This window comes from Populus trichocarpa, chromosome 6, assembly GCF_000002775.5.
Source record: "Populus trichocarpa isolate Nisqually-1 chromosome 6, P.trichocarpa_v4.1, whole genome shotgun sequence".
NCBI classification, from domain to species: domain Eukaryota; kingdom Viridiplantae; phylum Streptophyta; class Magnoliopsida; order Malpighiales; family Salicaceae; genus Populus; species Populus trichocarpa.
In genome coordinates this window covers 4,496,341-4,615,934 of record NC_037290.2, presented here as the reverse complement: position 1 = coordinate 4,615,934, position 119,594 = coordinate 4,496,341, and the positions used below count along the sequence as shown (strand labels likewise).

Below are 119,594 nucleotides of genomic sequence, written 5' to 3'. Positions count from 1 at the left end.
TAATAATTAATTAATTATAAGAGCCCCCCATGACCCTGAACAAGGTCTCAAATCCGGAGTCGTCTTGGATCACATAAAACTTCTCCATCATCATTTCCCTTTAATTGAAATGCAAGCGAGTGTTCTTCCCAAGCTTTAACATTTCTTTAGGTTTAATATATATATATAAAGCTAGGCAGGGCGACCAGCTTTGAAAATCCGAAGCCGCATGGCCATAAGCTTTGCTTGCTTGGTGTTTTCATGCATGAAATTGTGAAGCCAGCTAACATACTATATTTAAGGTATTGGGATTCACTATGCCGAGAAGGATACTGCTTTTCTTTTTCAAATCATTGCAACCTGGTTTTTGTAAATCCACCAAAATAATGTATCAAATAATTTAATTGATGAAGTCGTTTAGTCTAATACCGAAGAACATGTGCCCAAATTTTGTATTTAGGAATCATATTCATATGAAAAATCCGACTTCAAGCCTCTAGCTTATTCCCGTCTAAAATTTGATTTTGACACCACGATGCATATTTTTAATGTATATAATGTATTTGTTTATCCCACGTTGATTAAAAAAAAAACTTCCTTTTAGTCTAGGTTTATAATAAAGATATTTTTTTATAATCAATATACAACATTTAATATAATTTTTTTGTCTTTGTATCATCTCATTTTCTCTTTCTTACTTTTAACATGGTATCAGAACCATTATTTTAGTATTCATCATCTTATCAAGAATTAAGTATGCTATGTGATTGTAACTAATAATGAACCCTTCACATCATAAAAACATTTTATAATTTTGTTATATTAAAAGTCAAGTACGCTAAATGATTGTTATTATTAACGGGTCCTTCACATCAAAAAGACCTTTTTGCATGATCTTTCCATACATGTTAATTTCATCTTGTTTAAACACCAATTTTCTTTCTAGTTTCATATAGTTCCTACCATCTTTTACCTTTGTTTTCTTTAAGTGTTTCCAAACAAACTATGAAGCATCTTGAAACTTCATAAAATTGTTATGGAAGGGTCTAACTATACATTATATGAGCTCAAGCTATGTCTAGTTATCTCAAGGGTATAAAACTTTGATGATATGTCACTAGAGATATCACTGAATCAAAGAAAATAGATGAAGAAGACAACACCAAACAAATAGAGTATTTTTAAGACTAAGATAGCAAAAGCCTAAAGATTGTCATTTGGATTCACATCACATGTGTACATTCCACCAACCTCTAATTTGGTAGATTCAAGATCGCCTTGTCACTTTGGAACTTTCTAGAAAAATGTTACATCATTGTGGATCTATCGTATCAACACCAACTTCTAAGCACTCTACATCTCATGCAACAACAATCTAGACAATCCATCAATAATTTCCTATCTAAGATGCATTTTGTTTGAGACCGACTTTCTTTCTCAAAACTATAATTTACAGATGTCATCAACGTTGAAAATTTTTATAACTATTGGGACCATCAACACTTGGTTCTTTTTCTCACAGCCCTTACTAATGACTTCGAGCATGTTTGTGCATCTCATTTTTATCGTAGTCTCTTACCTATTTTGGATCAAGCTATTATTAAACCTCTCTAAAAAAAACCTCATCTTGACCCTCGCCAAAATGACTTCTATTGTGTTGTATTTGCTACTATCAAAGGATCTTAATCCAACAACAAAGGTTAGCCATATGATTTTCAAAAGGATTTTGCAATTACTGTAAGAAACCAGGATACATTCTCTAGAAATTGCCCAATCCGAGTTTATTAATTTTGTCAGAAGCAATCCCCTGGTCCTTTTTAGCATGGTTGTTTCCAAAATACCAACATATATTCTCAATAATACATATCTTATGGTACTTTTTCTAGATTTGTCGTCATTACCATTGAAGGTTCATCATCCATTGCTCTTATTGAAAAATTCTTTGCTTTTAAGATAAAATAAATTTTCAAACAAGTCCTCGTTTATTCTGGTAATCTAGCCTTTATGGCAGTCACACCTGGTAATTCATCTTGGTTTTTTTACTTTGCCTATTACAATCATATGATACTTGATTTCATTCTTTTTTCCATCAAACATATACAATGATAGTAATACTTCATCAATTCAAATTTATGATGGTTCTCCTATAATTGTAACCCATATTGGAACAATTTTAACATTAAACACTTATTTTCCTGATACTTAATGTATTTTCAAACTCACTTTTAGTATCATATATGTTAGTCAAATATATGAGTTCGGTCTAACTATTTTTTTCTTTTCTTTTTGTTGTTATGTGCAGGATCCAATGACAAGACAAACTCTAAGGATAGGTCGTAAGGTTGGATGACTATTTAAGCTAATAAGTCTCCACATTCCCTGCCATTTCTCTTCACTAGTTCAAACAATAGCCTTAGTCTCAATCACCCCCATCCATTAGTCTCTAGAACTCTTATCTCGGTTATGCTTCTATTAGTCATCTTCAACTTTTAGTGTGTAGTGGTCATTGACTTGTTAATAAAGAACAAATTGATAGCCTTATTTATAAACTAACAAAACAATCAACATTATCATTTAACAAAAGTTATTCCTTTTCTTTTGCATCATTTGATTTAATTCACTCTGATATTTGGGGTTTATCCCTCACTGTTATTATAGACGGTTCTAGATATTTTGTTATTTTCTATTGATAATTCTTCTCAATACACTTAAATATTTCTTAAGCGTGATAGATCTGAATTACCTCAATTATAATTTGATTTTGCTACCATGGTTAAAACTCAGTTTTCATGCAATATTAAAGTGTATTATACTGACAATGTTGTAGAATACACAAATTCAAGAGTCATTAACTTTCTTAGCTAATATGACATTTTTTTTCATCGTTCATGTCCAGGCATCTCTTAACAAAATAGGCATGTTGAGCACAAACACCAAGTCATTCCTAATATTTTCCATGGTGTTAATCCTAACTCCATGTCTAGAATCACGAATTTTGAAGATTGACATGGGTTGAGTTTATTTTTTTAGATCCTTATATAAAATTTATTTATTTTCAATTTCATATTTCAATATTTGTTTTAGGAATTGCTCTTCATTTTGTTTTTACTTTTCGTTTGTGAGGCTAGCTAACCCAATCCTATACCCATGGTCATAGGTTTAGTGGTTTATCTAGGTTGACTTAAATTTTTTTTTCTTTGTTTTTTCATTTATTTTTTTCAGTTTCAATCCTTGATATTTTTTTTATTGAGATTTTTGCTTTGTTGTTTTTTTTTTTGCCTTATATGCAATCCATCCTCATCTCATGACTATGGTCACGAGTTTCAAATGTTCACACGAGTTGAATTTGATCTTTTTTAGATATTTTTTAATTTCATCATTTATCATTTGATTTTTTGGAAATTGATCTTCGTGATTTTTTCACTTTTCTTTCGCATTTAATTTTTTGTGAGATCAAATATCGATTTGTTTAATTATATACATATATGAGCATTTTAATTTATGATTAGGAATTTTTGTATATGCAAAAATACAATAAAAAAAGCCTATATATTTATTTTTTTGCTGGAAAAAAATATTCTACCCAATGCAAAGCATAAGTCACATAGCTATTATCCACTGAGGCACATTCTTGGACCCATTATTTTTGTGTAATTTTGACCCTATGGAAGGCGCTCATGGACTTGAACTTCCTTATCTAATTGGTCCTTCAAGTGCTTGAATACGACTTCCCCGATATACCCACGAGCCCTGCCTTCAAAGAAGGCTAGAGTAGGTCGGCTGTTAGGAGCCTGCCCTAGATGGACTGGACCAAGGCCTTTGAAGGGTATATGAGTCTTTCGCAAAGGCATATCTCTTGAAGAGCTTAGAAGTGGCTATTGAGACGTCCGGTGCCTGAAATGAGAGCATGACATTGTTAAAGCTCGAAGGAATGTGCCATAGAAATTAACATACCGACAGGCAGGAGCTGGTCAGTTGTCCCTGCTTTTTTTTCCCTTTTAATATTCTTTTTTTTTTATTTTATATTTAAGAGACTCGGTTTTGCCATATTTAGTCCGGTTATATTATGATAAAAAGATGTATAGGAAGATTATTTTCTATGAAATTTAACTTTAATTTATGAAAAAGGAGGAGAGAGCTAATGAATTGGTACTAAATTAATCTTTAATAAACAACACAACTCGAAGTCCTCAACTTTAAGACATGAAATTTCTACTTGGAGGTTTCATGTTTAAACCTTAAAAGAGATGGTATTGAAATTTAAGGATGGTAAGGGACTGCCCCTTTCTCTGTAAGACTGTAAACCGAGATCCATAAGCAACTCCCATAAGACCAAAAGATGAAAAATATGACTCTGGTACACTCTGCTTTGTGTTGGCATTGCAAGCATTCACTATGATTGTGGCGCCATTACTATGTCAAGAAATATTTTAAGAGCTCAATGCCAAACATTTGAAATAAAATTTGAAGTTTCCTTGGAGACTTAACTGATGAAAAGCATAGGGGCTCCGATATGTGATCCTTTGGTGATGAAGGTCTCTTTCTTCTGTGAAGTGTAGTTCTTTGAACGAATAGCTTCTTGAACAGCTGTGCGGAGCCTTAGCTAAACCCCCCCTCCACTCTCTCCAAGCCACTCCTTTTCTATTCATAGAAAACGTGAGGAAATCTTTCAAGAAAAAATTATCATTGCCCAAAGAAACCAGCAAGTTTGAAAACTAACACGCACGAGAAGCTATAAGAACTTTCAACAGTATGGCTCACCTTCTGACTCTTCGCCTCATTTTCATTACTTGTATTAATGGATGTTGAAGCAAATCCATGCAGCACTGGAGATGCTGGTGGTGATGTGGAGCCGTTGGCTTTTATGGGATTGAAAGAAGAGAAGAGTAGGGTGATATGGTGCTGACCACTTAAGGGAAAGAGAAAGAGGAGAAAAAGAAAAACTGCAAGCAATAAGCATAATTTCTCAAAGTTAAAGGCTGCCATGGCTTACTGATTAACTTAAATTCTGTCTTTCACTTTTCTTTATCACAAAGATAGAAAAACATAAGCTATATATGCTATCTAGTTTATATATATATATATATATATATAGAAACTTTGTACTTGTAGTGGAAAAGATCATGGCTGGCGAATGGAAGGAAGGCAATGCAGTAGAAAAATCTGTAGAAGTCTTATAGATCCTTCTATTAAATTATGGCATTTAAGTATAGTAAAAATTAAGACCATGACCCATTAGTTACTGGGAATGTACCCAGTTAACCTTGACTGAATAATTTAATTGTTCTATCTACATTAATCTCTTCTGAAACATTATCATTTTGGTGCAAATGTATTGGAGGTACCTAACTTTAATGCAAGTATGTGCAGTAATGGAAGGAATTTGACTACACTTTAATCCAGAAGGCCAGTTAGATTGTAATAAACAAAGAGCCGCTTGAAGGAAGGATCCCTTTGAATTTCTGGAATTTGGAACCAAAACGAGCCTTGGATAATACATGCACTATATATGTCAAATGTCCAAATTAAGGGCAGAAATTTTGGATTTCACACAGCTAAACTTTGTCTGCAAGGAAATGACAGGTAGAGTTGCTTAATAGATTGGATTGATCAGAGAAAATTACAATTACAAGTTAATCTTGATTCATTTTCCCATGCATTATGAACTCCAGATTGTTTTCTTTTGAATCATATAGGCAATAGCCCATCTGCTAAAATGATTGTCACACTAGCACAAGTATACAACATTATAGACACTACTATTCCAGTTTAAGTGAGAATTCTAACAAATGAATATATTTCCCACCTAAATGAATCAAACACAAACAAACTTCATAATAAAACATATTGATGAATTTCTATAGTACATGTTGTAGATTTGCTCCACATCCAACATGACTGCGATACTCCAAGAATGAAAGTGTGGCACCATAATGAGCCAAGGCTCCTAATACCACAAAAACATGAAAAACTTGATGGCTGTGTCCTGTTAGGTCGAACCATCCAGGCTTCAATCTCTCTGGAAACCTGCTGACGTAAAACCCAGTTCCAGTCAAGTAAAATATAGCCATGGCAGACTCGTAAGCCAAAATCGTGTCGCGCTTGGGGTTGCTCCAGTTGACAAATATTGCGTGGGCTGCTGGGATAAGGCCAAAGAGTGCCATGGAAGAGAAGAGGAAGGCTCGAAAAGAACGAAACTTTCCGGTCGATAGTGATGGAGAAAGTAGTGTTACTATAGTGAACATTCCCAGTGCAGTGACACCACCAAGGTAGATAAATTGCCAGTGAGGTTCACATTGGAAGATATAATAGATTGGAGGGAAAAATGAGGTGATGATCATTGTGGCGATGCCAACATAGTCCATTCGCAACAAGAGAATGCTCAAATGGTGTGAATGGCAACAAAAGAGGTGACAAATGGTACTTGAGAGGAGGCAGAACATAGAACCACCTAGGAATACATAGAATGGCCACCGGGTTGCCGACAAAACATCCATTTCCACGGGTGATATGTGCTCCAAATCTAGTAGTTGTGTTGTCCCCTGAAACATTTTTGGTGTTAGATAATATGAGAAATCAATTCACAACTGGAGAATGAGGAATGCGTTTCCTATCTAATATGAGGCGACTTACCAAATAGAAATCCTTTGAATTATAAGAAACATTTCTTTGTGCACTAATAAGAATTGACCTGTAAAAATATTGCAAGGCTTAGCAATTTCAATTATCACCATAATTTGTTAAAGAACATTGAGATGACTTGCTGGAACACAAGGTTTCCTGCATTTTACTTGGGCAGTAATATTTCTTAATTTCTTGACATGAAAATATGGCAATACTTAACGTAAGTGATTTTCTTCAAAAAAGAACCCACACAAACTTATTCACTAATATTAATCTTAAAGCATAATTTCCTCCCTCTCCTAAATAATCTTCTACCTGATCATCCCCCAAGAAAACAAAATCCCCTTTTTTTTCAATTTTCCATCCCCCCCTCTATTTATTTTTCCTCTTTGGTTAATTTTCCAATTAGCTGCTTAATTTAAGGGTTAGTGAATCTGATAAGAACAGGCAGCCAATTGTGAAGGTCTCAAAGAAATTTGTAGTTGCTGTAAGAAAAAGGAGAGCAAAATCATAGAAAAGGAAATCAAACTGAAGCTACAAAATTTCTTCAAATCCCATCTTAAGCTTCTGAATTACAAGAAGAATGGAGAGTCCATGTAATATTATAGGATTTTTCTCTGTAATTAGTAGTAATCGGTATACTTTTTTCATACTGGAAAAAAAAAAAGGAAAAAAAAAGTAAGATTTACACAACAAATTACCTGGTTAACAAGCCAAGTAGATCCGCAACCTGAGGCACTTGCATTAAATTCGCCATAGTCAACCCCACAAACAACAAGAAACCAAGAAGATGCCTGCAAAATGTAATTGAAACCCAAAAAACCATTAAAAAGAAGAGTAATTATTAATTGACTAACTCAAAAATCAAGCACTAAATTTCCATCTCAAAACTAAAAGAGAGATTAATTACTTACGTCCAAACATTGAGGGTTTCATTATGCCAACGAAAAATGCTAAAGAGAGCTTCTTTGAGAGGCCAATCTGCTCTGTAGTAACTCAAGATGAACTCATTATCCTTCAAGTACTCTGGCAGCTCCCAAAACGAGACTAAATCACACCGTTTAGTAGCTTTTCCTTGGCTGATCTCATCTTTCGTGATCTTCCCTTGTTTCTTCTGGGCTTGATCCGTATTTTTCTTCCCTTTCCTCTTCACAGCCGTTAGAGCGGCCATAGAGTGAATCTTGAACGTAATTACAAATACAATCGTTAATTTCTCGTCAGGATATTTGAGCTTGTTTGGTAAGAATATAGAAAGGCTTGTCTTTGGCCTTCTTTCTGTCTCTGTGTTTGTTCTCAGCTATTTGGAGGACACAGCACACCTATGCACCAGCCAACTGCACCATTAAATTATAGGGACATGCTCTCTCTCCCTCCCTCTCTCTCTCTCTCTCTCTCTCTTGTTAGTTTGGTGCGAGAGAGAGTTGCATGCAGTATAGCAATGCAGTTGAATAATAAATAGTGAACGTTGTTAGGTCACCAATAAATTTGTGTGTAAAAGTTTCCGTGTGAGAAACAGTCACCGTCCTCATGTTTTCCATTTTTATTTTTATTTTTATTTTCGTATCAGTTTTTTAAATATCAAGATTATTTCTTTTTTTTGATTTTTTTTGTAATTGATGAGGTATATATTTCATTATAAAAAAAAGAAGAAAAAAAGGGTAGTTGCTAGAATCACTTTATATTTATTTTAATGATGGATCTCTAGCTAGTACTCTGCTTTCTTTCACATTGTTTATAGCAAGAATTCTGTTGTTTTTAAATTTGTAGGTCCTTCAATTAATTTCCAGTCTAATCTTTACTTTTGGTTGGGAAAGGGTTTTGTCGTGTTAGTTTGATTTTGGGAGGAGGGAAAGCACTCTCTGTTGTTTGAAGCTACAATTCAACTTCTTTTTTATAAAAATTTAATTTATTTATAATTTCATATCATTTTAATGTGTTTTAATGTATTGATATTAAAAATAAATTTAAAAAATAAAAAATATATATTATTTTAATACATTTCCAAGCAAAGTACAACCTATATCTACAGTAATTCCAAAACTCTTCGTAATCTTTCTTTTTCAATATTAAATTAGAAATAGCTAGACAGCATTAATTAGGCAAACCATCTCAGCGGCGCAGATAGTTAGCCCACCACTCGAACCAATTCCTGTGTATTTATTCATTTATTACTAGTAATAGTAATTCATTGCCCTGAAGGCACTCCAAAACTTGACCACAAACAATAATTTTCTTGCGTTAATGTTGGGTTGTCGAGCTAGACAAATCCTTGTTTGTCGAGGCACCCCAAGTTTCATCATTTTTACGAACCATGCATCTTTAGCCCCACTCAAAGTTAAATAAATACTTGCGAATCTGCCTGCCTTACTCCTCAAGGCTGTTTGAGATGAACACAAACAGTGTGGTAATCTACAAGTAGAAACATAGTTTTGCTCCCTCGTTGAAGTTAAGGAACACATTAGGAAGAAAACATCATCATGGCCATGTATGTTTGTTTGTCTGTCTGGTTTTTGTTGGTTAAACATGGTCTAGCTTGATTCTTAGATAAACTGATTAGATTCGAACAAGGTATCTTAAGCTTTCTTGTTTAAACTTGGATGGGAGATGATCATTTTCCTTTAATTGTCCCACGTTAAATCATATGCTTGGTTGGGGCGCCAGCTAACTCTGATAGGAAATGGAATTTAGACTTTAAAGACGTGTTGGTTATTAGTTAGATTGATTATAATCCACCTCTTTCGTGAGTTTATTGAGTGACTCATGCCCATCGAATGCTTCGTCCTTCCGTCTAATCACCTATTTGATATTGTGTTTAAAAAAAGGTTAGGAAAATTTTGGAATTTTTTTATAATTTTAAATAAAAAATACTTTTAAAAACAATTATTACGACTCTCAGAACCCTTTTAGATTCTAGGGTGTGTTTGTTTTCCGGAAAGTGGTTTCCGGAAAACCACTTTCTAAACTTTCCTGTGTTTGTTTGTTGTTAGAAAAATTGATCAACGAAAAACACTTTCCAGTCAAAGGAAAATTTGGCTTGATTTTCAGGAAAGTGTTTTCCTTTTATTTTGAGTGGAAAACACTTTCCGGAAGTTGTAAAAAATTTAGAAATGTCATATTATTTGCTGATTATATCAAATTTGATCCTCAAACTTTTGATTGCTATATATATTTTGTTTTGAATATTTTTTTTTCAATTTCATCCCTTAAATTTAATTTTTATATTAATTTTGGTCTTTATTTTTATAATTGTTATTTGCTTTTTCCTTATCATTTTTTAATTGAAATTTTTTATCTATTAAATTTGGTCTTTATTCTTTTGATTGTTACTTATTTTATTTGAAATAATTTATTAAATGGTAATTATTATTATTTTAATTTCTTCATCTTTTAATTTTTTTATTTGTTAGATTTGATCTCTATTATTTTAATTATTATTTATTTTATTTGAGATAATTTATGAAATTATTTTTTTTTTTAATTTCATTCTCATTCAAATTTTTAATTTGTTAGATTTGTTTCTTATTATTTTAATAAACTTGAAAAAATAAAACATTAATAAGTTATTTTCCAGCTTATTTTCCATGACATAACTAAACACTGGAAAGTGTTTTCAAACTTTTTTTTTATTACACTATCAAATATCGAAAAATAATTCACTTTCCTGGAATTTATTTTTCCAGAATTCACTTTAAAAAAAATTTACTTTCTAGCAAATAAACAGGACATAATCTTACTGTTGTTTTCAAAAAAGAAAAAAAAGTCAGAACTCTACGTCAAAAAATGTGAATGAACTCCACATTCGGAATTGAAAACTTTTGGCACGTCGTGCACTTCTGCCCTTTCTTAAAAGCAAGGAATCTATCAAGGTGAGCTTGCCTGTCCAACCATGTTAGAGAAACAATCAAATTCCAAAGACCCTGTGCAGGCTCGAACACCCTTTTTGTCAGTATCTTGCAGCATATAATAGACTTATGGTGAGATATTCCAGCCTCCCTTCAGATTTGACCATGCATGTGCATACTCCTGGCAAAATCTACAGTTTAATACTGGCAAATGTACCGACTAATACACAAAACAGAGGACCCCTGCCCCATCTTTATGTATACTTAAATAAACCTATTAATTAATACACCAGTGACAGTTATCTCTCTCTTTCTATATTCATTATGAGTTGTCTTGCTTTCCACTTCTTAGCTAATGTTCCAATGCCAGAAGTGTCATCCAACCTTTCCTCCTTCAACAAAAGGTCCTTCCACCATCAACTGGAAAAACTGGAAGAAGAAAAAACAGGAAACAGTTTTCGGCAATTGTACCGTTTAAGACTGCATTTCTTGTAAAGGGCAAAGAAGCAAATAGGAACTCACTACTTTCATTTAACAGAACAGAATGTGTGTGTTAACAGCTTTAAGATAACATTCGCATTCACTGGCTCTTGTGGAGACCAAGCCAAAGATACATGCAACTCTGTGTCCTTTTATTGAGACTCAGGATGCAGTAGGATCGGATTTACAATAGAATAAACAAAATGGGAAAAGAAAGGACCAAACTGGTTTTGAGGCTTCGCGATAAGACCCACAAACAAGCTTCTAAAGCATTCAAGATCATGAGAATGCTTCTGAGGCGCTTGCCATGAGACAAGCAGGCAGAGACTGTTATGATAGGCGCATCATGGTCAACAGAAGCTGTTGAACAATAGTGAACGAAGGAGAATGACACTTTAGCCCTTGAGACATCCTAATTGTTCCAAGGAACTCCTGATATCAGAGCTTTCTTCAGGTGCTTGAACAATATTAGGGCTCTCTGATGGCATGACATCTGTGAGAGGGTAGCTTCGATTGGCATGGAGTTGGTTACTTGCACTGCTACAGACTCCTTTCAAGACTACACTTTTGTGCAGCCCACACAGCAATCCTTCATAATCTGTGTCTCCACATTCTCCAGCAAAAACGACCATATTTGCCAATTCCACACCCCATCGAACATAGAGATACCTGAAATGTAGTTTTGAGTCAAAATTTCATAAACTAGCATAAGGGGGAAAAGAACAGAATTTTTGTGTTCCAAGTTCAATCAGCCATGCCAACAAAGAATGAAAGAAAACCTCAAACGCATTATAGTGTGTATGGGAATAAGAATAAAATTGGTTATATAAATTCTCAATGCCAGGTCCCAAATTTTGGCCACACTGCTTTGTCCGTGCCTAAGGTTCCTTTACTATCCAATTTGCTATATGCAGTTTCATTTATAACTTCAATTGCAATATCATGGAAAACATATATTAATGAAAAACCCTACCTGAGGGCTTGGGAGCGGGAAGCCAATACTGGAATTACATTTAACCTGGTCCCGTTTTGGCAATAAATAGCATGGCAACGGAGAGCCTGAATTCTCAGCGCCTTCTGAAGCTCCTTAACAGGTGGAACCTGCAAAAGACATGGATGTAACTCACAATGCATTCGCATCCCATTGCACTGCAAATCTTAATTTAAAAATAATTCAGGCACCTATAAACCACGTCTAAACTGATAAATTAACCCTTAATTTCAAAAGAAAAATCAAGAAGTCACTTGAGAGAAGAGAAGTACCAATCCTGGCTTTTTCACTGTAAAAGCATAACAATAGTCAGTTGAAAGTTGTTCCGCTGCAGTTACAATCCGTTCCTCATTCTCAGCCTTCTTATCAGAAACTGAAGATGCCCAGCGAACCAGAGTCTTCCTCAGCCCTTCTCCACCCCAACGATATTCAATGTGTGAGTGATAATAAAAGTCAACGACAAAGGGACCATCCTCCGGGTTGGGAGTTGAATAGTAGAGGTCGCTACCACTATTGCAAATGAAAGCATCAAAATCACTGGGGCTAAATCCCCCTGAAGCCAGAAAGGAGCGTATCTCAGATATGGTCAAGGACGTTGACAATATAAACCCTATTGAACCTTCGGTCCTTTCCTTTTCAACAGCCTCAAAAATCTTTCTAGTGGCTTCAGCAAGACTGGAGATTGTATCAAAGTCGACTGCAATGACAAAGATTTGTTTCCTCCTCCTCAATGATGGAAACTTACCAGAACTGCTGTTTTGGTCAACAGCCTTTCGTGTGTCCTTTACTACACCCTTGGACCATGACAATACAGCATTCTCTATTTTACTCTTCTTATCAGTAGCATTTCCTTCAGAATCTAGAGGATTTTCATTTCCACTACCTCCAGTCTTTTCCCCATCTAATGAGAACTTTAAGTTCAAAGATAAATCCTGTATATCTCTCAAGGAATCACCAGGAGAATCTGTATCGGAAGTATCAGCTCCATCATCACTTTTTTGCCACTGTGGATGCCTTGATTTGCAACTGGCTATTCTGGATAGGTAAGTCTTGCAATGCTCTGGCCACGAAAACAAGTGAATGTTCTTCAACCCATTCTGACGGCATTTTGCCCAAAGGTGCTTCTCGGCAACAAGCTTTAGAAGAGCACCAGCAATGGATTGCTGATCATGAGGATCAACAAGAAGACCGTTGTCAAGTACCTGAGGAAATATCAACAATCAAAACTGGAACATTTATACACAACATGCTCATTCACATGCATAAACAAGTTATATCTCTTCGGCAATATTTTTATTGATGAGCACGCATACCCGGTGTATGTCTACTGGACCTCCATTTTTTGTGGCAACAATGGGCAATCCATGAGCTGCTGCCTACTCAGTGGAAAAAAGTAACAGTTTATATTGGTCTCAAATAATAAATTATCATCAAGAAAAACTATTCATCTAATAAAGAAGAGCACCTCAATTAAAGTAAGTCCGAATGGCTCAATGAAAGCTGGATTGATGAAAACTCCCTGCACAAAGTTCCAGCTAGAATTAGGTATCTAACAATACTGAGTTATGATTGTGTGTTTGGAAACAGAGACTGAAGGCCAAAGGGAACCATCTATGTCATACAGATGGAGTATGACATATAACAGCAATTACATCAGATGATAATTAACCAAAATACAGCAACCAAACACCAAGCAAACAGAATAATAATACCCAACCTCACGTGTATCCCCGAGAAAACACATGAAACTAATATGCTTGAAATGCTTTACAGAGAATTAGACAAGCATTATAGAAGTTTTGTTAGTCATAATTGGATGGCTAATCAATTATACATTGCACTAAACTAGCTAACAATTAGAGAGACCTCGGCCAATTATTTGTAATGTCAAGCACCATAAAATAATTGTATTTTTTAAATTAAATCTCGGCAGTTGAACAACAAATGAGAAACTGCAGAACATAGGACACTCGTGAGATGCCTGATATGCTTTACAGTTTACACAGAATTAGACTAGCATCATAAAAGCTTTGTTAACCAAAATTTAATGTAAAATACCATAGAATTATTCTATTCTTGTAAATGATGTCTCGGTTAAGAAATTAATGTAAAATGCAGAATACAGGTCACTCAAGAAGCGGTCTAAACAGAACCAAAAAGAAAAAGGAAAACACAAGAAAAGGTCAGAGTAAGCTGAATGCACCACTGTACTAAATAACGGAGCAAAAAACATCACCTATTTTATGACTTTTCTTATCTTGAGCTCAGATGATCAAGTCATTTTTTAGTTTAATCCAGTAAACTACAGGGCATACCTTTGTCTTTGCTGCTAGACGATATATGTCAGGAACATCAGACTGCTTGTGATGTTTAGGGTAAGCAACTTGCCCATACAGATCATACTTGTCAATAAGCTTGAGCACTGAAAGAAGGACAGATGCATTTGTGCTGGACATTTCATCAATGCCATCTCGATTACCCATAATTAGAGTCTGTAAAGTGAAGTGCAGGGCGAATAAAAAGATAGCATGACCTCAACAGAAAGCAAGCTCAATTGTGCAGCAATCAAGAACAGGTTTACATTTAGGTAACTTAACATACAAGGTTAGCAAGCTCTCTCAATTGTCGGCATTCTCCAAATGCTTCAACCAAAGTTGTGATGTTCTTTTTGGGATCTGGTCTTGCAAGGGCAAGTATCATAGGTTTGCGAGGATTGGTAAAGAAGCGCATGATCTGCAGCATAGCAAGTAATGAACTGAAATCAGTTGTCCAATTAAGAGTGGGGAAAGGGTAAGATTAAACATATTGGCTATAAGAAAAAATTAAAACCTCTGCCCATATTGGTGGATCAGGAGAAGTAGGATGGTCTTCATTTCCTTCTATTTCACCATCCATATCACCATCCTGTGGAATAATGTGATGAAACTCCATTCCAGGAGGAATTATCTGCAGAGCACCACAAGTTATTAACATATGTTTCCTTCACTAGAAAGCAATTTGCCTTGGGGAATAAGACAAAAACAGGCAATATGAATATTAAAACTAGATAGGGTGCATGCTAGAAATCTACGTCTATGAAATATAGCCATCCTGCAGTCATTCCCAACCACATGTTCCTTGGAGAAATTTAGAAACTAAGCACTATTCACCATCTTGTACTTAGTTCCATGCACATTCCGTTTAATGGGCAAAACATCAAACTCCAAGTATCCCAGGTTGACATATACAGCCACCGGCATCATTGTTTAGGATGTAATTTAATACAACCATGCATTTAATGAACTGGAGTAAGGATCCCATTAAACCCACCCTAACCTAGCTGAGATTCACTAACCAAGATCTGAGGCAGAGCAAGCTTACTTGGATTCTGATAGTGTATTTGCTATTTGGAAGCAAGGAGCTTTTATGAGGTTACCAAACCCCAATCAGGGAAAAAAGGGTACTTACAGCCATGCGGGGCATGAACTTCCCATAACAACTCACGTTACGTTTGATTCTTGCTCGCAGTTTACGCTCCAGTATTGGATCAAAACCATCATACAAGCGCCATTGCTGCTCTATTTCTTGCCTAGTGCTGGTTATGACTATCTCTGAGGAATCGAGTGATAACTCCTCTGCCTCTATCCGACGCATTATTTTGTATGTGGAGTTGATCTCATCCCTTGAGAGTCGGCCTTGTTTAAGTAGCTGCTCCAATTTATCCCGGCCAAGTGAGTGACCAGTAAAAAGCATGGGGACATTTAAAGCACCAGATAGAAGAGCAGCTGAATCGCCAGCATCAGCATAATGGCCATGGATGGCAACAGGCCAGACCGGCTTTCCCCCACCAATTTGTTCTCCTAGGCTTTTAGACATCTGAATTATGTGGCAAAGTGCGCCATCTACAAATTCAGGGATGTGAGGCCACAATAGTTCCTTTGGAACATATTTATCCTTCGGACCGAAAGGTATGCGGACAATATAAGCACCACTGCTCTCCCCCATCTCATCCAAGAAATCTTCTGAGTTTCTTAGAGTCAACATCTCTGTGGGTTCACCATAACTCCAATCTACATCCGGGGCTGATACTTGTCTAGTAAACAAATCAACTCGATACACTCCTGGCATGGAGCCCAAAGCCCTTGCAAGTTCCACTACATATTTAACCTGATAGAAAAAATATCCAAGATCATTGGTTATCTATTCCTGCAGCTATGCAGTTATACTATGACCAGAAAATGGGAGTGAGAACCACATATGACCACTCCAGACAAAAACTTCATATTACCTGACCGCCAGTATCAGAATCGCGCCCAAGCTCCATATTTTCTCCTCGTATTAGACCATGAAGGCTGCATGCATATTACTTGTTAAAAATATTAAATCAGCAACATGCACACTAGCAAAATCATGTGGTAAATGCTAGTGCCGTAATCAGGACATATATAATATCCTATTAATTTCTCTTCAGCAGTAAGAGAGAAGTGAAAATCCATTCGTTATGTTATAATAAACAATACCGCACCAACTAAATGCCTTATAGTCCTCTTCACAAGCACATTCAATTATTAGAGAACTAAAGTTCAGTCCATGCCTTATTAATACAATGTATAGTTTTTTCCCTTTCTGCTGATTAGCCCAAGCCTCCATTGCATCAACAGAATTGATTCTAGACAGTCTGTTCCTGATGCTATCACCATGGGCCAATAAATCTCCAACTGCATCTCCTTTCTCTCCCTCTGATAAGTCTTCAGACATGTCAGCCACTGCTTCTCTGCGGCCTCTTTCACGTTCAAGACGACGTTTAGCATTTCTATGGGCTAGCTCTCCCTCAAGCTACAAAAGAAAATACAATAGTCAATCATTCAGCCCAAGATAAAAAGAACCATGAGCCAGAGAATGTGGCATCTCCTTTGTACACTGAGATTTAGAAAATCCAAAGAAAAAACGAAAGGTGACACGTTATTCATTGCAAAACTAGACAGCTACAAGGTAAACACTTTCCATTTAGACACATTACCCGCTCACCCCCAAAAAAGGATGGAAAAAGATTAAAAGAAAAATTGAACTATATCAGCACATGCAAAGCATCAACAAGAGAATTTATTACCTACAAGCTCACACATTTCAACGAAATCTCAACAGATCTTGAAAGCTAATCGCATCGCAAGTAATAATATTTTGGAATGAGAACAGACAAATTACCATATGATCATCTTCTCCAAAACGGTCATGTGCCAAGTGTGTTGCGATTGCAAATGGACAATATCAAACCCCATTAACTAACACTGATTTGTGATCAAACAACCTATTGAAAGGTTAAATCCCATGTAAGAAAAGTAACCAAACTCCACCCCCCCCCTCCCATTCCCTCCAAAAATATCCATCCAATCAAGTTCACAATTTTCCAACATCAAAAAATTCCTCTCAACTCTCAAATAAATACAAACACATCACCAAATACCAAATATCAAATCAAGAGCACAGCTAAAAGCGCCACAAAATTGATCTGAAAAAAAATCAACCTGTTTCTTTTGCCGAGCCAAGTTCCAGATCCTCCAACACATATTCTCCAACCTCGTATTCCTCTCTCGCGGACTCCTCGTCGCCTGAGCCTATACCAAACAGTAGACAGAAAAACACAGCCAAAATCACACTCATGCACGCAAAAAAATCAACAAAAACACAAAGGGATACACTTAATACAAACATACTCGAACCCAGGCGCGATGAAGATCGGTCTCATCAAATCCAGAAACAACTTCTTCAACAAAATAACGAGTTGGGCTAAACCTGCCTCTCTCTCTAAGCAAAAGAGACGGGTTTTTTTCATCTAAGCCAGGACCTACATCAAGAATTGCTTCAAGATAGCTGTTTATCCAATCATTCCCCGCCATTTTTTAGTTACGAGACCACCAACGCTGCCACCTGCACCACTACCACCAGCAGCAGCAGCAGAGCTGTTTGTTTGTGGTTTTACTTGTAGGATTAGTACAGTATTAACGGGAAGATAGCGTCTTAAAGAGAAAATGAGGGTGGCAAGGGAGAGGGCTTTCCTCTTTGTTTTGGACTATACGAGATTTTGCTGCCTTCAAAACCGTAAATTGTCGTCTCTTTGGAATAATTTGGTATTTATTTATTTATTTCAGGTTTTTCGAAAAAGGAAAGAATTCTCATAAAAAAAGAAGAAGAAGAAATACAATAATTTCATTTTTTTTTTCTTACATGACGGTTTGCATCAGTAATTTGTTGTTAGTGTTAATTGAATTGAATACTCAAAAATTATAAAAAGATTACCTGTGCACATCTTGTTTGGAATATATTTTTTTATAAAAATTTAATTTATATCTATAATTTCTTGTTATACACCAAAAAATTAATACCTGTAAACCAACAATAACACTAAATTTAGACACACACAAATATACAAGTATTTTCATAAAATAATTTATATTTAAACCATATTTTATATATCAAAAATGAGTTTTGAGTGAATTGTTTGTAATTAAGATGATATAATGGTGAGATTTGTTTCCTCCATTTCTCTTGTGTTTTAAAACTATATGGTAACATGAAAAATAAAATGTGTTACCATTTTAGCTAAATATTTAAGAAGGTATTTGACAGTGTAGTAGTGGTTATTTTTTAAAGTGTTTTTTACTCAGAAATATATTAAAAAAATATTTTTTTATATTTTTAAGATTTATTTTAAACATCAGCAAATCAAACCAATTCAAAAATAAAAATAATAATTTTAAACAAAAAATTAGATTTTGACTAACCACTATTTAAATCACAATTTTAAACAGGAACTTAATTAAAAAATTTTGAAAAACATTTCCGTGTTCCAATAAGATATTGATTAATTTATTAATTTGTTGAAGATTTTTCACTAGAATGTATCGAGGAGGAAACTTTCCATTTTGGACTGATATGTGAAAGAAAGATGGAGGATAAATTTTAATCAAACTTAAATTTCATGAATTTATGTGAATTTTAGTGTTGAAATTACGCACCATTACTTTTCACTTAATTATTATGTTTGAAATTAAATTTGCTGGGTCGAATGCATAAGGACTTTGCTCTTTTAACAAATTAAAAATAAAATAAAATTGATCATGCATGAAATAAAGAAATTGGTTTAATATAATTAACTCCACTATCTCTTGTTATTTGCATATTTTCATAGCATTTGAAGGTATACAATAATTTATTTTATTACTTAATAAATAAGTCATTCTATATTTAGTGTATTTTGTGGTTTTTAAAAGTGATTTTCATTTAAAAAAATATTAAAATAATTATTTTAGATTCTTTTTATTTTAAACATCAACATATTAAAATTATTGTAAAATATTTAAAAAAAATATTAATTTTTTTTAAGTCAAACACAATTAAACACGAAAACAAATGAAAAGTACTTGAGAGTATTTCATTTGCGTTACCTTATTTTCTTATATGAAAAAATACACATTATATATATACACACACTATCAATTATCAATCATATATTATGAGACATGGGATTCAAGCTTTCACTCTCGTGTAAATTTTTTATAGATTTAAAAAAAAAAAAAACTCGCTCGCTAGTACTTATTAGAAATTAATAGGCATGGATAATTTAATAATTTAACCAATAATAGTGTTAATCAGAATAGTTTAATAAAGGTGTCCATGTGGTGTTAAACAAATTCCGTATGGGTGCAAGAAATTCAAAGGAAGAAGAGACTACCACCTCTTGTTCTTGGGTACCAGGCTAGCATCTTACGTGCCCCATGCTAATTGGGCCCAGGGATGAGTAGGACAGATGTCCACATCGTTCTTCAATGGAAAAAGCGAATATCATTTTACTTTAATCTTGAAGATCCCGAGATGATTAGTTTAATTGGTCGTCTAATAAATAATTGTTCTTGAGCGAATGAACAATTCACTGATCATGCCAGCACACCACTCATGGCGAACACACGTGTGGGGGGTCAGTTTTGCACTTGTAATATGAGGATGATAACACTTTTGTGAGAGATTCACATGGACCGTACTGTATTCTTAATTAAGTGCTCTTGGATGCTTAATAAATACTATTCTGATAACTAAATCAATACGATTATAGTTGTTAGAATGCCTCTGCGAATAAAAACAGTTAACCGGTTCAAATGATCATATTATTTAATCGATTGATTCCAGCAAAATTCTCAAGTGTTTATCACAAATAAACAATGGTTGATTGGTTCACTTAGTATGACCAAGCAGCCGACTAGTTCACATTAAAAATCAATTTTGACAGTTTCAAACTTTATGAAACTTGAACCGATTAAATGTATATCAATCATATTTATGCATGCAATGTGAAGTGTGTGAGTTCAGTTTAGTTTTCTAATGAGTAAGATAAAAAGATTTAACAATAGACCTTAAAATTAATCCTTAACAACTAAGTCTTCGCTTGTTTTGCATCTTAGATTTGTTAATAGATTTCTTCATTCAATTTCTTATACTTGTTGATGTGATCTTCATATAGATATGTTCAAACTTAATCTCATCCAAGTATATCATTAGTTCATTTTTATTTAATTGTTATCATTAAAATACATAAATATTAATATGTGACCCAAAGATTAACAATTATAAAATTGATTGGGGTTGTAATGGCCTCTCCACTTTTTTAGCACATTAAAATTATGTATTTACCTTCAAAAGCAAAAAAAAAAAAAAAAAAAAGAGCTAGCTACAAGGTGCTTTGACATCATCTCTTTTTTTTTACACAACAAAATAATTTTAATTCCCTTAAAAAAGAAATGCAACTCTTTTCTAGATTATTTTTGTGGAGGCAGTATTAGGTGGCCAAGTGCGCAAGGATCAACCAAATAGTTTTTTAATGATTAAGTTGGGAGATTGCCTCTTTTATTTTCAATGAGAATCTAGTCAATTTTTTTATAAATAAAATAAACCTACCTTTAGCCAAACTAATTAGATCTAGTAGCTCTATAATATCTTAATCTAATACTTTGGATTATTCTATTAGAGAATAATATAAAATTATATAATGAGATCTTTATCTAATAATTCAAGTTTCTAGTTATGATGATTTCTTAATAAAGTATCAGAGTCTTGGTCTTGAAGAGATATATTAGAGAATAATATAAAATTTTATTTTGAATCCTCATTTAATAGCTTATTTTTAACATCCTTCAAAAGTAATGAATATATGGATTCTAGTCAATTTTTTTATAAATAAAATAAACCTACCTTTAGCCAAACTAATTAGATCTATTAGCTCTATAATATCTTAATATAATACTTTGGATTATTCTATTAGAGAATAATATAAAATTATATAATGAGATCTTCATCTAATAATTCAAGTTTCTAGACTATGATGATTTCTTAATAAAGTATCAGAGTCTTGGTGATTAAACGATCACGAGTTCAAATCTCATCATTTTTATTCTCTTTTCTAATTAAAATTTAATTAATAACATAAATTAGTGTGAGTATATACAAGTTTCATGCTCAAAAGACTTTTACTTAAAGAGATATGTTAGAGAATAATATAAAATTTTATTTTGAATCCTTATTTAATAGCTTATTTTTGACATCCTTTGAAATTAATGAATATATGGATTCTAAAAAAAAAAAGAATTTATGAAGGGAGTCCTCTCATTATTTTTCCTTTTTTTTTCTTTGGTGGTAATCATTATTGAAATTGAGTATAGTTCCAATGCTTGGAAATCCACTCAAACATTTAAATGTTTTTTTTAATAAATTCAAGCAAATTTTTTTGTTAATTTAACCAATTATGTAAAAATTAAGGAGGAATAAAACTAAGCAACAGAAAATCTTATGGTGGAAATTCTATTTTGTGAAGTCAATAAAATTTGTTTAGAATCCACCTAAGGCGCTTCGGTTTGATAAAATATGACTTAGATGCATGCGCAGACTTGCATGAAAGAGAAAAGTGGGCAATTGCTCCTTAAGATCTTTAAAATGCTCATAACAGTCCTTAATAATCTTATCATTTTAAATTTAGTCCTATTGTTTTTTAGACATTTTCCCCCCATAGTTATTGAAGCTTTTCCTTAAGTCCTCCGCGCATCTAATAATTTTATTTATATAAGATATTAGTTATTTGTAGTAATATAATTTTGTATACTTGCGCCTAAAGGAATAAGATATAATTTTCTTAAACATGGAATAGTAATTGGTGGCATATTCAAAACCACGTGGAATCGTTATTAGGCTAGAGCCTGTTTGAAAATATGGTTGTGGTTGTTTTTTAAAATATTTTTCATTTGAAATACATTAAAATAATATTTTTTATTTTTTAAAAATTATTTTTGATATCAACGGGTCAAAATGATCTGAAAACACTAAAAAAATATTAATTTGAAGCAAGAAAAAAATAAAAATATTTTAAATTTTTTTAAAAATACTTTTAAAATGTAAAAATATACAGTGCCAATCTATCGGGTTCCTTGTTGTTTTTCCTAAAGGTACATCACGTTATGAGTTAATTGTTATTAATTTAAGTTGACTTCTCAATTAGGCTCCTCAATCACTATTCTATTTATGAATCTTAAAATGACTCTCGAAACCCAGAATTTGGCAAATTTCTTTTCTTCGTGAATGCGTCATTACGTGACCTATAAGACTAAATTTTATAATTATGAAGGTTCGCTCACTTTTCTTATTTTTTAAATTTGAACATTGATATTAGTAAATGTATCATTTAATTTCAATTAATATACAAGTTGATTTAAAAATATTTTAATAGCCGGAGAATGTATATATATAGAGACACACACACTAACGATTCCGTGCGTTCTTGAACTTGACGCATGCAAAAATATAGCAAATTCTATTGTGCTATGTTTGACTTGCTTTCGGTCAAGAAAAGGATTATAATGGGTTAAAACTCATTTGTTAGGCTCCTCCCACTTCATGAGACAATGTTGTTTTAGTTCTTTGGTTTTTTTTTTATCTTCTTCTTTATTTTATTTTTATTTACGTGGGGTGTCCGGGCCAGCTTACGCGCACCACGACTATTCCCCACGGCCCACTGGACATCCTGCAAGCCCAGGAGCAGGTAAGGCACCGCGGGGGTGACAGACGTGCACATAAAGGGTCGAACCCGGGACGGGGGCGGAACAAGTCACACGATTGACCACAGCAGCTAGACCCTCAAGTGCTATCTTCATCTTTATTAATTTGATTTGCCATGGGATTGGTGAGATAGAGCTTGGTGGATGAGGTTGACGATAGAGGGCTTTGAGAGTCCTAAGTTGATTTTTGTTTAACTAATGATTTATGATACATTGATGATGATTTAAAAAAGAAAAAATATTTTTTTTCAAGAATGATATGGTTAACATTATAACCAAAAAAGAGTTAGATTTTAAATAATTATATGATAATCATATGAGTTGAAAAAATATTTAGTTGTGGATGAATAACTCAGTAGAATTATAATAGATATTACGATTATTAAGGAGTGTTTTTTTATACAATAATAATTGGTTGAAAACCTGTCAATATAGGGGATACCGTTGGTGTAGGTATTCAGTACCCTGTTGTACACTTTCCTTTATAAACTTTTTGTTATCTGTAATGGTGAATTGCTAGTTTATGAAATATATAATTGTGATATTTAATAGTTTAATTGGAGAGAAAAGGAATTTTATGTTGTCAGGATTGATTGGTATTCAAGTGAGAATATAGATTGATTGACTTCTAATTAGGAATGTCAGATTGGTTGAAAATCATAATGTTTTGTCAGATTGATTGGTATTCATGAAGGAATACTGGAGGATTGGCTTCTAATTGGGAATACTGAATTTATTAGCAACCATAACAGGTTTGCATGATTGATTAATAACCATAATGAGTTTGCCAAATTGTTTGGTGTTTATAAAGGAATACCAGATGGTTGGCTTCTATATGGGAATATCGAGACATTAATTGATTCATGAGTATTATGAGATTAGTCTTGGATTAAATGGATCAACGTAATAATAAATTGTTAAATGATATCAAAGAATGGTTTTAACAATGTCTAATAAAAAATTGAGATATTACTTAAAGCCTAAATAAATTATTAATCCGCACGACTTAATAAATAAAATTGATCTTATTTACAGGTACCTCTCAGGTTCGCCAAGAGTAGTCACTAGTTGTTACCTTTTGTGTTAGACTTAGGTGATTATGGATTAAGAAGTTGCATAATCAATCTTTTAGGGTTGTAATTTATAGACATTTTATTTTGATGTGTAACAAGATTTAATTATCTGATATTAATGACTGTTTATGGCAATGCAATGACGTATGATGTTTTTTTGATACTATATAAATCTAAAGTCTTAAATTTATATTAAGTATGTTGTAGTATCTTGTGTAGAAATAATATAATTAATTAATTTATATAGTAAATGATAGTTTATTACAGAACTCGATTTCATATGTTTGGATATCCTAATGAATGCTGGTGGCGTTATGAATATTAAGAATGAATAAGAAAATGTTGGATAGGATATGATCTAAGAAGATTGGATCGGAGGTAGATGAATGATTATTTTGTGGTTTTATAAATAAAAATGTATTTGTGAACGCTGTGATTTTCCAATTTTTTTTTCTTTTTTTTTTCTTTGTTAATTAACTGAGGTGTCTCAATGCTTTTAGTTACCTTGGTTTGACTTTTATCACATTGTCTGGTTTGGTTGGACTTTTGTTGAGGATTTGCTTGAGACTTACCTTTTCTAAGAATTTTCTAGGCCTCGTTTTTTAATTGGGTATTTTTATTGACCCTTGATCTGTATTTATATGGTAATGACAATTACATCCACATCACCATAACTTACAAGAAAAGAAAACATATAGTTTAGACCACAGAGGTGTTTTCAGTAATTTTATGCACTCACCAATACAAATTTCATCTGAGGGTGAGCGATCGATCACAGGTTCTCAAGACTTGCTAGGAATATTAAAGAATTCTATGCTTGATTTTTTTTTTTTTTTTAGAAGATAATTCAGCAATACACACGTCACACGGTAGAGCTTAAGCACGCCAGCTGTGCACCACTTTGGTAGAGTTTGATACTGTGCACGCGATCAAAATTTATTAATTTTTTATTAATTTTTTTTTTCAAAATAATATTATTTTAATTATTTTTAGACTCATCTTGGTTTTGGAATGCCGAATCTCTAAAAAAAAAAAAAACCATGGCGTTCAGATTTTGCTGGGTTTTGTTGCGCTGTGCTTCTTCTCACCACATCTGCCAAGAGTCAAAAGAAATTGTAAAAAAAAAAAAAAAAAAAAAAAGTAATTGCCATCTATGTCAAGTCATATATCGGTGTAGTGACGCTTTCACACCCAAAGTTTTAAGAGCTTTCAATTAACTACAAAAATATCAATGGTTGGCAACATATTCAAACCCACGTGAAATCATCTCTACGCTTCCATGGACAACCCCGTAAATCAAGTTACCTTCTAGATCAATCTATTACAATCGAGATTTTTTTTTTAAATAATAATATTATTTTAACTTTTTTAATTTATGAAGTTATAAAATAGATCAATCAAGCATAAGTTTGCATGATTAAATCCAAATGACTTGATGAGTTAATTTATGATCAAGTTAAAACTTGATTTATTGTTTTACAAAATAATATCATTTTAATTTTTTTTAAAATTATGTTATTTTAATTGGCCTAAAATAACCCACCCAACCCCATGATCTAGGTCTTGGATCGGGTCATGGCCAAGCCGGTCATCTAGATTGCTTTAAAGCTTATCAAGTTGTTTGGATTATATTAAAATAATTTTTATATTATTTAATTTTAAATTCGGATTAGATAAAGTGTTAGGTTATAAAATTTCAAAGTTAACTCAATGAATTGAGTTTAATAACAATATTAAATAATTTTATTTTGTTATGGACATTTTTTTTACATTCAGTTTCTTGTGGTCTAGCATGTAAACTAATATTTATTAAATTATGGATAAACATAAGTGATTGTGAATGGCAAGAGTGATTCTCTCTTCTTCTTTTATTGTATTCATAATCTCATTTTCTGTATTTTTTTTGGCTTGTAATTGTAATAATAATAAATTAATATACATAATTAATTATAATGAATAGCTTTTCAGAAGCTGATAACATTTAGTTATTATTTCAAAAGGAAAAAACAAAAACAATAGTAGAAAAAAAAGAGGACATATCTCTTGTAACTTATTTTAAAACTATAAAAATTAATCTTAAAACTTAAAACTGTAGTAGAATTATATTTATTTTATATTATTTTTTTTTGTTTTTGTATCAAAATATATTTTCTAACCTAATATAGATAGATGTTTGAGAATGTGGTAGCAATTGCTTTTTAAAATAATTTTTATTTGAAAATATATTAAAATAATATTTTTTTATTTTTAAAAAATTATTTTTAATATTAACACATTCAAACGATATAAAAAATATAAAAAAATAAATTTTAAACAATTTATTTTTTCAAAATCCAGCAAAATAATGGCTACACCACCCAGCAAAACACCCCCCCGTAATCTAAGGGCCAATAGAAAGTTATATCAACTTCTAGAAACTTGAGTAATTCTACAAAAATAAGACAATTCTAGAAAACTACAGCAATTTTGAAGAGAAAAAAACCTGAAATTTCTAGAATATACGTGATTGCTGAACATATTCTTAAAGACATTAGGGTCCAGAGACATAGAACTTGAGTTTTACGGTAATTTTGATTTTCGCAACAACTCATTTTCTTGACTTTAGTCGTGTTTGTACTGTAGTGTAAAGTTTTTTTAAAAATAATTTTTATTTAAAAATATATTAAAATAATATTTTTTTATTTTTAATATCAGCACATTAAAATAATTAAAAAATATTAATTTAATTTAAAAAAAATAATTTTTTTTTAAAAATACAGGACAACTTCAGTCCTAAATGACGCTTTGTGTTAAAAGCTTTTTAGTATTTGCTATTTCCATGTCATAAAAAAGAAAGAAAGAAAGAAAGAAGTTTCGAAAGTAATTTGACGAGGATTAAAATCGAAGATTGGACCCGTTAGGAGGAATCAAAGCAAATGACAAGAATTTTCAAACGGTCAATAATGTCCAACACCTTGGTCTTATTCAATGACAAGAAAATAAAAAATAAAAAATTCATGGCAATGGTTTACATAATTACCCAACCATGGCCATCTTTTTGCTTTTATTTTTTTTTCCTTGTTCAAAACAAAAACACAGGCCGGTCAGACAGTCTTTTGCTTGTTTCTTTAAAGTTTACTTTGGTTTTTATTGCTTCTCCCAACCAATAGAAACATCTCTCTCATTAGCCGCCTTTTTGTCCTCAGGTTTGGTTTTGCCACTGTTATCTATCTGTATGTAAGTTGTGATATGTATATGGTTGTTTCTGCTCTTTGCTGTGGTTGTATGTTGTTTTTTAGTGTTGGATTGTGAGGTTTTTTTATTGTTTTATTCTGTTTATCTGGGTTTGATTCAGTTCATGATTTGGTGAGGTGGGTGGAAGAGAATTTGGTTCCACTTTGAGTTTTTTGCTATTTTTGGAAGGTTGGGGTTTTGATCAGTAACTGTTGTCGCAACTGGGGTTTGAATTTTGAATATTATGTTGGTTTGATGATCAGTTTGTGAAGGACTTTGGTTGGATTCTGTGACTGTTGCCAGGGATTGAATTTATCTGTTGTTTAGAACAAATTTTGAGGAGTTAGAAAGTCATCATCAGTGTTTTATCAATTTGGTGAACTTGGTCTGAAGACAATTTTTGGTTTTTGTGGTAATTGTGAGAAGTTGAACTTGCCTATTTAAGCAGCTTCAATTCTTGAACTGGAAGTATTTATGGGGTTTTAAGTTTCAGTTACTTTTTTATCTGGACTGCTGTCTTCTGTTGATTTGGTGGAGTGGGTTTTGAGCAATTCACCCGAGTTTCATGGTGATTGTAAAAAATTGTGGTACCTGGAACTTACGAATTTGAAGATCAGTGGGTTTTGAACTTCCAGCTCCGTTTGTTTCTGTGTATTTGCTACAGAGTTGGATGCGCTGGGCATGAAAGTATGAGCTGCATTGTTTGAATTTCTTAAGATTTCCGGGGTTGCAGTTTTGTATATCCTGTCCATTTAGCTTAGTTTGGTCTATATCCTGCAATGTTTCCATCATCTTTAAATTCCCAAAGATTGAAATAAATCACAATTTTATTTATTGAGGATGGCCACGGCTGCATTAATTATATTCTTATTGATGCAATTTCGGATTATACTGGCCTCGGGGTTTGTGATACAGTCAAAGGTTTGTGGTTCTGATCATATAGCCTATTCAAATTGTCACGGTCATGAATTGTTCTACATTAACGGGGAGCTCAAAGAAAAAGAATCATTTTGCAAGGCCCTCCATTCCTTCGACGTAAATGATTGTACCTTTGAGAACTACCTTGGGAGTAGCTGCAGTGGATTGGACCTGGATCTTTCATTAGGTATGCACTTGAACTAAGATTCATGTTTTGGTTTCTAGTTAAGAAGTAAAGCATATTAATGTTGTAAGCTTATACCTCAATGAAATGAGCCAATATTCAATTGTCAACAGTCAACATAAGTTCCTCATGTACTGTTGTTTTGGCAGCTGACTCTCCTCTCAAGCCTGAAAGAAGTCTTTTGCAAAAGGAGGTAAGAGAAGAATCCCCGAGTCATGATCTTAGTCAGGATACTCCAAAAGAGAAAACTCTTTCACCCCCCTATAAAGCTGGGATAGGAGCAGCAGGAGTTATTGTGATGTGTTGTACTTTTCTCTGCCCCTGTCTATATAAGAAAAAGAAAGCAACCACACACACTGTTCTTGAAAAGGATCCAAAGTCAAGTGAGTCTAAAATGATCCAATCTACATCTCAAATATTTGAAGTTCATGGATACTATTAAGTTGTAACTTGGGAGTTCACCATTTATATACAGTTCTATGATTAGGGAGTTCAATAGGAAGCCAATGAATGAGCTCTCTAGTATTTTTTGCTATTTTGTGACATTGTATTTAATCTTATACAATTTCCTTGCTATTTATGGATGATATAATTGACTATTCACTCAATTATGGTCTGGCAGCGGATTCAATATCCCCTTTCAATGTGAATTCTGCTTCTGAAAAAGTGCCGCCTAGTCCACTTCGGGTGCCCCCTAGTCCCTCTAGATTCTCTCAGTCTCCAAAACTCAGTAGATTAGGATCAGTTCATCTCAATTTGCAGCAGGTTGCTAGAGCCACACGCAATTTTTCGCCATCACTTCAGATAGGAGAAGGAGGCTTTGGAACTGTATACAAGGCCGAACTAGATGACGGTCAGGTGGTTGCCATAAAACGAGCAAAGAAGGTAAGCAGTAATACCCTTCATGATGATTGCCATTTTTTTTGATTAGCCTACTGTTGGTTATTATGAAAACATCATGTAGGAACACTTTGCGAACTTGCGAACTGAATTCAGCAGTGAAGTTGAACTTCTGGCCAAAATTGATCATCGGAATCTGGTGAAGTTGCTTGGTTATGTTGATAAAGGAAATGAACGGCTTATTATTACAGAGTATGTGCCCAATGGTACTCTCAGAGAACATTTGGATGGTAAGCATATGCAATTATAAGAGAGGTAAAGTTCAATCTACAACAACCTTTATGCTAATAGTTCTGAAATTCCTTGCAGTCCAGCGTGGCAAAATCCTGGATTTCAACCAGCGGCTTGAAATATCTATTGATGTTGCTCATGGATTAACTTATCTCCATCTATATGCAGGTCGGTTATTTTATTTCTAAGAAATTTCATGCATTGAAATGTCAATTCAACTTGAATAATGGCTTTCCAGGAAAGCAAAGAAGAGTGCTTAAAACATACAAATGTACATGGTTGGAATTTTTGTACATGCACAGGTGGCTCTGTTATTTTGGGGAGAACTAATTTGATTTAACAAGTTATACATAGAGAGCTCTTTTGGAACTGAAGATTTCTTGCAGGTTTACTTATTGGATTCTGTTTAATACCCCTGATCGAAACCCTTGTTAAATTGGAACAATGTTCTGCTTCCCCTTTTCCAGATATTCCCATAGATCTATCTCATGGCTATCCGTACCTTTTCTTTTGAAAGCTATTTAACTGCCTGTACTCTGCATTGTATAATTGTCAACTATTTAATTGCTTTTGTGTTGCGCATCTCACAACAGAGAAGCAAATTATCCATCGAGATGTGAAGTCATCCAACATTCTGTTGACAGAGAGTATGAGAGCTAAAGTAGCAGACTTTGGATTTGCAAGGATGGGTCCAGTAGACTCTGATCAAACTCATATCTCAACCAAAGTGAAAGGGACAGTGGGTTACCTAGACCCAGAATATATGAGGACCTATCAACTTACTCCCAAGAGTGATGTGTACTCATTTGGGATTTTACTTCTAGAAATCCTGACAGGACGCCGCCCTGTGGAGCCGAGGAAACCTGCTGATGAGCGGGTGACACTGAGATGGGTAAGCTTTCCTTATCTTAAATTGATAATGTGTATTTTGTGGTTACTAGTGCACTTATTGTGACGTCAAAACATGTGCAATTACCACACCCTGGATGACAAACGTTCCTCATAGAAGAGAGCCCTTGGCAAATGAGCTGATGATGATGATGATAATGACCCTTGACCACTGTAAATGAGATGCCAACATTTTGTGTGGCTAGAAGCCAATTTTAGTTCTGGTCCAATCTCAGGCACATGCTTCAAAAGCAACTAACAGTGAGAAATCAGCGTTCATGATGACTGAGTCCTGCCCAAATTGCAATGGTTCTCATTGAGAGTTATGCTGGACCATTCTAAGCATGTCAAATCTCTAATGTTTTCGCTTTCCTTGTGCTGATCATCACCATTTGAGAACGCTAACTAAAATAATGTGGTTGTCTACTCTTTGTTTTTTAATCACTGGGGACTTTTATATTGTAGTTTATGTTTTATTTCTCACAAGGATATTATGCTAACATTGAGTGTTGAACCTGCATTAGGAAGTGCTGCTTGATTATACTGGACAGTTAACAAGCAATTCCAATGCAAAAGATCAATTGGACTCCCAGGATGCATTCTTGCAGAACTGAGAGTCTGAATTTGCTGCCTGGGAGTATCTGAGTGTTGATCCCCTTTCTACATCTGTGGATATATCTAACCACCTATAGAGTATTTCCATGAAAACTTGTGTATTTTTCAAAACAGTATGTCATCTCTTCCTTGAAGAGTATGACGGAGCATTCTTGTTTTTCTTTTCAGTGTGACTAGCTAATTGAATTTCTCAAAACCTAAATGCTGCTAACTATGGCACGGAGAAAGTCATGCTCCAATTTCAGTTGCCACTGTTCTTTTGTCCCTTCTGTATAATATGTGCGAGCTTGCCTCCAAGCACTAAGTCATTCATATCATATGGTAATTTGTGCAGGTCTTTAAGAAGTACAACGAAGGAAATGTAGTGGACATGGTGGATCGGCTTATGGAAGAAAAGGTGGACACGGAGGTACTGTACAGCATGTTTACATTAGCAATCCAGTGTGCAGCACCCATCCGATCTGAACGACCAGACATGAAAGTAGTTGTAGAGCATTTGTGGGGAATAAGGGCAGAGTACCTGAAAGGTGTAAAGAAAGGGTAAGAGGACAGCACAAAATTTCGGTGTTCTACTGGTCGTCCCATCTCATTCCATTCCATTCTGTTCTTTTGTTACCCTTTCTTTTATCCTACCTGTAAACAAATTGTGTTTTTAACCTTGAGACAGAGACTACTTCCTCTCAGATCTTTAATCTCCACTTTGTCGCTCATCGTTTTATTAACATACTTCGAGATATGCTGTTCACCTCGTTTTGTAGAGGGATCCTATTATGAGAAACATAAACTAAGTTAAGTCCTAACATGTCATAAGAGGAGGTAATCATTGCAGTTCTTCTGTCAAGTATCAGCCACTTGTTCCAGGATTATTAAAAAATAATGTTGCATTGCTTGATTCGTCCCTAGTTAACTTGGCCCGAATCATAATTAATGCCTAGAAGATTTACATTTTAGGTAAGTGCGACGTGGATTATTAATCTTTTCCTCCACTCCAAACAGAGGATGCAGGCCCAGTATATGTTCTGGCATGATATCATGCCTTGTCAACTTAGCCACGATTGAAGGAGATTTAACATTAAACATTGACATTTGCATGTGAACTTATTGGGGACAAATTCTCTGCATGGATTAGACTAGAACAGTGTCAGCAACCCATTACTAAAAACAAGAAATAATTAGAGCCATGGTGAGATGCACAGAGAGGACACAAGGCAAGGAAACCGAGTACCTACAGCATGGAGAATCCCATAGGCACACAAAAAACTAGGGCTTCTGAACTGAGGCAAATTGGATACAGTACAAGGATGAAGAAAATAAGGAATCAACTGTCTGTCACAAGAAAAAAAGTGGCATGGGTCGAGTCATTCAAACTAATTTTTTAAAATCAATTTGGAATTCCAAAAAGATCACGTTGGTGGAGAATTCCATCTGCAAGCATGGCGGACACCTTCTGGTTCAAAAACAAAATTATTGAACTAAAAGTAGCTCTCTTCCTTCATAGGATTTATGAAGATTCATGTATTGTACTTGTTCTCGTTTAACTGCCGTTTGGTTTTGAAAATGTTAGCTCTGGCAAGTATGTCTGATATAATTTTTATTTTTTATTTTTAATGGGCTAAATGCTTTATTCGAGTTAATATTTTTTTGTGAATTTTTTTAAAATTATATTATTTTAAATAAAATATAACTTAAAATATCTTCATTACTCATCTCCATAAAAGAATTAGTTTTATGTTGATAATTTCTTTATTTTTAATATTTTTAACATATATTTTTAAAGTATCTCTATAAAATATTATTGCACTAAAATAAAATACTTATTTAAATATCTTAAATCCTCAAATTTATCAAGTAAAATTTTATACAGTTACAGCAACATTTTATTACTAAGCACCAGTAACAGCTTGGCTGGGAAAAAATGGATGATTTCTTGGTCCAGGAACCCCAAAAAAAAACCCAGCCTTTTCAACTACTGGTGTCCAGTTACAATAACCCCCTGATCGGTTTGCATTTTAGAGCTGTTGAAACATGGCTTTCGGCAGAAAGAGATAGAGGGATCGCTCATCTTGTAAAGCAGAAGGAACCGTTTCATCAAGCAAGCCCGTGATAACATTCCGGAAAGCAAGAAGCCTGTAAGTATACTGTAGTAAATAATTTTTCCTGCTTAAGAATAAATTGAAGCTAAACATGAAATAAAAATATTTTAATGTTCATTTTCAGTGGATTCCAAAAAATTTATGAGCAAAATTGGAAATGTTTTGTCAAAGCCAGCAACTCTTAAGGTTCCAAATGGGAACTTGGGGAGAACAGAGTTGTTGAAGTGTGATAATGGCATCGTTTATATTTCAGAATGGCTGGGAAGATTTTGTGGATTTGTACTCTCTTAAGAAGAGAGATCTGCTAGTTTTTGAATACAAGGGAAATTCCAAGTACTCTGTATTTGTATGTAAAGAAATGGACTGCCCAGCTGGTGCCTGGTGATACTAATTCAGCATGCTGTGAACGAGTTGGACGCTTTGAGGAAGGTATGGAAGATGGAGACTATCTTGAATTCTTGGCTAAATTTTCAAAAGAAAAATCAGAAGTATCCCATTCAGTGTCCAAGTCCGAGTCTGATTCACGTAGTTGTATAAATACTTTTTTAAAAAAATTAAAAATGAGTTTATATATATATATATTAAAAAAAATCCTCATTTTCCATGCTACACTAATGGCTTGATTTTGGGCACCTTGTCTTTTTTTTTTTTAAGACAATTAGAGCAGATAATATATCACCCGTCTTATTAATTAAAAAAATTAAAGGTACACACACGGGTTTTTTATGAGTGGGATAGGCGCTAGGCTTGGTTCTCCAGACCTAGTAGCGTCTGGTCTTATTTATTTATTTTTTTAAAATGATTTTTTTATTAATATTTTTTATATATTTTGTAAAATAATATCTAAATATATGTTTTAATTAAGATTTCTTCTTTATGATTTATTTTGTCTTATTTAGCATTTTTGAAATAGCTATTATTGTTTAATTATACTGGGTGTTTTATTGTTTTCAAAAGGTTAGTATAGTTCATATATATATATATATATATATATATATATATATATATATATATAAATTCAGTGTGCATTTTTTTATATTACTTTTAACATATGCAGCATTGCATAATATTTTTTTATTTTATTCAATAAATTTTGTGTGTCAATTTTTATTATAAATTGATTTTAATAAACAAATTTAGTAGACATAACTAAGTAAATGATTCATGTTGCAATATTAAATATCTTGAATTACATTGATTTCTCAAATTTTTTGAATTATATTTTTATTTATTATTAATGATTTGTTTTTGTAAAATTTATTTACAAAATAATCTATGATTACATTTATTATTTTTTTAATGTAAAGAAAGGCATTGAGAGATTCATGTTCAATTTTTTAATATGTATTGGTGTTTTCAATTTATTGTTTTCTTAAAATTTCTTAGTTTTTTTTCTTAATCCTTTTATAAATTTTTTATTATTTATAATTTCACTCTCCAATCTAAGTTGATAATTATATTATTTTTATAAAAACTAAATTAATTGATTGAGACTACACCCGAATTATTAGATTTCTTTTCTTTCAAAACGTGCTTGCGAGGTTAGTTTTCAACTATAAATAGGCATCATTTGTATGAGCAAAGGAGAGCCGATTGTAGAAAGAATAGAGAGGTAGAGAGCTGTCTTGGCAACAGCTTGTAGTGGCAAGCTGAGTGAGAGTCCTGGGAGTTTAGTGAGAGTAAACTATAAATTAATGGTGAACTTTCACATGAATAATCTCTCTCCCTAATCATCCGTTGCCCTAACTATACAGTATCTCTGATACTCAGATAGATTTTTAGCCTGCCTGATGAATGATGACTAGCTTCTGGCTTCAATTTCAACTTTTGGTCCTCCTTCCTTGTATTTTCTTGAAAACTGGGTGAAGCAAAGCAAGAAAAATGATAAGAGTTTGTGGATAAATTTATATACAATATACCCAATTATTTTTAATGTGAGATGGTAGGAAAGATGTTTTTCAACAAACTTGTATCCTATAATTTTATATGCTTTGGCTGAACACGAGAATAAATTCAAACTCCTAAACATGGCAGAATGAGAGGGTGATCCTTGAAATAATCCTATCATGCATCACCTACTGCAGTAAGGATTTATTTGAAAGAATCAAGTGTCGCAGGTTCCCTCCTGTAAACTATAAATCCATGCATCATTATGAACTCGTCTCAATGGCTTGAGGCTGGTAAAACAAAAAAAATAAATAATTCAAAGTGAATAGAAAAAAAAACCCACTAAAGGGCAATTGCATTTATTCACAACGTCTCCCTGGCTATCAATGCACCATGAAACAATGATTTACCTCCTCGCATACATCATACTACCTATAAATAGCCGAATGATTTAATGAATGTTCTTATCTGATCTTCTTTAGTTCTGGTTTCTATGAAAGAGTTTGAAAATAGTGATAGCATGATACCATATTGTGGAGCTCAAATAAAAGAATGAACAAATATCATTTTCAAGGGCGAGCTCCTTCTGCTTGACTCCAACGCTCTAGAAGAGTTTGAATAAACGAGGTGCCTGGATTCTTAATCTTTTCCACCTGCTTCTAATCAGCATAGGATGCAGACCAAGTATATGCCCTGGCATGAAATCGTGCCTAGTCAATATACCCACAACAGGGGACCTCTGCAGCGAAGGAGAAATAACATTAAAACATAGACAGCTTATCTCACATTAACTAAAAGAGTGACATTGATCTCATTGCTACAAGTAATGACACAAAAAAAAAAGCGCCAAAATTGCATCCACAAAGAGGACAAAGAGAACGCAACCAACAAGTAATCCCATATGAAATCTCATAGGCACACCAGAAACGAGGTGAACTGAAATAGCAGGTAAATTGAATGCAAAAGGAGAAGCCAAGTGAAAGAAGAAATCATCTGCAATGAAGATTTGCTAGTGCATGGTAATTCAGGGTGTTGCAGCAGGAATAGTTTTGTGAATAAATAATTACTGGAAAATAGTATTTTGTTGCGTGCAATTTACAGTGCAAGTGCAAATCACATGCAAACTTCAGGAATGGCGAAATTAATTGAGCATGATTTAAGTGAATACAGCTTTCAAGGGAGCGAGAAGCAAAAGGAGGTGATTACAGATCTAGCAGAACATACATGATCAAGGAGACAGAATCAACAAGACATTAATTAATATCAAGTGCAGAGCAACAACTTGTAAAGTGCCTTAAATTTGTGTAAGCTACAAGTAGACATTTTAAAAAACAAAAAGCGAGGATAGAATTCCTTACACCAGATATCTTGGGTATCACCAGTAAATGCCTCAAACCAACTTCTCGGAAAAGTATGAGAGCCTTAGCCAGTGACATTGTCTCCGCAACAGTATAAGGTGAAGCATTCGTAAATGGATGTAAATCTAAAAACATCTCCATCTCTTCTTCGGTAAATTGCAGATCCTCTATCTTGTCTCCATTGCCTGAGCCCCTCTTTGCAAAATCACCAGCAAAGAACAGCTTGAAGGCATCAGTGCCTGTTGGTACTGGAGTTGGCACAAAAGCTTTCTTCTTTAGCAATTCAATTAGATGAGCACGGAGGATTAGACCATAAAGAACTGGAGACTCAGAAAGCGGAGGCTCATCAATTACAGGAAATCCATTATGCCTCGTAGTTCTTAGAACATGTACTATTTTGCCAACCTTTTCAATGCCCTGAAAGATCTGAAGTGGACCCCTAACTACTTCACCAACTGTCAACTGCCTCATATAAGGCTCGGTGTGAGCTTCTAGGTAAGGAAAACCCTTCGCATTCATGATAAGGTCATAAATATTACCATTGAAAGCATCAGCCACAGTCTTGGAAATAAGAAGAACAAGCATTATCAAGGGTAGCATCAACAGATTATTTGTCAATTCTAGAATAATGACACACAGAGAAACTGTCATCCTCATAGATCCGCCTAGAAATGAAGCAGCACCTAAGACAGCATAGAGGCCGTGATCAAGATTTGAGTGTGAACCAACTAGCATTCCAACAAAACGTCCATAAGATGCACCCGTCACGATAACTGGTATGAATAAACCCGCGGGGGCAACAATCCCATAGCTAAAGATACTAAGAAAGAAGCAGGTCACAAAGAATATGAGAATTGACGAATATTGAAACTCAGAGTTGGTGTCCTGGCTGAAAAGATTTTTAACAGAATCATCATTTGTGTTAAATATAAGGCTGGCCAGATCATTGTACTGTCCAGGAGGACATTGAAATTTCTTGAAATTACCAGACCGGCCTATTGTTGGACAAGCTTCCGACGCATCAGATGGACAGGGTTGGCAAGAGGCAAGCCATGGTAGTCCAAAAAGAAGACAGGATGTGAAAATGGAAATTGCACAAGCAAGTAAAATTTTGTAAACAACGCCTTTCCTGGAAAAGGGAAAATATCAAGAAATATTATTCAGAAATATGTTGTTGTCATATTGGACAATGATTTTGTTATAACAGCGCTGAAGAGAGCTTACTCATTGATGAGATTGTATATTCGAAGAACCTTGTCTAGAAGGAAGTTATACAAACTTCCCAATATGCCTCCTATAACTCCAAGGGCGAACACAGGTGGTACATCAATGAGGTGGTACGTAACACTTGCTGAATACACATCAAACATTATGAGCCCTCCTTTTCCAAATAGCCCACATTTTCCACTTAAACAGACGTCAATCAGAGCCCGAAGCACTATTGCAACTACTGCTGTTGTGAAGAAAGCTCTCCAAAGAAGGGCACTTCTCCACCTGCAGAAGAATATCTTGACATTAATGTTGAAGATAAGTACATACGAATTTTTCATGACATCTGATGGACAACAAAAATTAAGCCAAATAACCAATTGCTGCATTGATATGAAGAAATATTTCAGCTTCAAGCCTTGATATCTTGCTCCAACCAGAAAGGAACTAGATGGAGATGATTGGTAAGACGTTCAACTCAAACACATTTCCTAGGAGCAAATTTTTATGTCCATATAGATGCAATATAAATGTAGAAGTAACAGTAACAGATAAAATTAACATGGTCCGTGAATCAACATGTACAAGCCATTGAAAGTGATAGTCAATTGATAACAGGCAGCAAACTGTAGCAATTTTTTGTAATTCAGATCAGTCCATTCTAGAGGGGAGAGGGGAGGCTATTAGCTGATCCACATTACTATTTTCTCAGGTGGACATCCTGTTATTCTTCTGTCATTCATCTGAGAATCCACTCATAAAATTTTACAAGAAAATGATGAGGAAACTCATCCTGGTACATGATTTTTCAATACCAAGAAAATAAGTACTCTTCAAAAAAAAGTTGTGATAAAAATCACAATCATGACAAGCTACAATAATAGCAACAGAAAAGGAAAATTACAGAAGGTTCAGTTCAATAGCATTTACTATGTAAGAAACATACCAAGATGCCATTTCTTCAAGTGCAAACAGCACACCTCCAACTGGGGCACGGAAGGCAGCAGCTATTCCAGCAGCTGATCCACATGTTACAAGATCCCGTCGGTCTCGGTCATTTTTGAAAAAACGAAGCCATCTCCATGTTAATTTAAATCTCTTGGATCCACCCTGACCAAGCAATGCTGCAACACATGCTCCAGTGTGCACCATTGGCCCTGCCTTTCCAACAAAAAGAGACGAGGACACCGCAGAAATGCTTCCAATAATCTGCAAAATGAGCAAAAATATATGAGACTTTCTGTTGCTATGCAAACAACAAATTTCTCTTAAATTAGCTATGAGTTCCGCAGAAAACTTCAACAAGAAATCAAATTAGCCAAATCACCCATCATAAAAAATAAAATAAAAAAAAAACATAAATGGGCACCTCCATTACCAAATAGAATACATAGTGAGCCAATGCAAGTTATAGAACCCAAGCTATTGAAAGCAATCTAAACTGAAAGAAAGAACTCCCCAAATCTCACCTTAATAACCAAACTTCGCAAGGAAAAAATTCCAGGTGCATCCACACCATTCAGGTAAGCCTTAACTTCTGGAATACCTGAACCAGCAGCAGCTGGTGCTATAAAAGCCGTGATGATGGATGCAAACAGGGTAAGAATCAAATTAGAAACTGAGAACACAAGAAAAGCCATCCCAAACCTACACAATAATTAAAAAAAAATGCATCAAATATCATTCCCATTCTCCTCAAACTCAAATTCTTTTCTCCTCTTTCCCAAAAAACATGAAAAGGATTAAAAAAAAGAAGAGATTAAGCTAAATTAGCTCTAAGAAACAAATCATTCAAAGGAAAATTAATTCTTCACTTCATGATACAACTTATTTCCATTAAAAAAATACACAACCAGGAGAAAATTCCAAACTTTGATAGAAACCAAGGTTACTATAATTACTAAAGCATTACCTTTTGGCCAGCATCATATTGGAGGTGACCACAAACTTCAAGCCAGCAATATTTTCAACAGCAAGATTGTTAAAAAACCCAATAAGGCTAACAATAAGTCCGATCAAGAAACAAAGCGACCACTTCATGAACACATACTGAAATATTTGCATCTTTCCACGACTCCTCCAATCTTGTTTAAAGAACTCATTCTCAGCAATCCTATCAAAAGAGACCAAAAAAAAGTTCAAAAATTTAAGCCAAATAAACCTAAAAAAGAGAAAAGTAATGAAAAGATGTGATTTTAGCATGTTGGTTTTACTCATAATCAAGACTTTCAATGGGGCAGACATTAGCTCCAACGATGGCAACTTGAGAAGTGGAGTTAATGAGTGATCTTCGAGGGGACAGGAGAGGAATTATAAGAGACTCTTGGTCTGTGTTTGCTTCCCTATTGATAGAATTTGTTGACATGGTATGGTGTTTTCTCTTTTCTTTTCTTTTCTTTTCTTTTCAAGGTTTTATAACTGGTTTTTTCAGTTATTGATGACCATTGGCACATACAACGAGAGACAGAGAGAGAGGAGGAGAGAGAGTTGAATGGTGAGTGAAATAAATTCACCAAAACCTATATTCAAAGTATTAAAAACTTAGGGCATAGGCAGATGAATTCTACTCTTCCATAATACAAACGTACGGTCCCATAAAAAAGAAAAAAGAAAAAAAGAGACTCCATTGCCATATCTGTTAAACTAGGACATAACTTTTATCCTGAACATTCAGACAAAATTTGTCACCATCCCATGAAAATATTGGTCTGAAGAAGTGAGAAAATCAAACGGATAGGGCAAGCAACACCCCATTAGCTTTTTATGTCCTTCACAGGCATGGTGCTATGGGATTTTGCGGTCAATTCTAGAGGGATTGTGAGAAAAGGGAGAAAGAAGAAGAAGAATGTAGCACTTGTTTTGTAGGTTGTTAGGGGGTTTGTAAAAAAATAGGGAAAAAAAAAATTAGCCTTGTTTTGTCATCTCAGTCATTTGTAATGGTTGATTTATAAGGTTATTTAAGAATAGAATGATTTTCTAAAAAACAAAAGTAGAAAAAGAAAAAATTGAAAGTTTCTATTTAAATATAATAGAAAACTAGTTTCTTTTTTTTAAAAAAAAAAACAAGTTATACCGAGTTTGAAAAACAAAGTTTAGAGGTTCTCCATTTTTTCTCTTTCCAAGTTTTTCATTGTTTTTTAAATGAAAAATAACATGAATAAAACAATTCTTTTTGCATATACAAGCATTTTCTAGTAAAGTAAAAGATTAGATATTTTTTTATTTTCATACTTAGTTAGCGTCGTAAATTTATTTTTTATTATATATTTAATGTAAAAATATTATTTTAATATTTGTGTTTAATTAAAATCCGGGTAATCTTTTCTTTTAGAGTGATTAACAATTCATTTCATCGTGGCACTTCAACATTTCTAACACGCTAACCAGTAACACTAATTTCTTGACTATCTAATCGTTGACTTTGGATTGCAAGATCCACTCTCTCTCTCTCTCTCTCTCTCTCTCTCTCTCTCTCTCTCTCTCTCTCTCTCACACACACACACACACGCGCGCGCGCGCGCGAAGGAAAGCACAGTAAGAAAGATAAGCACAACAATGTGAGGTTCTGATAAGAGTACCCCGAGAGTGGCGTCCTAAATTAATATTGTTATTATCCTTATTTTCCTCTTATTAGAGCATCTAAAGAAAAATATTATTTAGAAGAGCTAAATTGGTTTTTTAAATGGTGTAAATATAATTTTATTTTATTTATATTTATTTTAATGGTAAAAAAATTATTTAGAAGAGCTAAATGTATTTTAATACACTTGATACATAATTATTTTAATAACCTGATTTAGTTAATTTAACATGTTAAAAAATAACTTGAATAATTCTTAATTAATTTAATATTAAAAAATAAAATTAAAAAAAAAACCGATTAAAAAAAAATCTAGTTAATCTAGATGAGCTCGCCAAACCTATGATATTAATTATGAGATCAGGATAATTTTATAAAAATAAACTAAAATTAAATTAAAATTCAAAAAAGAACTAGCGAAGAAAAATTATTTCTTATAGTATTTTTACAAGATACATAGTATCAGTATTTTTGGAAGAGAAATAATAAAATAATATTTTATTTGAATTCCTTTTAAAAACATGTAAAACAAACATAAAAAATAAAATAATATTTTTTTTATTTAGCATCTACATAAGATGCTGTTACAAGACGTCACTCTCTTCTCCTGCTTTATCCTAACAGCACCAAGTTGATGTTATCTTGTATGCATCCGATTATTTTTGTTTTGTTTTGTTTTAAAAGTGTTATAAAAAATTAATTTTTTTTATTTTTATGTCATTTTAATGTGTCAAAATTAAAAATAAATTTTAAATAATAATAATAAAATAATATTTTAATAATTAAAGAGTAAGAAAGCACTTTGCTTGGAACCCAGGGATTGGTCGTAACAATTAATTGCATCAATTGAATTGGAAGAAAAGGAAAACAATCATTGCTTTCAAAATTGGAAATGTCCTGTAACAGTTATCCATTATTAGTGCTTCCTGGCGTGGAATTATTGAGCAATAAATAATGCTCGATTCTGACTGGTCGTTCAATATCCAGGTCGCTAGTGGTAGCTGGGCACAGCAGGCAACTGCTAAACCACGTGAGAAACACCAGTTGCGGTCCTTTGTTTTATCTTAATACGGTGCGGTTTGGCTTGTGTTTTATCTTAATTATATATTCGAAAACATTTTATCAATTAAAATACATCACGAGTTTCATTAAATCTTTTAAAAAAACTTTAATTAACAAGAAATTATAATTTTTTAAAACTTATTTTCAAATAATAATATCATATCGTAGTTTTATGAAGAACTGACATAATACATCCCATTAATTAGTTTTATTCATAAAAGTATTTCAAGCTTAATTTTGATATAAATATAATTTGGATTTTTCTAGGTATTTGTTAATATATACAAAAATATAATGTTTTCTATTAGATAGATTTTATTTTCCTTATCAAAAGATCACACGTTAATATGTAAAAAATATCTTGCATTGGTGCTTTTCACACGTAACATATACATGGAAAAAGGGTATAGACCATTACAATTACCATAATGTAATGTTTGGGGCTGAGTTTTAACTTATTTTTTATTTTTATTTTAATTTTTAAATTGTTTTGATGTGTTAATATTAAAAATAAATTTAAAATAAAATAAAATAAAAATATAATTTTAATATTTTTTAAATAAACAAATTTTTTTAAAAAGCAACCATTAGTCGACTGAAAATATACTAAAACCGTACCTCCATGAAATGACCAACAGAACGTAGATATCATCCCCCTCCTACCGATGGTGAAATTGTCTCTTGCGTGCAGCACTTTGTCAAGGAAAAGGAGGGTTCCCGCCTTGTGACGTTCATCGCTTGTAGAAAAGTAAAAGAAGGAAAGGGTACCATTTATTGGTCTGCAAATATCGGTAGATCACAGTGGTAGGTAGTGCGCTTCACCAAACATAAAATCAGTAATTACTACATAAGTCTGAAACCCCACTTGCCTGTAATTAATTTGGCAATGGAGTTCTCATAGAATCAAGAGAGAGCAAAAAAAAAAAAAAAAAAGAGAGAGAGAAAGAGAAAGCAAAACCTAATTTTTATACCTTTAGGACCATACAGCATAGTCCAGGTATTCTTAAAAAAACAAAAAAAACACAAAACCTAGTGGTCCGGTTGTTTGGAACTCTTGAATTCCAAGAATGTCTCTTGTCCAAGTTCCCTCTCCCCAACTCCTGTTGAAAAAAAGTCCTGCTAGATATTCATGGCTGTGCATTGATAGGGGGGAATGGGCATCAGAATGTTTGGGGCCATGGAACCCCAAAATCTTAGAAACTTCACATTCTAGTCCTACAAGTTTGAAACTTATTTAATTGTATCCTTCAATCCAAGGCTTGTACTAGTGTTGTGCACCCGCCCTTAAAAATATATTTGCTCTATATTAGCTCTATAGTTTTCCTTTCTTATTTAACTAGATAGGTGGCTCGCGCTATACTACGGGTTGGGCCAAACTTTTTCAACGCTAAAAAAAAATATTAAAGAGAAGATAATCCGATACAACTCAAGTTAAATTAACTAAAACATAGCTTGGGATATGAGACCGAAAGAACCCGTAAAAAAAACGAAAAGAAATTGTAAAGTCCAGGGTCTAATAACCTAATGTAAAAAATAAAAACAAAAAAAAACTTCAAAAAATAAAACATTGAAGAAGAAAACCCGAGTCAACTCTGTGTAACTTGATGAATTAAGAACTCGCGATATGAGATCAGGATAAAAAAAAAACTTTCTAAAGGATGACCCCGTAATAAAAACCAAAGTTCAATAAAAAAAAAACATGAAAAAACCCTGAGCCAATTTGGGTTAACTTTACCAACCCGCTCTCAGAATAACCAAGCTGTAAGAAAAGTGAAAAAACGATAATGCTCAAGGAAAAATAATTTAAAACAAAATTAAATAAAATATTTAGGGATGAAATTGAAAAAAATCAAGCTTAAAAAAGTATCAAAAACCAAATGAACAGTAATTAAATGAAAGAGGACCAAAATCGATAAGATTACAAATCGGAGGACACAATTGTTTTTTTGGAAGTTCAAGCGTGTTTTCCTAGAAAATGAGATAGAAAAGAGAGAAGAAGGAAAAAACCTCCACCGCAACCCAACCAGACCTCCTCCATGACCACGCGCCACACCGCCAGAAAAAGAACGACGTGCCACTCCCAACGTTGCGGTGGAAGCAGGACTTGGGCCACCGCACGGTCCCTTACGCGCCACTTGAATGGCACGAAGGCCATGATGCGCTGACGCGTTGTACACGTCAATAGTTTTTTTAAATAATATTTAAAAACATAAAATTACCAAACTGCCCATGAAAAAACCTAAAAAGAACAAAACACACTCGCAAATAGCCTTTATTTTTCGAATTGCAAGGTTAATTCCGCTATTTTACTGTTTTTAAAAAAAGAAAAGACAGAGAATCCCCTCTATGCATTGTTCCTTAACCGACAGCTTGGAATCAACAAAGAAAGTAACATATCACGATGCTTATCCATATTGATCAGTCAGATTTGAAAGCAGCCAAAGTTTTTCCAGAATAATTGCAATTGATCAGTCAGATTTGAAAGCAGCCAAAGTTTTTCCAGAATAATTGCAATTGATCAGTCAGATTTGAAAGCAGCCAAAGTTTTTCCAGAATAATTGCAGCTGGCTGCGTTGGTCTAGCTCTAGTGGGTACAAGATTCGTTGCCCACTTTCGAGTTGTTTCCTTGTTCTACTTGAATTGAAAGGTTAATACTAGCAATACAAGAGCAATTTGGATGTGATTTCTTCTCTATTTTTTTTTATGATATTAAAGGCAATGTAACCTTGCAAGACGACGTAATTATAGATATATTGCATGATGGACCCCAAGCTAGTTTGGCTAAATTAAAGCTACCTCTTGAATCTTTGATACATCGAGCAGAATAAGTAGTGTTGAATCTTGTAGATCCGAAGGAGAGCTTGTTGAGCATGTATATATTCTCATCAAATTACATTTAGATTGAAATAATATAAAGTATAAGATGCTTTTTATATATATATATAATCTTTCAATGATTTTGATATTTTCATATCAAGATTATAAAAAAAATATTGTTTTTAGTCCAGAATATAGAAAATTATATTTTCAAATACAATACAAAAGCATTAACAAAGTAGCAAGGGACCCTGTCACTGCCGCGAGTGGTCATGTGGCAGGCCATGTGGACGTTTATTAAAAGGAATGGGGGCAGCATGCTGTGCTCTTAATTGGAATCATGCCAACAAAATGCTTGCCTTTCAGTCATTCATATCTCGACTCATAATGTTGCGATCATTATTCCCAAAATCTTCCCAAGGCAAAATCTCCGCCAGATTTTCTTGCCTCGAGCACGTTACGTAGTTATTTCCTTGATTCGCACAACTTTGTCAGTGTAGTTGCTTGTCTTCCGCTTGCAGGTTGAATAGATAAAAATTATGAGGGCAAATTGGATAGCTAGCACAGGAAATACTAATAAATAGGAAGTCATACAAGATCTGAAAATTTTTCGGTGAATGAGAATATTATGTCGAAGAAGCGTGATATTTAATAATATTATATTTTAGAACCTTGATATTATTTATAATTTTGTTGATTAAACGTTGTAGTTTTGAATTATAACATATATTAGCAAATCATTTTAAAAAATACTCTCCAAGTGCTTTATTAATATTGTAATATCGATTGCTTTTTAAAGTTTTGTTTTTATATATATATATATATATTATTTTTTAAAATTTATTTTTAACATCAACAGTTAACACATTAAAATGATTTAAAAAATAAAAAAAATTCACGAAAAAAAAATTTAATTTTTTTGAAAACCTGTTGCAAAAACAAGCATTCACTAAAACTTTCTGAAAACGCTAAGATATAAATATTGAGATTTTTTTCAAGCTATAGAGGTAGAATATCATGGGATTTACAGAGTTGGACAACTTGGACTAGGTGCGCCGAAAGTCCGGATTTCATTTCTATCTAATTATAAAGAAAATCAGAAGATGGTCGACAGGAATTTTCTTGTTAAAGGAGTCTATTTCTCTCTCAGGCTCTCATTTCCCAAACGTCTCCAGCAGTTTAGAAAAAAAGAAAAAAGGCTGGGAGGTCCAAAATACATGGGCCTCAAATTGTACTCAAAGAACATCTCAAATGAAACAGCATGGATCATAGTTTCAGTGTCTTTGTGTGCTCCGAGTGGAGTTTAACCTCAAATTTTACAAACAATCGCTACTCTCTCCAAGCATGTTCTTTGTTCGTAAGCCAACTGTTTATTCCAACATGGTCATTTATGTTCTTCATTCCTAAGCCAATAACATGTTATTTTCCCACCGATTTGCTTCGATGGCCGTCAGTCGATGGTGATGATGGGCATCGTCACCATAGCAAGTTGCCAGACACCAACCATGCGAACAACAATCACATCAGCTAGCCGAGGCCAAAACCACCTCTACTGTCATTATTTACTACTGTCTGGGGACTTCATGATCGTGATTTGTTTGAAGTTTCGGATTTTCTTTTCTTTTTATCCGAGAAAGATGAGGATGTATCAATTTTTTAATTGGGTTATTGGAGGTTTAAAATAATGGGTTTTTAAGTTATGTTTGGTTAATATCACAAAATAAAATAATGGAGATAAAATTATATTTAGTTGAAGATATAAATACGAAGAAATATAATAAATTTGTTTTTGATGTATATATATTTTTAAATGATTTTATATCATTTTAAAATAGAAAAAATAATAAAAATATTTTTTATATCCCAAATATTTTTATGTTTTTTTGTATTCAGATAATAATTAAATGCTACATAAAAACTAAACACAACTATGTATACAATGTATATAATTATTCAACAAGTTATGTTTTTTCTTAATAGATTTAAATTTATTGTTCCACAAACAAGGAACAATGGGTTTAGGCCTAGGAAATATTTTTTTCGTTTTTTCTTTATATTCATATTGGATCTTAAGAATCATTTTGATTTCTTTTTAATTTTTATTTATGAATCATGTGACCAAATTAGAATAAAAATAAGTTACAGATAGATTTCCTATTAATTTTCAGTAACTTTAGTTTCATTTTATTAATTTCTTATAAAATAAAAATTATATTTTTAGGTAAAAAAATAACAATATAATTTTGGAAAATGAAACTAAAGTTATTGTAAAGCCAGTAAAAATATCATAAAATAAGAAATGCATGCATGATTGAAAAGTTATCAGTTTTTGAAAATAATTTTTTCCACACACAAGTGTACATAAAAAGAAAACGACATAGTTTTACAAAATGAAAATAATATTATTACTAAGCCTTTAAAAATAAAATAAAATCAAATAAAAAAAATGCTTGAATGAAAGGCTGTCAATTTCTAAAAAATGATTTTTTTTTTCACACCATGAAAATACAGCAACATAGTTTTATTAAATGAATCTAATGCTATATATTGTGATTCCATTAAAAAAAAAAAAAAGAGTAAACAGTAACTGTTCATTCAAAACCATAGAGAAAGATGAAAATAGAAGAAAGAAGGATCAAGCTTACCTTAAAGTTGGTTCCAAAGAAAGGAGGAGCTGTAGTGGTGGCTAATAGTAGCAGAGATGACGGTTGAGCCGCGGGTTGAGGGTGGTTTTGGTCACTTCTCTCTCTCTCTCTCTAGGTTTCAATTTTTTATGTCTCTCTAATTTTTCTTCCTCTTCGATCTACTGGCTCAAAACACCTTCGTTTTTATCTCAAAACACTTTTGTTTCTTCTCTTTCAATTCTTTCTCTCATGATATTTTCTGTCTTTGGCTCGGGGTGCCTTTGTTTCTTGCTCTGCTCTCTATTTATAGGAAATTATGAAGGTTTTGGAACTTTTCTTGGTAGCATGATCATGACCATTGGTTTTTTACGATTAATCTAAACCCTTCACCATAGTTTTACACTTTGGTCTAGATGCTCGAGCTGTTTTTTTCGCACAATTTTTGCAGTATTTCATAGGTTCATAGTGGGAGGCATGGGTGAGATAAACGAGAGGCCAAATGTCCTGCCAGAACAATGAAGAAAATAGGAAAGAAACAAACATGCACAGTGGTCTGGGGAAGAAGGCATTGTTTTGGAGCCATGTACCACAATGACGTCGTTCTGGCCTTTTCTAGATTTTTTCTTTCTTTCTTCTTGAGTGAAATGAACTGTTTCACTTAAAGTGAAAAGCGTCATTTCACTTACTATTTTTTTTTAATTGTTAAATGATGTCATTTATAATTAAGGGAGAGTTTGGTTATTTTAAAAGGGTCCTCCAAGTTTTTCTGCTTTTCACGATAAGTCCTTGGATCTTTATCTGTTTTATTTTTGGCCAATCTCAACCTTTTTCTCCTATTCCTTTCAATTCATCCCTCATTGCATTAAATATAGTCCTTCAATGTTGGCGACTCTTCCAATTTGGCCATCCACTTTCTGATTTTTAATATTTAGCCAATTTCAATCCTTTTCTCTTAATTTATTCTTACTTTTATCCTTGATTGCATTAAAATAGTTCCTCAATTATAATTTTTATATTTGAAATAAAAAATTAAATCATATAATTAAATTCAATTAGATTGTTTGAAATACCGGGGGAAATGAATTGAATATCAATCTTGATTATTTTTAGAAATAATTTTTGTTACAAAATTAATTTTTTTGTTAAAAAAAACCCTTATACTTTTTTAAAATAACCTAAACTATATGTATTTTGAAGAATATATAAATAGAAAGGGGATCACATTGTTCTTTCATGAGCACGATTCACTAACATGTTCAAATATTCAAAAACTAATGCTGCAATGTTCCATCAGTTGCCTGCATAAATCCTCTTGATTCCACCCTGTTGTATATGTTCTACCGCGAGTTTGTCATTGTGCTTTAGAACAGTAGAATAAATATAGTACATAGATGGAGCTGAGACAGTAATCTTCCGCCATGGCATTCACCATTGTTTGCTGATAAAACTCATTACTCCACAAATAACCATATACCACACAGAAACGAAAAACGTTGTGGTTCACATCTGGGAAACTAAAGGAAATCACCATTGTTTGCTGATAAAAAAGCTTGGACATGGAAATCCAAAAGCTTGATCTTGGAAAATGTAACTGTCACCTTAGATATTGCTTACTAGTCACAAATGCGTGAACATATGAGCATCATAGACACGCATACCACCATAACATGAAAAGTGAAAGAAAAAAAGGTTCATCTATGCCAACCCTTTTGAGGGAGATTTAGGGATTGCACTTCATCAAGCTTTCTCTGATAATCTTGATCGAATTCGGATCTATCCAAAGCATTCAACTCATGATATATAGTTCCTGCACAAGAAGAGAGATTTCAAGGTGGGATCACAGGAACAAAAGCTAAAGCTTTTGAAGACGCAAATAAAGTCCAACATTCTTCAACTGTAGTTAAATAAGCCAAAAACTGAGATTAGTTAAATGAGTTTTTTTTTTTTTTTTGGTTGAATTTAGTTAAATGAGTTAAACCCAGAGCTGCAATGCTCACATGGACAATGCGTAGCAGACTGAAACGAGCGATTAAAAGGAAATCAACAATGCTTTTTTTTTCTCCTCCTTCTGAGAATTCGATATTTGAAGTTAATTAATGAAGCAAATTCCAACAGTAATTATAGCCAATGACCAAGTTTCAACTAAGACATTCTACGTACAGACACTGATCAACAAGTAGCAGCATCCCAGAAAGACACAGCACAGCACAGCACAGCACAATTACCTATATAAATGCAAGCATCGTTTTTACAATTGCCCTCCATGTTTTTGAAAATTATATTTTATATCCTAAACTTTGATATAAATTACATTTTATATCCTAAATTTTAATATGCATATAACAATTTACATCTTAAATTATCCTATAATTTAGTTTATTTTACACTCACTAATTACATAAACTGTAATTTTTGAAAATGCAGAAAATAAGTGTAAAAATAACTAAACTATAAGATAATGAAAATAATTTTACCTATTATTTTTCTATATTAATTTAAAAAATAATTATTGTAGCAAATCAAAGTTCTCCCCTCTAATTTGCTTTGGCATATTTTATTCAGATACAATAATTAATTTAATCATGTGAATTGTTCCAAACATGCTATAATTAAAACGGAAATATGTCATCATCCTCTAGAGGTTACACACACGGTTCGAAACCCAGGTCTTGAAAGGGACGACAATGTTTACACCATATGCAAACTATCATCCTCACCTCACAGTCACTTCCATGGAATAAAGTTCAGACCTGCAGCAGTAAATGTGATTCTTATTCCACTATAATTAAATCCGAGACTATCATTGAACTATAGTTATCAGATCCGCTGACATAGCTCACAACCTAATCAAACTTGACAATGATTTTTTTTCTTGGGATAATATTTTTCTAAAAAATCCAAAAACTAAATCAATAAACCTATGAACATCTGGCAACCAAAAATTGAAATCAATTAATAGGGAAGATGATCAATGAATAGTTACCAAGATGATTGACTTTTTATATATATTAACGAAAAGTTACATTTTAAATTACTAAATCTATTATTATCGGGAGACAAATCTTAAAAGGTCAATAAGTTAATCATGTCAAGGATAACGAATATTACTAGTCAATCACACATATAACCAACAGACTTGCCATTTGCCATCTTATCAATGAGATCAGAAGCATCATGAGAAAAAAAATAAAAAAAATCAGAAACATCCAATCTATCTCAATCCACTGTCCGAAAAAAACCAGAACAAAATAAAAAGAAAACGTCGGCTTTTTGTCGGCAAACGACCTTTTCTCTTTCACTTACTTTCTTGCGTCTTAAAAAGCAGAAAAAAACATCAACATCTCCGGTCCAAAACAAAAAAATATATGAAAAAAGAAACTTTGATTACAACGAACACCAAAGCCAACTACCATCAAAAGCAACCCCTAATAAACAAACACAAAGAAGTAGTGAGCAAACGCTTTTATAGCCCGAAAACAAGAAGCGCGCACAAGGGAAAGGAAACTTCTCCCTTCTTCTGTTATCATTCATACACACTACTCCTTTTACATTCTTTCTTTTTCTCCGTGTACTGATCAAAAACCACAGAATGTCGTTTTTTGTTGGATTGATTATCGGTCTTGCTGTCGGTCTAGCATTGATTGTTGGTTTTGTCAAGTCTGAGAATGCAAGATCCAAGCTTCGGTCTGAGCTTGTAAGTAGCTTTGTTGGCCTGCTTTGATGTTAATTAAGTTGTTTTGATTAAAGTTTGCATCTTTTTGTGTTTTTTGTTTCTGGGTTTTTGCTAAGTTGTTGTGAAGTTTGCATCTTTATGTGTTTTTGATTTCTTTGTATTGATTTGGTTTCTGGGTTCTTGTTTAATCATAATTTCAGGCAATAGCTATAGCTGCTTTTGCAAGAATGACAGTGGAGGATTCAAGAAAGATCTTGCCAGCTGAGTACTACCCTTCTTGGGTTGTCTTCTCTCAGCGCCAGAAGTTAAGCTCTTGTTTACTCTTACTCTTCTTTTTTTTGGTCCATGTATATGTTATCTATGTGTCATTGAGGTTCTGATTTGATTTTTATTTTTATTTCTGCAGTTGGATTGGCTTAATCAACATCTTACAAAGATCTGGCCTTATGTTGACCAGGTATTTTGCTTTTATGGGGTTTCACTTCTTATCTAGTTTATAGCATATGACATAGTTACGGGTTGTTCTCAATTGGTTCTGAGAAAATGAATTTATCTATAATTTTGGTGTGTGTAGGCAGCTTCTGGGCTGATAAAGGATTCAGTGGAACCTGTCCTTGAGCAATATAGACCGATTATATTGTCATCTCTCAAATTTTCGAAGTTTACTCTTGGTACTGTTGCGCCCCAATTTACAGGTTGGTTTGGTAAATTTCTCTTTTTGCAATTGGGATGCAATTATTTAGGTATTTGCTATTGTGCTTCGATTATGTTCATTTGCAATTAGAGATTACTTGATAGGTTAGTTGCTGTAGGCGTGCAGCATTTCATCTGGCTTTTGCTGTGCTCTACTGGTCCATTGTGAGCTGATTGCCAGCTTCTCTTGGAGACTTGTTTCAGAGATTTCTTTGTTTTCATCATGTTCATATGGCCAAAATGGTGGTACATGTGTAGGTTCCCTAGTTCTTGCTAGGATATGATCAAATGTAGAATTCGGTTTTCTGTGTATTGTAATATTTTGTCACATTATTTTCTGTAGATGATACAAAATGACAATCCTAAATCAATGTTATTTTTAGGAGTTTCTATCATTGAAGATGGAGGCAGTGGCATCACCATGGAGTTGGAAATGAACTGGGATGGGAATCCAAGTATAATACTTGATATTAAGACTAGACTTGGCGTTTCTTTGCCTGTACAGGTAAAAAAAAATCAGAATATCACTATATCAACCTTTTAAAGGAAATCTAGTAGAGAATGTAGAATCTTTATCCTTAATTTTGACTTGTTGTCCGTACTTGTGCTGCTGAAACTCTGCTCTACTGGTTGAACCATAATGCATAGGCCACCTATTGTGTTTTCACATCCGTTACAACTTTGAATGTTGTGATTAGAATGGGACTGAACTCAAAAACTTGATACGGTCCTAATAAGCATTGCATTAGAAGACCTTAGTTAATAAATATTAGATTTGTATCATCTAAATAAACATTCTGTAACCTAGAAGGTGTAAAATAAATGTGAACCTTTAACTGTTCTTTTGCTCCCAACAATTTTAGTTTCTTGCGTGAATCTTTAAAAATGCTACAAAATTATCACCCGACTCTGCATCTTTCAACACATGATTTCTTGAGTAATCACCTGAAACTTAAGAAGTTTCCTGCCCGACAACATATTTTATTTTGCTTCTAAAACTCTTCAGCTGGTCAAATGTAGAATGCTGGGACCTTCATCCCGGCATTTACATGTTTCAGCCAGACATCTCATTGTGATAATGTGCCGTCTGTCTCTTTGTTCAAGATTTTTTTGTTGTGTCCCATAACTTGACATTTAATGCAGCTTATCATCATCTCATGCTTTGCCCTTTCTCTGTCTGTCTGCATTTCCTTTTTCTTTCTTTTTTCCTTTTCTTCTCTCTTCTACTCAGGTAAAAGATATCGGATTTACTGGGGTTTTCAGGTTGATCTTTAAGCCACTAGTTGCTGAGTTTCCTTGCTTTGGAGCTGTTTGTTGTTCTTTGAGACAAAAGGTGCGGTATCTGTTTTAAAGTGTTAGAATTTTTTTTTTTTTTTATTTTATTTTGGGGGGAGGGGGTAGAATATTTTACCCGACTGTTATTTGAATATAAAATGTCTAGTCTACTAATTACTGCCATACATTAGTATGCTACTTTGTATCTATTGATATATTTGGACTGTAGCACCAACCAACATAGTAACACACATGGACATGATCAATTCTATATTGCTCCCTTTAGATCAACCAATATCCATTTTTCAATCATATGGGAGTTTGAACTGTCATTTGAATGGGAATTGTAGCAGCATCAGCATGCAGCCCAAATTCTAGGTGCGGATTGATCCAAAGCTTCAACATAATCTACTTGACAATAAAGAAGTGAATTTAGAAAAAATAATAAACCGTGATAATGTGTTCTTTAGGCCTCTATCTCTCTCTCACGTGCACTCACATGCACTCACATGCTTGTGCGTGAACACACTGAGCAAGTACAAGTTTCAGCGTGGATGTTTCCTGTCTTGCAGAAAAAAATGGATTTTAAACTTAAAGTTGTTGGTGGTGATATATCTGCAATTCCAGGACTTGATGATGCTATTCAGGTTTGTACTACCCATTGCTAGCCTCCTTCCTTTCATCATGTGATAACAGAACCCATTATCATCTTCCCTGATTTCATTATGTGATAATGTATTATTGTCTGGCTCTATCAATTAACATTACTTCCTTTTGAATTCTATGGATTAGAAATAGGTTTCCTTTCCCATTGATAATTTTTAGTTTCGACTTCACATACTTTTCCTTAAATTTTAACTGGCCAACATAGAGACTAGTCTTGTTGTTCAAAGTCAAGTACGCTAAATTCTCTTATTAGATTATAGTTGATGCATTTAATTCAAGATGGGATTAAATTTTCCAGTTTCGTTGTCATTTAAATCAGTCTTAACTGGTGGACTTCAGGTACTTCATCCCTCTGTTGGTACTGAGGTAGATTCCTTCAAAGAGATTAAAGTGTATGAGTTATTACTTCTTTGTTTAGGTCTGTGAAAAGATATGTTCTTCATGGCTTTGCGAATGATTTGAGACCAAAGATTTGGAAGGCCCGGTTGAATAACTAATTGGAATCTTGTCACAGGGACAAAGTGTTGTGACAATGTCGCAAGTTCTTGAATTGAAGTTGCTTGAAAAGCATCTATTGCTGCAATTTGGGATTGATCCTCGTGATTTTATATTCAAATATTATGTTGGTCTTTGAAGGCTTTGGACATGGGCTGTATTGTGATAGAAACTAGATTATTTTGAGTAGGTAAATTGTAAATACAGAAGCATGTTGCTTTTGTTTAATTACAATGTGTGTGCGTGTTCAGGCATAAGCAAATGCTCTATTGCATATTTATGGTGCTTGTGGAGGATGATGGGATAATTTTATTTTTTATTTTTCACTATAAAACACAGAGCTTTACTTTCCAGATTTATGTGACAACATGATCCAAGCATAATAAAGCTGCATGTTCACCCATACAGGAGACAATACAGAATGCTGTTGAAGATTCTATTACCTGGCCTGTTCGGAAAGTTGTTCCAATTTTGCCTGGGGATTACAGGTATGTCAGTGCTCGGCAAGAGATGGAAGCACTTTGATTGCATTTTTCACTTTTCTTTCCTAATAAAAATTACTGTGTTTTTGATTGCTGGTCTCTCATTATTCATTCTGTAATTGTAGAAAAGCATTTGAGTAATTTTGAATGATTAATTATAACACCATGGACCTATCACCCTAGAAATACTTAATGGAGTAGCTTTTGGGGTATTGGAAGTAATTTTTATACTAGAAATCTACCTCACACAAACTCAATTTAGGATTTGGTTGTCAGATATGCCATTCTTTAGACCTGGTATTCTTGTGAGGGCCACACTCTGTATGTATACCATTTTCACGCACTCTTCAGACCGGCTGCATATATGTCAGTTTGACTTGACAACTGTTCCCAAGCAAACATGGAGTTGCATGAGGTGGCTGTGGTCCAATTTTTTATACCTTGCAGGCATATTACCAAAAAATGCTAGTAAGAGTTGCTTTTGAGATCATCAATTAATGCAACTCTTAATCTCCTTACACGCTCACCAAGTGTTGGACTTGGCACCTTGTGTTAAGTTCTCATGCTTGAGTATACAATCTCTTTCTCTTTAAATACTTGGTTGAGCTGTCCAGAAGTGGTGATGGTTCATTTTTTCCTTTCAATTAGCTATAGAAGGTGGAACCATAGGACTGCTAAGAAGGGGTATTTGTGGGGGTTCATTTTCTCCTTTCAACCTGCTAGAGAGGGTGGGACCATGGGAGAGGAGGCAGGGTGTGGTAGTGGTTATTGGCTGCATTTGTTTTTGTTTTGTCAATTCATTGAAGTAGCTAATAATGTTATTGTGCAGTGACCTGGAGTTAAAGCCTGTGGGAATATTGGAGGTGAAGCTTGTGCAGGCAAAGGATTTGACGAATAAAGATCTCATTGGGAAATCTGATCCCTTCGCCAAGTTATACATACGCCCTTTACCTGATAAAACGAAAACCACCAAAATAATTGTGAGATATTTTTATGCATTTTGGTAGTGTAATTTAAAAACAACATTTTCTCTTGAGGGGTTTTGTTTTACATAACTTGATTTGAAATGAATTCGTTTTTTCTCCTGTAGAACAATGATCTGAATCCAATATGGAACGAACACTTTGAATTTGTTGTTGAAGATGCAACTACTCAACACTTGGTAGTAAAAATTTATGATGATGAGGGGATACAGGCAGCTGAGCTCCTCGGGTGCGCCCAAGTAAAACTAAATGAGCTTGAGCCTGGTAAAGTGAAGGATTTGTGGTTGAAGCTGGTTAAGGATTTGGAGGTCCAACGAGATAATAAAAACAGGGGGCAGGTGAGAACACTTGTCACTTCCCTATGGAAATACATTATCATGAAGACTCTGAGAGACCTTTTACATCCCAGGGTAATACAATGAAGACTGTTCAATTGTATTGTTGTCTCAACTATTGTTTGATTTTAGGTGCACCTGGAACTTTTGTACCGTCCTTTTGGTATGGAGAATGGCCTTGGCAACTCTTTTGCCTCCAGCTTCTCAATGACTTCTTTAGAGAAGGTACTTAAAAACGGCGCAAACAGTATGGAAATTACTGGAAATGTAAATGAAGTCACAAAGAAGAGAAGAGAGGTTATCGTTAGAGGAGTTCTCTCTGTCACTGTCATTTCTGCAGAAGATCTGCCAGTGGTGGATTTGATGGGTAAGGCTGACCCCTTTGTTACACTAACAATGAAGAAATCGGAGATGAGAAACAAAACCAGGGTAAAGGCTTCATTCCAAACCATGAACAACTTCTTCTTCTTCTTTTTAAACTGCTGTCTTTCTTGTGATTTCTTCATTAACCTTGCCTTTCCACCTCTAGTTTTTTCTGTTCCTTACGCATTTTTTATGGTGAAGGAGACCCTTGAAGAAGGGGATTTTATTTATCTTTGCACTTCTACCTCATGCTCCTAGCTTCTTAATATCTTCAGTGGTTACTATTGCTCTCTCTGGCTTCAGAGTATAATTTACTTCATTGTTAATTTCCTTTTCCAGGTTGTGAACAACAACTTGAATCCTGTTTGGAATCAAACTTTTGACTTTGTTGTTGAGGATGGACTACATGATATGCTTATTGTCGAAGTTTGGGATCATGACACATTTGGGAAGGTACAAAGAAAAAAGAACTATCTGCTGTTATTTTTCAAGTTCTTTATCATTTACTTACGTAATGGTACAGTTGTGATCATTATAGGCCCATAGTCCTGTGGTTCATTTGCATTCTCGCAATTATCCCCTAGGTCGGCACTACAATGACCTGAGTTGATCATAGGTTTGTTTTTTAAAAGAAAATTTTTAATAACAATCTTTGTGGATTGTTAGAGATTAATCAAAGCTGCTCTTATTGTCTGTGGTTTTGAAATTAGAAAGTTTTAATAAAATCCATAAAATCTACTATTCTTGATATTTTATCTTTTGAAGCAATCGTCAAAATGCTTGCTGCTTGCACATTATACTCCAAAATTAACGTGTTGGTAATTATATGGCGGGGCTGACTTCTGAACTGGATGCTTATACGGTTCCTTGTCCATCTTCTCTATTAATTTTCTTATGTTAAACATATTGGCCAAATGAGTGGCTTTAACACCAAGTAAATATTGGTCCCTAAACCACTACTACGTGCAAATCTCACTATGGGAGTGCAGTTGTGGTGCCTGAGCGCACTTTTTCCATCAGGATATCTGGTGCTTGGCGTTCTCAAACTTTTAACAGAAAGCTATCCTGATATATAACACAAATCTAGTTGCTTCGATGGATTTAGAGACTGCTGCATTGTGCTGCATGCCTTTGCTGACCTTGTGTTGTTGTAATGAGTGCTGACACCATTTTTGGGCTTGATTTTATTTACTTCAGGATTATATGGGGAGATGCATCCTGACTTTGACCAGGGTTATATTGGAAGGCGAATACAAAGATTGCTTCCAACTTGACGAGGCTAAATCCGGAAGATTAAATTTGCACCTCAAGTGGTCGCCACAGCATATTTATCGCGATTCTTGAGTGAACCTGTCGAGTAGCAGACCCCAGACGGCGAACCTTTTGAAAGAGGCTTTTTCTTCTACCCACCCCATAGATGCATACAGAGAACATTACTGTCATTCTTGCGTACAAGTTAATAAATCTCGTGCCATGTATATGCGAGGAAACACCTTTAGTGTAAATAACTTTTTGCTGTGGTCTAAAGGAAAAGGGATTGAAGAAGTATACCAAACAGGTAGATTGGTCGAGAGGACAGTAGGAAGTGCTGTACCATGAGATTGTATGATTGTCACAGGACAAGCCACGAGTTGAATGTTCCTTGGGAATGATGCTAATTCCCATGATTGAAGTTATTCCACTGTTTTTTTTTTAAACTAGCAACATTCCATTATTCCTGACTGTTTCTGGTACGTAGCAAACCAATTCATATTAGAAGGCAACTAATACTGAGTAAGTTCTTACAAATACTACTATGCCAACCAGTTCCCCTCCTCATCCAGGACTGAAACTAACAAAAACCTTGTCAGAATCCAATCACTCGAAACCTTTACCAACCATTGATCGAGGATGCCTCATGTGGGTTCTATATATATATATATGCAATAACACTAATAATGTTAACTCATGTAAATAACCCAAGTATGTAAAGAATATATATGTAAAGAATATATTTGGAAGATAATTTTTTTTTTAAAAAAAAAAAACATGTGCTTGATTATTTTTAAGCATCATAAAACAACGTGATCGAGCTTTTCGTATTTTTATCTACGAAAATGGGGCACCAGGGATTGCTTTTCATAATTAAATTTTGAGCTTTTATAGTCAAAATAAAGTGCTGATAAGCTATTTATGTTCTGAAAATCTTGCCTGTTCACTTCAATTGTTTTTGAATATCTTTTCGATATTCTATATCTTAGGTTTTTTCAAAAAACTAAGAAATTAACATCATCAAATATACATATTTAACACTTTCTGTGCATCTCTCAAGGACATGAAGGTCAATTTCGCTTCAACATGTGAGCATATACTACTAGCTAGGGCCCAATTATATATATATATATATATATATATATATATATATATATATATATATATATATATATCAATGATGATAGATGAATCAGACGTTAATACAGTTGTTCTCTACATTAATTGATCCTAACGTTACAGAAAATATTATCTTTTACAGTTGACTAATTAAATGATAAATGATTTTGTTAATTTTGTTCATTAAAGATTTTAATTCAAAGAGAGGCTGTGAAAAAAAATGAATAAATTAATATCATGAAGTACTTAGTTTCAATAGTGCTTAAAAGTTGGTCCGAGGAATATATTTGAGGACACTACATGTAATCCATTTTAGCGTAGTGATTAAAAGGGCTACTTCTCTTTCTTGATTTTTCAACTTGAAGGTAGTATATTTTTAAAAATGTTTTTTATTTATAAAAATATTAAAATAATATTTTTTTATTTTTTAAAATTTATTTTTAATATCAACATATCAAAATGATAAAAAAAAATAATTAAAAAAAAATTCAATTTTTTAATAAACATATCCTAGACAAATACACTAAACTGAAATCTTGTGGTCAATACCTAAAAAGTTATAGTTTCTTGGATATACTAAACTGATGTGAAGGGCGATCCTTTGAAAAGAAAACCTAGTCTTGTCCGATGCCCAAAATGGTTGAGGATATACGATATCGTTATATATATATATATATATATATATATATATATAAACCCTTATTAACTCATGAAATTATTCGTTTCATATTATCCCAGAAGATGCCAATACAGCATCAATATTCATGCACTGGATCTTATGATTAGTGGCTTCTAATGAAGAACAGGAAGGAAATCTCAATTTATGGCTCTAAAATAGCGTGTTAATATTGTGCACAAATTAAGAGTTGGTGCATGCCACCCCTTTTCAGTATGTTTGCGAGATCTTCTTTAGAATCAAACGGATTCTCACCCAAGAAACAAACTACAACTTCTGTATCAAAATCCCATATTTAAGTTTACATCTCTCCCGAATTCATTTCATTAATTAGCAGTAGAGCTCCAAGTAAAATTCTTCAAAAACCTAGCGACGAAATATCCATCTAACATTGGCGAAAGATTGATCTTAGAGAAGGTGTGATTGCTCGCATGGCCTATATAAAACAGGGGAAACTCTGATGCTTAGAAAAATACAAAACACAAGTAGGGAAAGATCATGAAGGTCGACCTTTACGCAGTAAGATCCCATGCATCAAGTTTCGCAAGGCCATATGGAGAGAGGAAAAATTGTGCATTGACATTATAAATTAGAAACCAAAGAAGACAACGAAATAACTAAGCATGTTTTTGTACGTATCTTTAGTTCAATGTGAAATCCAAACACATGATGAATAAAAACAAATAGAAATAGAACAAGAAGCATAAACAACTAGCATGCTTGTAGTATTCTACTAGACAATAGTAATTAATTTTCTAGAGCTTGAGTGACAAATCAAGTCCCGAATCATCTGTTTGATAACTTTTTGGATGGTCAGTTTGCTGGAAATGATCAGTACCGGGAGGCTTGTTGATTGCAACAGTATTGGATGATGGAGAAGAACCAAAATTTCGAAGGAGATTGTCCTCAAACCTTGAAGAAGATGAGGAACTAGAAATTCCAAATCCACCACTAAAAGCATTCAAACTCTCTGTCGTTAGTGATTTACCATTCGAAGGTTGTGTATTCATCGTAGTTTGCCCAGACCAACCACCATGGGCGTCGTAGCGAAGCCCTATGGGGGATGTCCATGGATAAGGAGGCGATGTCTTGTGAATCAAGGAATCCAACCGTACCCCAAGTGACCTATTTAAAGATCCATAATATGGGTTTGTTGAGAGGCTTGAATAGGGATAATATGGCAAGTGTACTAAAGCACCCACATCCATCTCTTGACGCCTCTTGGCTAGTGTCCTCTCCTGTTTGTGTGCGTTTTGATGCCCACCTAAGGCTTGGGATGTGGAGAACTCTCTCTTGCAAAAGTTGCAAGGGAAAACCCTAGACTCGGTTTGCTTCAAGGTCTCAGCGGTAGACTCTTTAGCATGAGAAGATCCAACATTCATGGGGCTTAATAGATTGAATTCTAGCTTCGACCCGCGGATCGAATTATCTCTAGAAAGCTTCAAATCCAGCAAAACACGAGCACTCGATTTGGGAAGGAGGGCTGGTTCAGATCCTTGGACAACTTTCTCTTTCATATTCGTATTGACCATCTCTGTTTGATCTAGTTCACTACCATCTCTATGTGGTGTTCCTTCCGAGGTTGCTGATATGCTAGAACCCTCAGAGGGGCACCTTTCTGTACCAACTGTTTCCATTGAGAACTCAAGAAAGGTCAAGCTTGAGTTTGGTTTGGCATAAAGATTGTGAAAAATGTTCCTCTTTTTATCGAGTCTTGAATTAATGTAGTATCTTTTCATGAATGGAAAGAATCCCATTGTGTGGTTATTACAATGCATCAATTGAAAAAAGGGCTTGAATGATGACGAAGCTTAGAAGATTTTGTTTCATTAAAGAGGATTCTCATACAAATATTCCTAATATGTAATTGAACTCCTGTGAACAGGGTTGCACAATCAAAAAGAGTCAAACTTTCGTAAATGGCAGCCAATGCATGATTTGGTGGTTTTCTGAGCATTAAGGAAAGGAATTATTTGCATTAAGGGAAATTATCTTTCCAGTTATGCAGTTCTTATTTATTTTTTTGGATAATGACTCATGGTAAAAGATTAATGCTTGCGATATCAATATCTTGTAGAGGTTTTTCCAATGCTAAACTGGACTAGGCGCGTGTTAATATAATGCATTTGCTTGCAAAGAAAAAAGCCCTTGATAGCATAATCTGCACACCTTGATCATTTCACTGGATTCTGTGCATTTATGGGACAGGATATTGCACTGACAGGACAGGCATTATCCATGTGCTTTTGTTGAGGAACCATTACAATTGCAGGATCAAAATGAATCTCCATTCAGAATGCTTGATTAACTAACATTCCATTTCCATCAATCTTGCCGAATACATCTGGAGATAACTTCCGGAGTTCTTGAAATATTGTCAGTAACTTGAAACCCAGCCAACAACAGTCCTCAAATGATGCTGCGTCAATTTCTTTCTTCTCAGATTTCTTCCCCTGTGTAGACACAGCCCAACTTTGTAAATATTATCTCATTAGCAAGATAAAATAAAAACTCTGATTACATTCTGATATGATGATAAATTGTCAGTGCATAATAGTTTTAGACTTCAAGTTATACTTCTTCATTACGAAGGCTAGATTTGTGAGTAAATTTAAATTTCTAACTATTATGACTATTTACTACTGGAATTATTTATTCCTTTCAATAGGATAACATGCCCTTGTCAGCGTATCTTCAATATTGCTAATACTCCATCACAAAAATAAATAAATAAATTCTACTTGCTTTCTCTGTTAATTGTTCCATGCAGGGGTGGAACAAGAATTTTAGGATTGGTGGGGGCAATACGAAAAAAAGTTGGATAAACTTGAAAATAAAGTGGGGGGGGGGGGGGGGGGGGCATAAAGATAATACATAATTTTTGGGGGTAAAAAATATATATTTCCTATAAAATAAGCCTAAACATAAAGGATATGATTAAAATTACTCCAAAATTTTAGGACTAGCATGTTAACCAAACACATAGACCTCCCCTGGTTCCATGCTCTTCTTATACGAATATCAGTGTTGCCAGAAATGACAATTTAGAGAACATTGCTTACATCTGATTTTTCAGAAGCAGAAAACTTGTCCTTTTCGACCAAAAACACAATTGCTGTTATATTGTGGGTACATTGAAAAAAGTGGTAAATTATACTTACCAGTACTGGTTGTGTAAGACAAATGCATCAGTTGGCACTTTTTTCCCATCATCATTGCGGTTCCAATGGTAGATTGCATGTGTCCTGTTCTTTATCTCCAATGTGGAGTGCCCATAACTGGCTTCTCTGAATGCCGAGTAATCTGGTTGTGGATCTCTAAACCTGCAGGATGAATGCAACAATTATTTAATACCACCACCAGCAGTGTTCTCTATATGCAGAATCTTTTCCCCGAGTAGCTTCAGTTACCTTCCGGCAAGACCTTCTTGATTTCCTCCATCTCCGACAGTAATGTAGACAGGGGCAGATTCATCTGCTGCTGGAAAACGGTCACCACTAGATACATTGTAGTGTATGTTTGAGACTCGATACTGAAATTGGAAAAAACAATTTATGAAAAACAGTGCTTTTCTTCTAGTCCAAGGAAAGATATTTGTCAATGGAATTGTATAAAATTGTAAAACAAAATTCATGACATGCATGCAGCATATATTAGCATGACTAAATGATGATCAAAAGTACTGTGCTTCGGATTTACAATTTGTTTAGTTGATGACAAGTTAAAAGTTAATTGGATTTTGAATGAACCACCAAACAGTTTCTTCGATAAATTTTTTTTTCTGAGATCTTAACATACAAACATTAGCAACCAGACTGTAAAACAAAGGGAAAAACATATGAGGAAAGAAGCATACTGATCTTTCATAAGCATGGACATGCCCAGCAAAAACTACATCAACTTTGTAACGAACAAACCACTTCTCAAAGACTGCCCGCATACTTTCACCTTCCATGAAGTGTGCTTCGTTACTGTTGTAGATGGGGATATGCATAAGAACAATGAGCCAAGGTGTCTTCTCCCTGTCAACCCTTTTAAGTTCTTCTCTGAGCCATTCCCACTGAGGGGTATATTTCACTGTTCAAAAGTTCAAATAAACTTAGGGAAATAAATCACACAGCTCTTCCCTTGAAAAGAACGCTATATATTTCTATGTCACAGGGGTTTAATTATTCACTTTGGTTTTAGCGAGAGAGGTGAAACTACTTGTATTTGCTGAGAATTTTACTTGAAACATAATTTTAACGCAAGCATCTCAGAAGACACGTTTGTGGAATGCACTGATTTCGCTTGGTAGATTTCAGGCTGTCCCCATTTTAACATTTTTATACACCAAGGTCTTGAAACCATAGCGGGTAACAACATGTTGACAGAACAGGGAGGAAAAATACTACAAATACTCCTGCTAAAAATCCTTCACTTTTAATGATAATGCATATCCTCCAGGGAATGTAGATAGTCCTTGTGGATTTTCAGGAGCAGCACAATAGATGCTACAAAATCAGGTAGGAGATGCTAGCTAACCTGACAAATTGAGACATTATGACTGCTGGGAAGAGATCAAAAGTGTAGGCATTGTAAGACAATTCGATGACTCGTGCTTTTATTAACGTGCTTGGGACAAATTGTGTAGCTAGTTTTCCCTCTTCCAGCATTATGCAATTCTATAGCAAGGCCAAGGGAAACTGCTGCACAAAGTGCAGTACCAATGAACAACCTTATGAACAGGCCAAGCACCCATGGTGCAAATTGAACAATAGGAATTTTTACCATACGAACACTCTAATCTGAGACTGTCCTATGACTAACATTAAAATCGTAAAGTTTTCTTGACACTGCACTTGGTCACAATTTAAAGAGAAGTTTTTCACCTGTTACTTATAAAATAGTTTAAAATAGTTTCCTCAGGAAATTTTAAGAGGCTGCCAAGACTTCCAGAACCATGCTGGTCAAAGACCCTTGTCAAAACCTTTCACCGTATGTGATTGACATTATTAATATCAATCACAAAAGGTTCTGAAGTAGTAAATTATGAGATGGGAGAATGGAAAATACTCGTGTTTATGCTGATAAATTATGTCATTGAAAATTAGTGAACTCCCACTGTGAGGTAGGAGAGGAATAGAATGTGATTCATTGGACTACTTTAGTGTGGATCCATAAAACAATGCACCATAGGATGACTGCTGAATTGATATCAATGTAGAGAAGGGAATGAAAAGTTACCGAAAGAAGAATAGCTGGACAGCACAATTATATGAGCAGATGCACGTCTGATGGCATACCAGAAAGGGCTGCTGCTTTTGGAGGCTAAATGAGGAGTAGGGTATCGATTAAGATAAGATTTGAAAGGAATAACTTCTCCCTGTACATATGTTACAATTGTAAAGAATTAGGAACTGAACAAGAACTTTAACTTCTAAGGAAAACTGATTTCTACATGTGAACTATATTGCTAAGCATTGCATGCTGAATGTATGAAATTAAACAAAAAGGAAAAGAAGAGACAAAAAAACACCTAATAAATTATTTAGGTTATTAAGGTCCACACACAGAAGCTGAAACTCATGTCTTGTCATGCAAACTGTCAGTAAATTTGCTGTATTCTTTGACTTATTGATATTTCATTTCTTAAGGACTAAAAATTTTTGCAAATTAGGGAAAAAGCAGTTACAGTAGGTTCAATGGTACAGTTAGTTAAATCATCTTATATAGGTGTAGCTGGATATGGGGGTTTACAATAAGCAACAAGGATATACACAAGGAAAAATATCTAACAGAAATTGAAAAGATCAAGTAAAAAAAACTTTGCATGTGTCCACAAGACTATTCCATGCTTATGGAATGGAATGAGAACAATGGTACTGTAGGAACAACGAGAAGCAATAACCTGTAAACGGTCCAGAGAATGTTTACTGTCAGTGTTACCATTTCAGTATGCGAGTTCTTTTATTCGTTAGACAACATTACTAAGCATGGATCACTATAACATCTGATGGGATCATGATAATCGTGGCAGTATAGCAGCAATGGAATATGAAAAGAATCTAAAAATGGTCCAGATGTTTGCTGTATCTGCACACAAATATTTCTTGTGCAATGGACAGCATATATCAAGAATTCAAGATAGACCGGAAGTTCTCATAGCACCGAAAAGTTAAGTTAAAAACTGAATGATGACATCATGACAGAAAGCAGTGCAAATTGATGACTGACTGAACACTGTACCATGTAAGGCATGTACTCTATTTCATGATTTCCAGCAGACCACATCCATGGCTGATATGCTGCACTGCGCTCAACAAAACGACCCCAGCTATCCCACCGTATACCAACATCATTGTATTTATATCTATCAGCATAAGCAAGATCTCCAACAAATAATACCGCTTGAGCTCCACTCTGCATGTAATGCTCAAGTGTAGACAGGGAATTATATGTCTGTCCCAAGTCACCTGGAATAGAAAAGGAGTAACGTATTATTGAAATTCATAAGAAAAGAAATGGATCCAGAGCCTCCAAGCAAGGGACCTGCCCCATTGGAGATACCACAACCTCTGGGTTCTTTAAAGAAAGGTAAGCCTTTCATCCAATGACATGCATACAGAGAAAAGAACTTATGGATATCAACTTTAAGGCGATAGAAAGGAAAAAAGGAAGAGTAGAAGTATCATGATTAACGCTGCAAAAAGAAAAAGGCCGTGATTAGATAGAGGAATTCCCTTGAGAAGTTGGATTTTTGAGAAACACATGACTCTGGCATGCACAAACCCTAGCCGGTTCTTTAATTCCAAATAACGAGCCTCTCTTTCATTGTAACATGCCACGTTTTAGTTCAAAGACATAAGAAATTATCCATGGCACATTCTGATAGTCTTCTCTAAAACTTATATATTGGGTGCCCATCAGGCAGGGGAAATATTTTGTCCAGGTGAAGTACTAATTTCCTCCAAGTTCTGGAAATTTCAATTATCTAATTGTTTTTTAATAGCCATTATCATGCTTCACGTAACAGAACCATGTCAAGCCTAAACAGCACAGATTCCATCAAATATATGGTACCAAAGTATATATTTATATATATATATGAAAATCAGCAGTACATATCGAAGTTCAACGCAGCTTACTATTTTAACCTTTCAAAAAATTTACAACGGTCCCTATAAGACTTTGTAAAGAAGGGGAACAACTCACCAATTATTCCAAACTTGTAAGGAGTATCTGGATTGATCTTTGGAGGTGTTTGGAACCAGAATTCTCGAGAAGAATCACCGCTGCCAATCTTGTAGTAGTACTTGGTCTCATACTGGAAACAAGAAAGAAACTCAAGTGGTTACTCCTTAAGCAGTTGTGAGCCAAAAAGATTTCCAAATTGGTTGTGTGTCAATTGGCGTCGCATGGAAATTCAATTGGAGCATGTTTATATCCATACTAACTACTCAAAAGTCATTCTTATGTGTTTGGCATAGCAGAAAACCCCCAGAGTGCCTTTTTAATCTATTTACTATGTGAAAAAGCTCTGCCAAGATCAGAACCTGTTAAAGTTGATATATAAGAGGGTGAGAGACTTTTTCAAGTAATTTCTAACACAATAATTTACTATATCAACTTGCAGTTGGTAATTTGTATGTTACTCAGAGAAAAAGACAAAAAATATCCAGCAATTCATCAATTTACCTACTTCCATGGTTCAATTAACAATTACCTCAAGGCCATCAACAAGGCACTGATGAATGTAGCCAGACTTGTAATTGTAAAAGGTATAATTTTTCACTGTCCCCTCTGCAGTAAAATCATATTTCTTCTTTGACACACCATATTGCACTTTGTTGGTGCCTGGTTCATCAGGTGTCACCCACGAGATAATTACAGCCTTTCCATTGTAGTCACCTTGGGTTATATGTACCTATGGTTAAAGTAATTCAGGAAAATATGGTTAAATAACAAAGAAATAACTATAAAAAGAAACAAAATGCAGATATATATGGTAGATGATATTCATCCCATCATCATCTGAACAAAATGATTCCAGGAACTCTCAATTGAATGAAAAATGTGCTTGTGGTAACACAGTTTAGTAGGTTTCAAGATATATTAACCTCGTATTGTCAAAAACATCAATCAGTAATCTTTGCACTTGAATGCTACTTCATTTGTTGTAACACCTCTTGACTTTAGTTTTTCTTTTAGAAAAAGGACCTAAAACCTATTTAACAAACAGAGGTACTTGATTACACTAATCTACTTGCTGTGTAAAAGGGGTCCATATAGAAGGTGTAAGAAAGACAATTAGAATATGCACATGCACCGAAACATCATTTCTTTTCCTTTCCATCTTCACATAATTGCATGATAATTCCATGAGCATTAAAGTTGGGCAGAACAGACAAGATAATCAAGTAGATCCATATGCCCATATGTAATCTCGCCACAGATCTTTTAAGCACAAGATATTCCAATTGCTTACTTGTTGTGGTGCATTATAACCCTTTGGGACTGCAAATACTTCATTATCAAGAGGGATGTCAATAGATGGCCATTCTGACCGAATGAAAGCGCTCGTTATCCCAGCATTTCCATTCTTGACAAAGCCCAAGAAGATGACGAACACCAGTATAAGTTGAAGCAACATGGACTGTGTCTCAACAACCTTTGGCATGATTATTGATCAATCAGCCACTAACAATTCAATAGCTGCTCCCATAATCAATGAAAAATATCAATCACAACGGAAAATCAACAAAAATAGCCTACTATCCATGTTCAACTAGTAATTCTCCTCTAAAACCATATTTTCCGAAAACAAATAATTCAACAGCTGCACACAAAATCAATGCCAATATATCAATCGATCACAAGGACAAATCAACAAAAAAAGAAAAACAAACGCTACTATCAATTCGGACAAGTGATTTCACTCTAGAACCATATTTTCATTCCAGGATTTCAAAACCTTTTTTAAGCTCTAAGCTCAAATAATTCACACCAACCAATTCTTTGTAGAATCGATTTTCAACTCTAAAATCAAACAAATACATGCCGTTTTGAAATTCTTCCAAAAACATCAAAACAAGAGAACAAAAGCATTACTTTACAACAAGAAAAATGGCTGACAAGTTTTGTCTATTTCAAACATAACCAACAGAAACCAAGACATCAAAATCAGCCAGCAACGAAAGGGACTGCAAAGGCAAAGAGAAAAACAACAACCTGAGCTAAAAAACTTTCAACATCATCGTCATCATTTTAACCATTGAATTGATGAGAAATCGTACCTTAGAACATTAATTTGAAGAGGGTGGCAGAGGTGGTCATATGATGATAATGTATGCATCAGACTTTATATGGAGAAAGGGAAGAGGAGGAGTAGGTTAGCAGGGAAGAACGTGGTGGCGTGACGTAAGTTAATTAGATAGAAAAGACAGTTTGTCGTGTGGTTTATTGATTGCCTTAGAGCCTAGAATATATGTGGTAAGTTGCAGAGGATTGATTACATGGCAGCCCATAATTGGTAGGTTTCCTTCCTTGCAAGGTCAAATGGCTCGTGTCTGCAATACGATATAAGAACTCATGTGTGATTCAATCCTAAGGATGTGCTCTTGGATGAGATAACGTCAGAGTCATTGTCTTTTTCTGGGCCATGTCGAATATTCCACATTAAATTAAATTAAAAAAAAAAAACTAAAACGGAAAGGTTGTCGTGATAGTGTTAAACACCGCTCACTCCATAATGAACGAGAGCAGTGTTTTTTTTTTATTTTGGTTGCCAAATGTCTTTTTTAATTGATTGGGTCCTTCGATTGTAAAATTGATAGCCAATTACTTCTTGTTTGCTTCTGTTATCTTAGTTACAAGCATCTTTCCTGGTAGAAACTCAAATTGAATGGCCAAATTGGTCTTTTCTACTGGCTGCATTGTTTTATTTTTTCCTGTTATTGTATGAAAAAAATGGAGGGGAGGAGATAAAAAACTTGTTGAAGCCACGTTTGGAGTCTAACGCCATCACACTACCCTAGAGAAGGAGCTCGAGAAGACAATTTCGACAGCAAATTTAAGGCTTTTTATTTTTATTTTGTCCCCAGTTTTTTTATAATCTCAAATTTCATCTAGCTGTAGCTAATTGAGACCCAATTAAAGCTTATACGGGAAGAGAGTAAGGGATCTAGTTAGGATTATGTTCATGACCTGAATTTTATGGGTTACCTCATATTGACCGGGATCGAAATAATATGACATATTTTTTATATTTTATCTTTAATTTTTTTGTAACTCTTCAATTTAATTTGAGATTTAATCCAACCCGAGATCAATTAAGACCCAATTAAGACATAGACAGTGAGAGAATAAAGGAAGGAAAAGGAAGGAGACATATTGTCAACTAGATTAACTTATTGTGGTTGTATCTATTATCGGGTCGTAAGTTTCGTGTGTTAATTTAGGTCAATACAATATGTCATCGATTTTTGTTTTCACTCCCTAAAATTCTTTTATGATTTAATGCTTTAAAAATTCTGTTGTTTCTTTCACATTTAAGTTGGAGTTAGACAAAGGTTAAAACGATAGCAACATGATTTTTTTAAAACTCAATCGGCACTTGAACATGACAATTAGTTCGCTCTTGGCCTACTAGGTCGAAGAAGTCACACCAATTTATTTTTCATTTATTAATGCACGTGATGATAATGAAGCGCGAGCCTCGAGTCTATTCTACTCTAGTATCTAAAGTCTAAATTAAACCACCATATGCAGTAGTAGTTATAAGTTTTATATCAAAATTGAATTTTTTTTTAAGGTGTATTATCAATAAAATAGAAAAAATGGTGATCTTAATTTAGGGGAATAAGAATGATTATTTTTTTAAAAGATGACAATAATTAAACAATTTTAAATGTTTTTTTTATTCCTAACGAGAAGGAAATTAGAGTGAAATTATTTCAAGGAGGGTGAGAATAAAAGTAAAGTAAAGTAAGGGAAGAGGGTCATAAATCAAATATGTGAACTTTTGGGAGGGTATAGTTGAAAGAACCCTTTAATATAAGAATTAAATTGCATGTTATATAATTAAAAAAAAAAAGAATTGCATAATATAAAAGAAGGAAAAGCCTTGTTGAAAAATCTGCATTGTCTTTTGTTCTTGTGATTTGCTATTCTAATCACAGTTTTGGAATTGAAAAGTCATAAAGGTTTTGTATTATTCACCCCTAATACTTCATTCTCAATCTTTTTTTATTTAACATTATATTTGGTTAATGTTTATTTAAAAAATAAAAAAAATATTATTTAATTGAAAAAATTAGATGAAACATAAAATAAATTTATCTCTAGTGTAGTTTTTAGAGTGAAAGAGATATATTTATTTTATTTTTATTATTTTTTTCTTTTTTATTTCAAAAAAATAATCAAATACTATCTAAAAAATTCTCGAGTCTCTGAGAAATTATTCAATACTCTTATTCTTCTCATGTAAAAATAATTTTATTGACAATTTAATTTTAAGTGAGAAAGATGATTTCATTGAATTTAAAATTACTTGGGCTATAGCCCAAACCAGCAAGTTCAACGAGTAAAGGACTTTAAGCCCAGGTTTTGAAACACAAGAGAAGAGGAGAGGGTTCTCAAAAATAAGCCAGCCCGAGGCGGCATCGTATTATACCTATCTTCTCTTCTTTTCTTGTAATTAAAAAAAAAAAAAAAACACAAAACCAAACCCTAGCTTTCAATTTATCCCAAACACATTACTATAAATACCACCGCAACAATGAATCCTCCTCTATGGCCGTTTGTCGCAGCTATTAGGGTTTAGTGGAAATCTGCAGCGGCTCTCTCCGCTGTAGCCTCTTATTGCTTCCACTTTCTTTAGCTATCACCACCGCTTCCTCCTCCTTTTCCTCTTGTTCATCCTCCGTTTTCCAGGCCTCCTTCCGCAGTAATAGTGTTTTGGTCTGTGTAGAGTATAATTTCTTCTGCTATTGCCTATGATGGTATTAAATATACTCCGAGACTTATATATCTATGAAAAAAATTTTAACCTGAGGCATTTATTTAGGCACATTTATTTATTTCTTTTTTTTGCTTAATTTTTTTTTTTGTTGCATGTTATTATGAATTTAAATTCTTTTTTTTAAATGTAAGCTATGGCTAAAGTAAAAGGCAGGTGATGATAAAATAGACAGGGACATCAGTTACTCTCTTTTTAGGGAGGATGATGACCAAGTCTAAAATGGGAATCTCTCTGATGCCTTTTTTATAGCTTAAAAACTGTTCATTTATAAAAAAAAATTTGCATTTATAAATTGTGCAGATGATGATAGAACAGACAGGGACATCAGCCACTCCAATTGAAATTGGAGAATGTTGACTTGTCTAAATGGGAATCTCTCTGATGCACAAATCACTTTCTAGAAATCAATGTTTGATTTTAGCATTTCATGTGTTTGTGTTTGAATTTTGCTTTCTTTTATCGCTTTCATTGATGTCAGTGCACTTAATGGTATACAAAATTGACCTACTTTGCCTGTGATGCAATAGAATTTACGTATTATCAGATAAGAGTATCATGATGATATCTATCTTATTGTCACTACCTCTGAGGCAAAGTAATGACTATAAGTTGGATTTTTACTTAGTGTCACCTCGAGTTAATTCAGGGTCTCATTTGATTGGGTTCGTATAGATTAATTCCTTGTTTTTTGATTTTTGAGTGTTTGTGAGAGCAGAGTTGTTTACAAGTATAAGTTATATATTTTTGTGCCAATGGTGGATTTAAATATACCATGAGCTATTGCTATGAAAACAACCTAATCTGAGGCTTTTCTATTCTAAACACCATTTGTTTTGCAAAATGCTATCCCATCAGGTTCTGTGAGGACAGGATTGCTATGCCTCTGAGGCAGTGACAACAATGTATCTTTGCTGAATTTCCTGGTGACTTTTCCAAGGTTAAAGTTTTTCTCTGTGGGTATAGCTACTACTTTGTTCCAAATTCCAATCAAGTCTTTCTAGTTGCAGAAATCTGCTGTTGAAGTATAAATAATATTAGTTCCATAGTTTCACATTTTGGACGGTTTTTCCTTCAGTCTGCAGAAATTGAGATTGAACAGAGCGAAGATTCTTTCATGATGGAGTTGATTCGATGGAGATTTTATTAGTGAAACTACTGGCATCTTTGTAAAGGTTGTCTGAATGCCAATTGCTAATTGAAAGCAATTTCGCCACCCTGTTTGTATTCTCAGCAGATTTGTTAGGGCTTGGCCTGTTAACGAAGAGAACATAAAAAGATTGATTGCCCTTTCCCTACCGGACTGGACTCTTTTGATTGGTGCTGAGCTCGACCCAAACTCTTTCAAGTTCTAGCGTAGCCCAAATAGTTTCGACGGTGGACGCTCGCTAAAGCATGACGAAGGCAAAATTCAGAGAAGGGATTTGCAGCTCTAAGTTACAAATAAATAAAAAATGAACCAGTGATACAGTTAATTTATTAAATAATATTCTTTGGACCACAACAATTTATTTAAATCGAAGCTATTAGTTTCTTTATCTTAAGAGCTGAGTGCCATGACTACGTGGAGGGGTAATACAAGAGAGCAACCAGTTAATTTGGACCCATTATATATTTTTAAAAAAAAGTAGAAAAAAACAAAAAGGAAAACAGTTTCTGTACCCCCAACATGGTTCTGATGGCATGTTCGACTGCCTTGCTGATTACTTCTTTGCCGTTGGCATTTTCTCAAATTTTTTTTCTAAATCACGTGGTCAACTTACTTATCCGGGAGATCAAATTTGTTAAGTAGTGTCAATCAAGCTTAATTAATTAAGATTAGTATTCTGGAGAATGGCATGTAGTTTGCTATAAATAAATAGTTACCTATATATAAATATTTTTATTCGGGAGATCAAATTTCATTAACCTAGTCTTGAATTATAAAATAGAAGTGATTTTCTCTATCTTTTAGCCTCTCTCATTTTTTTTCCATTCATTTCATGAATAGAGTATAGATTTAGTCATATGGTGTAATATATATATATATATATATATATATATATATTACACCATGACTAAATTAGTTTTATATGTATATAAAACTAATTTCCTTTTTTTACACGAACCTGAACCTGCGACTGGTCGTTGAAGTAGTCATTTTCTCAGAAGCTCATTCGCATAGAATTTAATTCATCACGCGTCTCTCCAGAAATATATAAAGATTCAATCTTTCTCTAGAAACAAAACCAGGCACTGAAATGATGGAAGACACACCATCAAAAGAAGAGATTACACGAGTCCTTAAAGTCCTAGAAGCTCTAAAACAAGCTTCTCATGACTTGCAGACACACCCCGGTCCTAACTCGGCCGAATCCAACTCTCCTGCCCTTAAAGCTTTGTTAGAGCTCGAGACTGAATCAGATACAATTCTCTCTAAAGACCCCCTTCTCTCTACCCTCTCTGAACACCTTGCTAGCCTCAAATCCCTTTTCGACACTCTACAGAGAAGCTGTGGGCATGGACTTAGGAGTTTCTTGACTCGCCGGGTCTCGACTCAGTCTATATCCCGAGTTGCTGGGTCGATCGAGTCGGAGATTCAAGCTTGGATTGATCGCGAGAGTATAGACAGATTGATGAAAGGTTTGAAAGATCCGTTGCAAATTGAGGAGGACGAGTTGGTGGGTTTGTTGAGTCAGTTTGAGGACCGAGTTTTACAAGGGTTTAATCGTGAGTTGCAAGACCTGGTGCTTAAATCAAAGATTTTTTGTTTACTTGAGAGAATTTCATGTGATCCCAGTTGCTCAAGAAAGGTAAGAGAACAGTGTGCTTTCGTTGTTTCAGCTTTGATTAGATTCAACAAGGATGTCTTCGTTGGTCAAGTGTTGATGGGTCGCTTGATTCACGGTGTTGTCTCAATGGCTTCTTGGAAATCAATGAAGGTACTTTGTTCACTAATTAAGTCAATAAAATCACCACTTGTTGACGAGATTGAGTCTAATGGTGAGATTCCAAAAATCATTAGTTTCTTGGACTATAAAGACTTGCATTTGAGAGTTGTAACAATGGATTGCATTCTTGAAATTGGCTATTTCGGCCGAAAAGAGGCGATCGAAGCTATGCTTAGAGAAGCGTTGATAAAGAAGCTAGTGGAGCTGCAAAGATCAAAACTTGGTGGGGATTTGATTGACATCGGAATGTTTGATGACGAGAAAGAGAGAGGTAAGGGAGAGACGAGGTTCTTAGAGAATCACCCATTTGCAAGCTGTGTGGCAAGATTTGCAGTTCAATTAGAGGTCGGAGAAGGGTTAAGGCAGAGAGAGAGGAGGGCATTCAAGCAAGAGATATTGAAGACAGTAAGGAATGCTTGTGTTTCTAATGCCGAGGCTGCTACTATTGTAGCAGAAGTTCTTTGGGGATCTTCACCTTGATATTGTGTAATTAACAAATTTGGATTAGCAGGAAGTTGGAAAGGTAATTGCCTTTGATCTGGTTTAGTGATTTGTTAGGCTTTTCTTTTGTTTCGTGTCCATGTATGAATTGATCAATGATGTAAAGGAATTGCTGAATAAATTGTTGGAATGTTGGATTCATTGATCAAACTTTGTTTCAAATCTTTTCCTTTATTTATATCATTTTATTTTACTTTCTGAGAAATAATATTGTTTGAGTGGAAAGTTTAACATTCAACTTGTAATGGTTTGAGAGAGATGTGAGGAATCTGAGGGGATTTTGGATCAAGCAACCTTGTTATTCCATAGTTTGGGGAGATGACATGGATGAATGAATACTTCAAAATTTAGGCTCTTTTAGGCCTTGGAGGGGCATCCTTGCTTCTTGGCATATGCTGCTGGGCTTAAAAGAATCTAATTTATGTTCTTCCATTGTTGAACACACTTGAGACAAAAAGTAATGTGACCCTCTTTAAGAAATGACTTATTTTATATTTATTTATTTATTATAATATAATTATTTGTAGATCAAAGTTTGTAAATTTATTAGATTAGTGAATAAAAATGTTTAGTTTATTAAGTCATGTTATGCATAAAAATATCTTAAAGAAAAACCTATAATTCATCCAAGTTTAAATTCATAAGCATGTAAAATAATAATTCATGACAAACATGTTTTCAACACATATATAATAATAAAATACTAAACATAAATCCAGACTTATAATTTATATTAATTCAAAGTCCTAGCATGTATATTAATAATAAAAATATATATTTAAAATAATGATATTTTTGTTGTTAATGATAAATCATCTGTCTTTAAAACTTTATTACTTATCATTTTAGCAATTAGAATATTTGCAATCAATAAATTATTTCATTAATAAATTCGAGTAAAATAAAAATATATTTAGTAAATAAATGAGAACTTGCAATTTCAATAGATATTAGAATGAGATTGAAAATATTTAGTCAAAAATTGATGTAATAAAACATATCATATTCTATAATCTTCAAATTATAAACTAAGAAAATAATTTTATATCCACTTCATCTTCTAATAATCATCAAAGTATCTCCTTAACCTATAGTTGAAATATTTTTCTTAATTAAGCTAACAATATTATGCATTGATATTAAATAAAATGTGTAAGTTATTACGTATACGCCAATTCAATAATTTTCTTATATATATATATATAAAGTACAGACACATGTTTATATACTTCTCACACTTTCTTCAAGATCGATGGTGCACAATTAAAAAAAGAGAGCACGTGGTTTAGGCCATGGTCCAAATGGCATGGCCACTAACCACCCTACACCGCGCGTGGTCACCACCCCCACGACAGTTTCGATGATATGGTTTAAAACTATCTGACTTTTTTAATGTCATTGCGTGGTCACCGACTCACCACCCCACCCCACGAGTTGACCATTTAATTTTTAATACTGAAAAATATTATAATACAAAATAGAAAAATAAAATAAACTAAAATAATATTTATTTTTCTGAACACCTCCTCCGGCCCTAAAATCATATTGTATTAATCCAAATCTTTTTAGGAGAATTAAAAACAGAAATCCATGGGAGTGTATAAAAAAATAAAAACAATAATATTTTTTTTTTTACACGTGGATCAGTGAAACTCAACTAAATAGTAAATACAGGCTCTTTTTAATTCTCACAAAAATTGTAACTTATTGCAGTATTTATAAATATATATATATATATATGACTTATGCTTAGGATTAATATTTTCGAAACAATTTTTGAAAACTGAAAAGAAGAGACTTTCATTTTCCAAGAACTTGGGTGCTTCTGATCTGTTGCTTTCAAGACAAAAACCTGATTCTGAGAACAACAGGTCTGTAATTTTTGTTTTGTTTCGTGCTATTCTTTTTCTTTCTAGATAGAATCAGATTCATGTGCGAATGCACTGATAAATGAACAGGTTAAACAACTAATGGAGCCCAGAAAGTTGAACATCAGTGATACACACCGAGCTAGATTCTTCGATGCTTATACTGTCAAATCCAACTACTGGTAAAAAGAATTTCTTGTTGCAAGAGAAAACAGAACCTCTAATACTAGAAACACATGCTAAAGTGCCAAACCCCTCTATTGTCATCATCGTATTGTGGCCAGGCTATGCCCTAAAGCAGCAAATTCGTTGGCATTTGGACAAGACTACATCCCTTGGATGCATAAAAGTTGGGAATTGTCCACCACCATCTTATAGAACTCAATAGGCATCATGGCTACACAATAATTTCACAGGATACATGATTGTTATTATCATAATGTCTACTGTCTACTCTATTTAATGCCAGTCATCACATTCCCAGTACCAATTTGAAAAAAACAAAGGACAATTATACTTGTATTTCTTGAAAACTTCTGTATATCTTCTTGTGGGGCTTGGAAGTATGGGTGATAGAACGAAATTGCAGAGGAAGATGTTTGCTGGTGAGCTGATAGATATGGTTAATCCTAATGGTCATTCAAGACCCTCTGGAAGTCATTTTTTTGCCGACATGGGGTCCCTGTATTCCATTATTATGACTGTTAGGAAATCGGAATTGAGGCAAAAGAAGGAAGGCAAGGGGAAACCACCTTGACATGTGGCTTGATTGGCAGTCAAAGTTGGCTTGCATTCAAGAGAGACTGATGCAGTCGAATATTACTCGACATTTGGATTGGTTGGACTGGGAAAATTGAAGCGGATACCCTCACTATCTGCAGATTGGATACAACTGAAGAGCATACTGGTGTCCGTCTCTCGTTTCCGAGGAAAAAATTCGGCACACTTAACAACGAAAGGCCTAACTTGTGGTCAGTTTTTAGTGGACCAGGTTTTAGGTTATGGTCGGGATTTGAGTTCTTTCTGGAAAAGGCGTGAGCGCAGTCAATTGATCAATCATTGCAATAAATGGAGAAACATGAATGGATAGTCACTAAACATAGTTCACTAACAATTTGAAGACACTATGATGTTTCTAACGCGGTCTAAAAAAAATTAAATTTTTTTTTGTTAAAATTTAATATAATTTATACATTTTGGATCGTTTTAATGTATTGGTATCAAAAATAATTTTTAAAAAATAAAAAAACATCATTCATATACATTTCAATATAAAAAATTATTTGAAAAACAACCGCTACCACAATACCAAACACCCTACCAAGCACCCTCTAAAAAACTTAGACCATCATAAAGGTTTCATTCTCTGGATCGAAGTATAAATTCTCATATTCCAATTTCCTGTACAAAAATAACAACGATTTATTTGTTACAAGGCTCTCAGCCCAAGGCTGGCGGGCCAGTTGTATGCTTTCAAGTAAAATAGAAAAACAAAATATCGCTACCTATCCTCCTTCAAAGATGCATCGGAAAATTGCAGCGCAGGAAAAAGAAGAAGAAAAGGACAGCCTCTGCAAAACTTAGCTCTTCATCTTTTTCTTCACGTGGAAGGCCGATTTGCATCCCAGCTAAGTAAATAAATAGCTTTCTAACAATGGTTCCGTCCTTGAACAAAGAAAATCATGCTCAATCGAGGACAGCAAAGACTCATCCCATCTCCAATACTTCCCTGCTTTTGTTTTCAGTCATTTTCTTATGCAAAATGGCCTTGAAAATTGAGAAAACAGAAACGAGAGCAATTTCAATGTGCTCAGAGCTGCTAATCTTTATATTAACTTGTCCCATGTTCTGGCTATTCAGATTGGCATTAACAGCCATTCTCATGCCTCTGACAGGTCTAAATTCAGACTGAAACCCTCCGCCCAGCACCATCTCCTTCTTAAAGGAGAGAGCTGACATAGACAGACTGATTCTATCATCCCTCACAGGGTAGTCCCCCCCTCTTAATGTGGCCTCAAGACTTCCACCATATGCCACTTGTTCAGAGCACCTCATTTGGCCAGCATTCACTACAAACTTGAGTTGCTTCCCAACTAACATGGTATCTTCAAGCTTGGTACCAACATAGTACTTGTTCCCAAAGGATGTCAAGGAAACCCCACATTCAGTTACATTTTGCTTCAGATTCTTCAGCTTTGTGTTGCTATGAACTGTATAGATCGTACCTTTTCCAGAAGACTGAACATCAAGACCTACAGAATAAGTTCGGCCCCTAGGATCTGCATAAGCTGCAGCGCACTCAGACTGAATACTGAAATCCTGCTTGTCCTTGCTCATCTGTCCAGTGATTGAGGCATGGACATTCTTTCTTATTTCTATAGCTGTCTCCATGTTTACACCATCAAAGCCCACATCATGATCCCATCCTTGAGGATCAAGAACAGGTCTCACAAGCCACTGGTCACTAGTGACAAGGCATCGATACCTGTGTATGGTGCAATCTGAGTCAAAACTTGGAGGGACCGCCATATCTGGCAACAAAACAGCCTCTGGAGATGCCTGCTGGGGATCAGAATTACTGTCCTCTCCAAAATTTTCCTCTCCAGAAAGCTTCCTCTCCCTTCGCCTCCGAGACTCATCTTTTAACTGTTTTTTCAAATATAGTGTTTCTCGATAATCCAGCTCGTCAAGGTAGTCTTTTTTCAGTGATTTAGTCAACTTTTCAAACTGAGATTTTGTCATGATTCGGATTGGAGGTAGTTGATCATAGTCATCTTCCTCATCTGCATCTGAAAGTAAAATCTCATCAACTTCTGGTTCTGATTCACTCGGGCATGGTGTAGAACGATGCTTTAGAAAAGATGAGAGAAGATGGGGCAGAGAAGGCACCCGGGGGGTAATCAATGGTCCCAATTCAATGCCGCCTTCAAATTCCAAGAGGGTATTAGCATCACCAAGAACTTTGGTGCATATGCAGAATAATAAGAAATGAGATTTCCATACTTGTCCATTGGGAAGAACGCTTTCCCCCATTAAGTTCTTTTTACAGTGAGGATTGTTCTCCACTAAAACTACTGGATTTTCAAGTTTTGAGTCAGATACTGCCTGATTTATATAATGTTGCATCAAACCTGTGCATTGAGTCACATATGATTCATAGCTAATAGGATATCCAGTAGGTCCTTCAGGAGTTGAAGAACCATGAGTCATCACAAGGATGGTGTTAAACCAAACAGCATTGCCAAAGACTTCGGTCATAAGCTTCAGAAGGGGGAAGTCACAGTAACCCATGTTGATGAGGTCAAGGCGTTCAAAGAATAGAACAATGTCTGGTGGTGATTTTCTTATGAATCTCCGAACAGAAAGCATAATCTTCCTATTTCTTCTCAAATTACTTGTAGATGAAGGTAAAAAACCAGGTGTGTCAATAAATGTTACTTTGACCCCATTGATAGACCCCACAACCTCTTTGATGTGTTCAGTGGCTGGTCGAAATGCATCAGTCGGAGCCTTTGGTTGATCAAATACAGAATTTATAGTTGCACTCTTTCCAACACCTGTTTTACCCAACACAAGTATTCTAAGAGAGAAGTTCAATTCAGGTGTACCAGATGCCTCTTGTTCTGCTGCTACAGTTCTAGCTCCATCAGCTTTAACCCTTTTCAAGTTTGATTCCCCTGCTCGTATTGCAGCTGCTAGGTGCAATCTATGTAAAACCTTCGCCACCAGAAGATTGTCATGTGACCGCCCAAACCTTAGAAGAAGACGGAAGAAGTTAATTCGAAGATCCTCAATCTTGGTCAATGAATCAGCTTTCTTTACCTCAACCTCATGATTAGGTTGGTAAGAATCTGCAGCCACTTGCTCCAGAGATTGAGGAGACCCAGTTTCCTGATTACAGTTAGACGAGCATGAAGTATCAGAAGTTGGTGATGAAGACTCTAACTGGGCCATGTGAGCTGCAAATAATAACAAGCAAATAAACTCTCGCTGAATGCAAAAATCAACAGTGTTAAAGTCAGATGGCAAACATAAAACAATTTCAAACTCAGATAAAAACTCAGCTCCCAGCATTAAAACAATTTTTTCTCCTTGTCAGCATATGGTCATGACAATTACTGTTCATACTCCATGTAGAAAATGCCCATTATACATGTCATACTCAAAAGTATAAAAAAGTAAAACTCTACCAAAATGTTTTCAAGCTAGTATGGAGCAAGATGGCTTATTACTTCACACTAAATCACTGCAGTAACTAAAACCAAACGTTCCAGAAGATTCTTAACAATTTACCATCTCTGCACTAACAATTAAAACAGGCAGTGCAATTCATGATCCTTGAATCATTGATCCCCAAACCAAGCCCAATTTAATTCAAATCCATGGGACCAGAATCCAATAACCAAAAGTTAGTTGCTTTGATTGGTAGAGCTATAAACAACCCCATCCCCGACCCCTAAACAAAGAAACACCTCATTCTCTCTAAAAATTTTTACAAAGGTAATTAGCATGTGGGGCCAAACAAACATCACGAGCAATTCTCATTTCCGCAAGGAAACTCATGTCACTGGATTCCCCAACACAACTACCAAAAATATCTAATATCACAAAGTAATTCTCTCATTTCAGCAAGAAAACTCATTGTTCCAGTACCTAACTGAGAAAACCATTTCTCCATTAAGCAAAACATCCTCCGAAGAACAGTAATTATCCAATTAAATGCTAACTGAAACACATATAAAGAAAGACAAAACTATGACCAAGAAAACAACGAATTTCACAGCAAGAGTGGAAGGAGCAAAAATAAGCACCTGGGTCATCAGATTCTTCATTAACAGGCTCCTCGCTAAAGAAACTGCCACTGCCTGACAAAGGTCCAGTTGAAGCCAAAGACTTGGACAATAACTGACCAAAAACCCAATCTCTAATACCCTTCATTCTACCTGCAAGAACTAAAAAAGATGGCATCTTTCGTAAACAATAAAACCAAACAATCAAAAACCTGAAATAAGTAAGAGATTTACCCAAATCAGTCCAAAGTGATAAACAAAAGTTGTTGAGCCCTAATACAAAACTGAAAGAACAAGAAAAAGAGAGAGTGCCCAATAAAAATCAGACAACTAGGTTTTGAAATTCCGTGTCTAAATCAAAACCCCAGTTGGAATCAGCTAAGAAAGGTGTGTGCTTTTCTTGGATTTGGTGATGACGAGAAAGTGGGAAGGAGAGGTGAGAGACTGAGAGAGAGAGAGGGATTGTAGATAAGACAGAGATCATTAACACACAGAACACGGACACAAACAACGCCCTGTTTTTTCTTGTTGTGATTTTGTGAATAAAGAATCGAAAGAAAACAAGAAATTATTATTATTATTAATTTATTATACAAAACTCTAAAAAGTTAGGGGAAATATTGTTGCCCATAGCCCCTCTCAATTCACTGATTTTTTTTGTTCTAATTTTTTTTACCTTTAAATTGCTAATTTAGATTAATTTATTAGGAAAGATTAGATTAAAATATGGAAGATTAAAGTGAAAAAAATTAAAAGTAATGAGTGGTTTTAAAGTGAAATATTCATTGTAATTCCCAAACTTTATTATAAATCTTTGGCCCCTTTTTTTAAAAAAATTTAAGAACAGAGTCCTTCAATTTTTTTTATTTTTTTTTATATGAAAAAAAAGAAAGTGGTTTGCTTTCATCGGCAAATAAAAAAAATCATCATTTATACCAATTTCAGTCATAAAAAACAATAATTTTAATGTTAATGGATTTCTTTCAATGAAAAGAATTTATCTTAGATGTTTTTCCCCTTGAACTTACCTAATACTGTGGATATGAGCCCAAAAATAATTTTGATTTCGGGTTGATAATGGATTTTCAAGCTAATTTTTGGATTGTTTGAAACCATGAATATATTTTACATGGGTTTTCAGGCTAATTTTAATATTTGAAACCATGAATTTATCTTAGGTTTTTTTTTTTTTTTGTCTAAAACATTATAATCTGACTTTCCAACGATCTTTAGGTAGGGCGAACGAAGTGTCACTTTCCTTTTTAAAAAAGTAAAATAAAGGGTGGACGGGTCATCTGCTCCATAAAATTTTTTTTTAAAAATAAGGTTCAAGAACATTGGCTGCACAATTCTTAACCAATCAAAGATATCTAGCCAAACTCATTGTCTGGGTCATGGACTCAATTGATCTAAACAAATTTTTTTATTTGAAATGAATACCTATAAAATTGAGAATCAATAAAATATCAAAAAAATTAAAAGAGAAAAAAATATCAAACCAAAACAAATTACATTGCCCAATTAGTAACCAACAAAATATTAAATAAAAAAATTAAATAAAAAAATTATTAAAAATCTATTTGTAATGGGTAGAATCTAGAGGAGAAAGGCTCATGCGCTCAAGCTTGGTTGGGCTAGAGCATATAAGCCATAAGAAAAAGACTTGTATGTGCAGGTCTTCTTCATAATTTTTTATGTTATATAAATAGTATTTAATTTATTTAATTAAATTCAAATATAAATTTTATAATTTGTTAATTAAGATTTTTTTATGTTAAAGAACATGTAAAAAATAATATTATATTAAAAAAATATCTAACCCGTAGCAAAAGACGGGTAGATGGCTAGTTATTATTCGATTTCATGTGAGAAAATTTTTAGCGTATTGGCTTCTGCTTTTATTTTTGTAGGACCAGATCTTGGGCTGTGTTGGAAAGTCAGGTCCAGTTTCGTCCTTCTAACTTGGCCATTTTGCCACTTTTCAAAAAATAGGAACCTTAAACCCATGCACTATTTATAATTTATATGGAACAAGAGAAATTATTATTAGATGCTTTGGGGGTTAATTATCCATGCACTACAAGCACTTGATTAATCAAGTTCTCTCTCTCTCTCTCTCTCTTTTTTTTTTTTTTTTTATCAATTCAAGCATCGATTGAATTCCTATGTTTGATCAATTTGTTTAACGTCAGTCTTTCATTAGTAATTTTGTTTATTAAACGAAGTGTGTCTTTGACTTCGTTAACCTCATTACTTTTTTATTATTATTATTATTATAAAAAATGAAAAATAAAAAAAATAAAGAAAACTTGTAAAAAATTATAAATTTTATAATTTCAATAAATGTCTTTTGTAATAAAAAATAAAAACTAATTAGATCAACGAAATTAAACAACACATGTCGCTTGATTATGTAATTTACTTAACACTGTCAACAAAAACTTAAATAAATAACTCACATTAAACAAATCGATTCAGTATAGAGATACAATTAATACTTAAATCGGTATAAGGATGTGATTAATCAATTGCTTGTGCTATATACGAGAACATTATATGTGATTTGTTGTTGGTTAGATTAATTTTTTATATATAAAAAAATATTTAAGTATTGTTAGTATGTTTTTTTAGTAAAAAAATAATAATATGGGAATTGATCTAATATAACCTGATTGACTTGATAAATTCAAATATAACTCAAATGATCGATAAAAATATAGTTTGATTTAAAAAAATCATGACAATATTCTTTTTTAAATATTGAAATAACAAAATATTAGATTGACTTAGATTAACCTGTCAAATCTGTTATTCAGGGTGTTTAAAGCAAATTAAACACAAATTATGAAACATGAATCGTAATTAACTTAATGTTGAAGGGTGAAATTAAAAAAAAAATCAATTAAAAAAGAACACAAAAAACCATTTGAGTCAACCTGAGTCAACCGAACAAACCGATGACCTAAGTCATGAGATTATCACCATTAATCTCCAATTAATCAAGTATCTAAAGATGAATATAACATCGAATGATGAATTTTCACCATTATTATTATAATAATTACTATTATCATCGTTATTATTATCATTACTAATATTGTCACTATCATTATATTTACTACCATTATTATTATTATCAATAAGTAATATCATAATTGTTATTAATATATTATCGTGATCATTATCATTATTACTATGTTATCATCATTGTTATTATTATTATTATAATTATTATCACCTTCATTATAACTAATTATTAGTTATCAATGAAATAACTAATATTATTTTCAAAACCGGTTAAGCTTTGAGTATATAGCACTTCTCAAATTATGCTATTTTTATTTGCTAATTTATTGTAATAATTGCCTAATCTATCCGGATTCTCAAGTGTCTTTTAGAGAAATTCAAAGACACTGGCCTTGAAACATAAACACCTTATCAGCTTTTGCCAAATTGAGGTGTCTCGTCATCTTGCTAGTTTGCATCTTTTTGCATGTTTCAAGAGGAGAAATCTACCACATTTGGATTGATTTCTTCTTCTTTCATTGAAGATGCCTCGAGTGGAGCAAAATTATCTTTAATTGCGAGAAACCAGTTGTTCATGGTTAAAATATAATTTTTCAATATTCAATCATCAGAAAATCAATTGTATAAAACATTATGGCTTCCTGCTGATGAAGAACTAGAAAAGCTGAGTTACGAGAAACCAATTATGGAAATGATGCGAGCATGAGATGCAAAAGTGTAGCAATCATGCCGCATATCCCTCATCTTTACCATGCCTATTATTAACATTCCCCTCTCTTCCTTTCAGAAAATGAAGGCAGTACGAATAGAAACTTCAACTTCATTTTACAAATATACTGTAATATCAGTCATTAGCACCAAAACATGTCTGCCGGTTTTGAAGGCATTGTCATTCATATTTAGCTTGGTAACAAAGAATATTCACAACTTGTTATAAGGCTTCTACTCGTCACCTTAGGTTGAATATATAAACAAAATATTCAAAGAGCAATGATATTCATGAATTTCCTCTTGGCAAATGCCAACCACCATTTGTTTGGAGTCCCATTGGGTCTATATGCGACACTCAGTAATCTCCCACTTGTTTCCTCCCTTGTCTGTTTAAGATACTTTCTGAAGAGCTCTGCATTTTAAGAATTCAAAAGTATAAATAAGAAAAAAAATTGGAATAAAAATAGCAGAGTAGTCACAATCATACTGCAAACAAACCAACATTCAAAACCGAAGAGCTTAAAAGTCCAAGATTTCAGAATTTTGGCTCAAATCAAAAATTCTGTAGAACAGTTAATACAGTGAGCCGTAATGGAGAACTTGCAGCCAACTGAAACTATTATTGAATTTTATTTACTATGCAGTGTCTCAATTCAAAAACTTATATAGCTAAAGCCATTGGAATAATACAATATCACCAGGCTCAAGGATATTAAACTGCCCTAATGATATAGTATTGAAATGGCAAAGAACTATGAGAGTAAAATGACAAAGTCTCCATGGTTTGAAATGTGAATAACAAAGTCTGTCACACAAAATTTTCATCAGCAGAACAGTAGCGAGGAACAAGAGTAAAAGGCGGTAATGCCCATGTCTTATTGATAGCTAAACAGAAACAAAATTGATTTCATGATCCCTATAATCCAGTCACAAACTGAGACGAGAAGTTAATTCAGATTACTAGCAGGGTTACAGCAATCTGCTAGATAAACATCAGCCTGCAATCAAGCATCGATGCATTACTCCTCAGACTTGTAAGTCTAGAGGTTGAACATAATGCAGTTTGAAGAGACTGCTAGTGCATTTCAATGCTTCATTGATATAATTATAATACAGCATGCAAATAAATTTGCTCATGGATCATTTAGGTTATCTAAAACTTGGTTCGTAATTCATATAGTTTTACAAATCTGACCAAGTAAACTTGCTCCTAACATGACATCTGTTACACAAATTTAACTCCAGGAAAAAAAAAACATAAAAAGGAAGTTTACCTGCTTCCTTCTGAGATTGAGGATCCGCAAAAAGACCCGGGAAAGGAAAACCAGACTCTCCAGGCACAGAAACCTTCTCCAAACCCAAGTTAATTATTGCCTTGGTACCTTCAGCCAAAGTTCTACAACCCTCAAGCCTCTTCAAAGCCACATTGATGTAGAACGTTAAGTAAATAAGGAGCTTATCTGCTGGGCTCTGAATATTAAATTTTCTAAAGAAAACATTGGCACGAAAAAACGTGATTGCTTCATCAACTATATCAGTTCTATCTGCATAAAACACATCCCAGTTTCCACACAATCAAGACCAGAAAAAAAAACCATCTAACAGTCATTCAATCATCGAAACAAATTATAATGCATGTGTTTATAACTTTATAACCTTGATCCGAAACTGGAGCAGGACCCTTTATATGACTTTTCAACGGAAGCAAAGGACAGCCACAAGCTTTTTTCACTCCCTCCTCATCCACGAAACTAGAGTGATGAACCTAAGCATGAAAAACCATCTTTCAAACTTCATCAATAAACAGAAACTCAATTCACATTTGGTTATTAAATATAAATACACGAAATAAATAGAGCAAGAAAAATTCTAAGAACGCGGATACCTTCATTAGTTTCAAAGCAAGCCCAATTATGATGACAACCAAGTTTTTCCCATTAAATGACTAAAGCCACAACCTTTACCATATCTACTCTTTTGATTTTAACTAAACCTGCCTCTACCCCAATAGTACAAATAAATCTGACATATCCAATCGACAATTTATATCAATTTTTGAAAGTAAAAATACAAAGATGAAAAGTAATGAGGAAACAAGATTTCCAGATTCCATCCACATACCATTTTCAATCCCAAAGCTCAAACATTCAAACTTTTGCAGTATTTCAGTCAAATAAGAGTATCCCTAAAAACAATTAGAAGCAAGATATTAAATTTACAAATTTTGAGAGCTGAATTGATGCATTAGAGAGTGCTCAAATGGTAAATTATTGTAGAGACTCGGATATAAAAACAACCCTGTTTTCACTGGAAATGAAAACGTAAGGAGAAAAAAAAAAGTCCCATGATTTAAAATCTTAAGAAAAGTAAAGGTAAGATAGAAGTAATAAAATTACCTGAAAATTTTCAGTCTCGCAGGAGTACGTTGTCGGAGTTTGATTGACGTAGCTGTTGGCCTTCGATCTGCAGTTTTAAGCAAACGAGGAGATCAAAACGCGCTGTCGTTTTTGTTTTTTCTTTATTGCGTGGGCTGTCGTTTCTGCTCGGACTCCAAATGAGCGTTTTGAATCCCTTTTGGGAAAGCGTTTAAAAGATATCTTCTAAAATTTTGAGTTTTTTTTATGTTTTTTAATTTTTTATGAGTTAATGTTAAAAATAAATTTTAAAAAATAAAAAATATTATTTTAATATATTTTTCTAAAATTGTTTTTTGAAAAACAATGTAATTGCACTTTTAAACTCTCTTTAAAAATGGGTTTTCTGCTTTCTTTCCTCTCTCTTTTTTTTTCTTTTTTTTTTCAAGTAAAAAGAAAATATCATGCATGTATTATTTATTTATTTTGTCTAAAAGTCTGAGAATTTATCTTGATTATTGATTCAGCCACGTAGAATTATATATAATTTCTTTTAGAAAATGCTTGGCAGCAAGGTTGTTAAAATCGCGTTTTAACTCGTAAAATCGTACGATTTTACGAGTCAAAACATGCTTTACGTGTTGAATCGCTTGAAAAAATTAAAAATGGGTGAAATCAGCTTGAATCGGGGTGAAATCGCAAAAATCAGATGAAATCAAACAAAATCGCGATTTCAGGACCGATTTTGCGATTGTGCCAAAATGATGCGCTTATTTATTTTAAACAAAGTTATTAAACTTAATAAAATTTATCATTTTAATCACTAGTTTGACAAGCCAATCTAAATTTAGCGAGACTAATATAATATCTAACCATCTTAATTATTTTCAAGAAATGATATCATTTAAAAAAAATTAAAATTAAATCATGTTTTATTATTTATTTATTTACCTGTCAAATCAACCAAATAATATTAAAAAAATCCATTTTCTCCCAGGGGCCAGGGCCAACGTATGAACACATTCTTTTCAGAAAATCGAGCAAAAGAATATTAAAGACACTGTCATCACTATTTATTATCATCATTCCACCGCTATCATCACTATTTATTTTATTATCATCATTATCAATATTACCATTATCATAATAATAATCATTAAAACTCTTAATTATTATCCATCACATATTAATTTAATTTTTTTCTAAATTTTCAACAAAACTCTTAAATAACTAAAATTAATTAGGATCCTGATTATTTATTATTTCTTTAATTAAAAATTATTCAACCTAAATTAATATCTTTTAATTATTATTATTTTCACATAAAATTAACTTTTCCTAAATTCTGAACTCAACTGTAAAATTGATAACATCATTTTTTAAATTTCAAAACGCTTAAATTATAAAAATCACTATTAATCTTGTCAAGTGACAAATTAAATCTATTTTTCTCAAATCCTAAATAAACTCTAAAATACAAGTTATATATTAATACAATAAAACTATTATTCTTAAATTTATATACAAATTATAAATTCTACAAATAAATTTTAATAAATTGACTTTAAATAAAAACAAGTATAGTGGACGGGTTTTGTGAAGCTCGATAAAAAACAATAGAATTAGCAGGGTTTCCCTGCCTAAGTATCATGGGTTCAAGCCTCAGCGTGCATGTATGTTACTCCTGCGGTGCTTTACCTGTTTACTGGGTTTGCAGGGTGTTCAGTGGGTCCGGAGATTAATCATGGTACGTACAAGCTGGTCCAAATACTCCGGGTTATCAAAAAAAAAATATACTAGAGGGGTTTTGCGAAGCTCGATAAAAAACAATAGAATTAGAGGAGGGAGATTGCAATATTTATCAATAAACAGTGACATAAAATAATATTTTCCCTCTGTGTTTCCATTATTTTTATTTTTCTAATTTTCTGTCAGTGTACTGCTGATGTATGCGTTGCACTGAAATTTGAATGATGAAAAGTCGAGTCGTCCAAACAGCAATAATTTAAGAGTGGTGGTGATGATGATTTGTCATCGATATCACAATCATTTTCAAATCCAATTATTTGCCTTCTGGTGTTTCCTAATGAATAATGTCTGGTGCCCTAATTAGATATTTGTCACTGTTTGCCCGATGAACACCTTGTCTGACCATGAAATTTATTTCAAGATTTTAATGAAGTATGAAACAGACACATCTGGGATATTACTTGTTCATTCATGATTCTCTGGAATTATGTCCCTGCACCCATAGTTGAACCCTATAAAACCCAATTTAGCTAGTTGTATATTGGGTGCATAAATTTATTATATTGTTTTGGAAAAACATAAAAAGTCAAACCATGTATCATTCGAATCAAATCGATCGATTCAGTTTGAGCGGATCAACTCTCACCTGATTTGACACGAAACTCAACCCATACTAAATCCTAGATAGACGAGTCACCATGTTAACTAATCAAGTCAGGTTTAATATTATTGGTTGAATCTAGCTCGATCTGACGGGTTAACCTAAAAAACCTGAAATCTAGAGCTTGATATAATTAAGGTTTTAAATGAGCTAGAGAAGATATTAAACTTGCAAAATTCAGTTGACTTGATAAGATTTTTTAACCCATCGGACCGATCTAAACCTAACAAGATCAAGATCAAAGAAGATGAAATGCATCATTTTAATAAAAACTACTGATCAGGGTTGATCAGTAACCCAAACATTTTTTCGGATCAATGTTCGAATCTGATCTAGCTACTATGGGCCCGCAACCAACAAACACAGCTTACTATGAAACTTCGAATTAATATTCTATGCCAGGAATCTTAACTTGCAAGTTACAACCTGCTTCGTGGCTTATTCAAGATTCTCCTCGATGCTGTCATCAATTTCCAAAGATATTACGAAATGCTGTTTTTTTCCTTTAACATTGTGCGTATCTTCTGAGCTGTATATACAGAGATTAAACGATACGTTCATCTGAAATCTTATGTCCGTGACTTTCTTTAAAACTTAAAGGCAAAATGACAAGAAAGAAAACAAAACCAGTTACCGTCAGAACCTACCAACCATTCCTTCAATAGTATATATAGTATAGGATCCATTGTTCAAGCTCTCAAGTCATCTCTCTTCCTAAGCTAGGAGGGTTGTTTGTCTGAAAGAGGACGAAAATATTAAGTTTAATTATTTATGGTCATAGCTTGCTCTAACCAATCACTTGTCTGCCCCACAATTAACACGTCAAAGGTTGTAATTGTACACAATCCACCACCTTACTATCAGATCGCTTCAGATTGATTGTTGTTCTGTTGTAAACATTCAGCAACTGTCAATAACACAGCAGTAAGATATAATAAAATTGAAAGGACATCAAACAAGTTATTTTCAATTGTTTGCTTGGGGATCAATTTTGTTCTTCCATTTCCTTTTTACAAAAGCTACGGTGAATTGAAGTAATCACAATGTGGTTATTTCATTAGAAAATTGTAATTGAATAATTTATTCTGTGAAGTTGTAGCAGAGATTTCTTCGTTTTTTCCAACATTGACATGAAGTCGGAACAACTAGCGTGCCTTAATTATTCAGATTATCAGTATCAATGTACAAGTCGGTCTTCTTCTATATTGTTTAAGCTCGAAGTAAATTATAGCAGGGGCTATATTCAAAGCCAAGCAAACTAGACTTCTTTGTTGTAAAGAAAAACCATCCTAGTCAAGCATATATATAGATTGAAGATTACAGGACTAAAATTTCAAGCAATCAATGCCATTATGCCAGGGTTAAACTGAAGAGGGAAGCATGATTCAATATCCTAAGGAACTATTAAGAAAAAGATTATACAACACAGTCAAGTTTCACCAGACCACTAACTCCTCCCAAAAAATACCCTAAAAGAATCACAACCTTTACGAACATCAGAACATGTTCTTAGAAGAATTCACTCTCCCATTAGTTGGTACTCATAGACTCTTAAGGACAAAGAATGGCACTATTAGAACTAGCTATACATTTCATTCTAGTACTGACAAACCTTGGTCATGGTTGATGGTGCACACTGGACAGTGAAGGTTTCATTGATCAGATTATGCTTGTGAAAGATGCTGTCAATACATAAGGGATATTCACAAGAGGACCGCGTGCTTGTGCGAGTTCATGAATGTCCTTTATGATGTCAAAAACAGCCTCCGGTTGGGCTAGTTTGAGTGCATTCTCTGACATTCTTTCAAGTTCATCTGTTTTCGTGCAAAACCATTCTGTCACAATTTTTGCTGTTTCTTTAGGACTTCTGGTGAAGACACCAGCCCCATTGTCTACCACATAAGGAACATTTCCCTTTTCCTGCGGTTGCCAAATGAAGATAAAAAAATGAGATGAAATAAGAACTAAATCTTGACTGTTAGTTTGTCAAGTTAAGCAAATGTGCAGAACGCCAATCGCTTACTTGTCCCGGAATGTAGTCGTTGAGAATAATAGGTAGCCCCCTTATCAATGCTTCTGCAATAGTGCCAGGTCCAGCCTGTGAAACATTGAAGTCAGTAAAATCAATTAGATTAAGTTAATAAACAAAAAGGATTCATTTAGCATCTAAAGCTAAAATATCTTTAGCATACTTTTGTAATTATGCAGTCACAAGCTCCCATCCATTTCTCCATCTGTGTCTCAAATCCTCTAACCTGCAATTAGGCAAATAAAAAGATCATTCAACAAATAATTTTGTGAATGTATGAAGTATATCATACGCTTCACATACTACACGGACGGGAAGTAAAATCCAATACCTTAACTGGGATTGTCCATTCATGAGATTCCAATGTAGATTTAAGAACCTTATTACGGCCACAAATGATGATCAATTGCCCAAGTGGTTTCCCAAGTTCTTTATCAAACAACGATTCTCCAAGAGCCAATGCAGTTTTCTTAACAGGACCCATACCTTCACCACCTCCCATCAGTAAAACCGCAGGCAAACTAGGGTCCAGTTCAAGCTCTTCTCTTAACTCATCCTGTATGACAAGAAGCCAAAAAAAACAAGCGCACAGTTAAGTGAGAAAACCATCCTAGTAGAGCATAAGTGTGCTTTTAATTGTGTGATCACAGTTGTGCACCTTTGAAAGAACTGCACGAGCAAAAGATGGCCGGATAGGCAAACCAAAAACACGAATCTGAGAATCTTCTAGGCCATCTAATGCAGCCCTCTTGGCAACCTCCTCTGATGGGCAGAAGCATCTATTCACCCCAGGATGAAACCTGAAAGTACTTTCATTGTTACAATAGATAACCAGTTATGAAAAAGGGAAACAATGAGCCATATATCTTCAAAATGACTGAATTAACTTACCATGTAGGATGGCAGCTATTGAGGTCGGTGATGACTGTAACAAAAATCACTTTCTTTTGTAAGCCTTGCCATTTCAGAACCCACAAAGGAATATGCTGCATCATGGGATGAACACTGATAATTATATCCGGTTTGTACTCCATTAGACCAGCCTCCACCTCCCTACAATCACACACACAACAGAAAAAGATTAAAAAAGTTCCACTAGACTTATTAACACAAACATTGGATTCACTTTCTTTCCGACATCCAATCACATTTCCAGCTCAAGAAACAAATGATTTTAGCTTTAACAGTAATCAACATTGTGTGCTGATAAGTGGGGTCGGAAAGAATCATTTTCAAGAAGAACCTACAAATGCATAATCAATAGTGGAAGAGGAGAAAGAATAAAAAAAGTCCTTAAAAGCTCTGACATTATTAATCAAAAGATTCAATCTTTATTATACTGTAGTGACCAAATTGATGTATTAATCCATAAAATTAAAATGACAGCTGTAAATTAAAACTATAAACTACAATCCACTTGCCAGCTATAAATTATCATAAAATGAAGAAATATCTCCAGCGAAATAACTGAAAGATTGAGGGAATTAAATTACTTGGCATAGTAGGCAGCGATAGCGGCAAGATAGCTGGAGTGTATCCATCTTGGAGAAGTACTGTGAAATGCCACCTTCCATAGCTGTACGTGTTTCACCATGAATTTGTATTGCCTCTCCATATCATTCAATGGCCAGCCTGTGTACTCTTTCCAAACATCCTTCACAATTATCTGAAAGCAATTACATGTAGTAGAGGCCTTATTTAGCAGATGAATTCTTGAAGTCCAGAAACAAAATTTCACCAGTAAAACAGAGGAGGAGAGATGGGGAAAAGGCCTTGAAAAGAGGAGGAATTGATTGAACGTGAAAATAACAGAATTGATTATTTGCCGTGGAAAAAAACGTTTAGCAAATTAGAGAAGAAAACAGCAAACAAATAAATCCAAGAAGAACAAAATGGCTACTACCATATTGACAAAATCGGCACTTTCCTTATCCACCTTACATATATAGAAAAACAAAACAAAACAAAACACCTCTAACAAGATAATCAGAAGATCAAAATCAGAGGCAACAAAAAACAAAAAAAAAATCATGTTCTACACAGAAGGAAACTCAAAGCCTAAATCACACACCCTGTATTCATCACCATATTCAAGCTTGAAAGCATCACGAATGGCTTCAGCAGAAGCACGATGACCACCACCTGTATCACTCATAAGGATCAAAACATTCTTGGCTCTCTCAGCACCAATTTGAACAAGTTCCATGGTCCCATCTTCCTCTTCAAAATCATCGTCACTCTCTTGGATATAATACTTAAGCTTTTGTAGATTGTTGCAATTATAGCTGTCGCTGCTGCTGCTGCTATCACTATTACTGCTAACGGACCCAAGATTACTATAAACTCTTTGTAAAACCTCAGTAAATGATGTTTTCCTCGGAGGAGCCTGCACCTTCATCATTATAACGAACCTTCAAGTATTTGAAAAGTCGGTAACAGAAAAGGCAAGAAAAACCAAGTAAAACCGAACGGTCGAACTTCCTTCCCGCCACCGGAAAATGGGGTTTTTCCTGGCCGAGAGAGAGAGAGAAAGTGGTGGTTTTGAGAGAGAACGAGGGAGGGGCAAAGGAGAGAGGGAGTGAAGGTTATATTGTTGGTGTTTAAGGTTGTGTGTGTTGGCAAGAAAATGTTTTTGTAGGTTTTAAAATTGTAGTGGAAGGATGCTAATAATGTGCTTAGCTGCCAAAGAAATACGCCTTTTTTGCATTAGGATTTATGGCTTTTTGTGGGGGGTTATTTAGAGAGTTTATTAGCCGTCGGATTCGCATTTTATTTTGGAATGTTCGTCTGGGGAGATTTTTAGATTCGAATCTTCTAAAATAGTGCTTGCCGCTTGGATGGTCATGGTGAGTTTTGGGTTTTGCTTTTGTGCCCTTTTCTTTTTGGGTATTTGCTCGTGTCGGCTAAGAAAGAGGGAAGAAGATGGTGTTGTTAACGAGGGTGGAAGGGGAAGACAAGTTCGGCCCTTGATGATGGTTCCAATTGGCTGTTGTGTTGAATTATGCGTAATTAATTTATGATAATTGAAAATGGTAAATAGAGGAGAGGGACAAGAAAATAATAATAAAAAAAAGAAATTATTGGGTTTTACTTGAATTAATCAAATATTGCCATGATTTTAAGATGTTCTTGGCATCATTCAACTAAGTTAGGCTCTCATAACGAATTGAAAACGATTCATGGGTTAATTTCTTTTTCATAGACTTCGTTCTTGCCTTCTCATCAATGTAATGATTTTTTTGTCTTTTTTCTCATCATTATCTCATCGATCTCTTAATTACTTGCTATTTTGCATTCATTATCCATAATCATTCCATATATATATATATATATATACATTCATTGATATTAAATTTTTTTTAATAATTTTAAGAAGATATCTTCACGGTTGTCTAGTATATTCAGAATAATTCATTTTTCTGAATATTAATTTTTTTAATAAAAAAAACTCAATTCTTCTCTTGAAGTTAATGTAGCCCCTCTGGATAATCATTAATCCACAATGATTTGTTTTTTGTTTTTTTAGTAATTTACATTTTGATCCTTTAATATTTTTTATTTGATCCTTTAATATTACAATAATATGGGTTTGGGCTTTTACCAATTGTTTTGTATGTCTGCCAATAAAAATCTTAAAAGTGTTGAGAAAATATTTTGTTGCTTGATTAATACTTATTTTGGCGCGATAAAATTCAATTTTATTGGCTTAGAGCAACAGAGGCTTCAAAGACCGAATTTTAAGCTTTAGAGAATATTGAACCCCTTTAATTTTCTCTTATTGGGGATGGGGTTGCATGAGCAAAGAAAGATTATTATAATCACTTCTTTTTGTTAGTGATTATTATGTTAGTTAAGGATTGAGGTTTGTTATTTTTTTGTTTTGAAAAATATTATTTTTGTGCAGATTATTATGATCACTTCTTTTAATTTAATTAGGTTTTTTTATTGTTGATGCTTGTTTTTTTATCATATAATTAAATAAAATAAAATTATTTTAGTCAGTCAAGTCTATGAACCGAGTCGCAAATTTTTTTTACTTTTTTAAAACAAGCTTGCAAAGCCTAGACATTCTTTTTACGCTATTGTTTTTGTCCAACCTGCAGTGTAACGCATGCCACCAATTCGTTATTTTTTTCTTTTTGGTAAGCATTCTTTTTGTGTAGAATATTATGATCATTCCTTTTAATTTAATTTGGTTGACTCATTGTTGTTGCTTTTTTTCGTATCGTTTTGATGTAATGATGTCAAAAATAACCTTTAAAAATAAAAATATATATTATTTTGATGTAATTTCGAGTAAAAAATACTTTAAAAAACAATCGCTATCACACTCACAAACACCAAAGAATGAATCACGAATGCTTTTTTGTTCTAAGTACTAAATTTGTAGGTAATTGCTAAAAGTCGTTGATCTTTTCTTATCACCTTGAGTTTGACCATCCAATTATATAGAAAGTTACACTTGATTACAAAAGGAATATGCTTATGGTGTGATCTAACTATGAATAACAAAAATAAGAGAATAGTTACTTAGATCATACTAGATTACAAGCACGTGCTATGTTGCATGTTAAATCAATTTTTTTAACATAAAAAATACTAAGATGTTGCTAATATGTTTTTCTAATAGAAAAAAAATTAAATTGTGTAGGGATTGATCTAATATGACTCAGTTAACTTGGCAAATCAAATTAAAGACAACCTAAATTAACCTGTCAAACCCGCGATCCAGGTCATAAGACCGAGATAACCCAATAGAAAGTAAATTAAAACAAATCATGAAGTTTAGTTTCCGATCAACCTAGTGTTGAAAGATGAAATTGAAAAACAAATCAGTTTAAAAAAGAACATAAAAAATAACTCAAGTCAACTCAGGTTAACCTGCCGAACCCGTAACTAGGAGTCATAAGACATGTATAACCTTACAAAAAACAAGTCTAAACAAATAACGAAGCCTAATTCTCAATCAACTCAACGTTGAAGGATAAAATTGAAAAAGAAAAGGTCAATTAGAAAATGAAAAAAAAAAGCTTGAATCAACTGAGTTAACTTGTCAAACTCATAATACAGGTCATGAGAATGAGATAACCTCATAAAAAATAAATTGAAAAAAAAAACCATAAAGCTCAATGTCTAACGAACCTAATATTAAAAGATGAAATTAAAATTAAAAAATGAGGGAGAAAAATATTATTTCAATGAATAGTATTGATCCGCGATTCGGGTCATGAGATTAGAATAACCTTAAAATAAATAAATTGAAAAACAAATATGAAGTTCATTTCTTAATAAATGTAATTTTGAAGAACAAAATATAAATTAAAAAAAATATAAATTAAAAAAAATTATTTGAATAAATAGTGATTTGTGAAGAGAGGTATAAAATTCCTTCTTTTCTGGTAATTATTTTTGAATCAATGATCTGTCCCTAGATAAAGAAGTCGATAAAAATATAAAAATGAAGCTGCTTTTCTTCTCATGTTATTACTATTATTATTGGATGGCCAAAAAGAAGCTTTACAGTGATTGGATTTTGCAGCAGCAGCAAGCAAAAAACAAGTGTGGGAGAAAAAGTATGGACCATGGGGGTGATATATTGATTTCATGATAAGGATCTTGATTATTGTTATAATAATAATAATAATAATAATAATAATAATTTTAAAAAACAATCATTGCTAGGAATATATTGTTGAAAAAGGCAAGTCTGGAATGAGGTAAAATCTCACGCGACCACAGTGGGAGTCGAACCCACGACCTTTTGATCCGAAGTCAAACGCGCTAATCCACTGCGCTATGCGGTCAACATGTTATGTGGTCGCTGATATTTATATATACCCTACTTAATTGTTTTTTAAACAGCCAACATTAATTTATATGGCATGGCTGATAGCATTACTTCAACATCTTTTTTAATTGGTGGTCGGACCGCATCTCTCCCTCTCAACTTTAGCCAATCAGGCCATATGGAGATCTTAATTTATACGTGCATTACTTCATTTTGCATATATATATTTTTATTCTTGTCATTATAGAATATGATAATATTTTGAGTTTAGTTAAAATTTATTGATTGTGGTTATTGTGGTTTTTTACAGGTTTTTGTAAGTGAGATAAAATTTTAGGTATAGTTTTTATATAGAGGAAACTATGTCCAAATATTAATAAGATCGTAAATATTTCAACTATTTAAAATCATAAAGTAAATAAAAATTCAAGTTAATAAAAACTATAGTTTTATAAATTTTTTCATACTTAAAACATGAAAATGATCCAGAACCTTACAGTAGCTAAAACGATCTGACTATTTTGCCAATTATTTATCAAATATTTAATCGTTTCTTAAAACAATCTCTTTAAAAATATCACGGTTTTAAACTGCAATATTGAATCAAATACCGCGGTTTAGAAACGCGACATTTCCTTAATGTCGCAGCTATGAATCACAACATCAATTATCACGATTCTAAAACACAATATATATCAAATGTCACGATTCTAAACTGTAATATTATTGAAATATCGGATATGAACCATGATATCTTTAAATTGTGTTATTTTACCAAAAGTTTTTTTTATCATATGTTATTTTAGTATTTAATTATATTTTAAATGCTAATTATCCAATTTATCCCCAAATAAAATATAAAAACTCACTTAAATATAATTTTATTTTTGTCTTTTATTATATTCTGTCTACTTTATCCTTTTTATCCTTATTATCTTCATCCCTTCTATTCTAAAACAATAATCGAACGAGATTGCATCCTTCATTTCATCTCATTCTTGTATCATTCTCAACAAAAATCCCGGGAAAAAAATGTATAAAATATACCCTGCAAACGACATCGTATAGGCAACCGGATGGTAAAAACAAGCAAATACAGTCCTTGCACACCTCTTGTTCTTTTCTTAAATTTCCAAAACAACCCCTATAAATTCCACTCTCTTCCAAATTCAGCCCAACGTTTATAATTTAGTTTTCCAATACACCCTTCCCCCACCTTGCTTCGATAATTCATTCAAATTCCACAAAGCCCCCAATTCTAGGGTTTCCATCTATCACAAATCCCTGCCTCTCATCCTCTGGTAAAATCCCTTCTTTTTTACTCTTTATAAATCAAAGATTTCATCTCTCTCTAAATATCAATAAAAGTTTCACCTCTATAGTCTTCTTGTGCGTTTTTTTTATTAGTGACAATATTAAGCTCACGTGGCATGCTAATGTAGTGTCTTTCTTTCTGATTTTGTTTCTACAATCTTGATTATCTGAGATTTGGGTTATTGGGATTTTGTTAAATAGTGTTGGTTTTGTAGATTTTTCGGCGAGTTGATCATAGACTTTGGTTTGGTTGACTTTTGTTTGTGTGAGCTGTTTGGTTTGTTTGTGTTTTGACATTGTTGTTTAGTGATAGTTTTTGTGCTGTTTCGTTGCTGGGAGTTGTAATGTCTTGTGCTTTTTTGCTGTTTTACTTGTAATGTGGTTGTGTAATTGTTGGTTTTTGACAGTTCAGGTTGTTTTGTGTCTGTTAGTGGTTTATCCCTTGGATAGTTAGCTTGGGTGCAGTGATTGGGCAGTTTGTGACATTGTTATGCTATGTTTGAAAGGCAATAACTGTGTTAGTAACCAAAATGGATTAGTTTCCTGTTGTGGTGGAGTGGCTGATGGGGCTGGACCAATAAGTCGGGGGCTAATTGAAAGTTTGCTCTTAAAGTGTCTTGTAAGTTGGGACAAGGATAGGGAGAGAACATCTGATTCGCTTGCCTATCAGTCTTTTCAGGAGTTAGTTTCATGTATTTTAGTGTTTACTCGTGATTTGCTTTCAGTGGCTGGTTTGTTCATATGTTAGAGCTTTGCTTTGCATGTCCCTTGAAAATGGGAACTTGAATAACTGTATTCAAGTTGTAAAATTCAAGCCAATTTGGTTTTGATTTGCCCTTGCCCTTGATTTACGGCACATGCTACGCAGCACTGTGTGCACTCATGTACTTGATCTGCTAAGATCGAACAATGTCTCTGCATATAATCACCAACTTGTGTTTCGTTGTGCTGTATTGAAAAGATATTCAGCAATCCAACTTTTACAGGCATGCTCCTTAACTTCCTTATAGATTGTAAATCAGAGCATTGTTCCATCAAGATATACCAAGGAAACTTCTTCTCAAATTGGTTGTAACCAGATGTGCTTGCATTCTTCTAAAACTATGATCAGCGCCCCTGTAACATGTTTTTGTATGCTTTTACAGTTTCTTGATAGCTTTTGAACATACTTTCTAATTGTAAACATATGAAACAATCTTTTATCTCAGAATTTGTTTGTCATACAGAAGTATAGACTGTTTTGGAGATTAAAAAGATGCATGAGATGTGTGTGTGTGTGTGTGTGTGTGTGTCTCTGGGTATAATAACATGTTTTGATTGTCAATTTGAACCACAGAAGTGATTTCTGATGCCAAGGGAAAAGCTTATACTGATCTGCCAGTCTGGTGGTGAATTTGTGACGAATGATGATGGGAGTTTATCATATAATGGAGGAGAGGCACATGCCCTAGATATCAATATTGAAACTGTGTTTGATGATCTGAAATTAAAATTGGCAGAAATGTGTAACTTGGAATATGAATCTTTGTCAATGAAGTATTTTATCCCTGGAAACAAGCGAACTCTAATTACTGTATCTAGTGACAAAGACCTGAAAAGGGTGTTTGATTTTCATGGGAACTTGATCACAGCAGATGTATTTGTCATGGGAAGAGAAGGTTTTAAACATGAAGACTACATGCATACTAGCAGGTATATTTTTCTGCCTTTCAGCTGCCTCATGTCTCTAAGAGCATGGATTATTGATTTTCATTTTTGAACAAGTCTTATAATTCTTACTTTACTAAAAATCAGTAATTGTCAAGTTGTTGTATTGAGAGATTTCAATGCCATAGCATTGCTCCCCAAACTGGGTTCTTTGATGAATGACCCCGTGTTCTTCCACAGTAACCCTTAGTTTTTAATTTGGTACATTGTGATTGGTGGAATTTTTTTGGTTGCAGCAGTCATGGGGTTTTCTCTCTTTCTGACATTGATTAATAGTAGTTTTAAAAATTACAGAGGAAGTGGGATCCAACTAGCTGAAACTGTGCTGTCTCCAGTTCCTATCACAGTCGCTCCTGCTGCGGCCGCCTTTGGCAGCCGTCGTGTATTGTCATCTAAATCGAAAAGAGCTGCCAAGGATAAAGCCCAAAGCCGTGCATCATCCTGTCTTGCTGTCACTACTCCAACAGTCACTCCTGCTACTGTTGCCTCTGTTAGTCGTCGTGTATTGTCTTCTAAAACCGCAAATGCTGCCAATGCAGAAGCTAAAAGCCCTGCTAGTGTGGCACTGGCCATTATCTCAAAAAAATCTCCTGCCACCATTACCAAGGATCCTGGTGTTGCTAGTTTGATTCCAACAGATCTTGTCACTGTTCCTGTTGATACAACTGTCCATGACTCAGTTACAGTTGATATGAATACTTCCCCTGCTGACACTGTTAAGAAGCGAAGGCGCATTGCATCCTGGAATATCAGTGCCAATGGTCCCAGCATTGTTCTTGATGACAATGACAACAACAATGACAATACTGGTGATGTTAATGGAGAGACCAGAAGCACGTCACGAAAGACGAACACGAGGACAAGAAAAGGTACATCAAGGAAGAAGAACGCTTGGGACCATGATAATGCCTTTGTAGATGTCGAAATAGAATGGCAATCAGACAATGAAGATAGTGAACTATGTGTACATGGTGTGAACTCTAAGGATGTTTCAGTGGAAAGGATGGTTGCCTCTTGGAAAAAGAGAATTACTGGGGTAGGCCAGGACTTCAAAGATGTAGCTGAATTTCGTGATGCCCTGCAGAAATATTCCATTGCACGCCGTTTTGCATACAGATTGAAAAAGAATGACACTAATCGAGCAAGTGGCAGATGTGTGGTTGAAGGCTGTTCTTGGAGGATTCATGCATCTTGGGTCGAATCTGAACAAGTATTTAGGATAAAAAAGATGAATAAGTCACATACTTGTGAAGGAGAATCATGGAAGCGTGCTACTCCAAATAAAAATTGGCTGGTCAGTATCATAAAAGACAGGTTAAGACAGACACCGCGGCAAAAACCAAAGGACATTGCCAATGGCCTTTTCCAAGACTTTGGGGTGGCGTTGAACTATTCTCAAGTGTGGCGTGGAATTGAGGATGCAAAGGAGCAACTTCAGGGTTCCAAGAAAGAGGCATATAATATGTTGCCTTGGTTTTGTGATAAGATAGTGGAGGCAAATCCTGGCAGTTTTGTGAAGCTTTCTGTTGATGATGATAGCAAATTTCAGCGTCTTTTTGTATCCTTTCATGCCTCAATATATGGTTTTCAGAATGGTTGTCGCCCAATTCTCTTTCTTGATTCTACAACTTTAAAATCAAAATACCATGAGATTTTGCTGACAGCTACTGCATTAGATGGAGATGACGGGCTTTTTCCAGTTTCCATTGCTATAGTGGACATTGAAAATGGTGATAATTGGAAATGGTTTTTGAAGCAGTTGAAAGCTGCAATTTCAACTTCACAATCAGTAACTTTTGTCTCTGATAAAGAGAAGGGGTTGATGAAATCAGTGCTTGAAGTATTTGAGAATGCTCACCATGGTTACTCTATATACCATCTGCTGGAAAACTTGAGGAGAAATTGGAAGGGGCCATTCCATGGAGACGGGAAAGTTTCTTTGCCTGGAAGTTTAGTGGCAGCTGCCCATGCAGTCCGACTTGATGGTTTTAGAATGCACACGGAGCAAATTAATCGGATTTCTTCAAAAGTTTATGATTGGCTTATGCAGATCGAACCAGAATGTTGGACGAATGCACTATTCAAGGGAGAGCGTTATAATCATATTACAGTTGATGTTGCAGCAACATACACTGACTGGATTGAAGAAGTGCGGGAGCTACCTATAATACGGAAGCTGGAAGCACTTACATGCAAGATAATGGGATTGATCCGCACATGTCAAATGGATTCAAATGGCTGGACTGCAAAACTTACTCCATCCAAGGAGAAAAAGCTACAAGAAGATGCTCTGAGAGCTCAATTTTTAAAAGTATTATTCTCATCCGATACCTTATTTGAGGTTCATGATGACTCTATTCATGTCGTGGATACTGAAAAAAGGGACTGCACTTGTCTCGAGTGGAAACTGACTGGGCTCCCTTGTCGCCATGCTATTGCTGTCTTTAAATGCAAAGGCAGTAGCATATATGATTATTGTTCAAAATACTACACTGTTGATAGCTTTCGCATGACGTATTCAAAGTCAATACACCCTGTTTTAGACAATTTCAAGGATCTGGCTGAAGAAAAAGAAGTCTCCGGGTCGGTGCAGGTGCTTCCTCCTAATACCCCAAGGCCTCCAATCCAGCCAGAGGAAAAACGATATTACTACAGAAAGGGAGAACCCACAAGGGTAATGTCTTGCAGCAGATGCAAGGGAGAAGGGCACAATAAGGCTACATGCAAGCAACCCACCCTACCCCTGGAACATGCCCCAGCTCCAGCTCTTGATGCCCCAGCTCCAGCTCTTGATGCCCCTGCTCCAGCTCCAGTTCTAGCTCTTGATGCCCCTGCTCCAGCTCTAGCCCTTGATGCTCCAGCTCTAGCCCTTGATGCCCCAGCCCCAGGTGGCAGAGAGCTGGCATTCATAGCCCAACCCTTGGAACATGCTACCGCCCCAGGTGGTGAAGAGCTGACACTGATGGAGCCCTGTCCTGGTAGTCCAAGCCCAGCTCAAGTTTCTTAATGTGCCCAATTTACTACTGGTTCAAAACGGGACCTTGATGAGTCTGCCTTTCCTGTATCAACAATAATGTACAGTTATATGAGCAATAATGCTACGGAAGTGCTCTGCACTTGATATAAAGAATGAAATAGTGCTGTGTCGGTGTGACACTGCCTTACTTTTTGTGCCTGAACAGCATGAATTCTTGTAAGATTTGAGTTTGCACTTTCCAAGAACCATTTTTGCAAAAATTGGACTGTAAGATGCTGAAAGTTCTACATTATCTGGTTGTGGAAACGTAATCAATTTGGAACACGTGGTCCTGAACTCCTAACAAGTGAGAAAAAATTTTCCTTGGGTGAGCTGATGAGATCTTTAATTTTCCTTTCCTATGCCTTACAGTTAAAGTAGGGCAGCTTCCATAAACGTAGGGCATCGGGGAGTTTCCCACCTACGCCCGAACTGCAGTTTACTTTCCAAGTACTATTTCACTTTATTCCATAAGGAATTGATTCTTTTGACATTTCTTCATGAAGCTACATTTCCTTTCAAAACAGAAATTCATGTTAGGAATTTTAGCAGGTCAATCTTTGCAAGGATTGAAGTTTGCTTTGTTTGCGTAGAGCTTAACTGATGATACAGGAAAATTTAGGAGCAAAGGCTCTTGTAGGTATATAGTGCAGCAGGTATTTCAGACGTCCTTCTGTAACTGTTCCTCTACCAACAGGGAAGTAGCGGCCATCCTCAATGCTGAAATGAGTAACCAATCCGAGCGGTCATTTTTGCTGGCCCTCTAAAATCCGATTACAAATGCACAATCTTCCCTTGTTGGCCACGTCTTTAGCAGCAAGAGGTAGGGTGAACATGGTGTTTCATCTTTTCTGGCAGAGGATTTTATGACCTTTTGGCTCATACTTGACAATAGCATGTTCCTTGAAACTCCTGTCCTAGTTTTTGAACTACCAGCATTATGGAATTGATAACACGAAGGGAAACAGATTATATGTTACTCTGGGCAATCAGTCTTGCAAATCCCTGTTCAAAGCTTCCAAGCAGGAACAAATTAAAACATTTTCATATTTGAACGTGTACTGCCACTTCTTACACCAATACAATTACAATATTGTCAACTCATACCAAAAAACTAAGATAGTCATTTACTGATATTTTGAATTTGTTGTACCGCCACTTCATACACCAATACAAACGTGTGTACAACATTGTCAACTCGTACAACAAAACTAAAATTGTCATTTACTAATATATTCTCCTAAATATGCCACCTTAACTGGTGTCCATATCTTGACAAAAACTGCGGTGTCTCTCTCTAGGCCTAGCACTAATGAGAGATGACTGCAGTTCATACTTCTTTTCAACATTCTCGACAGCAATTAGACTGTGAAGAACTGCCGATCAAAATCCTTTAGTCCTAATGACACCTCGCTAAGTCTATTTCAACCACCTATACTTCTTTCCATGTTCCCTGTCTTAAGTATGTTACGTCTGTCCTAGATAATCAATAGCATAGATGTAAGTCAACATCACATTACTCTTCTTCTCTAGAGGCATCTGCTTCAGAGAGCAAGCCCGAGCACAATGGGCAGGGAGGGTCACGCATATCTTCAATACTTGTTTTCTGCTCCAAACATTCTGAATGATAAACATGACCGCAAACTAGAATGGCCACAACAGAGAATTCACCAGTAGTTAATGCATTTCCTAGAAAATAATTTTTCCTTCTCACTAGTTTCTGACAGATTCCACATACCATCTTCACTGCATCAGATGAAACTGCATTCATTACCAAGGAACTGAATCTAACCCTGTCTGGCCTGCTAAATTCTATTTCCTTGTTTTCTGAAAAAGTGGAAACAAATTAAAGTCAATGCAAATAAATGTAAATAGCTGATGTGTTGAATCTTAAAGATGCATTGAAAAACTCTTTCATCTTGTGTGCATAAGAATTTTAGCTCTGAACTTGTAGAAAATGATACAACCTCTGATATTTTCGGAAATAATATAGAAATTATTTAGGTGCCCCATTTGTATACAAGCGTGAATGAAGCAGCTAGATGCTAGATTATTTCCATGGGGAAGGGAAAAACATTGTCTTCAACACCATGCAACTACGAATATCTCACCTGTATGGCACCCAGGCTTGGAGCCTGGTTGACTGATAAGCTTGAAGGTAAGCCTCTCATTACGTGAAAGGGCAGTCTTCCCATGAGAAGTTGATGCATCAGCATGGCTCCCCAAGTTTCTCCGGGAGTACTGATGACCATAGTAGTGTCGTGATCGTTTCAAGACTATTGAACGGCCAAGGTTGTGATTCTGATGTGCATGAGAATGTTGCGCATTCAATACCTTTACAGTGTTATCTGAAGTATCCACCATGGGTATGAGAGGCCTTGATTCACTAGACTCTAGCAAATAAGATTTCTGCAAAAGGAAAATTAAAAACAATTATTTTTTTCTTTTTTCTTTATTCTTTTTTTGTTCATCGTGACGACATTTAAATTTCTATTTGGTCACAATGTGAATAAAAAGAAATATGAAAAAATGTCTCATCCTGCACCAAGTATTCTGATCCAGACATAAGTTTTCAAGTTTTCAGTTTAACCCCTCATCATCATCCATGTAGGAAAGATAAAGTGAGAGCAAAGCAGCACGCGCAAGAAGGAATTACAGTATCTCATAATTAAGGAAAAAAACGACTAACCTCTCTAGACAACAATTCTGTTCCAGAAGAGCATGGCAAGTCATCTGCAACATAAGATACAACGATCATTTTCAGCCCAATCATTTCCTCTTAGAGTAAGAATGAGCTAAAAAGGAACTATTTCTAACCATTTACTTGACACAAAAGGTCCCAATCCTTTTTCTCTAACCAGGACTCATGCACTTTCAATGTCACTACTTTTTTATTTACCACATTGTAGGAACCACTGTTAAGCAGACATGATTATAAAGTTGAAGCGAAGGAAGAAAGAGCAACTAATGAATCACCACAGAGCAGGGCAATTAACATGATAGAAAACGTTCAACAGCTATGCAAGCAGGTCAGCAGCCACAAATGTGAAGGATGTAGAATAGGTAAATGTGGGAATCCGTTAACTCAAGGATTCCAAAGATCAGCAATCAAAAATCTCTGGGAGTAAATACAATGACATTTCCATTGATGGATAAGAGGATAGATTCGAAGATTAAGAAAAAAACCCATATCATTGCATCGACTACTTCTCAGTATTAAATAGCTACAAAGGCATGCGGCGAAATAATGATCGTGAGTCAAATTCCTGGGATGACAAATAAAGAATGCAGGATGTAAATGAGTGGACAATGTTGATAAAGGCAATCCATCAAATAAATTTATCAATCAAGAAATTAAAATAATCCAAAGTTCAATCGCCAATAAAGATGTATTGACAGGTCGTTCCATTAGCTAGAAAAAATATTTCATTGAGGCAAATTTGAAAATCCTAAAACAATAATAATATAAAAAAAAAAAACCATGCTGGAATGTAAAAGGTAACAATCACTGGGAATGGCATCCATGATCATCAATGTGAACACATGATAATGATCCCTGCAGGGCTCAGAAAGCCATGCACAGCAAATTGTTATAAGCCAAATTAAGAACTTGACACAGTTTTCTTTCCTTTATCTTGGGCTTGGCCAATTAATTTTCACAAACCCACACTCGAAATCCAACCCCACAAACTTAATCCCAGAGAAATTAATCACTTTTCTCCTCGGAATTCATGTTGCAGCTGCGCACATTCTCTGCTAGGATCCCAAAGACCCCATTTTCCATCAGATCAAACAATAATCAAATTACTTTATCAGACAAAAGGTAGCCGTGATCATTCAATCCAGCCTTGATCAAGGAGCAAAAAGTAACCCCCACGCATTTCACAGTGAGAAAATCAGAAAGATCAGGAACTAGTAGCAACCAGAGCAACAAACAATTTAAAGAAAAAGGAAGACAATTAAACCCTAACACTCAATTTTACTGTTAAGAATTCAAAAAAGAAAGAGGAAAAGACTCCTTTTTTAAGAAATAAAGAAAATCAAGTCTTCAATCTTTATAGCTTCATCCGTCATAGATTCTCATAAAACACAAAATCCCACCATAATCGCTTCTCTTCACTAAAGTAAAATCCCATTTCCATTCGATCATCAAGATTCAAAACTCCCTTCATCTCCCACCATTTTCTCAACAACCCCAAAATCATTTAAAGAAGCAAGAGAACTGATACATTACCCGAAGAAGAAGTGCACTTGGTCTTGTTATGATCACCACTACTTCTCTTTCTCTTCCCCATAACAAAAGAAAAACTTTGATGGTTTAGTCCCTTTGGTGGTGGCTGATGGTATTTACTGTTAAAAGGGTCTGAATTTGCGGTGATAAGAACTTTTATGTGTTACGAAGTGAACCTACGGTCATCAAAACACATAGGAAGGGAAAGAGAACTGCTTTTAAAAAGTTTCGAGATAGTTTATGTCTGAAAAAAAACAAAAAGAAAGAAAAAACGTGCGAAACGGTGGGTGAGGGAATTTGGATTGGCTGTTTTTCGTGTTAAAAAAAAAATAATGTATTGATAATAAGAATGAATTAAAAAAAATAGAAAAAATATTATTTTAATATTATTTTAAAAAAAAACTTTTAAAAATAAAGTTAACGCAATCTTAAACGCTACTTCTTTAACTTCCCTCTATGTCTTTTTATTTCTCCTTTTATTCTTGCTCCTACACGTAAAAACTGTCTCAAACCGTCCATTTTTTTTTAGATACAAGCTGTTTCTCTCTCTTTTTTTCAATGGCCAGTAGACGATATTTATCGTCTGTTCATAACTATTTTTAACTCAAAGATTGGTTTTGATAATTAAAGATATTTGTTTTTTTTTTAATTTTTATTTTAATATTAAAGTTAGTGTTTAAAAGAAATTATTAATTTTGTATCCCAACATATAAGGGTGTTTCTAAAATTTTTTAAAAAATTGATAATCATTTTTTAAATAAAATCATGAAGCTGTTATGAAGGTTTACAAAATAAATGCTTAATTTAATCAATTTTTTCATTGTCTATTTTTTTATAAAATTTAATTTTACATAATACAAGCGATTGACATCATCATTATTGACAAACAAAAGAGAGAAAACTACATTCTTGGAGAGGGAGTGCCTTTCGATTTGGTCTTCATGTTGGAAATAATAAAAGTCTGAAAATATGATTTTAATTGTTTTTTAAAGTATTTTTTTATTTAAAAATATATTAAAATAATATTTTTAACATTAATAAGTTAAAACAATCAGTGTTTTACTGTGGATTGCACTGTGCAATCCACGGTAAAACACTGATTCCTTTTAGTATATGCTTTACTTTCTCCTTACTTGTCAGGAACTAAGTCCCCTATTTGTTTACTTTAAATTTTTTTTAAGAAAAATAAATTCTAAAAATTGAGTTATTTTTTAAACTTGGTATTATTATGAAAAGTAAATTAAAAAAACTTTTCAGTATTTGACTATATTATAAAAAATAAAATAAAAATTAATTTTTTAATGTTTTAATTTTTTTCAAGTTTATCAAAAGAATGAAGACGAAATCTTATGAATAAAAAAATTGAAAGATAAAATTGAAAAAAATCTAATTTTATAAATTATTTTAAATAAAATAAATAACAATTAAAATATAGAAGACTAAAGTTGACGGATAAAAAAGGTTGAAAGATGATGAAATTAAAAAAATACAATTTCATAAATTATTTCAAATAAAAATAAATAGCAACAAAAAGAATAAGTACCAAATATGATAGATAAGATTTTCAATTAAGAAAATGATAAGAGAAAATAAAATAATAATAAAAATATCAAAGTTGATATAAAAATAAAATTAAATCAAATTTGATTGGGTAAAATTGAAAAAAAAAAGATTCAAAACAAAATATATAACAATCAAAATATTGATGACCAAATATGATATAATCAACAAATAACAAGATATTTCTGAATTTTTCATAATTTTTTAAAAGTATTTTTCATCAAAAATAAAAGAAAAATATTTTTCTAAAAACCAGACCAAGTTTTTTTTCACGAAGAAATATTTTCTATTAATAAATTTTTTTAATAATAAATAAACACATAAAAAATAAAAAAATAATTTTCAAAAAACTACTATTCACGAACAAACAAATCTTAACATACATAACATATCATAACTCTTGGTTTATGCTAGCAAAATCATAGGAATATCGGAAGGAAAGAAAGATATTGACAAAAAATGTCATGAAGAATTGGATCAAGAGAAGGCCCAACATGATTTTATCACTTGAATGAAGAGCAACCAATTGGTCGGGGAGAAGTCCCCATCCAGAGCTTCTTGACAAACCAACTTTTCATTACTAAGGTCACTTTTCACCTCATATTATTGGTTACGAGACACGATCACCTCCAAAGTGTCGTTGCATGTGTATAGTTAATTATTTTTTAAAGTGATTTTTTTATTTGAAAATATATAAAAATAATTTATTTTATTTTTAAAAAATTATTTATTTTTAAAATTTAAGAAAACAGTGTTGCACCGACTAGCGGAACACCCTCCTAAAAGTAAAATGTTAGAAAGCAACTGTTGTTCTTGCAATATCTTGTGCAACAGCCAACAAGAAAGTAAATGCCCAATAACTCCCAATAACTCTCTGTCTCTGTCTGTCCTGGTTTTAAGACAGCACAAGGGCACGATGAACTCCTCACCCTTTTTTTTTTTTTTTTTTATTGAGAGGACCCGTTTTCTCCTGCTCTCCCATGGAAAAGAAAATATTCGTGTTCTCGTGGGATTAATCAAAATGTACAATAAACTGATCTAGAAACCTATAATAATAATAAAAATAAAAATGCCCGTGATTATATATATATATATATATATATGCTTGCGTGCATTTAAAGCTGGCCATGCCTTGCTGAAATTTCAATAAACAAGCTGGCTTTGGATACCCAGTCATGTGCCCTAGCCCATAAACCACCAACCTGGTCCATAAAAATCCAACTCAGCTCCTGTCACCTCCACTCATTTAGCGTGTAGATCTAGCGTTGGCGCCACCAGTCTATATTTTTTAAATGGTAAAAAAAATATTAATATTTTTCTAAAAAAAATCTAAGATTTTGTTCATTGAAAATAAAAAATTTAATAACAATAAAAAATAAAATGGAAAAAAATAAAAATAATTCAATATAAAAAATAAATGCTTGCTAATATTATGAAAATATATATTTACAATATTTGTAGAACATATTAATCATCTTATATGTTAATAAAGTAAAAATTAAATTAAAATGATATAATTGCATGGAAATAAAAATGAGGAAAATATAAATATTAATTTTTAGAAAATAAAATGATGAATAAAAAAATTAAAGAAAAAAAAACAAGAAAAAAAAATATTGACATGAGTTTGTTTAGGCTATGACACGGATGAATTCTGAAAAAAATCTGAAAAACTCAAAAATTTTCTTGACCCAAGAAAAACGGTTTATATCCTTCCTTTGAGGGTGATTAAATAATTACATTGTGGGTAAACATTTTAAAAATATCGATTAAACCCCTCTAAACCCAAGCTTTGTGAGTTTGCAAGTTAAAGGTAAAATGGTAGTTTTATTATACAAATTTACAGTGAAATATGAGTATGTGCACAGTAAATATTTAAGCTCTTTTAATTTATTTTTTGTACAATTAGCATCAGGGTGAGAGCAAATAATAGTTCGGTTTGTTTTTTGTATAAAAAAACCAAGCAATCAATTTGAATTTATAAAAAAACTAAATTGTGTGAACCAAATATTTTGGTTTGGTTGCTTGGTTTTTAATTTTCTTAAATATTTTTTTTTTGTAAAATTCAATTTTTTATTATTTCTTGAAAATAATAATTGAAAGAAAAAAAGAATTTTGATTGTTAGGTTTTCAAACCAAACCGAACCAGATAAATAAAAAAACAAACCGAACTGAATGAACTGGATTATAAATGTTTGGTTTCTTTACTTGGTTCGGTTTTTCTCACCCACCATCAAAATGTATAGAAGGTGAGATCTAGCAAATGGGCTTAGGGTCCCACGTGACCACTGTACCTTACCTCACACAACACAAGTCCCCGTACTTTCTGTTTCTCTGTATCGTTTGTCGACGTGGCAATGGACATGCTATGTTTTGCTAGTTGTAATTGGTTTGAAGTGTAAACTAATACACGATGCCCCAACTGTACATTCTTGTCTCTGTGCTCTTCAGGAGTCTCAGGACAGAACTCGGATTTGCAATAAATCAAAACTTGTATGGCCCATACAAGGAAAGGAAATAAAGAGAGGCTGTGATTTTATTTTTGTGTTTAAAAATATTTTAAAATAATTTTTTTTTGTTTTTATTTTTATTTTTTTTCTTCAAATTAATATGTTTTTAATGTTTTCAAATCATTTTGATGCGCTGATGTTAAAAATAATTTTTAAAAAATAAAAAAATATTATCTTTATATATTTATGAGTGAAAAACATTTTGAAAAGCAGCCGCAACCACACTCTAAAAAAACCTTGAATCCAAGAGCCGCACATCTTTTATTCAACAACAGAACAAAAATCAAAACCAAAAATTGACCATTTATCCATAACCGAGCCATGCACATTGCACACCATTTAATTTCATTCCCATCAACCATTTCTTCTGTTTGCGGGTATTTTTTTATATATTTTTTTAATATATTAATATTAAAAATAAAAAATATTATTTCAATTGCTATTAAAGGTTAAAACAGCCGAGAGATCTTGACGGTGCTCGAGGAGACCCGGTCTTGCTCTGTAAATCTGGACTGAAACTCAACTCAAAATAAATAAAAAAATATTTAGGAAAAATAGCAAAGACAAGTGTGTATGATCGAGCCTGGTATCCGATGTTTAAAGGCAAGGGTAAATGATGATGCTTCCTTGGAGCCATCACCATTTTTATAGGATTCTTATTCTAAAGAGAGTAATAAAGAATTTATCCGTTATTCTCTCCGATTACTTTAATCTGATGCTTCCAGGTGGCATGTCTTGATCAGGCAACAAATAACGTGGATCGGATTATAAAACAAGGAACTTGTAATAAAATAGTTGTTTTTGATATATATAACAAAGAAGGAGGTCCAATATTGAAGGAGATATGGGATCGTTATGGTATAGATTCCATCCGTGGCCGTGGGTCCACGTGTCTTGCTTGTTGGCTGCTGGGCTCTTGTCAGATTCTGGGTAAATGGTCCTCCTCTCTCGACGGGCCAATTTAGGCACACCCATGATTGATAATGACATGGAAACCCTCTCAGTTGCTTCTGGTTCGAGGGTGTTTTCGTCTCGCCGTAAATTTCTCTCTTCGTTTTATAATTCTTGATCCATACTTAAAAATTAATCATCGTTTAATCACTTGTATTATCATCAATATTGCAACAAATATCATTAATTTGCCACCAACACGCCATAACTACTCATCGTAATAGCCATTAAAATCATGATTTCCGCTGTTACAACATAGTTGTTCAATCACTAAGAGATCGTTTGGCATTGTGTTTGTAACTGTGTTTCATTAAATTTTGAAATTTTTTTTTGGCTAAAATTGAGTGCGGTTTGTATTTTTTAGATCGTTTTGATGTGCTGATGTCAAAAATAATTTTTAAAAAATAAAAAAAATCATTGACATGTATTTCGGCATGAAAAGCTATTTGAAAAACAACCGCTACAACACTGACAAACACACTCTAATACCATCACCAGCATGACAACAGGTATCATTAATTTGCTGCCGTCCGTCACATCATAATTACCCATCCTAATTACCATTAAAATCATAGGTTATGTTATCAATTTTCACCGCTGTTACAATGACAAAAAAAATATTCTTTTACAAAAAACATGTTCAGACATGTGTTTCATAATAATTCAAATAACAATTAATTTTTTAAAGGAAAATGTTATGTGAAAAAAGACTTGTGTTTAAAAAAACATTATGTTCTTTCATGTTTACAATTTTTAGGACTGTCACATGCTATACCATAGGTTAGAGTTCAAAATACCTCCAATAACAAGAATAATAAAGTTAGTTTAGTGACGGGACAAAAACTAAGAATCTATTTTATTTGTAACCTCGACCAACCCTTTAATGAACATTTATATACAAAAGGTCAAAAAACATAAAGTGAAAGATAAAAAGGAGAGTTTCTGGACTTTAGCACAGTAAAAATAATAATAAAATATCACAATACATAAAATAATTAGAAAATTTACATATTCTAAAAATTTACAAATTACATCTCCAATTAGCAAGTAGCAAATGCCACCCTTTCAAATTGCAAATTTGATAAAAAAGATTACTTAATAAGAAGAGAGAGAGAGAAAAAAAAAATCTGAGTGACACACCAAAACTCCAATGATGACACTACCAGTACTGTTGAAAAGATCTGACGAGATAGATACAACGACACCGAGAAAAGTCACCAACTGTGACCGGAGTGGGCAACACGAACACTCCAAAGGCAAGCGAGCCTCGACACCTTTTGACTACTTGTGTGACCCACTGCGTTCACCGTTTGTGACCCACACGAGCACTCCGAAGGCAAGAGAGATTTTTTCAACGATACCGGTGATGTCATCATCCAAATTTCAATGTGCCATAGGTTTTTTCTTTCTTTGTTTGTTTTTTCTCTCTCTCCTCTCTTCCTTGTAATTTGTGAAGATAGATGAGAGAGAAGAAAATTAAAAAAAATAAAGAGACTCTGAAGGTACATCGAAACTCTGATGATGACACAACTAGTATCGTTGGAAAGATCTTGACGAAACTAATACAACAACAACAGGAAAGGTCACAAACAGAGAACAAAGTGGATCACACGAGCCGACCAAAGGCAAGTTAGGCGTCGGGGCTAACTTGCCTTTGATTACTCGTGTGGTTCATTTCGGTCATCATTAATGATCTTTTTTGATGTCGTTAGATTCGTTTTATCAAGATTTTTTTAATGATACTATTGATGTTATTATTGGAGTTTGGAGGTGACTCCAAAATCCTTTTATTTTTAGCATCACATTATTTTACTATATATATTTTTTACCGTGCTAGAAAAGGAAAAAAAAGTCAATAAAAAGTGGGATAGATTCTGACAAGATAACACAGGAAAGCGTCTTAAAATACGCGGCTCTTGTTAGAGTTATCCGGAATAAATCCGCCACCTCGTGATGACACACCAAAGCCTCGAAAATAGAAACCATACCAAGCAGCAGGACAAAGGGAGAAAAAAAAGAAACTTTCCCATTAAAGGCAAAGCAAATTCTTGAACATTAATGCTCTCATCTCACCACATTACCAGAATGACACTCCCCTCTCTTAGGACCATACATTTGAACGTATTGTGGTGTTGATGATGATAAGGTTTCTGGTGTTGTTTTCAAAAAATCTGTCCTTCAAGAAATTTCCCTGGCCTGGAGAAGCCCTCCTTGTGGATAAACATCTCTTCCATTCTTTTGGCCTTTTCTTCCATAATATTATCTCTTTTTTTTTCTTTTTTTTAATATCTAGCCCATTTTTTTTTGGAATCTCAACCTAGTCCATGTATTTTCAAGAAGCTAGTAAATTAAAACTTGTTTGTTTTTTTTATTTTAAAAGTATTTAAAAAATAATAACTTTTTTACTGCTTTAAATAATTTTTTAGAATGTTTTTAGATTGTTTAAATACGCTCATCTTACGATTTAAAATGAAATCTAATTTTAGTATATAAAAGCTAACACGAAAAGGTTCTTGATATTAAAACTAGAATAAAAAATAAAAAAACGTAATGAATATTTAAATACACAAGTGTATAGTATACGGTTGTTGCCTTCCCCAGATAATATTATGTTCATGTGTTCAATATGGTAATTAAACTAATAATCATGTTGGCCTTCGAGAAGAGGAGGGCCAAGTCAGCAAACTCAATAATATATATTATTGTTGATGGGATGCTAATCGAAGAACACACAATCTTGCTCAAGCGTTCACACTTTATAGATTTTTTTCATATAATATGCTAATTTTATACATCAATTCTTAGTTTTTGAATTTTATCTTGGCAAGCGACATGTCAACGTATCAACCTAAAATGCCTGCTCCTCCATCATTATTTTATTCATTTTCAGTTTGCCAATTTTGCCATGGCAAGTGATTTTTCAAACTAACAAATCAAATCCAACGACATGTGTAATTTATTTTTTATAATTAGCCGTGTTTTTTTTGTTTTATGGGTGATGTGTGTTTAATGTTATAATATAAGATGTTTTTTAATTAAAAATATATTAAAAAATATTTTTTTATTTTTATATAAGCGTATTAAAATCATTTAAGAATATCTAAAAATTCATCAATTTAATATTTTTTTAAATAAAAAATAATTTAAAAAACATATTATAATATAAAAACAACATTCACCTATATCCAACATGTTTGAAAGTCTAATCGTAATTATTTTTTAAAGTGCTTTTCATTTAGAAATTTATCAAAATAATATTTTTTTTTATTTCTAAAAAGTATTTTTAATATCAGCGCATCAAAATAATTTAAAAATATAAAAAAATATTAATTTAAAGCAAAGAAAAAAAATTTAAATTTTTTTTAAAATATTTTTAAAACACAAAAACAAATAGAACTATTAATTATCACTCTTAAAACCCGCATCTTAATTCTTAAAAGTTTCAATATACTCAATACATTTAATAGAGTTTATAATATTATTTTCTTTTATATGAAAATTAAAAATATTCTTATATGAATTTTCACACCAGCAATATGACCTCCTGCTTGCCATTGATATTGTAATATACAAATACGACCATAAATTCCCAAAATTTGAGCATAAATAATCCTAAAATAACCATACAAACCCAAAAAGTAGCGAAACAATTATTCCAACTACATGAGCTGTTTTTACCCTTTACCGATCGCCAACAAGTCAGATCTGACTGTCACTCACTATAAATAACTGCCCTATTCTCTCTCTCTTCCACTCTATCACGCATTCCTCATTTCTTTCTCCAGTAACTTCTCTTTCTTTTCTGTCATTGGAGAAATTAATAAAGAAATCAATTAGGGTTTGGAGCCATGGTTTCGGTGATTTTGCCAGATCTGGGAACGGAGATTCTGATTCCGGTATGTGCCATTATTGGAATCGGATTCTCTCTCCTTCAGTGGCTGTTGGTTTCCAAGGTCAAGCTTGTACCGAGTCCTGCGGCGTCGAATAACAGTGGTGCTGCTGGAAAGAATGGGTACGGTGACTACTTGATTGAGGAAGAAGAAGGCCTTAATGACCATAATGTTGTTCTTAAATGTGCTGAGATTCAAAATGCCATCTCTGAAGGTATAATATTATCAGTATTTTGGTTGTTTTCTTGAGTTGGTTCTTGAAGTTGTGATTTTTGGGATTGTTGAGTTTAGATCTCTCGTTGATTTGGTGTTTTGGTTTTGAAATGGAAGGAAATGAGCTGTTTGTGTTGCTAAAGTTTTGTTGTGGTATTGCATTTATTGTGTTTTTTGTGAAGGATTCTGTATGAGTTTCTGATATTGTTTCTGGTTATGGACTTTGAGATGACTGTGGAAAGTTTTTTTTTTATGTTTTTATTTGATTTTGTTTATTTTTTCAGCTTAAAGAAAAAGAATCCAGTTTTTATATGAATATTTTTAAAAATATTCCTTTTACGCGTGAGCTGGTGGCTAGTTCTGGAACTTGGTCTGAGGAGGTGGAGTTCCATTTATTTCCGGTGGTAACATATATTTTTTGCTTAGACCGAAGGAATGCTATTTGAGATCTAGCCAAGTTTTTGTTGTTTTATTCTGTTGGAATTATGGTAATGGTTATTTAGTTAAAACACACGAAGACTATAGACGTCCGGTCATGACTAGAATGTTAAATGCGGTATTTTCTGGCATGTGGGTGCTAGTATTGATATGCTGCTACCAACCTGTCAACCCTGATGCTTACTGGCTGGGAATGGTACCTTTTGCGGTTTTAAGTTGATGGTTTGATGAGATTTTGCTAGATCTACAGGCTTTGATGAAGTTATTGTAAACCTTCAATAGATCTAAGCATTTTAGGCATAATTCTTCACCTGGTATTGTTAATTAAGTTGATTAGTTTCTCTTGACATCTTTTAAGGTTTTGTTAGTTATCATTTGCATTAATGATTGTGAGGACTTCACTTCAGTTTTTCATGTGCCGAGAGATTGTTTGGAATTATAACTAGGATGTGAAAACCACATGCCTGGGGCATCATACAAGTATTGTGTCACCTCCATCTGTCTTTGACAGATGATTTATAGGTCTGGAGTCCCCTTATTTAACTTCATACTTTATTGTTGAATGGTAAAATATGAAGTATAAATAAACTTGTTGGGGAGGCCATATCCAGGATTGTATCTGATAGCTTGTTATATGTTCTCACAGTCCAATATTAGTGATTTGTTGCCTAAGCATATAAATAACTGAAAACATAATTTGCATCAACTTGCTCTGCTTGTATTGGAGTGTTTCTGCAATGTAGTGGTGGTTTTTTTACTTCATTTACACATCACTATGTTGTGGTGATAATGTTTTGTCAATATCATTTTTTATACTAATTATGGATGTGGATATTTTTACTTTGCAGGTGCAACTTCTTTCCTTTTCACTGAATATCAATATGTTGGAATTTTCATGGTTGCTTTTGCAATATTGATTTTCGTTTTCCTTGGCTCTGTTGAGGGATTCAGCACTAAGAGTCAGCCCTGCACATATGATCTCTTGAAGATGTGCAAGCCTGCTCTTGCCACTGCTGGCTTCAGCACCGTAGCCTTTGTGCTTGGTGCTGTCACTTCAGTGGTTTCTGGCTTTCTTGGGATGAAAATTGCAACCTATGCTAATGCCAGAACCACCCTGGAGGCAAGAAAAGGAGTTGGGAAGGCTTTTATCATTGCATTTAGATCTGGGGCAGTCATGGGTTTTCTCCTTGCTGCAAATGGACTCTTGGTGCTTTACATTACCATCAATGTCTTCAAGCTATACTATGGTGATGACTGGGAAGGGCTTTTTGAGTCTATAACTGGCTATGGACTTGGAGGATCTTCCATGGCTCTCTTTGGCAGAGTTGGTGGAGGTATCTACACCAAAGCTGCTGATGTTGGTGCTGATCTTGTTGGCAAGGTTGAAAGGAACATTCCTGAGGATGACCCAAGAAATCCTGCTGTAAGTAATCCTGCTCTATAGAAATAACCTTTTTTCTTGAACATTGACATGTTTTCTGGTTTGGGTTGTGTCTGATTTCCTTCTGTGATTGCAGGTGATCGCTGACAATGTAGGTGATAATGTTGGTGATATAGCTGGCATGGGATCCGATCTTTTTGGCTCATACGCCGAGTCCTCTTGTGCTGCCCTAGTTGTTGCTTCCATCTCTTCTTTTGGAATCAATCATGAATTTACTCCAATGCTATATCCTCTCATTGTCAGTTCTGTGGGAATCATTATTT

At 33.9% G+C, this 119,594-nt stretch overlaps 13 protein-coding genes, 4 long non-coding RNA genes and 4 other non-coding genes across 31 annotated transcripts in view; 10 read left to right on the top strand and 11 right to left on the bottom strand.

Annotated features, from left to right (window-relative positions):
- Positions 1-5,568: 5,568 nt before the first annotated feature.
- LOC18099921 (heptahelical transmembrane protein 1) lies at positions 5,569-8,030 on the bottom strand. The gene is made up of 4 exons (XM_024602997.2): positions 7,518-8,030; positions 7,305-7,397; positions 6,613-6,670; positions 5,569-6,521 (listed from the first exon to the last, which is right to left on the bottom strand). The coding sequence occupies exons 1-4, from the start codon at positions 7,772-7,774 to the stop codon at positions 5,838-5,840; spliced, it is 1,092 nt and encodes a 363-aa protein (XP_024458765.1). The 5' UTR covers positions 7,775-8,030; the 3' UTR covers positions 5,569-5,837.
- Positions 8,031-10,954: 2,924 nt separating this feature from the next.
- Positions 10,955-17,996, bottom strand: LOC18099919 (probable sucrose-phosphate synthase 1). Its single transcript, XM_024603687.2, has 13 exons — positions 17,610-17,996; positions 17,421-17,510; positions 16,490-16,731; positions 16,184-16,247; positions 15,364-16,062; positions 14,746-14,862; positions 14,518-14,649; positions 14,232-14,408; positions 13,382-13,435; positions 13,230-13,292; positions 12,189-13,118; positions 11,899-12,026; positions 10,955-11,594 (listed from the first exon to the last, which is right to left on the bottom strand). Exons 1-13 carry the CDS (start codon positions 17,790-17,792, stop codon positions 11,321-11,323), a joined length of 3,153 nt encoding a protein of 1,050 aa, XP_024459455.2. The 5' UTR covers positions 17,793-17,996; the 3' UTR covers positions 10,955-11,320.
- A 9,096-nt stretch (positions 17,997-27,092) lies between these two features.
- Positions 27,093-31,696, top strand: LOC18099918 (calmodulin-binding receptor-like cytoplasmic kinase 3). 2 transcript variants are annotated; one of them, XM_024603895.2, is made up of 8 exons: positions 27,095-27,249; positions 27,399-28,382; positions 28,529-28,762; positions 29,002-29,264; positions 29,344-29,509; positions 29,589-29,678; positions 30,104-30,402; positions 31,348-31,696. In XM_024603895.2, the coding sequence occupies exons 2-8, from the start codon at positions 28,118-28,120 to the stop codon at positions 31,555-31,557; spliced, it is 1,527 nt and encodes a 508-aa protein (XP_024459663.1). In that variant the 5' UTR covers positions 27,095-27,249; positions 27,399-28,117; the 3' UTR covers positions 31,558-31,696. The 2 variants fall into 2 exon arrangements, with proteins under 2 accessions (XP_052309880.1, XP_024459663.1); XM_052453920.1 differs by having other exon boundaries at positions 27,093-28,382.
- A 1,102-nt stretch (positions 31,697-32,798) lies between these two features.
- On the top strand, positions 32,799-33,588 carry LOC127905471 (uncharacterized). Its single transcript, XR_008059493.1, has 2 exons — positions 32,799-33,142; positions 33,231-33,588. It is a non-coding gene; the product is annotated as an uncharacterized LOC127905471 (long non-coding RNA).
- Positions 33,589-34,775: 1,187 nt separating this feature from the next.
- Positions 34,776-40,459, bottom strand: LOC18099916 (putative chloride channel-like protein CLC-g). Of its 2 annotated transcripts, XR_008059492.1 has the most exons (8): positions 39,774-40,459; positions 39,473-39,673; positions 39,030-39,207; positions 38,507-38,769; positions 37,576-37,845; positions 36,352-37,480; positions 35,521-35,732; positions 34,776-34,964 (listed from the first exon to the last, which is right to left on the bottom strand). XR_008059492.1 is itself a non-coding variant. In XM_006381040.3 (7 exons), the coding sequence occupies exons 1-7, from the start codon at positions 39,923-39,925 to the stop codon at positions 35,598-35,600; spliced, it is 2,328 nt and encodes a 775-aa protein (XP_006381102.2). In that variant the 5' UTR covers positions 39,926-40,459; the 3' UTR covers positions 35,320-35,597. The 2 variants fall into 2 exon arrangements, 1 of the variants encoding a protein (XP_006381102.2); XM_006381040.3 differs by lacking the exon at positions 34,776-34,964 and having other exon boundaries at positions 35,320-35,732.
- A 4,584-nt stretch (positions 40,460-45,043) lies between these two features.
- LOC112327956 (uncharacterized) lies at positions 45,044-48,225 on the bottom strand. Its single transcript, XR_002982484.2, has 2 exons — positions 47,665-48,225; positions 45,044-45,533 (listed from the first exon to the last, which is right to left on the bottom strand). It is a non-coding gene; the product is annotated as an uncharacterized LOC112327956 (long non-coding RNA).
- A 2,667-nt stretch (positions 48,226-50,892) lies between these two features.
- On the top strand, positions 50,893-58,284 carry LOC18099915 (synaptotagmin-5). Of its 2 annotated transcripts, XM_052453919.1 has the most exons (13): positions 50,893-51,337; positions 51,517-51,623; positions 51,725-51,773; positions 51,891-52,011; positions 52,393-52,514; positions 53,241-53,342; positions 53,857-53,931; positions 54,854-54,933; positions 55,757-55,907; positions 56,018-56,248; positions 56,378-56,674; positions 56,948-57,061; positions 57,806-58,284. In XM_052453919.1, the coding sequence occupies exons 1-13, from the start codon at positions 51,233-51,235 to the stop codon at positions 57,950-57,952; spliced, it is 1,701 nt and encodes a 566-aa protein (XP_052309879.1). In that variant the 5' UTR covers positions 50,893-51,232; the 3' UTR covers positions 57,953-58,284. The 2 variants fall into 2 exon arrangements, with proteins under 2 accessions (XP_052309879.1, XP_024458574.2); XM_024602806.2 differs by lacking the exons at positions 50,893-51,337; positions 51,517-51,623; positions 51,725-51,773 and adding an exon at positions 52,115-52,263.
- Positions 58,285-60,294: 2,010 nt separating this feature from the next.
- On the bottom strand, positions 60,295-61,652 carry LOC18099914 (zinc finger protein 3). The gene has a single exon (XM_024604319.2). The coding sequence runs from the start codon at positions 61,430-61,432 to the stop codon at positions 60,410-60,412; it is 1,023 nt and encodes a 340-aa protein (XP_024460087.2). The 5' UTR covers positions 61,433-61,652; the 3' UTR covers positions 60,295-60,409.
- A 154-nt stretch (positions 61,653-61,806) lies between these two features.
- LOC18099913 (bifunctional purple acid phosphatase 26) lies at positions 61,807-69,191 on the bottom strand. Its single transcript, XM_006381037.3, has 10 exons — positions 68,930-69,191; positions 68,122-68,348; positions 67,360-67,560; positions 66,849-66,960; positions 65,883-66,109; positions 64,881-65,019; positions 63,511-63,731; positions 63,065-63,186; positions 62,816-62,977; positions 61,807-62,107 (listed from the first exon to the last, which is right to left on the bottom strand). Exons 2-10 carry the CDS (start codon positions 68,311-68,313, stop codon positions 62,032-62,034), a joined length of 1,452 nt encoding a protein of 483 aa, XP_006381099.1. The 5' UTR covers positions 68,314-68,348; positions 68,930-69,191; the 3' UTR covers positions 61,807-62,031.
- A 2,150-nt stretch (positions 69,192-71,341) lies between these two features.
- On the top strand, positions 71,342-73,190 carry LOC127905470 (uncharacterized). 3 transcript variants are annotated; one of them, XR_008059489.1, is made up of 2 exons: positions 71,342-72,592; positions 72,731-73,190. It is a non-coding gene; the product is annotated as an uncharacterized LOC127905470 (long non-coding RNA). The 3 variants fall into 3 exon arrangements; XR_008059491.1 differs by having other exon boundaries at positions 71,342-72,608; XR_008059490.1 differs by having other exon boundaries at positions 71,342-72,612.
- LOC112328063 (small nucleolar RNA Z267) lies at positions 71,621-71,695 on the top strand. Its single transcript, XR_002982714.2, has one exon. It is a non-coding gene; the product is annotated as a small nucleolar RNA Z267 (small nucleolar RNA).
- On the top strand, positions 71,802-71,896 carry LOC112328065 (small nucleolar RNA R44/J54/Z268 family). Its single transcript, XR_002982716.1, has one exon. It is a non-coding gene; the product is annotated as a small nucleolar RNA R44/J54/Z268 family (small nucleolar RNA).
- Positions 71,949-72,043, top strand: LOC112328064 (small nucleolar RNA R44/J54/Z268 family). Its single transcript, XR_002982715.1, has one exon. It is a non-coding gene; the product is annotated as a small nucleolar RNA R44/J54/Z268 family (small nucleolar RNA).
- Positions 73,191-76,847: 3,657 nt separating the features above from the next.
- LOC112327832 (uncharacterized) lies at positions 76,848-78,078 on the top strand. Its single transcript, XR_002982221.2, has 2 exons — positions 76,848-76,954; positions 77,042-78,078. It is a non-coding gene; the product is annotated as an uncharacterized LOC112327832 (long non-coding RNA).
- A 205-nt stretch (positions 78,079-78,283) lies between these two features.
- On the bottom strand, positions 78,284-82,282 carry LOC18099911 (translocase of chloroplast 90, chloroplastic). 2 transcript variants are annotated; one of them, XM_024604141.2, is made up of 3 exons: positions 81,976-82,282; positions 81,763-81,903; positions 78,284-80,910 (listed from the first exon to the last, which is right to left on the bottom strand). In XM_024604141.2, exons 2-3 carry the CDS (start codon positions 81,887-81,889, stop codon positions 78,659-78,661), a joined length of 2,379 nt encoding a protein of 792 aa, XP_024459909.2. In that variant the 5' UTR covers positions 81,890-81,903; positions 81,976-82,282; the 3' UTR covers positions 78,284-78,658. The 2 variants fall into 2 exon arrangements, with proteins under 2 accessions (XP_024459909.2, XP_024459910.2); XM_024604142.2 differs by having other exon boundaries at positions 81,763-81,894.
- A 3,290-nt stretch (positions 82,283-85,572) lies between these two features.
- Positions 85,573-88,037, bottom strand: LOC18099910 (actin-related protein 2/3 complex subunit 3). 2 transcript variants are annotated; one of them, XM_052453918.1, is made up of 6 exons: positions 87,876-88,037; positions 87,601-87,664; positions 87,365-87,501; positions 87,136-87,244; positions 86,754-87,023; positions 85,573-85,891 (listed from the first exon to the last, which is right to left on the bottom strand). In XM_052453918.1, exons 3-6 carry the CDS (start codon positions 87,368-87,370, stop codon positions 85,749-85,751), a joined length of 528 nt encoding a protein of 175 aa, XP_052309878.1. In that variant the 5' UTR covers positions 87,371-87,501; positions 87,601-87,664; positions 87,876-88,037; the 3' UTR covers positions 85,573-85,748. The 2 variants fall into 2 exon arrangements, with proteins under 2 accessions (XP_052309878.1, XP_006381096.2); XM_006381034.3 differs by lacking the exon at positions 87,365-87,501 and having other exon boundaries at positions 87,876-88,036.
- A 3,532-nt stretch (positions 88,038-91,569) lies between these two features.
- LOC18099909 (monogalactosyldiacylglycerol synthase 2, chloroplastic) lies at positions 91,570-94,927 on the bottom strand. Its single transcript, XM_006381033.3, has 8 exons — positions 94,344-94,927; positions 93,766-93,938; positions 93,164-93,325; positions 92,931-93,072; positions 92,604-92,828; positions 92,436-92,498; positions 92,267-92,341; positions 91,570-92,163 (listed from the first exon to the last, which is right to left on the bottom strand). The coding sequence occupies exons 1-8, from the start codon at positions 94,671-94,673 to the stop codon at positions 91,903-91,905; spliced, it is 1,431 nt and encodes a 476-aa protein (XP_006381095.2). The 5' UTR covers positions 94,674-94,927; the 3' UTR covers positions 91,570-91,902.
- Positions 94,928-98,002: 3,075 nt separating this feature from the next.
- On the bottom strand, positions 98,003-98,076 carry TRNAR-UCG (transfer RNA arginine (anticodon UCG)). Its single transcript has one exon. It is a non-coding gene; the product is annotated as a tRNA-Arg (tRNA).
- Positions 98,077-99,204: 1,128 nt separating this feature from the next.
- Positions 99,205-104,350, top strand: LOC18099908 (uncharacterized). 3 transcript variants are annotated; one of them, XM_006381032.3, is made up of 3 exons: positions 99,205-99,361; positions 100,711-101,066; positions 101,376-104,350. In XM_006381032.3, exons 2-3 carry the CDS (start codon positions 100,723-100,725, stop codon positions 104,086-104,088), a joined length of 3,057 nt encoding a protein of 1,018 aa, XP_006381094.3. In that variant the 5' UTR covers positions 99,205-99,361; positions 100,711-100,722; the 3' UTR covers positions 104,089-104,350. The 3 variants fall into 3 exon arrangements, with proteins under 3 accessions (XP_006381094.3, XP_024458767.2, XP_024458766.2); XM_024602999.2 differs by having other exon boundaries at positions 101,361-104,350; XM_024602998.2 differs by having other exon boundaries at positions 101,358-104,350.
- Positions 104,351-105,198: 848 nt separating this feature from the next.
- On the bottom strand, positions 105,199-108,591 carry LOC18099907 (uncharacterized). 2 transcript variants are annotated; one of them, XM_024603000.2, is made up of 5 exons: positions 108,332-108,591; positions 106,787-106,830; positions 106,209-106,506; positions 105,836-105,924; positions 105,199-105,741 (listed from the first exon to the last, which is right to left on the bottom strand). In XM_024603000.2, the coding sequence occupies exons 1-5, from the start codon at positions 108,390-108,392 to the stop codon at positions 105,565-105,567; spliced, it is 669 nt and encodes a 222-aa protein (XP_024458768.1). In that variant the 5' UTR covers positions 108,393-108,591; the 3' UTR covers positions 105,199-105,564. The 2 variants fall into 2 exon arrangements, with proteins under 2 accessions (XP_024458768.1, XP_006381092.1); XM_006381030.3 differs by having other exon boundaries at positions 105,199-105,924; positions 108,332-108,582.
- Positions 108,592-117,089: 8,498 nt separating this feature from the next.
- The window catches only part of LOC18099906 (pyrophosphate-energized vacuolar membrane proton pump), a 5,164-nt gene continuing 2,659 nt past the window's right edge, over positions 117,090-119,594 (top strand). The window contains exons 1-3 of the mRNA XM_006381029.3: positions 117,090-117,453; positions 118,739-119,313; positions 119,408-119,594. The exon at positions 119,408-119,594 is cut by the window's right edge and continues 193 nt beyond it. Coding sequence (XP_006381091.1) covers positions 117,198-117,453; positions 118,739-119,313; positions 119,408-119,594 — 1,018 coding nt within the window. The 5' untranslated portion in view covers positions 117,090-117,197. The remainder of the gene's footprint in view (positions 117,454-118,738; positions 119,314-119,407) is intronic.

Coding starts and splice junctions, on each gene's coding strand:
- LOC18099908 (XM_024602998.2), top strand. CDS start 100,723: ATGCCAAGGGAAAAGCTTATACTGATCTGCCAGTCTGGTGGTGAATTT. Junction 101,067..101,357: donor GACTACATGCATACTAGCAG/GTATATTTTTCT, acceptor ATTGATTAATAG/TAGTTTTAAAAATTACAGAG.
- LOC18099916 (XM_006381040.3), bottom strand. CDS start 39,925: ATGTCAACAAATTCTATCAATAGGGAAGCAAACACAGACCAAGAGTCT. Junction 39,208..39,472: donor AATATGATGCTGGCCAAAAG/GTAATGCTTTAG, acceptor ATTATTGTGTAG/GTTTGGGATGGCTTTTCTTG. Junction 37,481..37,575: donor ATATACAATCTCATCAATGA/GTAAGCTCTCTT, acceptor TCCCTTTTCCAG/GAAAGGCGTTGTTTACAAAA.
- LOC18099919 (XM_024603687.2), bottom strand. CDS start 17,792: ATGGCGGGGAATGATTGGATAAACAGCTATCTTGAAGCAATTCTTGAT. Junction 14,650..14,745: donor ATCCACCAATATGGGCAGAG/GTTTTAATTTTT, acceptor GCTATGCTGCAG/ATCATGCGCTTCTTTACCAA. Junction 13,436..14,231: donor GTCTAGCAGCAAAGACAAAG/GTATGCCCTGTA, acceptor AACTTTGTGCAG/GGAGTTTTCATCAATCCAGC.
- LOC18099911 (XM_024604141.2), bottom strand. CDS start 81,889: ATGAAGGGTATTAGAGATTGGGTTTTTGGTCAGTTATTGTCCAAGTCT. Junction 80,911..81,762: donor TGAAGAATCTGATGACCCAG/GTGCTTATTTTT, acceptor TATTATTTGCAG/CTCACATGGCCCAGTTAGAG.
- LOC18099909 (XM_006381033.3), bottom strand. CDS start 94,673: ATGATGAAGGTGCAGGCTCCTCCGAGGAAAACATCATTTACTGAGGTT. Junction 93,939..94,343: donor AATATGGTGATGAATACAGG/GTGTGTGATTTA, acceptor AATTGCTTTCAG/ATAATTGTGAAGGATGTTTG. Junction 92,829..92,930: donor CTCGTGCAGTTCTTTCAAAG/GTGCACAACTGT, acceptor CTTGTCATACAG/GATGAGTTAAGAGAAGAGCT.
- LOC18099915 (XM_052453919.1), top strand. CDS start 51,233: ATGTCGTTTTTTGTTGGATTGATTATCGGTCTTGCTGTCGGTCTAGCA. Junction 51,338..51,516: donor CCAAGCTTCGGTCTGAGCTT/GTAAGTAGCTTT, acceptor TCATAATTTCAG/GCAATAGCTATAGCTGCTTT. Junction 53,932..54,853: donor GACTTGATGATGCTATTCAG/GTTTGTACTACC, acceptor TCACCCATACAG/GAGACAATACAGAATGCTGT.
- LOC18099910 (XM_052453918.1), bottom strand. Junction 87,024..87,135: donor TGCTCCAGTTTCGGATCAAG/GTTATAAAGTTA, acceptor TGTTTTATGCAG/ATAGAACTGATATAGTTGAT. Junction 85,892..86,753: donor TCAATCTCAGAAGGAAGCAG/GTAAACTTCCTT, acceptor CTTAAAATGCAG/AGCTCTTCAGAAAGTATCTT.
- LOC18099914 (XM_024604319.2), bottom strand. CDS start 61,432: ATGCATTGTAATAACCACACAATGGGATTCTTTCCATTCATGAAAAGA.
- LOC18099918 (XM_052453920.1), top strand. CDS start 28,118: ATGGCCACGGCTGCATTAATTATATTCTTATTGATGCAATTTCGGATT. Junction 28,763..29,001: donor TGAAAAGGATCCAAAGTCAA/GTGAGTCTAAAA, acceptor ATGGTCTGGCAG/CGGATTCAATATCCCCTTTC. Junction 30,403..31,347: donor AGCGGGTGACACTGAGATGG/GTAAGCTTTCCT, acceptor TAATTTGTGCAG/GTCTTTAAGAAGTACAACGA.
- LOC18099907 (XM_006381030.3), bottom strand. CDS start 108,392: ATGGGGAAGAGAAAGAGAAGTAGTGGTGATCATAACAAGACCAAGTGC. Junction 106,831..108,331: donor CAAGTGCACTTCTTCTTCGG/GTAATGTATCAG, acceptor CTTATGTTGCAG/ATGACTTGCCATGCTCTTCT. Junction 105,925..106,208: donor CAAGCCTGGGTGCCATACAG/GTGAGATATTCG, acceptor CCACTTTTTCAG/AAAACAAGGAAATAGAATTT.
- LOC18099921 (XM_024602997.2), bottom strand. CDS start 7,774: ATGGCCGCTCTAACGGCTGTGAAGAGGAAAGGGAAGAAAAATACGGAT. Junction 7,398..7,517: donor GAAACCCTCAATGTTTGGAC/GTAAGTAATTAA, acceptor TACATTTTGCAG/GCATCTTCTTGGTTTCTTGT. Junction 6,671..7,304: donor CTACTTGGCTTGTTAACCAG/GTAATTTGTTGT, acceptor ATATTTTTACAG/GTCAATTCTTATTAGTGCAC.
- LOC18099913 (XM_006381037.3), bottom strand. CDS start 68,313: ATGCCAAAGGTTGTTGAGACACAGTCCATGTTGCTTCAACTTATACTG. Junction 67,561..68,121: donor GTTATAATGCACCACAACAA/GTAAGCAATTGG, acceptor CTTTAACCATAG/GTACATATAACCCAAGGTGA. Junction 66,961..67,359: donor GCCTTGTTGATGGCCTTGAG/GTAATTGTTAAT, acceptor TCTTGTTTCCAG/TATGAGACCAAGTACTACTA.